Source organism: Homo sapiens, chromosome Y (assembly GCF_000001405.40).
Source record: "Homo sapiens chromosome Y, GRCh38.p14 Primary Assembly".
Taxonomy (NCBI): Eukaryota; Metazoa; Chordata; class Mammalia; order Primates; family Hominidae; genus Homo; species Homo sapiens.
In genome coordinates, this window is record NC_000024.10 from 26,534,052 (window position 1) to 26,673,214 (window position 139,163).

Sequence of the window (139,163 nt, forward strand, 5' to 3'; positions counted from 1 at the left end):
TACTATAAAAGGCCATGATAATATCTTGTGAAGTGGTTTGGTGAGAATTTTGTTTATTAAGAACTGCTTGTTGGGTGAAAACAGTGATTTTTCTGAGATTCTAAGGCATTACAGTTTTTCCTGCCACTTGGCAGCTTAATACTAAATAATAACATTTTGGTACCTGATCAGTGGCTTAAATACAGTATAGCTATAGGGACAAATGCCCCTTTATCTTTGCATTCATTTATTTATTTATTTATTTATTTATTTATTTATTTATTTATTTTAGAATATTTGGAGTTTTCCTGGCCTTACTGGATGTCACTCCCCTCCTTGCCGACTTAATTTTCACTGACAGCAAACTTTATATTCCTTTGGAGTATCATTCTATTTCTCTAGCTATTGCCTTATTTTTTCTCATGGATGTTCTTCTTCGAGTATTTGTAGAAGGGTAAGTTTGATTATTTTTATAATGCATTAAGCTATTTTGTACTTTTATAAGAAGCACTTTGGGAGGCTGAGGTGGGAGGATCCCAAGGTCAGGAGTTCGAGACAATCCTGGCCAACATGGTGAAACCCCATCTCTACTAAAAATACAAAAATTAGCTGGGCATGGTGGTGGTTGCCTGTAATCCCAGCTGCTTGGGAGGCTGAGGCAGGAGAATCGTTTGTACCTGGGAGGCAGAAGTTGCATTGAGCCGAGATCACACCATTGCACTCTATTGCACTCTAGCCTGGGTGACAGGGCAAGACTCCATCCCCCCCCTCCCCCCGCCAAAAAAAAAAAAAAGCATTTTAAAATAACAGGAGCGTTCACTACAAACTGACTTAAGAGCCTTTGGGCCTTATGAGAACATTGGTGGTAGTCTGGCAGTAGCCCCCCATGGCCTGTGTTTGAGTTGGCCATGGATTGATGCTCCTCTGCCTTTGGACAGTGGTGGAAAGAGTGGGAGGGACTGCATCTTGTGGTTTGAGCGACAGCCATAGCACAATAAAACACTAGGTAGACTTTTACACTTTTTGATCTAGCCCTGATTCCCAGACAGCACCTTTGGATCCACCTGGAGGCTAGGAGAACTTGCCATCCTGAAGGGAAGGACACAGACCTGGCTGTTTTTACCATGTGATGACTGTAGAACCCCAGGGCCTTCAGCAAACTCCTGCAATAGCTAAGGAGTGGTTACAGCAGGTCTTGGGCAAGACCCCGTGCTGTGCTGGCCTCAGGTCTGACCCAATGCAGTCATAGTAGTGGTGGCCACAGAGGTGCTTATGTCACTCAACCCCAAGCTTTAGGTGCCTCAGAACAGAGAGACTCTGTTTGTTTGGGAGAAAGTAAGGGAAGAAAACAAGAGTCTCTTTTTGGTAATGCAGAGAATTATCCTGGATCTTGTCCACGACCATTAAGGCAGTACCACTATGAGTCTGCAAGAACCACAGAGTTTAGGAGGCTTGGGGTGCCCCCTAAAGCAGATAGAGATTAGATCACAATATCCAAGTTCTTTCAAATACCTGGAAAGCCTTCCCAAGAAAGATGGGTACAAATAAGCCCTGACAGTGAAAACTACAATAATACCTAACTCTTCAATGCCCAGACACCAAAGAACATCTGCTAGCATCAACACTATCCAGGAAAACATGACCTCACCAAATGAACTAAATAAGACAGCAGGGGCCAATCCTGTAGAAACAGAGATATGTGACCTTTCAGACAAAGAAATCAAAATAGCTGTGTTGAGGAAATTCAAGATAACACAGAGAAGGAATTCATAATTCTATTAGATAAGTTTAATAGAGATTTAATAGAGATTTAAAAGAGATTGACATAATTTAAAAGAAGCAGAAATTCTGGAGCCAAAAAATGTAATTGGCGTGCCAAAGAATGCATTAGAGTCTTTTAATAGCAGAATTGATAAACCAGAAGAAAGAATTAATGAGCTTGAAGACAGGCTATTTCAAAATACATAGTGGAGACAAAGGAAAGAATGAAAAACAATGATGCATGCCTACAGGATCTAGAAAATAGCCTCAAAAGGACAAATCTAAGTGGTATTGGCCTTAAAGAGGAGGTGGAGAGTGTAGAAAGTTTATTCAAAGGGATAGTAACAGAACGTCCCAAACCTACAGAAAGATATCAATATCCAAGTACAAGAAAGTTATAAAACACCGAGCAGATGTAACTCAAAGAAGACTACCTCAAGGAATTTAATAATCACAGTCCCAAAGATCAAGGACAAAGAAAGGATCTTAAAAGCATCAAGAGAAAAGAAACCAGTAATATACAATGGAGCTACAATATATCTGGAAGCAGACTCTTTAGTAGAAACGTTTCAGGCCAGGAGAGAGTGGCATGACATACTGAAATTGCTGAAGGAATAAAACATTTACCCTAGAACAGTGTATCCAGTGAAAATATCCTTCAAAGTGAAGGGGAAATAAAGACTTTTCCACACAAAAGCTGAGGGATTTTGTCAACACCAGTCCTGTCCTAGAAGAAATGCTAGAGGGAATATTTCAATCAGAAAGATAAGGACATTAATGAGCAATAAGTAACAACCTGAAGGTATAAAACTCACCAGTGATAGTAGGTATACAGAAAACTGCAGAATGTTATAACACTGTAACTATGATGAATAAACTACTCTTATTCTAAGTAGAGAGACTAAACTATGAGCCAATCAAAAATATTAACTACAACTTTTCAAGACATAGATGGTATGATAAGATATAAATAGAAATAACAAAAAGTTAAAAAATAGGGAGACAAAGTTAAGTTGTAGAGTTTTTATTAGTTTTCTTTTTACTTGTTTATGAAAACTTATTATAAGATTAAAATAATGGATTATAAGATAGTATTTACAAGCCTCATGGTAACCTCAAACCAAAAAACATAACAATGGATACACGAAAAATAAAAAACAGGAAACTAAGTCATATCACCAGAGAAAATTACCTTCACTAATGGAAGACAGGAAGGAAAGAAGGAAGAGAAGACCCCAAAACAACCAGAAAACAAATAACAAAATGGCAGGAGTAAGTCCTTACTTACCAATAATAACATTGAGTGTCAGTAGACTAAACTTTTCAATCAAAAGATAGAGTGGATGAATGGATGAAAGAACAAGACCCATCCAGGTGTGGTGGCTCACGCCTGTAATCCCAGCAGTTTGGGAGGCCAAGGCAGGCAGATCGCGAGGTCAAGAGCTAGAAACCATGCTGGCAAACATGGTGAAACCCTGTCTCTACTAAAAATACAGAAATTAGCAGGGTGTAGTTGTGCGCACCTGTAGTCCCAGCTACTCAGATGGCTGAGGCAGGAGAATCACTTGAACCCGGGAGGCAGAGGTTGCAGTGAGCCGAGATGATGCCACTGCACTCCAGTCTGGTGACAGAGCAAGACTCCAGCTCAAAAATAAATAAATAAATAAAATAAAAAGACCCATTGCTCTGTTTCCTACAGGAAACACTCTTTTCCCATAAAGACACATGTAGGCTGGAAGTGGTGGCTAACTCCTGTAATCCCAGCACTTTGGGAGGCAGAGGCGGGTGGTTTACTGGAGGTCAGGAGTTCAAGACCAGCCTGGCCAATATGGTGAAACCCCGTCTCTACTAAAAATACAAAAATTAGCTGGGTGTGGTGCCAGTCGCCTGTAATTTCAGCTACTCATGAGGCCGAGGCAGGAGACTCACTTGAACCTGGGAGGCAGAGGTTGCAGTGAGCTGAGATCACACCACTGCACTCCAGCCTGGGTGGCAGAGTGAGATTCTGTCTCAAAAAAAATAAAAATAAAAATAAAACAAAAAAACCCCAAAACCAAAACCAAAAACATGCTAATATATCTGACAAATATTGATGCAGAAATCCTCAACAAGATACTAGAAAACTGAATTCAACAATATATGGGAAAGATCATTCATCATAACAAGTGGGATGTGTCTCTGGGATGCAAGGATGGTTCAACATTTGCAAATCAATCAGTGCGATACATTATATCCACACAATAAAGGATAAAAAACATAAGATCATTTCAGTTGATGCTGAAAAAGCATTTGATAAAATTCAACATCCCTTCATGGTAAACACCCTAAAAAACTGGCTAAAGAAGTAACACACCTCAACATAATAAAAACCATATATGACAGACCCACAGTCAATACCGTACTGAATGGTGAACAAATGAAAAGCTTTTCTCTGCGATCTAGGACACAATGAGGATTTCCACTTTTACCACTGTTGTCCAACATAGTACCGGAAGTCCTAGATAGAGCCATTACAGAAGAGAAAGAAAGGGAATAAAAAAAGAAATCCAAATTGGGATGGAAGAAGTAAAATTATCCTTGTGTTTGCAGATGATACATTTTATTTGGAAAATACTAAAGACTCCACAAAATAAACTATTAGAATTGATAAGTTCAGTAAAGTTTCAGGATACAAAATCAATATACAAAAATCAGTAGCATTTCTATGTGTCAACAGTGAACCATTTGGAAAGGACATTTAAAAAGTCCTGTATACAATAGCCACAAATAAAATTAAATACCTAGAAATTAACCTAACCAAAGAAGTGTAAGGTCTTTATAATGAAAATGATAAAACACTGATAAAAGAAATTGTAGAGGACACTAAAAAATGGAAAGAGATTCCATGTTCATGGATTGGAAGAATCAATATTTTTAAAATGTCCATACTATCCAAAGCAATTTACAGATGCAATGCACTCCCTGTCAAAATATGAATGACATTCTTCACAGAAATAGAAGAAGCAATCTTAAAATTTATATAGAGCCACAAAAGACCCAGGATAGCCAAAGCTATTCTAAGCAAAAAGAACAAAGCTGGAGGAATCACTTTACCTGATTTCAAATTATACTACAGAACTATATAACCAAAACACCATGGCACTGGCATAAAAACACACACATAGACCACTGGAACAGAATAGAGAACCCAGAAACAAATCCACACACACTTACAGTGAACTCATTTTTAATAAATGTGCCAAGAACATACATTTAACAAAAGACATCTCTTCAACAAATGGTTCTGGGAAAACTGGATATACATATACAGAAGAATGCACCTAGACCCCTACCTCTCACCATATACAAAAATCAAATCAACATGAATTAAAGACTTAAATCTAAGACCTCAATGAAACTGTTCTACTACAAGAGAACATTGGGAGGAATCTCCAGGACATTGGTCTGAGCAAAAATTATTTGGGCTATACCTGACAAGCACAGGCAAGCAAAGCAAAAATGGGCAAATGGGATCACATCAAGTTAAAAAAACTGCTTCATAGCAGAGGAAACAATTAGCAAAGTGAAGAGACAGCCCACAGAATGGGAGAAAATATTTGCAAACTACCCATCTGAGAAGGGATTAAAAACCAGAATATGTAAGGAGCTCAAACAACTCTCTAGGAAAAAATCTAATAATTAATTTTTTAAATGAGGATAAGATTTGAATAGGCATTTCTCAAAAGAAAACATACAGATGGTAAACAGGCATATCAAGAGATGCTTAACATCATTGATCATTAGAGAAATTCTCAGTGTAGAAAACTACCATGAGATATCATCTCACCCCAGCTAAAATGGTTTATATCCAAAAGTCAGGCAATAACAAATCCTGACAAAGATGTGAAGATAAGAGAACCCTCATACACTGTTCTTGGAAATGTAAATTAGTAGAACCAATTGGAGAACAGTTTGGAGGTTACTCAAAAAACTAAAAATAGAACTACCATATGATCCAGCAATCCCACTGCTGGGTAGATACCCATAAAAAAGGAAATCAGTATATAGAAGAGATATCTGCATTCCCTGTTTGTTGCAGCACTGTTCATAATGGCTAAGATTTGGGAGCAACCTAAGTGCCCATCAACAGATGAATGGATAAAGAAAATGTAGTACATATACACAAGAGAGTATTATTTAGCCACAAAAAACAATAAGATCCTGGCCAAGTGCACTGGCTCATGCCTATAATCCCAGCACTTTGGGAGGCTGAGGTGGGCAGATCACCTGAAGTCGGGAGTTCGAGACCAGCCTGACCAACATGGAGAAACCCCATCTCTACTAAAAATACAAAGATCAGCTGGATGTGGTGCCGGGCACCTGTAATCCCAGCTACTCGTGAGGCTGAGATAGAAGAATCACTTGAATCCAGGAGGTGGAGGTTGCAGTGAGCCCAGATCACGCCATTGCACTCCAGCCTGGGCAACAAGAGTGAAACTCCATCTCAAAAAAAAAAAAAAAAAAAAAGAGATCTTGTCATTTGGAACAACATGGAACTGGAGATCACTATGTTTGTTAAGTGAAATAAACCAGGCACAGAAGGATAAACATCACATGTTCTCACTTATTATGGGGCTCTAAAAAAAAAAAAACAATTGAACTCATAGACCTAGAGAGCAGACGGATGGTCATCAGAGGCTGGGCATGGTAGTAGGGGCTTCGGGGTGGGGAGGTGGGGATGGTTAATGGGTACAAAAAAAATAGAATGAGTAACCCCTACTATTTGATAGCACAAGAGATTGACCATAGTCAACAATAACTTGATTGTATATTTTTAAATGACTGAAAGAGTGTAATTGGATTGTTTGTAACATGAATGATAAATGCTTGAGGGGATAGATAACCCATTGTCCACAATAAGGGTGATTATTATGCATTTAGTTATATCTGTTATTATGTTTGAATTGCCATGTTGGTATTTTAGTCACATTTAAGTGTCAAATGATGAATATAATTTTATTGTTTGAAAATTTCCCATGAATGTTATATTTTTCCCTTAGTCTACTCTAAAAAATACATTTTAAATAATTCATGATAGAAGAATTCTTAATGGGGATGAGTCAATAGTTTGTGGTCTTTAAATATTCCTATCTCTTCTTGCAGGGGGGAATGAACTTTTTTTTTTGTTTTGTATTACAGGAGACAGCAGTATTTTTATGACTTATTTAACATTTTAGATACTGCCATTATTGTGATTCCTCTGCTGGTTGATGTCATTTACCTTTTTTTTGACATTAAGTTGCTTAGGAATATTCCCAGGTATGAAACTTAAGACTTACCTCTCTTAAAGTTTTTCATTAATTTTAGCATTTTCTGTGGCTTTTATTCTATATAATCTTTTCAACTTCAAATGTTCTCATTCTATACCAAATACATTGCTTTAAAATGAAATGTTTAGGTAAATTCCCACATACTTTGAAACTAAAAGATTGTGATATTTAGGGACCAGTGAAGAGTATTCAGGCTAAGTACCATTAATGGAATAAGGAAGATGCAGTACCCAAAGAAGGACTTTTACTCTTATACTAACTTTAACTTCTCTACATTTTGAAGTTCTCATCAAATTCCCATTTGTATCATTTTTTGGCCTTTTGGCTAAGATCAAGTATAATATTCTTATCAGTTTAATATCTGCTATATCAGAAAAATTTATATTGAAAACAATTCTCCTCTGTGCTTCAGCTACAAATCCCTTACACATAATGTTCTGTCTGGATTTTTCCTACAGCCAAGAGGGAATTTATTTGAGCATATGCAGAATTTGAGTGACTTCAATCATGAGTTTCTAAAAAATAGCAAACAGAACAGAAACTGGGAGATGACACATGTAGCAACACAATAGTAGAGTTTTGCAGTATAGTTGTGGTAGAAACAAAGAAAGCTTAGGCCAAGTTAGAACTGTTAGGGATTAAGAAACTAAAGAGTGTATGAGGCCCTGGTGACTCTTTTCCTTTTTTTACTGTGACAATGAGGAAAACGAAAGAGCAAATGTATACTGGGATGTAGATGGTGGCTTCCTAAGCTTGTTCATGGGTCAAATAGCTGATTTCTTTTTGTACCCTAGCTTCCCTGGACTACAGCTCAGGCCCCAACTAAAAGCATGTTAAGTGATAGGCTTTTGGAGTTACTTGATAATAACCTCATCCAATGTGGTCCTCTGACTAGAAACCTCAGCATCACTTGACAGCTTGCTAGAAATATAAGAAGAAAAATACCTTAGGCCCCACCCTGGACCCACTGAATCAGTATCTCCGGGACCCAGCAATCTGCAGCTTAACAAGCTTTTCCAGGTGGCTCTTATTGATTTGTGCCCAAATCAGAGAAACACTAGTCCAGACCATCAGTTCTCTGCTTCGGTGGTTCTGATGGTAGGAGAGATACCAGCTAGCACACTTTGGAAGTATCTCAATCTGTTGCCTCCCTGATGTGCAGTAGCAGCTGTAGTGAACATCTGTTACTCATGGGAATAACAAAGATGAACAAGAATAATCGATTTGTTTTGATGTGGAAAAATTAAAAAGCTAGTCTTAAATCCCAAAATTAAATTTACAAATGCTAAGAGTCTATTGTATCACTATTTCTCTAGACAAGAATTTCTCAGCCTCAGCATTACTGACATTTTGGGCCAGATCATTGCCATAAGAGGGTGGTGAGCAGTTATATTAATTGTAGGGTGTTTAGCAAAATTCCTGGCCTCTATTCACTAGTTGTAAGTAACACACAGACACGCACACACACGCACGCCAGTTGTGAAAACCTAAATGACTCCAGACATTGCCAAATATCCCCCAGGTAGGTGATTGGGGAGAGGAGGGAAAATTGCCTCTGGTTAACAACTGCTGCTCTAGATATAGTTTATATTGATAAAATTCGTTTCTGAAGCAAAAATTGATCTTTTAAATTTATCGTTAGATGGACACATTTTGATCGACTTCTACGACTTATTATTCTGGTAAGAATTTTTCATCTGTTTCATCAAAAAAGACAACTTGAAAAGCTGATAAGAAGGCTGGTAAGTGGGCAAAACATGCTTATGATTCAGAAAAATATTTTGTGTTTTGGAACCCATTGGCAAGGGTTGATATCTATACTGTGTAATGTTTTCTATTTTTATGTTGATGAATGTTTCACAAACTAATGGTGATTTTAAACTCTCAGGTTTCAGAAAACAAAAGGCGATAAACAAGGGATGGATTTGACCTAGACCTCACTTACATTACAGTTTTGTGACACTTAACTGTTGATTTACTTGTATTACTTCACTTTTTCTTGTAATTGTATTTTTTTTGCCTCATCTAAGACATATTCATTCAAAATTCTTTATTCATGAGGATATATGCTACTGTGATAATGTGACATATTTGTGGTTTAGCCCTGGCAATGGAAGATCTGCATGTCTTCTCAATTCAGGACTACTCATTTGCAGCATAGGAACTTGAATGGATTTTCAGCTGACTCCATTTGAGTTTCAATTTATTAACCTCTAGTAGTTATTTCTGAGTCCCAAGGATCCCACAGAGACCTCTTCTCATCCTAGAACCCCAGAGAATGAGGTCGGTGCTTTGTAGATCTCAGGTTTTCTGAGTCAGAGGGCTGCAAAGCACTTTGGGAGTTCCCACCATCACTGGTGCCCAGAAATCTTGGATTTTCTCTGGTATTTAAGATAAGAAATAAATTCTAAGAATGGGGAACTTCAGACTGAGGCCATCATAAATACAAGGCATACAGTTAGAACCAGTGGAGACTTAAGAACTCCATGCCAGTTTAATGGTCATTGTGTTGGGTAATTTAATATGTTATTTGATTATCCTGAGTATTAGCTGTTTTCTGTCAACCTCAATCTTAAAAGGTTTTTTCCAGTGAAAATGGAGTCTGATAATGTATAAATTAATTTTTTGTATGTTATATGAAATCTATAACAATGTTTGTAATAGTGATGATTTTGACTTTCAGAATGTATTATTGCTATGTCATTTCCATCTTTTGGAAGGCAGTCTTTCTATAGAAATCCAGTCGAGGTAAGGGTCTTTATCTGACAAATACTCATTTCTTAGGGAATGTAGACTGTGTAGTCATAAGTTTAATATTGACCCAGATATGGCAGTATTCTTTTAAAAATGTACTCTTTCAAGTAAAAAAATCATAATGGATTGATACCAGTTACAATTGTGCCAGTGGTTACAAACCACCCCAAAACTTACTGGCTTATAACAGCAACTATTTATTTGGCTCATGATACTGTGATTTGTGAATTTGGTATGGGCTTAACTGTCCAATTTGGGTGCTTGCAGAAAGGATTTCCTGCCTCAACTAAGCTCATTCATGTATCTGTGGGCAGCTACTGGGTCATCTGAGGACTGGCTAGTCTAAAATGACTTGGCTACCCTCAACTGACAGAGCCACTGCATGCTACATGCACCCCCCAAGGCCCAAGGCCCATCCCATCGGGCACCCACTGCTGCCAACAGTCCCACCCCCTTCACCAGCAGAGCTACCATATGCCGCATGCATTTCTAAGGCACTGAGGACTGGCCTGCCTGGTGCCCGCCCTGCTGTTGGCAATACCCCACAACTAGCAAAGCCACTGCAGCTAGCATGTGTATGCCTAAGGCCTGAGAACTAATCTGAATGATAGCTCTCACACCAAGAAAAGCCATACCACTGTCTCCACAAACACTCACCATCAGGCCACTGAGGCACTCACAGACACCACTGAACGCTGATAACAGCCAAAAACGTCACCTGAAGACTGTATTACTGCACCCACCCAGAACCAAAGTCAAAGCACCCTACTCAGTGAACACTATAGGAGACAACTATTGGAAAAAGTATTTCTCTATGAAAGTCCCTAACATTGGAAGAGGCAACTGTTCCCCCAGATGTACAAAAATCAGTTTAGGGCCACAAGAAACATGAAAAGCAAGGAAACATTACACCTCCAAAGAAACACAATAATTCCCCATTAACAGACCCTAAATTTAAAGAGTATATCAAATGGCTAAGAAGGAATTCAAAATAATGATCTTAAGGAAACTATGAGATACAGAGAATACAGATAGACAAATCAATAAAATTAGAAAAACAATTTATGATCTTATGAGAAATTCAACAAGGATATATATGTCAATAAAAGCCAGACAGAGATTGTGGAGCTGAAGAATTTAAGTAATAAAATACAAATACAATCAAGAGTCCAGGTGAAGTGGTTCACACCTGTTATCCCAGCACTTTGGGAGGCCAAGGCAGTGGATCACTTGATGCCAGGTGTTCAAGACAAGCCTGATTAACATGGCAAAATCCTGTCTCTAAAAAATACAAAAATTAATTGGGTTTGGTGGTGCATGCCTTCCATCCAAGCTACTTGGGAGGCTGAGACACAAGAATTTCTTGAATCCAGGAGGTGGAGGTTGCAGTGAGCCAAGATTGTGCCACTGCACTCCAGCCTGGGTGGCAGAGTGATACCCTGTCTCAAAAAAAAAAAAAAAATACAATCAAGAGCTTTAAAAACAGACATGGGAGAGATATGGCCAAAATCTAGGAAGCTCAAAGGTTCTCAAATAGATTCAACCCAAAGAGGTCTTCTCTGAGGTGCATAGTAGTCAAAATGTCAAAAGTCAAAAAGAGGGAATATTCATCAGGTTTGGTGGCTCACACTTGTAATCCCACCACTTTGGGAGGCTGAGGCGGGTGGATCACTTGAGGCCAGGAGTTCAAGGTGAGCATGGCCAACATGAAGAAACCGCATTTCTACTAATAATACAAAAAAATTAGCTGGGTGTGATGGTGTGAACCTGTAGTTCCAGTTACTTGGGAGGCTGAATCACGAGAATTGCTTAAACCCTGGAGGTGGAGTTTGCAGTGGGCCAAGATCACACCACTGCACTACTGCCTGAGTGACAGAGTGAGACTGTATCCAAAAAAATAAAAAAAAAAAAAGGAAATGTTAAAAACAGCAAGAAAAAAGCATCAAGTCACATATAAGGGAAACTCCATTTGATTAGCAGTGGATTTCCCAGTGGAAACTTTACAGGTCAGTAGACAATAAGATGGGATGATATATTCAAAGTACTGAAGGAAAAAAAAACTGTCAGCCAAGAATACTATACCTAGTAGAGCTATCCACTAGATATGAGGGAGAAATAAAGTATTTCCTAGATGAGCAAAAACTGAAGGAATTCATTCCCACTAGACTGACGTTAAAGGGACTGCTTAAGGTGGTTCTACATCTGGAAGCAAGAGGATGATTACCATTGTCAAAACACACAAAAGTGTAAAACTCACTGGTAGTGCAGATATACACAGGAGAAAGAGAAAGGAATCAAACTTTGTCACTACAGAAAATGAGCAAACCACGAAGATTAAAAAAAAAAATAGATGAAGAAAAGAACAAAGGATATACAAAACAACCAGAAAAAAATGAACAAAATGACAGGATAAAGCCTCATATATTAATAGTAACCTTGAATGTAATGTAAACAGATCAAATTCCCAATTAAAAGATATAGAATTGGCAGCCAAGATTTAAAAAAAAAAAAAAAAAAAGACCCAACTGTATGCTGCCTACAAGAAACTAACTTCACCTGTAAAGGTTCATACAGACTGGAAGTGAAGGGATAGAAGAAAATACTCCAGGCAAACAGAAACCAAAAGCAAGCAGAGGTAGCCGTACTTATCAGGTAAAAACAGACTTTAAGTCAAACTGTATGAAGAGACAAAGAAGGTCATTTTATAATAATAAAGAGACCAACTTAGCAATAAGATATAATAATTGTAAATATATATGTACCCAACACTAGAGCACTCAGATTAACAAGGCAAATACTTTTAAGTCTAAAGGGAAAGATAGACTCCAATGCAGTAACAGTTGGGGCCTTTAACACCCCACTCTTACCACTGGACAGATCATCTAGACAGAAAATCAACAAGGAAATATCAGATTTAAGCTTACAGATAGGAATAAGTTCTGGTGTTCTGTAGTGCTGTAGGGTGACTACAGTTAACAATAATTTATTGTATATTTTTAAATAGAGAGGATGTTGAGTGTTCCCAACACAAAGAATGATAAATATTTGAGGTGATAGATATGCTGATTATCCTGATTTGATCATTACACATTGTATACAAGTATTGAGATATCCCTCTCTACCTTATAAATATGAACAAGTATTATGTGTCAATTAAAAATATTTTTAAAGAATGAAGGAAACAGATTTTTTAAATGAAAGGAAAGAAAATTACCTGACTTGGCTGAATGGCCCCATGTGGTCTCTCATTCTCCAGTAGGCTACTTCAGGCCTGTTCACATGATGGCAGAGGCAAGAGTCCCAGGAGCGGCAACAAAACAATGCAAATCCTCTTCAGGCTCAGGCTCAAAATTATATATTAATTCTACCCCATTTTATTGGACAATGCAAATTACACTACCAGTCTGGATTCAAGGAGTAGAAAATAAACTCCAACTCTTGATGGAAGGAATTATAAAGAATTGTGGCCGTTTTTGATAGTCTACCATAGGGGAGAAAGATGGGGATGCTATAACCCAAAATGTGTATTCTTAGGTTGAGATCCTAAATTATAGTCAGGGCATACGAGAGGTGGAAGGAGTACCTCTTTGCAGTGTGTTAGCTCAGTTCTGAACAGGACAGGGCTGCAAGTTCAGCTACTTCCCAGAAAATGTGCTGGTTCCCTGGCCTGAGTCATCATCCCATGACTAGAGAATGTGGATGGATTATTTTATCAAGAAACTGGTGATAAACCAAGGGCTATAGGAATTAAGAACTAGGGCTAAAAAAGAAATGTTTAGAGTGATGCAAGATGACCAATTAGAAGCAGCTGCAGTCTGCAGTGCTCACAAAGAAGAATGAAAAGGGGCAAGGGAATTCAGCACCTTCAACTGAGATAACCAGGTTCTCACATTGGGACTGACTAGATGAACAGGTCGACCAATGGAGAATGAAGACAAGCAGGCAGAGAGTGCGACAGCCCAGCCGGGGGCAGCATGGAGCCAAAGGAACCCCCACTGCCAGCCAAGGGAAGCGGTGAGTGAGTGTGCAGTCCTGCCCGGGAAACCGTGCTTCTCTCATGGATCTTTGCAAGCCATGGATCAAGAGATCCCCTTGTGAACCCATGCCACCAGGGCTGTGGGTCTGATACACAGACCTGTATTGAGTCTGGGCACATCAGCTGCTCAGGCACACACAGAAACCCAGGAGTTTTACACTCTCTAGCCCCGGGGATCTTCAGCACAGTGGGAAATCTGTCCATACGTATCTCTGGGAAGGGGGCTGAATCCAGGGAGCCAGGCAGCATCATTCTGCAGGATCCATTTCCTTGGCACCTCACAAGTTAAGACCCACTGGCTTGGAATCCTAGCCTGCCAACAGCAGCAGGTTGGAATCCACCTCAGATGGGTCTGTGTTCCTGGGGAGGTGGGGAGAGGCAGCCAGCATCACTGTGGTTCATATACTCAGCCACTCCAGCCTGCCAGCTATGGAGAATACAGACAATCTGGACAAGGAAGAGTTCCCCACAACACAGCACAGCTGGCTTGCCAGATCATGACCAGACTGCTTCTTTAAGCAGGACCCCAATCCATTCCTCCTCACTGGGCAGAAATCCCTGCGGGGGCTTTAACCACTCCAGCAACGGTTCTATGGACAGAGCTTTGATCTCGCCCTGAAATGGAGCTCCTGGCGGGAGGGGCAGCTGCCACCTCTGCAGTTTGGGCAACTCAGCCACTCCAACCTGATGGCTTTGGAGAATACAGGTGGTCCAGAGGAGGAAGGATCCCCCACAATGCAGCACACCTGCTCTACCCCAAAGCAGCCAGACTGCTTCTTTGGATGGGTCCGTGATCCCATCCCTCCTGACTGGGTGAGAATGCCCAACAAGGGTCTCTAGCCACCTCCTGCAGGTATGTGCGGGCTGGCTACAGTTCAGTATCCCCCTGGGATGGAGCTTCCAAAGGAAGGAGCTGGCTGCCATCTTTGCTGTTTCTCAGGCTTCACTGGCAATATCTCATTCAGAGTCTATGAGGAACTTAAATTTATAAGAAAAAAAACAACCCCATTAAAAAGTGGGCAAAGGATCTGAACAGACACTTCCCAAAAGAGACATGCATGCAGTCAACAAAAATATGAAATAAAAGCTCAACATTACTGATCATTAAAGAAATGCAAACCACAATGAGATACCATCTCATGCCAGTCAGAATGGCTACTATTAAAAAGCCAAAAAATAACAGATGCTGTGAAGGTTGCAGAGAAAAAGAAATGCTGTTGGTGGGTGTGTAAATTAGTTCAACCCATGTGGAAGACTGTGGCAATTCCTCAAAGACCTAGAGGCAGAAATATCATCAGACCCAGCAATCCCATTATGGGGTATATACCCAAAGGAATATAAATCATTGTCTTATAAAAATACATGCATGCACACATATGTTCATTACAGCAGTATTCACAATAGCAAAGACATGGAATCAACCTAAATGCCAGTCGATGATAGATTGGATAAAGAAAATATGGTACATAGAGTGGGACATCGGGCTTCTGAGCGGGAACCTTTGTAGTGCCAGTGATGAAAGAGAGAATTAAATATGGCTGATTCTGAGAAAGGCAAGAAAATTTTTCTTCAGATGTGTGCCCAGTGCCACACTGTGGAAAAGGGAAGCAAGCACAAGACTGGGCCTAAACTCCATGGTCTCTTCAGGTGGAGGACATGTCAGTCCATTGGATTATCTTAACATAGAGATTGATAAGAACAAAGCCATCACCTGGGGAGAGGATACACTGATAGAGTATTTTGAGAATTCCAGGAAGTACATTCCTGGAACAAAAATGATCTTTGCCAGCATTAAGAACAATGCAGAAAGGGCAGACTTGATAGCTTATCTCAAAAAAGCTACTAGTGAGTAATAATTGGCCACTGCCTTATACCTTATATTACAAAACGGAAATGTCTCATGACTTTTTTATGTGTACCATAATTTAATAGATCTCATACACCAGAATTCAGATTATGAATGACTCTCAGAATATTTTGTTGGGCAGTCCTGATTTAAAACTAATACTAGCTTGTGGTTAAATGAATAAGTTTGGTTTTTGAATATTAATAGTAATTCCAATTCAGTGAATGCTATCACTGTTTACTCCTTCTAAATATATGATTAGACTTTGTTAATAATGTTCAACTTTTCACAAAGATGGTGAGTACCATCTTAAAACTTAATGAAGATTGGTTTTATATTTATATTTATATTGGTTTATATTTGGATTTATGACTGGTTATGTGAATATATTTAAATACTGGGGAAATTCCTTCACTGTCTCAGAACCAAGCAAGATTCACCTGTGTTTTGTGTTTATTTGCCACTTAAAGGCAAGGGTTGAAGATAAGGTAGCAATGTCTACTTTGTATTTTTGGCCTTAACTATGCCATTGTAATTAGAATTCCCTGTATTTAAGATGGTTCCTTTTACTTATTCAAAGGCATTTTGTGTGGTTTATGTGTAATATCAAATAAAGATTACTTAACACTTAAAACAACAACAACAAAAAAAGGAAATGTGGTACATAAATACCACGGAAAACTGTGCAGCCATAAAAAGGAACAGGATTACATCCTTTGCAGGGATATTGATGGAGCTGGAAGCTGATATCCTCAGCAAACTAACACAGGAACAGAAAACCAAACACCGCATGTTCTCACTTATATGTGGGAGCTGACAATGAGAACACATGGGCACATGATGGGGAACAACACACACTGGGGCCTGTTGGGAGGGAGGGGATGGGGAAGGAGAGCATCAGAAAGAATAGCTAATGGATGCTGGGCTTAATACCTAGGGATGGGATGATCTATGCAGCAAACCACTATGGCACACATTTACCTGTGTAACACACCTGCACATCCTCCACATGTACCCCTGAACCTAAAATAAAAGTTGAAGTAAATTATTTGTATATACATGTGCCCCGATGTAGGTAAACATTATATATGCATGCATCTATAACCACATTTTTGCTGAGGTATAACACATATGGTAGGTTGCACTAATCAAGTATATATCTTGATGATATTATACCTAAGTATATATGCATGTAACCAACACCTCTATCAATATATTGGTCTATGACTGACCTCCAATTAATTGTTGTAAAGATATAAAGTATCAAGTTTCATGTTTTTCACATAGCTCTCAATTTCTCCTGTACCATTTATTGTAAAGAGCATGATTTCCCCCAATGAATTGCAGAGGTGGGTTTATTGCAAATAAAGTGAACATATCTGTATAGGTCTGTTTCTGGGCTTTTTGTCCTTTCATTATGACTGCCTATACTTAAGTCCAGGCCATAGTTTTAATTATTATGGCTTTATAGTGACTCTTGAGAACTTGTGTGTAAGTCCTCCAACTTTGTACTTCTTTGTTTAAAAACTATCTTGGCTCTCCTAGATTTTTTGAATTTCCATATAAATTTTAGAATCATCTTGGCAATTTACATACACACACACACACTCAAACCCACACAAACACACCCCCACACCCCGTCAGTATTTTGACTTGGGCATTGACTACATAGCTTAATTTGGAGAGAATTGACATCTAAAAATATTGAGCTTTCCAACTCATGAACATAATAGATCTCTCTACTGATGTCTTCTTTGATTTCTTTTAGCAATGTTTGTAGTGTACAGGTTTTGCACCTTTTGTTAGTTTTATCTCTATGTAGTTGATAAGTTTTTATGCTATTTTAAATGATATTTGAAGATCTTCATTTTCTAAATATTTGCTATTGGTATGTAGGAACATAACTAATTTTTGTATATTGACTTTTGTTTATTTGTTTATCTAAAGACAGGGCCTTGCTCTGTCACCACAGGCTGGAGTGCAGTGGCACCTGAGCTCAAGCATTTCTCCCACCTCAGTCTCCCACATAGCTGGGACTACAAGCAGGCATCACCACACTTGGCTAATTTTTTAAATTAATTTTTGTAGAGAAGGAGTCTCTCTGGTCTCACTGACCCAAGCGGGTCTTGAACTCCTGGATTCAAGCAACCCTCCCACCTCAGCCTCCCAAAGTGCTGTGATTACAGGTGTGAACCACCACACCTGGCCTTGTATGTTGACTTTACATCTAGCATCCTTCATAAATTCACATATTAATTTTAATAATGAATGTGTAGATTCCCTGGGATTTTTTAAATGTATGCAATCATATAAAGTTACTACTTTCTTCCCACTTTTTATACTTTTTTCTTTCTTTATTGAATTATCCAGGACTTTCATGGTAATATTGAATAGAAATGGTAAGAGGAGGCAGTCTTGCCCTGTTCCCAAACTTAGGTGGAAAGAATATCTTGCTTCACTATTTGAAATGATGTTTGCTATAGGCTTTTGTAGTCATTCTTTACTAGATTAAGACAGTCCATTTTATTTCTAGTTTGCTAAAAGTTTTGAACCATGAATTGGTGTTGAATATATCAGATTTTTTTCTGATATCATCTATCAAGATAATCAAAATGTTTTTCTGTCATTCCATTAACGAGATTTTCAAATGTTAAACCAAACTTTTTTATTTTTGGAATAAACTCCTTTTGGTCTTAATGTATTAACTTTTTTATGTATCACTAGATTCTATTTGCTAATATTTTATTTAGAACTTTTCATCTGTGTTCATGAGGGATATGCAGTTTTTTTTTCCTGAAATGTCTTTATCAGCTGGTCTACAATTACCTTAGCTTAGGTGTCTTGGGTAACTCCTATCTGCTTAACTCATCTTCATCCTCCATCTGGATGAATATGATGGGTATGTTTCAAGGTCATGGCAAAAGGAAAGAGCTAGAGTGGAATCTTACAAATGCTTTTGCAAACCTCTCCTTTGTGGCATCCCAGTGACCGAATCAACTCACATAATGGAACACAAAATTAGAGGGAAAGGGCACTACGAGGTGAAATGTGAGGGCTTGAATTCAGGAAAAGTTGAAGAATTGAGACCATTGATGGAATGAGTCTACCTTATTCTCAGGCAGGGAAGCATTTTTGTACATGAGATAGTTCACAAGAAATAACTACTATATAGTCAGAGACTCAAGACTTCAGCAATTGTATAAAAATACATTTGTAAATACCTAAAGACCTTGAAGAGAAGAGTCTGAACCACATCTCACCCAGGTTACGCTATTCACTGCTAAGACATGACTCTACCACTCCCTTGGCCAATTTTGAAAATTGTTTCAAACTATTTATTTGAGGTGGAAGTACTTTCTGTCGCTCCGAATGGGCACAGTCATGGAGTAATGTGACCAGGGTCCACTGGATGGGTCATGACACTCAGGGCAGCCATCCCAAAATTTCCGAATTCCATCTTTATGGGGAAAACATCTCTTGATTGCTAATATTGTTTTCTAAAGCAGGTTAAGTTAATAACTGTGAGTTAATTATAGCATGTCTAAATTGAGCCCATTTTCTTTTAGTAGATTTGGTGTTGACTAATATAAATTTGGCAACACTTACTATTAGCTGGGGTGTTTTTAAAAAGCCAAAAACTTTTAGCATGTAAATCAAAACAAAGACATTACTAATTTTTTCTTGGGTGATCTCTAGACTTTTGGTTTCTATCAGTTATTAAACTGTTATCTCCTTGGGGCATTGACAAAGTACTAATAAGTCATTGGTTCCTTTACCATTTTTAATCAGAGTATCCCAAAAGGAGGTAATTATGTGTTTTAATAAATTCCGCAAATCATAAACCACCCAAAAAGCAAATCTACCATCCATATTAATATTTAGTCTTTCATCTTTGCCAGAGTGAAGCCCCAAATCTAAGCTACTAGTTCAGCTACCTGGGCAGGCTGGGAATCAGGCCATGGAGCCCTTCAGTGATTGCATGTTCAGTGATAACAGCATGTCCTGCACTGGGAGTGTCTCTGTCATATGTGAGAAGCATCTACAAAGTATATTAAATCAAGGTTGACTAAAAGGGAGAAGATTCAAATCCAGGCATCCTTAACTCCCGAGAAGTTGCTAAACAGTCATGTGATTCCCCTTTATTCTTAAAAGGGAATAAAGTTGCAGGGTTACATTTTGAACAACAGCGAATAAGCAAAGCAGACATTACAATTTCATAAGTGGTAAACTTGCTAGTGGAGAAATGTCAGATGCTGCCTTGAAGTAGCAAAAACTTTAGAGATGCAGGACCCATAGTGTTAGTGGAGAAACAAGCACTATGGTGGAAGCATCAACAAGTTTGGCCACTGCTGCCACCTCATGCAAGTACGGAAGGTATACCTTTGCCTCCAAATCAAGGAATGTACTAAGATAGGCAGAGAGAAGAGTATGGTAGATTTAGGAAAACCCAAAGGTGGAGGTTGTTGCAAGAAGCTTTCTAAGAGGAGACAGCATTTTCTACTTTTGCATCACAAGGAAGAGTTTCAGAAATTATAAACTTAGTAAGCCACGCAAAGGCTGAGCTATTGAGAAAAATCAGGTATAAAATTACCTACATTCCTACAATCTTAGCCATCTTTTAATTTCTGTTCTTGGTAGAATTGAATGCACTTTATTCTGGCTGAAAACAGAAACTGTCCATCTGGTGACAGATTGTGACCAGAAAAATGTAGATTCTTGGCAGAGTTGAATTTTGTTCTAGATTATTTATGTCCTTTTTCACCTGATTTGGATAAGAGGTATTTGGAGTCTTCGGTAAATTACTTAGATCGGAAAACACAGCAGTAAATCATCTAAATGTTGAGTTGCTATATATATATATATATATATATATATATATATACACACACACACACACACACACACACATATATATGTATATATACATGATTATAAAAATTATATATATATATCATTTTTCAGACATTGAGAGAACTAGGAAGTGGATTTGGAAAAATCCCTAAAGCTTAACTGTCCAGGTATATTTGTTTTCCCATGAAAAAGCAAATATTGACTCTTTTTCTATATATGTATACTAAGGAAGGCTGCACATAAATTACCAGTGTGAGATATTTACTTATTGAGAGAATGAGGGACAGGGATGGGCACGGTGGCTCACACCTGTAATTCCAGCACTTTGGGAGGCCGAGGAGGGTGGGTCACCTGAGGTCAGGAGTTCAAAACCAGCTTGGCCAGCATGGTGAAACCCCGTCTCTACTAAAAATAAAAAAAATTATCCAGGCTTGGTGGCAGGTGCCTGTAATCCCAGCTAATCAGAAGGCTGAGGCAAGAGGATTGCTTAAACCTGGAAGGCAGAGGTTGCAGTGAACTGATATCGCATCATCGCACTCCAGCCTGGGCAACAAGAGTGAAACTCCATCTCAAAATTAATAAAATAAAATAAAATAAAATAAATAAAATAAAATAAAATAAAATAATAAAATAAATAAAATATAAAAATATAAAATAAAATAAAAATATAAATATAAAGTATAAAATAAAATAAAATAAGGACAGGACAATATTCTAATGGTTGCATGATATTTCATTACTGCTATGATTAACCTCTAATGTTGGACATTTAAGTGTCATTATAATCAATAATACAGCAACAGACATCTTTGCTCATAAGGCCTTTTCTGTATAGATTGCTAGTAGTGAAATTACCTAGCTAAGAGTAATTTTAGGGTTCTTAATATATATTGCCAAATCCAAGAGCAGTTGTATTCTTGTATCAACAATAAATCAAAGTTTTAAATTTCATGCCTTATTTTGCCAGCATTGGATTTTCTCATTAAAAGAGAAAGGGCTAATTTCATGGGTGCAAATGGCATGTCATTGTTGTTTTGACTACGTTATTGGTGACACTGAATGTTTACATAGGTTGTTAACCAGTTAGATTTTCTCTTTTATGGATTGTTATGTCCTTAGCCCATTTATCTATAAGGTGAGTGAGTAATATTTAAGTTGTTGTTAATGAATTATTAATTTATCATACTAGGCATGGTCCCCATTCAGTCAATTTTTCTGAAAAATCGTTTCCCCTGTTATTCATTAATAGCATTTTTAAGCAGAAATTTCAGATTTTTATGAAGTCAAACGTAAGCCTATTGATCTTCCATTGATTCAACACCTTTAGTTCTTCCTCATCCAAAGAATTGATTAAAATTTGCTTCAATTTCTCATAGATATTTATAGTTTTTATATGTGATTTCTAAACCCATATGGATTTCATGTAAGAAATTCCATGAATTCTGAAGTATATAAAATTATTTATCCTTGCCTCCCCTACTATGCAGATTCAGAGTGTTCATCTTTTTGAGTTATTATTTCCTCCTAACAGAGATAGCCAGTTTAATAAATGGATGACTTTGATACCTTCATTTTATTTTTCTCAATATTAAGCCAGTAAACATTGCTCTGAGGGTACCATACTAATCAGTTTTAAAATTTTGTGTCATTTTTGTTGTTGCACAGAGATATATACGTATGTGTGTGTATGTTTCAGAAAGATATATTTACGGAAATTTGGATTCATATAGTGGTATTGATTGTATTTTAAATAATAACTACTATTTGTTTTTCATTTTAAAGGTTATACATATATACATATATGTATATACACACACTTATAGGTACACATATATCTTCATTTAAAAAAATAAAGAGAACAAATGAGCCAAAAAAGTCTCCATATTGTTATCAGTTATTTAAAATTTGATATGTTTATCTTTTTCTATCACACATACACACAATCATACTACATGCTTTTTGCATTTATTTGTTTACATAGTGCTTAGATAGACTGTAATATGCAGATCACTCTCTAAAGATGTGTCTATTCAGAATTAAATTTAAATCAGAACCAATATGAATTAGATTTAAACAAGAACCATATTAACTGTGAATTAATGATTTAGAACAAATTACTTAAAGTTAGTTAACCAGCTAATTTACTTATCTGATAGCTTTAAACAGTGTGTATTTACAATAGAGACTCATCTGAGTAGCCAAACACACTTTGTGGACTATTTGAAAAATCACAGTGGATTAGAACTTGAAATTTGCATACCCTCTTATTCTCTGAATCTCCCCTAGAAGATGCTAGTGAGAGACAAATTAATAAAAGTAATAACCATTTTAGGTGCCCCCTAGGAAATAGCTTATGTTGGTGCCATGTAAATATGTAAGATATGTGTTTGTCTTTTTTAGGAAGTTGTGCGGTTTCTAGATAAGAAACATCCATGCCGCTATCGAGTCTACAATCTATGCAGTATGTACATTACTCTATATTTTGCTACCGTAGATAGAAAACAGATTACTGCATGTAAGAAGATGATTTTGTTTTTTAGATTGCATTTAATCATAAGTATTTGGTAGTGGCAAGGAATGAATTTAAAAATCCCCATCTTGGACTGACCCCATTTAGTAGAAGGAGTTAACCCAGCAGCACAAAGAACCGTATGAAGGATGTGGCTTTGGCAGGACCAATGAGACTGGAGTGGAAGCAAACCATTTTAGGGAAGATCTGTTCTAGTGATATTAGGTTTAGGAAAATCTTTCTGTTTTTCCTGCCAGATTGTGTTATGAGGACATAGACAATTTAACAAATGAGTCTTCTGACCCATCAGCAGTGGCATGTGATGAGAGCAAGCCTCTAGATGGGAAAAAAGCAAAAAACTCTGTAGAAAATAGGTTGTAACCCAGTTTAATACCCTGTCTCTCTTGATTTTTTCCTCTACCTGTATACTCAATAGACATTTTCATGGGGCAAACATTTTGGTCAGCCACATTTGCCTCGTGTGGTTTCTAACTATCCTGAAATAATGTAATGAATAGTCTGCTAGAAAGTTAAAAATTATACCTATTAAACAAAAATAAGTTGAGTTTAGGTTACATGAGATGGATAAACTACTACCATCCTTACATTTTTGAAACACTTGTGTTTGTTTTAGAGTGGCAGGAGCAACTTGGAAAGCTCTTTTTGAAGACAGATAAAGAATTCTAATAAGATATGTTAACTTATTCATAACTTCATCATTTATCATGTTATTCCCTATGGAGATATGACATACCTATTATTTATTTTTGGTGAAAGAGCTTATGATCCTAAGCACTTCTATAATAGGGTTGGTAGAATCATGATTGATGATCATAATGTCCCCACTCTACAGTAAGTTTTATGCTAAGTTGACTATCAGAAGAGGGCTAAATATATTGGGCTTGATTTTTTGAAAATATTTTAACTAAAAATCTTAAACTTGAAATCAGTGAGATGGTGGTTTTCACCAAGGAAGTAAATGAGTGGATGGCTCAAGATCTTGAAAACATGGTAGCAATTCACTGTAAAGGAGGAAAAGGTAATAACATTTTCCTTTTTATTTCTCCCTTTCTAAAGACATGTAAATATAGAGAAAGTACAAGAACAAGATACTTATTTCTATTAATATGTATTAATAATTGTTAGCATTTTTAAATATTAGCTCCAAGACTGAAAGAAGGGAAGGAGAAAGGAAAGAGGAGAGGAGGAAGAGTAGGAGATAGGGAGAGGATAAGGAAGGGAAGAAAGTAGGAAAAAAGAACTAAGGAAGGTTGAGCATATTTTCCCTTGTTTTCCTTGTATTTAGATTTCTTTATTTTTGGTTTGCCAGTTTATATCTCTCAAAATACACACAGTCTTTAATTTTAGAATATCAGACTACTTTTATTTTATTTAAGGCTGATCTTTTTTATTTTCAAATTTACAAATAAAAAATCAATATATTTATGGTGTACAAGATGATGTTTTGATATACGTAAACATTGTGAAATGGCTAAATCAAGCTAATTAGCATATGCATTACTCCACATATTTTTGTGTGAGAACATCTAAAATTTACTGTCTCAGCAATTTTAAAGTATACATTATTATTAACTGTGGTCACTATGTTGTACAATAAATTTCCTGAACTTATTCTTCCTGTCTAACTGAAATTTTGCATCCTTTAATCAACATCTCAGGCTGGGCACAGTGGCTCACACCTGTAATCCCAGCACTTTGGGAGGATTAGGCAGGTGGATCATATGGTGAAGCCCCATCTCTACTAAAAATACAAAACATTAGCTGGGTGTGGTGGCATGCACCTGTAATCCCAGCTACTCAGGAGGCTGAGGCAGAAGAATTGCTTGAACCTGGGAGGCAGAGGTTGCAGTGAGCTGAGATCGCACCATTGCACTCCAGCCTGAGCAACAAGAACAAAACTCCGTCTAAAAAAATAACAATAATAATAAAGTAAAAACCAACATCTGCACAATCCCCCCAGTTTTGTCTCCCCAGCCCCTGGTAACCACCATTCTACTCTCTGCTTCTATGAATTTGACTTTTTTAGATTCCACAAATAAGTGAGACAGGCAGTATTTGTCTTTCTACACCGGGCTTATTTCACTTAGCGTAATGTTCTCCAGTTTCATCCACATTATCTTGAGTGACAGGATCTCCTCTAAGGCTGAATAGTATGCCTTTAATTATATATACCATATATTCTTTATCCATTCATCCACTGATGACATTTAGATTGACTCCATAGCTTGGATATTATGAATAATGCTGCAGTGAACATGGGAGTGCAGATTTCATTTCCTTTGGATATATACCCAGAAGTGGAATCTCCAAATCATATTGTAGTTCTATTTTTGGTTTTTTGAGGAATCTCAGTGCTGTTTTCCACGATAACTACTAATTTACATTCACACCAACAGTGTACAAGGGGGTTCCCTTTTCATCCTCACCAACTCTTCTTTTGTCTTTTTGTTAATGACCATCCTAACAGGTGTGAGGATATCTCTTTGTGGTTTTAATTTGCTTTTCCCTGATGATTAATGATGTTTAGCATTTTCTCCTTATACCTCTTGGCCATTTGTGTGTCTTCTGTTGAGAAATATCTTTTCAGGTTCTTTGCCCATTTTCTAGAGAAGTAACTTGTTCTCTTGCTATTGTGTTGTCTGAGTTCCCTTTTTAAAAAATCTGTTAACCTATTATCGAATGTATGCTTTGTAGATGTTTCTCCCATTCCGTAGGTTGTCTCTTTAGTCTACAAATGGTCTCTTTAGTCTACAAATGTTTCCTTTGCTCTGCAAAAGCGTTTTAGTTTGATACAGTATCATTTGTCTACTGTTTCTTTTGTTGCCTGTGCAACAAAAGAGAGTGTCGACCACTCTCTTTTCTATTTACCATTTAAGGCTACAAGTTTTCCTCTAAATATTGCTTTAGTTTTGTCCCATAAATTTTTATTTGTAGTGTTTTTATTTTACTTAGTTCAAACTATGTTCCAACTTTGTGCTTGTTTTTTTTTTTTTGACCCATGAGTTATGTAGAAGTATACTTCCTTATTTCCAAATATGTGAGAATTTTGTATTTATCTTTAAATTTTTGATTTCTGATTGTATTGTGTTGTGGGCACAGAACATACTATGTATTTTTTTCTTTTTTAGTTCTTTGAAACTTGTTTAGACTTGCTTAATGACCCAGAATTTGGTCGATATTGTCAAATGTTTTCTGTACATTTGAAAAGAACATATATTATGCATTGTTGAGAACAGCGTTCTATGTACATCTATTTTATTTAACTCTTCTATTTTCCTTCTGACATTCTGTTTTCATTCGATTGAATTTTAATAATATAAATCTTTCCTTCTCACCCTCTGTCATTACCTTGGAAGTCATATACTCTTTTTCTATGTTTTTAGTAATTACTGTAAAGATTTAAACCTGCATCCTTGATTTAGCTATTAATTTTTGTTTATGTTGAGCTTGCATCTAGAAATCTTCCTAAATTCTCTCATTAGATTAAGGAGTTATTCTAAGTATTTACTTACTACACTGACTTTCTACACTGGTTAGGCTCTGCAGTATACTGTTAAATGGAAGCAGTGAAGAGAGGGCATTTTTGTTTAATTCCAGGCTTTAAAGAAAATGCTGTCAATATTATGTCATTAATATGATGTTCCCGGTAGGTATTTTGGTAGATTCTCTTTGTTGAGTTAAGGAAGTTTCCTAGTTGTTAGTTTTTAAAGTCACAGGCACAGCCTGAATTTTAGTGAATACTTTTTCTGGCATTAACTGAGATAATTGTAAGGTGTATCTTCTTTAATCAATGAATATGATAAATTGCATTAATATAGATTTCTAATATAGGATGGTTCTTGCATTTTTTATTATTTGTTTTTTAATGGGCAAAAGACTGTTTTTTTTCTTCTTGAGCTTAGATTTTTGGTATAAAGTAACTTTTAGATTTGGAAGTACATATGCAGGTTTATTGGTAATATTATCTGATGCTAAGGTTTCGGGTATGATTGATCGCATCACCCAGGTACTGAGCACAGGACCCAATAGTTAGTTTTTCAACCTGTGCCCTTTTCTGCTGTGCCCCCTCTAGAAATCCCCAGGGTCCATTATTGCCACCTTGATGTCCATGAGCACCCATTGTTTAGCTTTCACTTATGAGTGAGAACATATTGTATTTGGTTTTTGTTCCTGCATTAATTTGCTTAGGATAATGACTTCCAGCTGCATCCATGATGCTGCAAAGGAAATGATTTCTTTTTTTTTTCTTTTGAGAGGTAGTTTTGCTCTTTTTGCCCAGGCTGGAGTGCAGTGGCGCAGTCTTGGCTCACTGCAACCTCCATCTCCCAGGTTCAAGCGATTCTCCTGGCTCAGCCTCCCAAGTAGCTGGGATTACAAGCGCCTGCCACCACACCCAGCTAATTTTTGTATATTTAGTAGAGATAGTGTTTCACCAATTTGGCCAGGCTGCTCTCGAACTCCTGACCTCACGTGATCCACCCACCTCAGCCTCCCAAAGTGCTGAGATTATAGGCATGAGTCACTGCGCCCAGCCTGTTTTTGTTTTTTTTGTTTGTTTGTTTTGTTTTGTTTTGTTTTGTTTTTTGAGATGGAGTCTTGCTCTGTCACCCAGGCTGGAATACAGTGGTGCAATCTCGGTCACTGCAACCTTTGCCTCCTGGGTTCAAGTGATTCTCCTGCCTCAGCCTTCTGAGTGACTGGGATTACAGGTGTGCACCACCGTGCCCAGCTAATTTTTGTATTTTTAGTAAAGACGGAGTTTCACTATGTTGGCCAGGCTGGTCTTGAACTCCTGACCTCAAGTGATCTGCCTGCCTTGGTCTCCCAAAGTGCTGGGATTACAGATGTGAGCCACTGCACCTGGTCCATGGCTCTATTTTGAAGTATGTTCTTTTGATTCCTAGTTTCTTGAGTGTTTTTTTTTAATCAAGAAAGATGTTGAATTTTATCAAAAGCTTTTGTTTTCTGCATCTATTGAGATGATCATGTGGTTTTTGTTTAATTCTGTTTGTGTGGTGAATCACATTTATTGGTTTGCATATGCTGAACCTTGTATCCTTGGAATGAAGCTTACTTGATTGTGAACTTTTTGATGTGCTGTCGGATTTGGCTGTTATCCTGATGGGGCTACCTTTGCGTGTGATCTGGCCTTTTTCTCCGGTGCCTTTAGGGCTTTTTCTTTGACAGTGACCTTGGACAGTCTGGTGAGTATATGCCTTGGTAATGTTCATTTTTTATAGTATCTCACAGGTGCCATCTGGCTTTATTGTACTTAGATGTCTATCTAGCAAGATTCAAGAAATTTTCTTGAATTATTCCATCAAATTTGTTTTCCAGGCAGTTTTCTTTTTCTCTTTCTAGGGCATGCCTGTAATTCGTAGGTTTGGTCACTTTACATAATCTAATATTTCTGACTTTCTTCACTTTTAAAAAATATTTCTTCTTTATTTTTGTCTGATGATTAGTTCAAAAGACCAGTCTTCAAGCTCTGAAATTATGTTGTCTACTTTGTCCAGTCTGTTGATAAAGTTTTCAGTTGTATTTTGAAATTCCTTAAGTGAGTTTTTTTAATTCTAGAAGTTCTGATTGATTTCTTATTAAGATGTTTATCTCTTCCTTCATTTCCCAGATTGATGTAGAAGTTTCTTTTTGTTGATTTCAACCTTGAATCTCATTGAGCTTCCTTGCAACCCAAGCTTTGAATTGTTTATTGTCATCTCTGAGTTTTCAATTTGGTAGGAAGCATTGCCAGAGAGCTCGTGTGATCCTTTGGCAGTGTCACTGCATTCAGATTTCTCATGGTGCCAAAATTCTTGCGTGGGTCCTTCTCATCTGGAGATGCTAGCACTTCTAATTAGTGTAATTATTTTTGTTTTGGTAGGATTTTTCTCTTTTTTTTCCTTTCCTATAATATTATTGTTATTTTTTTCTTCTTTCCCTTTCCCTCCTCCCTAGGGGGTGTGACTGTAGAGCATGCTAGGTAGGGCCTTTTGGCTTTGCTTCTGCCGCCGTATGCACTTCTGCCAGCAGGTTTTATGTTGGGTGTGTGGTATGACCTACAAGCCAGTAGATGGCGCCATGGGTAAGAGCTGGCTGTTGCCAGTGCTGCTGGCTGTGTACTTCATCCTTGTTTATTGGGAGGAGCTCTCTGTTGCCCCAGGCAATGGGCTGAAATCCCGAGTACACATTAATCTGAGCTCCCTCAGCCCTAGGGGTAGGGGGATTGGGGGCACAAGATGGGTGCAGCCAGATAGGGAAGATTCCCCCAGTGTTGTCCTGCTCCCAGTCCAGGTTTGGGAAAATGCTGGCAGCGTTTCCCTGTGTCTTTCCCCCACAAAGTCTCCAAGTCTCTTCTCAAATGAGCTCCAAGGCTTGGGAAAAACAATCTCTTCCTCTGCCCGGGTTGCATGGATCTCCAGTGGAAAGGTGAGACAGAGGGATGCTGTCTGCCTTTCTCACATACTGAGGCTTTACTCACTTTTATCAGTCGAATGCTGTCCTGAGGGCTGCGTGCCTGCATTGTCCTCCCCGGGATCTGGGATGTCCTTCATAATTCTGGGGAATTGCCATTTTCTTTCTTGAATTAAAGCTCACAGAGTTGGTCTTTATGTACTTGCTTGGTATTTCCAAATGACTGAGGCATGCTAAAAGCCTGTAATCTGCCATCTATTAAAAAACATCCTTGAATCCTTAAGAGAAATGGCACTTGGTGTTGATACATGGTGTTTCTACATTGCTGAATTCACTTTGAAAATATATGTATATTTTTAAATCTACATTTATACGTGAGACTGGTGTAAAAATATCTTTTCTTCTACTGTATTTGTGCAATTTTGGAATCAGTTATATTAATGTACTAAATGAGTTGGGAATTTTTCTTTTTTACTGTTATCCAAAAAAATTATAAAAGACATGAATTGTTACTTTCTTATAGATTTAGTAAAAACCTCATCGTGTCCTTTTGTGGAGAGATGGTGAGAGATATTTTTACTGTAGACGTAATTTGACTATTTTTCACCTGTGAGGTGGAGATTGCAGTTAGCCAAGATTGTGCCACTGCACTCCAGCCTGCATGACACAGCAAGACCATGTCTCAAAAAAAAAAAAGAAAGAAAATCAAGTTAAAATGCACTCCTTGAATATTTCTGAGTGTATTTTTATACCATGTAGGTTCTTGAACTAACTTCTTTTCTTTTCTAGGAAGAACCAGAACTATGGTTTGTGCCTTCCTTATTGCCTCTGACATATTTTTAACTGCAGAGTTATGAAAGAGGTTCTACAAACTTTGTCTTAGGATGTTTGAGTTTGCTAGTTCTGAAACATCACTGATAGGACGTAAAGATTATTATTTGAGTCATGGTGCTTAGTAAAATTGTAATTAGAGAAGCAGTCTTTAGAAAGTCTGTTTTTGATACTTTCTTGTTTAACGTGCACTAGTTAGTAGCTGACTTCAGAATCTCTTTGGGCCAGGACTAGAGTTAGGTCAATGAGGTGCAAAATTTAATGGAATGCTAAAAATTGTAATAATTAAAATAAATAATTTTAATGTAACATTTTAATAAAAATTAATGCAAAAAATCTATGATGTATACAATATCAACATGTTAAATAAAGACAAGACCTGATGGGACAGGATTAAGGTGAGGGGAGTAAAGCCATGTTACAGAGAAAAAAACATACAGTAATCAAGATGCTTCCCTCACTTCACCTGGCCCTGCTCTTACTCCTGCCAGTACCATGACTTCTTCCTTCCTTGTGAGAATAGTAACAAGTTCAATTAGATAAATTCTCCAAAGAGCGTTGCCCATCCTCACAACTCTTAGGTAGATAAAAAGCAACATTTCACAACTCAAAACAAAGCCTCTCCTCAATGTAAATATCTTCGCTTAGTCAGTACATGTAGAGTCTGTGACCTCTAAAAATTTCTGATAAGACCAGATGGGCTGTTTCCACTTAAAGCAGAATTCTCTGTCATTTTCCTTTCTGCCATTTTCCTGCTGAGATGCTACCATTTCCAGCAGCTCTGCTCGAGTTGTTTGGCCTCAGTCTAGGGAAGAGGTGGTGGTTGTGCACAATGCCCAGACTCCAATTCCACCACCTTTGGTTTCTCTAATTTGAGATGCACAGATTTTGAAAATGGTTGTTCTAAGATAGTGTTTTTCAAGCTATGGATCATGATTTATCAGTAAGTTTTAAAATAAAGTTACTGTATTGTAACTGACATCTTTTGAAAATAAAATGAATAGAGCAGAATAGAAAATATCAAAAGGTTTAAATATTGGTGTGTGTGTGTGTGTGTGTGTGTGTGTGTGTGTGTGTGTGTCTCCTAGATTTATTAATGTGGATTGCAACTTAAAAAACAAAAGGTTTGAAAGTCATTGACAGCCATTGATCCAGAGCCCTAGACTGAGACCCAGGGACCTGTATGCAAGGCCTGTGCTGCTTCTAACTGACTGCAGCATCTCCTTGGCAGTTTGCTTGGTTTTGTTTTGGTCTCGGTGTTGTCATTTGTAATATGGAAAGAAGGGTTGGACCAGATGCTTTCTAAGGTGTTTCCAGCTCTAAAATTTTATGAATGTATGAATCCTTGAATGAAAGAAGTCCTAATTTTGTTATTTTTGGTAGCTTCTGCCCAAAGATCACTGCAGCTGGGCACGGGTGGCTCATGCCTGTAATCCCAGCACTTTGCGGGGCTGAGGCAGGTGGATCTCTTGAGGTCAGGAGTTTGAGAGCAGCTTGGCCAACATGGTGAAGCCCCTATCGCTACTAAAAATACAAAAAATTTGCTGGGCGTGGTGGTACACACCTGTAGTCCCAGCTACTCAGAAGGCTGAGGTGGTAGAATCACTTGAACCCAGGAGGCAGAGGTTGCAGTCAGCTTAGATCCTGCCACTGTACTCCAGTCTGGGTTGCAGAGCGACTCTACCAAAAAACAAACAAACAAACAAACAAAATCACTGACTTTAGGAAAGAAGGTGGGCATAGAAACACTAAGGGTACCTAATACAGGAAAGGAAAGAGTGCAGATGAACCATGGTTGGATTGTACCCTTTTTTGTAGGAAAGCTGGTATTATTTTGGAGAAAGGCAAAGAGATAAAACCCACAGCAAAAAAATTTCAGGGAGTAGAAACTCCTTCTCAGGTAAGTTTTCTTTTTAAAAATGGGAGTTTTTTTTAGGGGAGTGGGTTCAGATTGCCACCTGTTATTTGGTTTCATTTTAGACTCTTCTCCTTTGGTGATCAGGCAGCAGCAGTTGGGTGCCCTGCAACAGGCCTTGGTCCCTCCCTGAGTCTGAGGGTCACGCTTCAGGTGCTGCCCACATGCTGGGGACTCTGGCTTCTCTTCAGAGAATCCTGCTTTCTATTCTATACTGGTTATTGTTTACGGAGCTCAGGAGTTGATTATTTTCCCAAAGTAGGAAAGGTCCAGTACGCATGGCTCCAGGACTCTGAAGTGTGTCTAAAATCACCAGCCTTTGATTTCAATGTAAAAAAGATCCAAGTCTTTCACAAACCATTACTAGGGCAATTCAACCCTTGCAGAACATCACAAAGACTGTTTTTGGATGACTCCTGGTGTGTATGTGTGTGTGTGTGTGTCTTTTCTGTGTGTTGTGGGGGAGGTGTATTTTAAAAAAGAAAAGGGGAAATAAACTTTTCAAAACCCCTTCTGTATCCCAGACAGTATTGCACTTTTACATATCTCACTTAATATCCATAACACCTATATGAAATATACACTGTTACTCTGTTTTTCTTTTAGAAACATTTTGTTATGGAAAATTTTAATCATATACAAAAGTCCAGAGAATCATACACTATATCCTCATGTAGTCATCACATTGCTGCAGCAGTCATTTCAGGCAGCTCCAGCCACGTTTCATCCATTCTTCCCCACTCCACTCACACCCCCCAACCCCACTCTCCACTCTTGCTTTCCCTAAATCTGAGTTATTGTAAAGGAAATTTCAGTCATCAGATCATTTTATCCCACAGCATTTTAGTATGACATTTAAGTACTCTTAAAACAACAACAACAAACCTTAACACTTTTTATTGTATCTAAAAATATTATACCTTAAAAATCCTTCATATCAAATTTGTAGTCCATGTTTGTTTCCAAAATTGTCTTAAAATCTTTGAAAATTTAGTTTGTTTAATCAGAATTCAAACAAAGTCCACACATTTCATGTGGTTGCTGTGTCTCCTAAGTTTCTTTTAAGAATCTAAGTTCATAGATTTCTCACCATTTTTTATTACTTGAAATTTGTTTATTGCAGAAACCAGGATGTTTATCCTATAGCATTTACAACATTCTAGACTTTGGTGAACTATCCTAAGGGTCTCTATTCACTATCTCATTTAATATTCTCAGTAACTCTATGAGTAGGCACTACTATGATTCTCATCTTATAAATTAGAAAATTGAGGCTCAGAGAAAGTAACCTTTGAACAAAGGACTGAAATCTAGATGTCAGTCTCTGAAGCCCTTGCTGTGCACAGCTTCTCATTTATATTGCCTTTTCTATATTGCCCCTGAAACCGAAGTGAGAGCGGGTTGGGAATTCCTAAATGGATTTGGATGTGGCTGTAAATGAGTTTTTCTTTAAGTGATGGGAGCTGAGTAGAAGAACACTCTAACTACTGGCCCTAAACCTTTAGTTTGGGCCAGAAGAACTCAGCCTTATCCACTGTTACTTTTCTCCCACACCCAAGCCCCAAACAAAACAAAACAAAGACAGTCATAGACTCTAAGCTAAAAGTGATAGGTGAATTTACTGAAGTGCAGCCCTAATCATGCCATTTCCATGCTCAAAATCCATACTATGTCCCCACTGCCAATGGCAATAACATAAACGTTTCAACCTGGCACTCAAGAGCCACACTTTGACTTTTCCAGCCTTCTCTTCCACTATGTGCATCACACATCCCATACTCCAACACATTTAGACTGTGTGCTCTTTCCTAGCCTATGGACATTTGATACCCTCATGCCATTGCTCATGCCCCTTTTCCTAGAGTCCCTTTCCCTTCTCAGCCTGAAGTAGTCTCTTGCTTTTTCAATTCTTAGAGCCCTTTGTGTTTCTCTTAGGGACTATGTTACTTTGCATCATTCTCTAGTTATTTGAAGTGGTGACTTCTGTATCCCCTTTAAAGGCAAAGCCCATGGCTTACGCATCTTTCCACCCTTTTCTCATAATATTTTCTTTGTTTGTAGTGAGGGCCTCCTATGTGTTGGCTGTATTAATTTCTACTACAAGTCCATGTTCTTTTAAGTTGTAGGAGAAGGAAGCATGGGAGCACAAGAAGCTTGAGGGCCCTGGTGGTTTACATCCCTTAGGGAAAGGTGGAGAATCTAGCGGCAGAAACTAAGGGGATGCTCGATGGAGCTCTTTCAACAACTCTCCCTACACATCTCCCCATCCCCATTTCTTCTGCAGTCATGCATAGTTTCCCTAACTTTAGTCCAGAACTAGAACACCAAAGGCTGCAATTGAATCTCTTCTGATTCACTGAAAAAGCAACACAGGGACTCAGCTGCAAGTTTGAGAGCTGTGTTGGCAAGACCTCAGGACAGAGTGCCCTCTGTGTCTGGTGGTGATTCTCAGACACCATCACATTCTTATACTGCATTGTGGGCCATTCTACTGACTAAATCTGCTTCTGTGTTAAGGACTTTCATGAACCTGTCTCATGACTGGCCCTTTCTAAAGGGAAGTATGGGAGTTAGTTACTTTAATGCACATTTCCCAATGGGTAAGGAACAGTCTGTGAACTTGTGAGTTTTGTTTTGTTTTGTTTTGTTTTTAATTTTTGAGACAGAGTCTCGCTCTGTTGCCCAGACTAGAGCTCAGTGGTGCAATCTCAGCTCACCACAACGTCGACCTCTTGGGTTCAAGCAATCCTCCTGCCTCAGCCTCCCAAGTGGCTGGGATTATAGGTGCCCATCACCACTCATGGCCTATTTTTGTACTTTTAGTAGAGACAGGGTTTCACCCTGTTGGCGAGGCTGGTCTCAAACTCCTGATGCCATGTGATCTGCCCACTTCGGCCTCCCGAAGTGCTGGGATTACTGGCGGGAGCCACCATGATGGCCAACTTTTGAATTCTGAACCAGTTGATTGAGTACCAGAGCTCTTCAATTACCTTGAAGAAGGATTCGGGGGAGAGCTGTTGTGAACAGCTTGCCCCAGGGAAAGGACAAGGCTAAGAGAATTTCAGGGCTTCCTTGAGAAAACAGAATTGAGGAAATGCAAAGTGAAGAAATTCTAGCTGTCAGGAACAACAGAAGAATGACGGGAAACCTGCTATTGAGGTTTGGAGGTATTCCTCTGGAGTTTTCACTTATACCATTCTCTCATGCCCAGGAAGCTGCTCTTCATGAAACCACAAGGCTTCCTCTAACTCAGTCACAACTAAGCTTCTCTCTGGACACTGATGATGCTGTAACTGTTTTGTTGTGCTTCTGATTAGTTGCCCTCTAAACCATAAGCAGCCTATAAACAGGGCCTGGCTCCATCCTTGTTACTTCCCCATTGCACTGAATTCAGTATTTTTCCCTCAAGGTAGATAGTTGTGGGGCAGCATCCCTAAAAATGTCTAGTTATATAATGTCATCCAGTAAATGTTTTCTTAATTACTTACCTCCATTACCAAGCTTTATGCAAAAAAAAAATAAAAAAGGAATCCTGACTTTAGACTTATCATCTCCACTTAAAGGAAGATTTCTGTTGCTTTTCAGAATAGATATGTCGGATATTTTGCACAAGTGAAACATCTCTACAACTGGAATCTCTCTCCAAGACGGATACTCTTTATAAAAAGATTCATTATTTATTCGATTCGTGGTAAATGCTTTACGTATAATTGAAGAATTGGGCGGGAGGGCCAATGTTCCCACTCTAGGAAGGTTTTGCTCATAGTTGTATTTACAGATGATCCTAACTCATACCTGTCTTTTTACATATCCTCACACAGGAACTCCTCCTTATTTATGCCGCTCCTCCTGCAATTGCCCATTGATTGCCAGCCCTTAGATGTTCTTCACTTTTTCTTTTCCATCACCAATTTGGGGGACTTCATCCCCTTCCCATCTCTCCTGTTCTCATTGCTCCTCTGGTCTCAACCCAGGATGGACTTTTCCAGGCAGGGGGAGCCTCTGATGAGGGAGGAGGAGGACCCATGTGCCCTCAAGCCTGCTTATTTCTCAGAACCACCTCTAGTTCAGAGTTTACCTTGGTGGAGGTGTCTTCGTATCGTATCATTTTCTCACCTTCTTTTAGAGGCATATTTTTTTCTCATCACCCTGGGCTCTCCCTTTCCCCTCTCTCCTCCATCTGTAACCCTCTCACTCCCAGCTTACACTCAGGGGAGGCGGGAAAGCAGGTTGTGTCTGTGTGGAAGGGATGGGGCCTCACCACTCCCAATGCCGGAGAGGTAGCAGGGAGGTGATGCTTCGGAACCCCTAAAGCAAACCTATTCTATCAGCCAGCTTGTGGACCTGAGATGGTGTCAGTGCTGGATGCTATAGGTGCCATGGGGTCAGGATGCTGGTGTCCACACAGACAGCCTAGTATTTTTAGCGTTCTGAGTTTAGTTCTACATTTCACTGATTTCTGGTAGACATCAATAGAAAGAAGTTCTGCACCTGGAATGGGAAAGAGGGAACTGAGGCAAGAAACTGTGATTTCTAATGACAAATGAATATCATGGTGTTAGTGAAAACAAAATTACATGAAAGCAAACAGCATATGAGATGAACAAAGATAATTAATACACTAGTTTATTAAAATATTTGTTTTAATTCTCTACCTTTAGTTTTGTGAATATTTAAATTAAAATTAATATAGAGTTGAGAGGAAAGCAATAAAAAATTAATTGAGAAACCAAGTCTTTGAGGAAATGCTAAGGGAAGTGGTTCATTTGAATTGGAAAAAAAGGAACAAAAAAGCCTTTGTCTGTAAATATATACTGAACACCACTGGAATTTTTGGATATAACTATCCTATATTTTTATAGAGATTTCTTCAGGAACTGGCCTTAAAGTAGGGCCAAAGTAGTTAAATGACAGTATTTATTATTAAGAATCATTATGATTAGAAATCTCAAGAAAGCAACATATTAGCAAGAAAGGTTGCAAGTCACCTTTCCTGAATTTTCTTTTTCTTTTTCTTTTTCTTATTTTGGAAACAGAGTCTTGTTCTGTCACCCAGGCTGGAGTGCAGTGTTGTGATCTCGGCTCACTGCAGCCTCTGCCTCCCGGGTTCAAGCAATTCTCCTGTCTCAGCCTCCCAAGTAGCTGGGATTACAGGCATGTGCCACCACGCCTGGCTAATTTTTGTTTTTTTAGTAGAGATGGGGTTTCACCATCTTGGCCACGCTGGTTTAGATTTCCTGACCTCAAGTAATCCACCCACCTCACCCTCCCAAAGTGCTAGGATTACAGGTGTGAGCCACCATGCCTGGCCTAGCTTCCCTAAATATTTTTTCTGGAAAGATAAAGTGATGGGATTCTAAGTCTTCAAAGCTGAATTATATGTATTTTTTTTTCTTCTCTCACCTTATAAAATCTGCTTTAGGAGACAGAACTGGGCTTGAAGCCTTATCTTTCAAAGACAAAATCCATGCAGGACTAAATAAGTAACTATTGATACATTGTTAGCTTGGATAATTTTTTCTCTTTTTAATCCATGATGTTAATTTGTGAGACATATTGATGTTCACGCTAGCCAACCTAACTTTTTAATTTCATTTTGTTGGAACAGGTTATGTACATGATCTAAAAGTCCAAATAGTAATGGAGAAAAAGGTTGTCTTTTCCGGTACTTCATTAGGAAATTGTTCAGTAAGAGAAAACATGTGAATTGAAAAAATCTGATGTTTGTTTTAAGGCTGAATGTCAAACCAGCAATGTTCACCTCCCTAAACTATCACTCACTATAAAGAGATTTTGTAACACTTTCTGGTTACCATCCAACTTGGTGTCACTGGGTTTGGATGCAAACCAGAGGTAAATTAACCTGTTTGTTCAAAACAGTTTTTTCAGGGTGCTTTCCAGAATTTATTTCTGGTCAGTGTTGCTTTGCCTTTCACACTTCCACAAATGCTGAGCATGTTCCCAGGAATGTATTAAGGATTTTAATTTACATATCTGGTCATTTTTAGCCATATTCTCTTCTTCTCAGTCATTTGATCTTTTGTTATATAGCACTGATTCTAAAAGTTTAGTGTGCGTGAGAACTACTGAGGAGCTTGTAAAGATTTACATTCCTAGGTTGTACCCCCAAAATATGATTCGGGAAATCTGGAATGGGGCCCAGTAATCTATAGACTTAGTAATGTCCCAAGTGATTCTACGTCAGAGGTTCTGTGGGATGACCCTGTGAGAAACAATCCAAGAGTGAATGAACTGGGGAGGAACCTCTTTATCCAAAGCAAAAGGGACCTGGTAGTCAATGTTTTGCTGCAGTGAAGAAATGCCTAAAACTATATACCTTTTCTGAAACAGTAGGAAAGCATCCTTCATGTTCTAATAACCATAAACTTTTAGAATTCCTACCCAGGCCTTTGTCTCAAATTCTCCTATTACTAACCCTATTCCCTGCCATGCCGTCCCCACTCTGCCCTGGCTTTTTTGGCCTCTCCCAACTGAGAGCATTCACGCAGGCCTGACCCTTGGCTTTCTGTTCTTAGCAAATGCTTTATTCTTAAAGGATGACCCATTCCCCTTACTTCAACTATTATTTGTTCACTTACTCATAACAACTCATAACAGCTATTTATGAGCACCCACTGAGTTGTAGATGCAGGAGCTACAACATGAACAGTTTCCACTCCAACTCAAATGCATTAGCCAGTCTGAATTATCAAGGAGCTTTCTTTCTGCTTCTGCAAATGGCACCAGCATTCTTCCACTCATGCCTTGGGCTTTGATTCTCTTTGCCTCAGCCCCCTAAATCTAGTTAGTCATCAATCTATGTTGATTATGCCTTTCATAGTTTTCTATGTTCTCCTTCCTTTCTGTTCTCACTGCCACTAATTGTCCAGAATCTCCTTTTCTCATGCCTAGATTTCTGCAGTGGTCTCCTTACCTTTTCTTTCTCCTTCTATAATGCATTGTATAGAATCCTGAAATATGCATCCTGATATATTGCTCTCTTTGTGAAAAATTGTAGGTAGAGCAGAAGACACACTGTGTGCCTGTAATCAGAGCCAGTTAACACCTTTGGCTCAACATCCTTATCTGTAAAATAAATATCACATCTCAAGTGTAATGGGAATTAAATTAGATAATATATATAAAGGTTCTTTGTAAACTGTAAATCACTAAGTGTTATACGTGATAATTATCAGGCTTCTTTGTCACATAGGAAATGCTCCACCATATTTTTCAACAACTTCACTCTTATTTCCTTGGCTCTTGAGCTCTGAAGATATAGTAACCCTAACATAATACCTGAGCTTTTTTCCATCAGTAGCTTGGCCAGCAGACTTCATTCCAAATAAACTGGGTCATCCCTTTTGGCTCTTGGAACACAACTCTAGTTAGTTAGTTGGTTCTTTCTTTCTTTCATTCCTTTCTTCCTTTCCTTTTTTTTTTCTTGAGCCAGGGTCTCATTCTGTTACCCAGGCTGTAGTGCAGTGGCATGATCATGGCTACTGCAGCCTCAACCTCCTGAGCTCAAGCAATCCCCCAATTTCTTTTTATTTTTTGTAGAGGCTGGGACTTGCTATGTTGCCCAGGCTGGTCTCAGACTCCTCGGCACAAGCAGCCTGTCCACCTCAGCCTCGCAAGATGCTGGGATTATAAACATGAGTCACACTGCCCAACATTGTTTGTTGTTATTTTTCAAATTTTTTTCTTTTTCTTTTTTTTTTTTTTTTTTTTTTTTGAGAAGGAGTTTTGCTCTTGTTACCCAGGCTGGAGTGCACTGTCACAATCTCAGCTCACCACAATCTCTGCCTCCTGGGTTCAAGTGATTCTCCTGCCTCAGCCTCCCAAGTAGCTGGGATTACAGGCATGTGCTGCCACACCTGGCTAATTTTGTATTATCAGTAGAGACAGGGTTTCTCCGTGTTGGTCAGGCTGGTCTCAAACTCCCGACCTCAGGTGATCTGCCCACTTCAGCCTCCCAAAGTGCTAGGATTACAGGCTTGAGCCACCATGCCTGGCCCATTTTTCTAATTTCTACTTTGTGTTATTGCTGCTCTTTTTCCCTCCGTTTGGAGTAGAATCTGTTTTCAGAGCTGTTCTTCCTTTATCTAAACTGCTTCATGCCCAATTCAATTTCTACCTCCTTAATGAAATTTTTGCATTCTGCACCTTCTGTTAACTAGCCCCCAGTAGTGCATAACAGCACACCCAGTCTTTATCATACAGATTGAGTTATGTACCATTCTTCTATTGTTTCTTAAGTGTACAGCTCCTTGAAGGGGCCAACTGAGTCTGCACCTTCTTTTGTGTTTTTCACAGGGCCTAGCATAAACCTACCTTTCTTATTGTGGGTGCCATTATTTCTATGAGAATGATTCAAAGAACTAGTACAGCTTCAAAGTCATTCATTCCAAAACTTGAGCTATCTTTGGTCACTCCATCCAGCAGCCTGCACTGGTCAAGTTCAAAGATCCCACTGACAAACACAAGAATTCTGATAAAACATGATGAGCAGGGGGACCCCACTGTCCCCCTCCCTTGGGAGGAGCATGCAGGCCCAACCCCCAAGTGTTACAGACCCCCGTTGTTATTTTTTAAATTTAGAAAATAAAAAACCATGATAAGTTATGCATTGCTATTTGAATGTCAATGCTAGCGTTAAAATTGAGCTTCTTAATGTATTCTCAGAAAAGGCCCTAACACGTGAAAATCAAATGACACACATTAAATAATAATATTTAATTGATTACACTCTAATGGAAAATTCAATACTTTTTAGAAGTGCGGCACTTTTGAAAAGTGACTCATGGCTGGGCACGGTGGCCCATGCCTGTAATCCCAGCACTTTGGGAGGCCAGGGCAGGTGGATCACGAGGTCAAGAGATCGAGACCATCCTGGCCAACATGGTGAAACCCTGTCTCTACTAAAAATACAAAAATTAGCTGGGCATGGTGGCAAGTGCCTAGAGTCCCAACTACTTGGGAGGCTAGGCTGAAGAATCAGCTGAACCTGGGAGGCAGAAGTTGCAGTGAGCTGAGATCATGCCACTGTAGCCTGGCAATAGATTGAGACTCTGTCTCAAAAAAAAAAAAAAAAAAGAAAAGAAAAGAAAAGTGGTTCATGATAACCCTCAAACATGTTGGCCTTTAAAAGACATAAACAACAGGCCAGGTGCAGTGGCTCATGCCTGTAATCCAACACTTTGGGAGGCCCTGGTGGGCAGATCACTTGAAGCCAGGAGTTTGAGACCAGCCTGGCTAATATAGTGAAACCGCATCTCTACTAAAAATTCAAAAATTAGCTGGGTATGATGGCATGTTCCTATCGTCCCAGCTACTTGGGAGGCTGAGGCATAAGAATCACTTGACCCTGGGAGGCAGAGGTTGCAGTGAGCCGAGATCACGCCACTGCACTTCAGCCTGGGTGACAGTGAGACTGTCTCAGAAAACAAAAAACAAATGAAACCACACAGACACATAAACAACAGTATTGCAACTAGAAAAGTTTATTAATAATTATTTATGTATGTAGTGATGGGGCTGTGAGACTAAAAGTACTTGATAAGTACAGGAAGTCATGATAAGTGAAAAGGAACTTCATTGTTATCATTATCTAGGTTTATAGTTCTCAATTCCATGTGTTCATTCATAGATATTGCATGACATTACAAGGCAAAGTATTAATTGATGTATTCGACAGTCCACCTCTGTATGATGATGTAAAAGTGCATTTTTTCTCTTCGGTGAGTAATCACAAAATAGCCTCTGCCATTGTTCTTGTCTGGTCTAATGATTTTATTTAAGATTGCTTTACTACATTTCCCAACAAGGGAGGGGTAGGGGGAAGACAATAATAAATTAGATCTATAACAAACTTTTAAAAAAGAGCATATGTAACTTAAATAATTTTTGTTCATTTTTTCTAAATTGTAAATTTTCTAATTTTTTCTAAATTTACATGTATTCTCAAATACAAAAAAATACAAAATAAACACAAAGAAGTAAAAGTCAAGATGCTAAAAAAAAAAAAACCCAAAGGTATGTTTTACTGCATAGCAATGATTACATTTTGCTTTGCATCTTTTTTAAAAAATTAAGAAATTGAGACAGGGTCTCACTCTGTCACCCAGGCTGGAGTGCAGTGGCGTGATCATAGCTAACTGTAGCTTCAACCTCCTGGGCTCAAGCAATCCTCCCACCTCAGCCTCCTGAGTAGCTGGGAGCACTGACTGGAAAGAGAGTTAGGTTTGGGTGACTCAGTTGGATGAAACAGAGAAGGCAGCACAATACAACACATGAAATAACCAAAGCAGTTTTTTATTAATTCCAGAGAGAGGAGGGCAGCACAGTTTGCAGGGCCAACTAGAAGGGGGAGCCATCCAGGAGACCTGTGCTCGACTGATGGGTGGGAGCAATAGTGAGAGAGAGGGAGGGACCTGAGGGTGGAAGACTTTACTGGGATGTAAGGTGCTACCTGAGCAGACTTCCTGCGGGGAGGTCTAATTTGGTTTAATGCAGGCAGCTATGAGTCTCTGCTGTGGCTGAGAGGTGGTCACTGATATATCCACATGGTCCCTGCACAGTATGGGGGTCTGTGGGGTGAGTCAAGTAGGTTATATCTCGCTGTCCCATAGTGAAGTGGTCATCAGGAGAAGGCTGTGCAAGACAGATATCAGGATCAGTCACATGGAGTAACTGGGAGGAGGTGAACTGGAAACTGCTGAGGGTGACTGAACCCCACTTCTGATATCAGAAAATCCAATTTATAATTAAAAGGTATGCTGAGGCAACTAAAAAATTATAAGAATTCACTACAATGTAGTTGGGTATATATAGGCGTAGGTCCTTAGTAGAGTCTGTTTGGCACTATCTAAACCAGATTCAAATAGCAGCATTTAAATTAAATACCTATCATGGGAAAAATATTATTCCTTGAAAATTTTGATAGAAACAGCAAGAGAATGCAATAGCATTTTCTTAAAGCCTCCTCCTTTGTGTCTTGAGTGTATTGTTACAGATTGCAGAGTGCCACATATTTAATGGTTATAATTGTTTGATAAATATAAAAAGGAATAAAGAAAGAAACTTTAATTTCTTTGGAATGATTAGTTCTTGGTATCAGTTTTACTTTGAATTTTTTTTTTCTTTTTAGAATCTTCCTAAATACTATGACAATTGTTCATTTTTCTTCTGGTGCCACACATCTTTTATTCAGAATAACAGGTATGAATATAATAGAAATACATAGAAACAGCCTAATCTTCAATGTCTATGTATAAGGTGTAATGGCAAGTCTTTTGCTGGTTGTCATACACTTAATTTATAGAAAGCAAAAAATTCTTGAACCACCATTGTTCCTTGCCTTACTCCTCTTACTTTGGTTATTTTACAAATATATTTGTTCTTGAGACCCACTGTTGCAGTATCCTCAGGGTCCATGCCATAGGACTGTGTTATGAGTTCAAAAGTATTATCATCAGATCTTAAGTGTGGTAGTAAATTCCTCCCAGAGAAGATCAATATGAGCCTGCTCAGCACCTTCAATATGTCAGGTCCCTGTCAGTAGGTGCTGATTTACCAATGATGAACCACCATCAACTTTTGTGCTAAAGTAAGGCAGGACCTAGGGAGGCTTCAGCTAGCTGAAAAGCTGACTGACACCCTTATATCTAGGAGAAGTTACAAGACACAGTATTAAGGAAATACAGCTAAGAAATATCATTATGTAATAGTCTGTTTAAATAGCCATTCAAATATTTTTTTTTTTTTTTTTTTTGAGACGGAGTCTCGCTCTGTCGCCCAGGCTGGAGTGCAGTGGCGGGATCTCGGCTCACTGCAAGCTCCGCCTCCCGGGTTCACGCCATTCTCCTGCCTCAGCCTCCCAAGTAGCTGGGACTACAGGCGCCCGCCACTACGCCCGGCTAATTTTTTGTATTTTTAGTAGAGACGGGGTTTCACCGTTTTAGCCGGGATGGTCTCGATCTCCTGACCTCGTGATCCGCCCGCCTCGGCCTCCCAAAGTGCTGGGATTACAGGCGTGAGCCACCGCGCCCGGCCTCAAATATGTTTCTAATAACCGAACTGGGAAACCTTTCTGAAAAATTATTAATTGGATTTGGAGATTATTGTTCCAAAAAAACCTTCTGCCATATTTGGAAACCCATTTCTCAGCCTAGAAGTTCTCCACTGTAAGTACCATTTGTTTTGTGATGGTGAAAAAATTGAGACTTTTTTTGTATCAACCATACTCTTCAATACAAAAGGACAAAATATTTTTTAAATGATTTAGGTCAGAGTTGAAGAAGTGGCTGTGATTTTATGTGGCATGAATTGATAGTTATTATTACATCCAGTTCTAATCTTTCCTTCAAATGTGAACTGGATCGAATAATTCCTTAAGTCCAGCAAGGCAACAGGAAATTAAACCTCTGGTCTACAGACTTGCAATGCAAAATATTTAATGGATTTTGATAGAGTCAACTTTGGATTTGATGGAAATTTTTTACAAGTTTTTTTTTGGATGAATACAAACAATAAGCTTTTTCTTCTAACATGAGCAAAGTCCCTCAAAAAGTGAGACATCAGTGGAGCTTCATTTGATGCTGCTCCTCAAAAGTGGTTCTTGCTAAAGGATACCGTTTTTTTTCCTTTAAAACACTATGTTCATTTTGGAGAAGTGATAAGCTGGATCACTTTTATTCTTACTTTTATATAAATTTCTAAAGATTTCTGTAACATTTAAATTTACATACTACTTGGTAAAGCTGTTTTTGTTAGTTATGAGATTGTTGTTTAGCCAAAAATGCTAACTTCTATCATTGAGAACACTAGGCATAAATAGGTTAACCAATTTATGCCTACTGTTCCATTATTGGAACACTCAGCATGTGGGAGTTATATCCTACTGCTCAAGGTAACTTCCAATGTCTCATTGTAAAAATTCAAAAAATTTCAACCTCACACATAAATTAAAAGAGATATAGTATTTTATTACCGGGTTTTCATTCATGTCTATCCTGACTGATTTCTGTCACAGAGAGAAATTTAGATATTTTATTAAACTTGGATGTCATTAATTCCATATAAAGCAATGCTAAGAGAGTCAGAATGTGTTACTGATGTGTTGCTGAAGATTAAAGTATTTTTATGTCTCACTAAAAAGGTGGAAGGAGCCAACTGAGACACAAAAAAGGGGCTGAGGTTCTATTCATGGTGAAGTTCTTTTTTTGTTTCTTCTAGCTCTAACATGGGTACCCAACTGCGTGGCTTTTCGGTGAGCCCCAATATAAAATGTAATAATTGTTTTCTATTCTTAAGCTTTATCTACCAAGAAATGAATTGGATAATCCACATAAACAAAAAGCTTGGACAATTTATCCACCAGAATTTGCCGTGGAGATACTTTTTGGCAAGAAATGACTTCCAATGACATTGTAGCTGGATCCGATTAAGTATAGCTCCCCCTTCCCCTTCTGGGAAAGAATTATGTTCTTTCCAACCCTGCCACATATTCATATATCCTAAATCTTCCTTGATGAAGTATCTATATATCTTTTTATATGTTCTTCATAAATCTATTAAATATATATAGATAAAATGTCAGTGTTTTCCTTCTTTTTTGAAGGTACATACTTCACAGTTTCCATCTTGTATTTACATAAATTTGGAACACGTATGCAGGAACATCAGGCATCATTTTGAAGAACTTTGAAATAGAACTTCCGTAGCAAAAACTTGAGATATTTAAAAATTGTGATTTCCCAACACCCACTTACTTACATATTTTTGGTCAAGTATTTATTCCCTGCTTTTGTTCACATTTGTAATTTCAGATTTATTAAAAAGCTAATTTATATATTTTTCTTCCCCTTCATTTACAAACTGTCTGTTAACAGATTGGCAACCAAGACTAAGTTTTAATTCCAGAAGAGAGAAATGTTTCATGCAAGCAGTCCCCCAACTTCCAACACACACTCTCTTTCATTGCGAGCATTAAATAGGTAGCTTACTTGAAAAGCTTCCTTTAATTACACACAGACATGGGGGTTGGGGTAAGAAGATGGTGGTAAATATGAAGATAAGTAATCTTTGGTAACTTCTGCTTTTGTATAAAATTGTAAGTGAAGTCAAAAGAAATATTCTTAGCGTAATCTAGGTGTATTATTTTGAAATTCACTACTCCTGCTCACAACCAACTTCACCTAAGCTTGGGGGGACTCTGAAGGGAGGTTATCTTTGCGTTATAAACAATGGTTAGCCTTATGTCTACAGGAAATAATCATTATTTCCTCTTTGGTGCTGGGTGCTACTTTTTTTTAACAAATATTTTATTTGCATTTTTTATTTTTTGAGACAGCATCTCACTCTGGTTGTAGAGACTGGAGTGCAGTGGTGTGATCTTGGTTCACTGCAGCCCCAACCTCCCAGGCTCAGGTGATTCTCCCACCTCAGCCTCCTGAGTAGCTGGGACTATAGGCGCATGCCAGCACACCCGGCTAATTTTTTGTATTTTTAGTAGAGACGAGGTTTTGCCGTTGTTGCCCAGGCTGAGCTCAAATTCCTGAACTCAAGCAATCTGCCTGCCTCAGCCTCCCAAAGTGCTGGTATTAAGGCATGAGCCACCAGGCCCAATCCGTGGCTGTTACTTCATTCAAAATACCTTTATTGCCACTGTATCTTCCAGCCATGATTGTCCTTGAAAACCTTCTATCTTGGCTTTATTGAAATTATTCTTATTTGAATGATTTTCCTTTTATTGGCAAGGCCCTCAACAATCTAGACCAAGATGAGTTCATCAGGAAATGAAAGGTAACAACTAATAAGACAAGTGTCACTTCTAAAACACGATAAACTCATTCCTGAAAAACCTGGCACTCTACAGAAAGGACTGAAAAAGGAAGCAGTTCATGAAAATACAGGGTTTGAGAGTCCAGGGCAAACCTGTCTGGCATAGCAACTTTCTAACCAACACACTAACCGCTGGGACCACCCACATCAGCAGTTCAATGTCAGGAGTTTGCCATAGAGCTTTTTAATTTTTGAGTGGAAATAGAAAAATACTTGCTGTAAGGGCTGTGGGTACCAGAGTGGCACAGATGAGAGTAGAGCTCTGAGCCATGGTGGAAAATAGAAAAATACTTGCTATAAGGGCTGTGGGTACCAGAGTGGCACAGATGAGAGTAGAGCTCTGAGCCATGGTGGGCACGGAAGGCAGCAACCTTCCAGGAGCCAAGAGCCCCACTAGGCTGGTGAGCCGCCTCGCTGCAGGTGACTTTTTCTCCTCTAAATAAATAGTCCAAAAAAGGTTCCAACTGCCCGTGCAGCAGCCCAACTAAAGGCCTTTTTCCTTTACTCCCCCTGATCTGGCTCCTTCTTTGAGGAAAAGATCATAGAACATGCTTTCAAATTACTTTCATGTTAATATTATACCCTGCCATTCATATGACAGAAACGTGTAGGCACAACATAGGTTATGCTATTTCCTTTAAAATTCACACAACGATAATCTACAGAGGGCAGATTATGTCCTGGGTTTAGGTGAATAGGGAGGAAAATACTTAGCTGGCTCAGTGAAGATTAAGATCTGTCTTTTTCAGTACTGGAAACAGGAAGGAAGGAAACCCCCTTTTTTATTTTAAGAATTTCCCTTTTTGAAATGAGATTACCATTAAAGTTTCTTTTCCCCAGACCTCCAAGACCTATCAAAATTTCTGGAAATTATGAGTTGTCACACTATTCTACTTTTGCTTATTGAAAGAAAACTCATTTAAGGCCTCTTTGGGTATTGCTTTCTTAGAATGCAAAATGAATGATTCTTTGAACAACTCAAGAAACTTAGATCAGAATGGTACGTCTTAAAATTTTAGCTTTAATTTTAAATATGGGGGTATGTGTGCAAGTTTGTTACATCAGTATATTTCACCCCAGTAGAGAGCATAGTACCCAATAGGTAGTTTTTCAACCCGCACCCCTCTCTCTCCATCCCCCTCTAGTAGTCCACAGTGTCTATTGTTCCCAACCTTATGTCCAAGGGTACCTATTGTTTAGTTCTCATAGGTGAGAATATGTGGTATTTGGTTTTCTGGTCCTGCATTAATTTGCTTAGGATAATGGCCTTCGGCTCCATCTATGTTGCTGCAAAAGACCCGATTTCACTCATATTTATGGCTGTGTAGAATTCCATTGTGTATATGTACCACATTTTCTTTATCCAATCCACCACTGATGGACACCTAGGTTGATTCCATATCTTACTATTGTGAATAGCACAGCGATAAACATATCAGTTTGTGTGTCTTTTGGTAGAATGATCTTTTTCCCATTGGGTATATATCCAATAATGGGATTACTGAGTCGAATGGTAGCTCATTTTAAGTTCTTTGAGAAATCTCCAGACTGCTTTCCACAGTGGCTGAACTAATTTACACTCCCACCAACAATGTATAAACGTTCGTTTTTCTCTGCAGCCTTGCCAGCATCTGTTGTTTTTGACTTTTTATTAATCACCATTCTGACTAGTGTGAGGAGGTATCTCACTGTGGTTTTGATTTGCACTTCTCTGACAATTCGTGAAGTGAAGAATTTTTCCAGATGCTCATGGGTCACTTGTATGTCTTCTTTTCAGAAGTATGTGTCATGTTCTTTCTACATTTTTAATGGGGTTATTTGGTTTCTGCATGTGGATTTGTGTATTCCTTATAGATTCTGGATATTAGACCTTTGTTGGATGCATAGTTTGCAAATGTTTCCTCCTGTTCTGTGGGTTATCTGTTTGCTCTGTCGATCATTTCTTTTGCTGTGCCAAAGCGCTTTAGCTTTATTAGGTCCCACTTGTCAATCTTTGTTGTTATTGCAATTGCTTTTGGGGACTTAGTTAAAAATTATTTCCCAAGGCCAATGTCAAGAAGGGTATTTCTGAGGTTTTCTTCTAGGATTTTTATCACTTGAGGTCTTACATTTAAATCTTTAATCTATCCCCAGTTAATTTTTGTATATGATGAAAGGTATGGGTCGAGTATCATTATTCTGCATATTGCTAGCCACTTACCCCAACACCATTTATTGAATAGGGAGTCCTTCCCCCTTTGCTTGTTTTTGTCAGCCTTGCAATATCAGGTGGTTGTAAGTGTAAGGCTTTATTCTGGGTTTTCTAATCTCTTCCATTGGTCTATATGTCTGCTTTTGTACCAGTACCATGCCGTTTTGGATACTATAGCCTTATAGTTTGAAGCCTCTGACTTTGCCCTTTTGCTTCTATTTGTTTAGGCTATTGAGGCCCTCTTTTGCTTTCATATGACTTCTAGAATACTTTTTTCTAATTCTGTGAAGAATGACATTGGTAATTTGATAGAAATAGCACTGAATCTGTCAATTGCTTTGGGCAGTGTGGCCATTTGAATGATACTGATTCTTCCAATCCATGAGCATGGAATGTTTTTCCATTTAATTGTGTTATCTCTGATTTCTTTCCGCAGTGTTTTACAGTTCTTGTAGAGATCTTTCACATCCTTTGTTAGCTGTATTCCTAGTTATTTCATTTTCCTTGTTGCTACCGTAAATGGGATTCTGTTCTTGATTTAACTATCAGCCTGGACATTATTGGTGTATAGAAATGCTGTTGATTTTTATATGTTGATTTTTTATCCTGAAACTTTGCTAAAGTTGTTTATCAGTTCTAGTAGCCTTTTGGCAGAGTCTTTGCTTTTCTGGATATAGAATCATATCATCAGTGAAGAGAGATAGTTTGACCTCTTCTTTTGCTATTTGGATGCCTATTCTTTCTTTCTCCTGCCTGAATTCTCTAGGTAGGACTTCCAGTGCTATGTTGAATACGAGTGATGAGAGTTGGCATCATTGTCTTGCTCCATTTCTCATGGGGATTGGTTCCAACTTTTGCCCATTCAGTAGGTTGGTGGCTGTGAGTTTGTCATAGATGGCTCTTATTATTTTGAGGTATGTTCCCTTGATGCCGAGTCTGTTGAGGTTTTTAATGTGAAGCGATGTTGGATTTTATCAAAAGTTGTTTCTGTATCTATTGAGATGATGATGTGGTTTTTCTTTTAGTTCTGTTTATGTGGTGAATCACATTTAGTGATTTGCGTATGTTGAACCAGACTTGCATCCCTGTACTGAAGCCTTCTTGATTGTGGTGGATTAACTTACTGATGTGCTGCTGGATTCTGTTTCCTAGCATTTGGTTAAGAATTTTTGTGTCTATATTAATCAGAGTAATTGGCCTGAAGTTTTCTTTTTGTGTGTTTCTCTGCCAGATTTTGGTATTAGGCTGATGCTGGCTTCATAGACTGAGTTAGGGAGGAGCCCCTCATCCTGTTCTTTGGAATAGTTTCAATAGAACTAGTACCAGTTCTTTGTACATCTGGTAGAATTCAGCTGTTGCTTCATCTGGTCCAGGGCTTTTCCTTGCTGGTAGATTTTATATTAATGATTTGATTTTGGAATTCGGTATTTGTCTATTTAAGGTTTCAATCTCTTTCTAATTCAATCTTGGGGGATTGTATGTTTCCAGGAATTTATCCATTTCCTCTAGATTATCTAATTTGTGTGCATAGAGTTGTTTATAGTATTCTCTGAGGATCTTTTGTATTTCTGTTGGATTGTTTGTAGTGTCATCTTTGTCATTTATGATTGTGCTTATTTGGCTCTTCTCTTTTTTTCTTTGTTTAGCTATCAGGCTATCCATCTAGTTTATTTTTTGAAAAACTAATTATTGGTTTCATTGATCTTTTGTGTGGATCTTTGCATCTAGTCTAAAAAAAACAGCACTTCAAAAAGCACTTCATTCAGTGCTTCTCTAATTTTAGTTATTTCTCTTCTGCCAGCTTTGGAGTTAGTCTATTCTTTTTTTTCTAGTTCCCTTAAGTGCAAAGTAGGAAAGTTAATTTGAGATACTTCTAACTTCTTGATGAAGGCATTTAGTGCTGTAAACTTTCCTCTTAACACTGCCTTAGCTGCATCCCAGAGATTCAGGTGTGTTGTGTCCCTATTTTCATTAATTGCAAAGAATATTTTTATTTCTGCCTTAATTTAGATTTTCACCCAGGAGTTATTCAGGAGCAAATTATGTAATTACCATGTATTTATGTAGTTTTGAGAGATCTTCTTGATACTGATTTCTAATTTGTCTCACTGTGGTCAGAGTGTGTGCTTGGTATGATTTCAAACTTTATGAATTTATTGAGGCTTGCTTTCTGGCCAAGCATGTGGTTGATCTTAGAATATGTTCTGTGTGCACATGAGAATGTATCTTCTGTGTTTGTTTGGCAAAGCGTTCTGTAGATGTCTGTCAGGTCCAATTGGTCAACTGTCAAGTGCAAGTACAGAGTTTGTTAGTTTTCTGCCTCCATGATCTGTCTATTGCTGTCAGTAGGTTGTTGAAGTCTCCTGCTGTTATTGTGTGTCTAAATCTTTTTGTAGGCCAAGAAAAACTTGTTTTATGAATTTGGGTGCTCCAATGTTGTGTGTGTAGATATTTAGCCTACGTCTTCTGGTTGAATTGTGCCCTTTATCATAAGGAATGCTCTTCTTTGTCCTTAATTTTTATTGGTTAAAAATATGTCTTATTTGGCCAGGTGCAGTGGCTCATGCCTGTAATCCCAGCACTTTGGGAGGCCGAGGCGGGTGGATCACGAAGTCAGGAGTTCGAGGCCAGCCTGACCAACATGGTGAAATCCTGTCTGTACTAAAAATACAAAAAATAGCCAGGTGTGGTAGTGCACCCCTGTAATCCCACTTACTCAGGAGGCTGAGGCAGGAGAATTGCTTGAACCCAGGAAGCAGAGGTTGCAGTGAGCCGAGACTGCACCACTGTACTCCAGACTGACTAGAGAGTGAGATTCCATATTTTAAAAAAAATGTCAACCACTTAGAATAGTACACACATTAAGCAGATCCTACATCTAGAATGTGTTAAGCAACCATTTGTAAGCATCTTCATGAGAAACGATCACCTCTGGGTTTTTCTGGTAATATCTGAAATAAACATGGAACCAAACTGTATTTCCCTCAGCACATAACTGTCCAAATTGCATGTGCAAGTAGAGGTTTATGTAAAAGCCCTGACAGAACTGTACTCAGTCTTTTGAATTAGGTGCATAAGTCTACTGACCACTCTCTATTTTACCAAGGGAAAGAGCAGTGACTTCTCTATTTCAGTACAATTATGGGCAGAAATGACATGATGCAAAATAGAGGTTCTTCCATACAATTTGAGATGTAGGGTATAAGGGAAGACAAAAAAGCAAAATTCCCAAGAAATCAGAATAACTTCACACTGGTCTTGTACTACAAGAAACCATGAGATGAACTGTAGTCCTCAAACACCTGTGCTTGGCTCAGGCCCTCCAAGACACTTCAGTATGCTTCCAACTGGCTCATCATCAACTTCCTGGTATATTCGTAGGCCAAAAAGAGTGCTCCATTGTCAGGGAATGCTCGAATCATAGTAGGTTTCAGTCCAGAATATAAGGCCATTATTCCTAGAAGACAAAAGGGCAAGCGAAGACTGCAACAATCCCTCCTTTGGGGACACCCACACAGCTGCATAGCACAGGTATATTTACACATGTAAATCCAGACAAGAGTGCTAAAAACCAAGTCATGGAAGGACGCATTCCCAGCTTTCCCTAAATAGACCAACAGAAACAAGGACAAGTATCAGGTCTCGTGGTGAAAGTGATGGATGTTCAGGTAACACACCCCAATTCCATGCTTGGTTAACTCAGTATATGGATGGGGCAGCATTGAGGCCTGAGATGGCCAGATAGATGCAACCGTGGAGATAGAGGTGGCCACAGCTTTGCAGCTTCACCTGGGCAGTGGCAAGAGCACCAACCTTGAGGTTGGAGACTGGTTTATAATATTAGTACTGCACAGGGTGGTTATGAAGATTGAATTAGATAAGGGAGGCATAAGTACTTTGTAAAACTTCACATGTTACACAAATTTAAGGGAGGATTACTATGAGTAATAGACAAGTTATCTGTGCTCTATTTGGGACACAAAGTTTCTGTGTTACTGTTTTCTTTCCTTTTACAATCAAAACAGAGAAGTTCACATCTCAGATTTTAAGATGTGTACTAGATGCTGGAAAAACAGGTGTTTATTCACCTTCATTTTTCACAACATTTATAAAGGTTCTGATAAATCCTGCCTGTTTTCCAGATATGGAAAGAACTTGAATTCTGGATTTGTTACAATCCACTGGATATACCGCAAGCCAGAGGCAAATCCCGCCAACTCCCTCCACCACTTAACATCAAAGGGACAGGGCCTAGAGGAAAAAAAAAATAGTAAATGGTATTTTATCTCAAGAACACCTGATGTGACGTTTCCAGAGGCCAATGTAGTAATGGCTGCAGGTAGGTGAAAATAGAAATGCTAATGCTGTAGAAGAGTTATTTGTGGAAACTGTCAAAGCTCTTGTTCCCAGGCTCTAAAAACACAAGGTTTTGTTTGGTAGCCCAGGTCTACGCCTGGGTCTTGCCAAGTACAAGAAGCTCTAGTGAGGGTTGTATTTCGTTTGGTCACTGAGGTGTTGAGGGCTGGCCCACACAAACCAGCAGGCCTCCAGCTGGGTGGCAACCCCTTATGGTGGGGAGAAGTCAGGCCAAACACAATCTTCATCTTTTTTTCTTTTTTCAACTTTCTCATTCTTAAATATTTTAATAGCCCCGATTCTTCCTTTACCATGTTTTTATTAAACATAGCAGTTAAGTTGGAAGTTTGTCTAATCCCAGAATAGATTCAAAATGCTGAGGGAGATGGTAATAACAGGTAAATGCATTTGCATTCACGGCAGTGGGGTGTGATGGTGTTTGGTCCCTGCAGGTATGGTTTCTGTGGATTCTCTGCTCTTTGTGCTCTCCTCCCCACATTGGTGGCTCCATCTGGCACAGGGAAGCTTCTGGATGCCAGAAGGTAACATGTTGGCAGGCAGTTGATAGCACCCCACCCTCCAGGCTGGATAATTTCCTTAGGACAGGGGTTGAAGCAGTACATCCCAAATTTTCTTACTGGAATAAAGTTTGTTAATTTTTGTAGATCTATTTTAGGAGAGAAGAAATTCAGAAATGAGTTTCCCAATTGGGGAATCACCTATAAATAATCTTGAAATAAGCTTAAAACTTGGTAATCTCAGTAGCGTTTTGAGAGCAGTGAATACCATAGTTCTTTGTAGCTTATCATGTTTAGTTGGTTAGTATGACTGCATGTGATGTTTGCCTCACATAAGTGAATGAGTTTTTCTTCCCTGATTCCCTGTCTTCTCTCCCCATTTTGTCCTTTGCTAAGGAAACTGAGCTGAACTGAAGTCCAGGTCTTCTGTAATAGAGTGTCTCTCCTTCAACAGGGAACAACACTACAGTTGCCCGTGGTTTTGCTTCTGTTCAGTCTCCATGGTGTCATGCCACACTCTCCTGGTTTGTGCCCTGCTCGTTTCTTTACTGCCTTTCTGCCTGCCCTTTTTGTGCTGGTAGGTCATCCCATTCATGCTCAGCCTTCCTCACTGTCTACACGGTCTTCTGGGGCAATCGTATCCAGTCCCAAGCCTTTTAAAAAAACAAGCTATACCCATCCTGGTGGAATTCCTGCCTATAAAAGGGCACACCTTCAGACCTCCAGGCATCTCCAGCCAACACTGCTATGCACACGGAACCGAATTCAGTTGTGTGGGACCTGCAGCTGCGATTGGGTTTCAAACTCCTATTGCTGATGATCAAGTAAAAATATGAATGTGCTGGATTAAATGCTTTATTCAGCTTATCTGCATCTAGGTTATCTAAATTACACACCCACTTAAAACATTCTGTCACCTCTTCTCTTGGAATAATTAATTATTTTAATGTAATTCAGATCTCATTTTATCCTAGCCCAGCAGTACCTGGGAGAGAATGACTCAATCATAGTAAAATCATATTAAATTATATTCCACTGATTCAGAATTGGAGATAATCTGGCAATTAAAGTGAGAAGTGTGTCATTCCTCTCCTGGAAGAAATGAACAGTAATGATGGTATCACAGAGATCATACATATAAGGGCCCAATACATGTTCAAAACATGCCCACCAGCAACTGCCTTACATACCTTGCTCCCAAACATACTGTTACAATTTCTATCTTTCAAACTAACTGTAAATTACAAATGTGGTACCCAAATACCTGTATGCACATAAATAGGAAAAGGTAAACTCTTTTTTTTTTTTAGGTGGATTCTCACTCTGTCACCCAGGCTGGAGTGTAATGGCACAATCTTCACTCACTTCAACCTCTGCCTTCTGGGTTCGAGCAATTCTCCTGCCTCAGCCTCCCAAGTAACTGGGATTACAGGCGTGTACCACCACATCTGGCTAATTTTTGTATTTTTAGTGGAGACAGGATTTTCCCATATTGGCCAGGCTGGTCTTGAACTCCTGACCTCAAGTGATCCACCCGCCTCGGCCTCCCTAAGTGCTGAGATTACAGGCTTGAGCAACCTTGCCAAGCCAAAAGTAAACTTTTTAATTCCTTCACAATATGTTCTAGATCTTTGACAGACTGAAAGACATAAAATGTCAAAATGTGAGACTCTCTCATGTGGCTAAACACCCTCCTACTGAAGAGACAGAACTGAGCCCAAGAGCATTCACGTGCTGGTGAGAGGTGGTGGCCAGGGGCAGGCAGATGGTTGCACCACTCTCAGGGTCAGCATCCTCCCCAGTGTGGCACGGGGTAGGGGAGGGGGTAAGGGGCCTGGGCGGCTGTAGCCTAAAGGCACGCAGAGGGCAAGAGACTACTTGGTGGGCCCCTGCCAACCTTCAGTTCACTGAGCGTCTGGTGCCAGGACACTCCATGTGGACTCTGCCCTGGGAGAAGTGCCCTTGCCCAGTGCTCTTTATCAGTGTCTGTGACACGCTGTCTCCAGTCCTCCTCAATAGCATACCTTGGCCAACATTTGGCTCATGGAAAAACACTTTGCTCTTCACTGAACAGTTTCTTTTTCACAACTGAGCAAATGACTGATGAGGTGACCACACTCATGACCATACTCATCTGTTGTTGGTGGGTGGGGGGTGGACTGGATGAGGACAGCATTCGGCAACACTCCTTCTAGCCTCCCCACTGTAAAGTGCCGCAATTACTATGAGAGTCCTGTGGGAGGCCAGGGTAGTCCAGGGTTTCCCTTTGGGCCATCAGCATTCCAACCACTCCTCCTACTTCTGGCCCCTGGAGAACTAAATCACCACCATGCACTTCCCATTCCACCTGTGCCTCAGCCCGAGGGTCCTGCTCTTCCTGCATATTCAAGCTGATCTTTCTAGGGAGTAGCCTGCACTGTGCCAACACTACCCCCTTTTCACAGGCAGCACCTCCCTGTGCTGGGGAGCCTCAGTCTGCTCTTGGGCTCAGGCCCCTAGGCTCAGGTTAGCTGACATTCCCAGGAAATCCTACAACTTCTTTCCTTTCATGGCTCTAAGACACAGTCCATTATCAGTCTCATTGTAAAAGACGTTTCTAAAGAGTGTCCTCCTTTCTTTCCCAACACTAGCGGGGACAGTAAGTGATGTTTCCTGGGAGATGCTATGGTGTTATTTTTGCACTACAAGGGCTCTGAAGACTGCCAGGCTTGAAGTGAAGAACAATATCACCTGCCTATCCCAGCCAGGTGACAACAGACAAGGGGCTTCATCTCTGATCTGTTTTCCAGCTGTACTGGGCACATTCCTCCCCTCACCCTGACTCAGAAGGTGTTAGCAATAATGGACACTCCTCTACCTTCTGCCACCCTCTGAACAATACCACACTTCCATCAAATGGATTCATCCCACATGTAAAGCTCATCACTTCTAGAGGGAGAAAGGTAATGTTTTCATAACACTTTCATTTGATCTCATTTAGAAGGTACTTGAGGAATAGAGAAGACTGGGTTTTCTCTGGGATTATTCTTAGGCGTTTCTTAATGACTGGGACATGTTCTGAAGAATGTGTCGTTACACAATTTCATCATTGTGCTATCATAGAACATACACACCTGACCCTAGATGGCATAGCCTACTCCACACCCAGGCTGTACAGTATGGCCTGTTGCTCAAGGCTACACACGTGTACAGCATGTTACTGTACTGGATACTGTAGGCAACTGTAACACAGTGGTATTTGTGTATCTAAATGTATATAAACACAGAAAAGTTATAGTAAAAGATGGTATAATCTCATGGGACCACCATCAGATACACCATCCATCACCAACAGAAACATGCTTATGAGGCACAGGACTGTAACTGCAGCCCCTGCCATGAGGTCAATGGCAGCCTGGATAGGGGGATTGGACTTCATGTTTGCCCACTCTTCTGCTGGTCTTATGGAAGGCAGCTCTCTGGAGCTTATGACAGGCGCCACATATCCCTGGGGGGAGGCAAGATTTCACCATTAGTCCAAGTCTGCAGCCTCCCATTCTCTAGGCCTGCAGCCACATTACTGGACCTAAACTTCTGGGAGCCATGAACTGGGCTCTACATTGTTCCAAAGGAAAGGGGCTCAAGGTATCAGTGCAGCTTAGCAATTGTCCCTTAGAAAGCTCACAGATCAAAAACCTCCCTGTGTATCAATTCTACAGCCACCAGCAGCATTTCAACTGACCTTTCTGAAAACTGAAAAAATGAACACCAAATAAGTAAGCCAACCATTGATGTACTAACCAACAGCAGGATGTTTTTTAAAGGCCTGCACTGAGCCATCAACTGAACAGGCTCAGTTCTAAATCAGACAGCAGCCTGTGCTGGGTGCCTAAGGGGATGTCACAAGACAGTAGGTCTGGAAAGAAGCAGCCAGGCAGCCAAGAATGGGAGCTGCACCCCAGGATCACAAACACCTTGGTGAATGCCTGCTCTACCTGCAGTGTGGTCACTTTGGCCTCTACAGGTGGAAGTCTTCATCTGTACAAGGTGAATAATAAAAATATTATAAAACAAAGGCAGTCACAAATAGCCACATTGGTGTTGAGGTGATCAAACTGAACACCAGACCATGGGGGCTACAAAGTCTGGTGGAGTCAAAGGAATGAGACAAGACAAGCTAATAGTACATAAAGTAGGTCCAGGGGGCCAACACTAGTATAGAGGCTGTGAAGGCCGTGAACTCTGGGAGCCACACCATTTATTGGTGATTAAACAAAGAAGCAGATGATGAGGACATGCTGGTCGAAAGGAAGCAGTCACATCAAGTGTTTAGTTTATAGCTGTGTCAGTCTAGCATTTTCTTTGAAGCATAAGGAACATGTTCTGCCACTCGAGATAATGTTGAACATTTCCTTCTACCTCAAGATACAATTAATTTGTGATCCTGGGAGAGCAAGAAGCAAGGAGCCAGCAAGTCTGGACACATTCCAGAGGCCACGAGGGGTTTTATGTCCTGATTCCTGGATTCCATCCAAGCCACGAGGGGTTTTATGCCCTGGGCTTAGGTTGTAGTGTGGTGGGGCAGCCTTCCACCCTTAAGCACAGAACCTGGTGTTCCACAGGCCACAAGAAGTTTTAAACTCTGTAGTGAGGATATGTTCCAAGGCTCTTTTCATATTATGTCAGACTAGCAAGTCTTGCCTCAGCTTTTCTCCCAACAATTGGACTGATGAGTTGCTCTACTGGGCACAAGCATCATGGGTTCTTAAAACAAGGCCCTGGACAAGCACCAAATATGTTCCTATCACCACATTCCACTAGCCCTTCAACTATAAACATGCACAGGAGTCACCTGGGGGCCTTGCTAAATAAAATGCAGCTTCTGATTCAATAGTCTCAAACAGGATCAGAGATTCTGCCTCTCTTGTTGAGTTCCCAAGTAAGGCAGACCATGCCAGTCCACAGACTCACACTTTGAGATACAGCACCTGGGCCATTGTGTTCTAATGTGCTTGATAACCTGGAGCACCTATTAAATATCCAAGTTGCCAGGACTTTCTTCTGGAAATCTTAATTCAGTATGTTTTGTTTGGAGCCTTGGACATTTGGGAAAATTAGAATTTCTTTCTCTCCCTTTAGACAAAAGTCAACTACTGCTGAGGCATGTGCTTAATGTTGACTAAAACATCCAACTCAACAACCAATCCTGTATAATTTTCAAACTCTGTCAATAACTTGCTGGGTCTAACCTGCATAACCTGGCTGCATGACGGGTGAAGAAATGCACTCAGACACAGGTATCCCATGAAAGAGTGGGGTAGGGGACTGGGCAGCTCCCAGACACTGAGGAGGGTGCTGTAAAGAGTCAGCAGTCACAGCCCTGTCAGGCTGGGGCTCCAGGCATTTATTCAGCACAGTTTTAATGACAAAGGTCTCAAGTAAACACCACACCTCTAGAGGGAAATTAACATTGCTGACCTCCTGAGTAGAGAGCAGTCATGCACCTGCAAATGATCAAAGGTCTGTTTTAGGACCACATGAGAAAACAAGCTATTTAGATAAACTCCTCTACATTCCTATGTATCTACGCCCTAAGCTTTTAAGAGAATTCAGCTGCCTTCACCCAAATCTTTTACTGAAGCTATGTAAACCTGCCAGCCTTCCAAGAAGTTTTGTGTCTATTTCCTACAACTTAATTTTTATAATTTCTCCCACCATCCTGACAGATCCCCTACAAAAGGCCATATTTCTTCTGAGCTTGCTCAGTCCAGCTGAGCCAGCTTTCCACTTGACTCCTGAATGTGCGAAGGACGCAGGTTCCCAGGACCATCCAGAAGCATCTCTCATCACCTTAAAGCTCTGAAACACTGGCTGGGTGCAGAGGATCACGCAAGTAATTCCAACACATTCAGAGGCTGAGGTGGGAGGATTGCTTGAGGCCAAGAATTCAAGACCAGCCTAGGCAGCATAGCAAGACCCCATCTCTACAAAAAGTACACCCCAAAATTAGCTGGATGTGGTGGCACTTGCCTATAGTCTCAATTAATTAGGAGGCTGAGGCAGGATTATTATTTGAGCCCAGGAGTTTGAGGCTGCAGTGGGGTATGATCGCACCACCACACTCCAGCCTGGGAGACAGATTGAGACCATCTCTAAAACAACAACAACAGGCCAGGTGCAGTGGCTTATGCCTGTAATCCCAGCAATTTGGGAGGCCGAGGCGGGTGGATCACCTGAGATCAGGAGTTCGAGACCAGCCTGGGCAACCTGGTGAAATCCTGTCTCTACTAAACATACAAAAAATTAGCAGGGCATGGTGGCACACACCTGTAATCCCAGCTACTCTGGAGGCTGAGGCAGGAGCATTGCTTGTACCCAGGAGGCAGAAATTGCAGTGAGCTGAGATCACGCCATTGCACTCCAGTCTGAGCAACAAGAGCAAAACTTTGTCTCAAAAAATATATATAAAAAATAAAATAACAAAAAATGAGACAGAAAACTGAAATATTTTAAGTTTCACTATTGCTTGTTAGTTGATTAAAGTAGTTCTGCTTCCACTTTATTTTTAAAGACACTAATTGCTACACTGAATAAAACCTTAATGGAGTTTCATTATAAGTATCTATTATCATTTGATAATTTTCTACATAGAAGCATGCAAAAAGTTTAAAATTCAGTTTCATTTGACTTAGCCTTGACTGTAATGAAGGACTCTATGAAGAGGGGACACAGTGTTTATGGGCTGGAGTCCCTGTAACTGCTTGGTGGCCGAGTCCCAGTCATTCCCCAGTTCAAGCCATGGGCAGATAGATGGGTACTGTCCTTCAGTTCTTCTTACCCATTCACTTGCTTTCTTTATTGCTTCAAAAGCCCAGGGAATATTCTTAGATTAAAAAAAATAAATGTTTCAGATTTCAGAACATAACATGTGAAATGTAATGTGGTACTAAACCCATCACATTATATCAGACAAAATGATTCTGCCAAAAATTAAGATATTTAATAAAAGCAGTTTTCCTTGACATCTTACAGAAGTTCTTCTACTTGTCTGATGTTGAGCTTATGCACTGCATTGTCAAATGTCCTGTGCCCTCCATTCGTGGTTTCCACATGCCTCCAGGCATCCCTGCTGCCTACAGGACAGCTAAGGTTCCAGCCTCTCTATAGTTGTTTATGGTTGTCCCCTTGCCACTCTTCTCAGTTTAAATCCTATCCATTCTTCACGCACAAACTCAAGTAGTATTTCACAAACGAGACTTCTGTTTCTCTCTCCTTCCTACTGTACTGACTTGATTAGGTACCTTCAGAATATCTGACAGTCCCCCATGAAACTGGCATATGTTCAGCTGTGTCTCATAAGCCAGGAAAAACTTGGTAGACTAAGCATATCGAGTCAAGTCTGTGTCCACTAAATGTTGTCAAATATTTGAGACTGTTGAATATTCAAGTCTATTCAACACTCAGAAAAATTCTGGGGTTGTTCATTAATATTAATTAGCTACTTCCTCATTTGTTCTGTCATCTGCTAGAACTTGTCAGTGAACAAGTGGCAACATACACCAGAGTTCTTCAGAAAATTCTATGGGGAAACTTAATATTTTGAAAATTCTCTCCCTGTTCCTGATTTTTCCCTGTGAACTGGGAAAGGGCTATCAGTATAGCATGATGGTGAAGAGCTGGGTTTGATCCTGACTCTGCAATCACATGATATTGGCCATGTGATACTGTGTGGCTTTCATTCAACACTGGGAATCTCAGTTTCCTCAATTATGAGAATAACATGAGGTCTTATGGGTTTGTGGTGGAAATCAACAAAGCTTATAAATTTAATGTGCTTACTAATCCGTGGTACACAGTAGGCACTCAATAAATGTTTGGTGAATGTCATGATAGAATGAACATACTAAATAAGAAGCATGTCCAAAGTGTTTAAAAGACCGACATTTCCTGGTAAATGTTCGTCTACTGACTGTTACTGACTGCTGAAAACAACAAAACTGGCTTTGAATATTTTCACTAATTCAGCTGGCCTCCTTTAGTCCAGTGGCCTCTACACTTTTTGGTTCACATTCCACTAGTAAGAAAATCTTGTGCCTACACCTCCAGGTAATGTACTCCTGCATCAATATTACGTACATCCCAAAATAGAAAATACAGAAAAAAGTTTCAAACATGCAATAAACAGGAAATAAAAAATATTTAATTTTTTTTTTTTTTGACACGGAATCTCACTTTGTTTCCAGGCTGGAGTGCTGTAGCACAATCTCAGCTCACTGCAACCTTGTGATCCCCCCGCCTCAGCCTTCAAAAGTGCTGGGATTATAGGCGTGAGCCACCACGCCTGGCCTAACATCGTATTGTCTTACGTACTCAAGTGCCAGCAAACCATTTTGCTAGCACCATAGTAATAATGTAGTAAGAGCTATATGCTTGAATATACTTGATCAATTTTGAAAATCTTGCTTTAATGCTTTGTGGTATTACAGTTCAAAAACAGGTTCAAAGATTATACTTGTTCTAACAGCTATAATATTACTAATCAGGAATAATATAAATAGAATAAATACCTCTTTGGATGTGCCTATTAAGTCAAATACTAATTTTTTAGTCCCATCTCCTAGCTGTTCAAAGTGTTTTTTCTTTGATATTTATTTAATTAATTCTCTTGGCAAGTGGCACTGGTTTATTTTCACTTGAGGCCAGGAGTTTGAGATCAGCCTGGCCACCATGGCGAAACATCGTCTCTACTAAAAATACAAAAATTAGCTGGGCACAGTGGTGTGCACCTGTAATCCCAGCTACTCGGAAGGCTGAGGCACGAGAATTGCTGGTCTTAAACTCCTGGACTTGGTCTTGCTGGGCTGAAGTGATCAACCTGGGAGGCAGAGGTTGCAGTGAGCTGAGATCATGCCACTGCGCTCCAGCCTGGGCAACAGAAGGAGACCCTGCCTCAATAAATAAATAAATAAATAAATCCAAAAAGAAAACTCCCTAAATAGAAAAAAGAATAAATTCTCATCTTTCTTGGCAAACTAATGAGAAGGTATTGCTTTTTAAAAAACAGAAGTATAAATTACATATAGTAAATTATGATTCTCCTTTTTTTTTTTTCAGACAGCATCTTTCTTTGTTGCCCCAGCTGGAATGCAGTGGCACAATCACAACTCACTGCAGCTTCGGCCTCCTGGGCTCAAGCAATACCCCCCCCGCCCAACTCAGCTTCCTGAGTAGTCACACACTACCACACTCGGGTAATTTTTACATTTTTTTGTAGACACAGGGTCTTGCTATGTGGTCAAGGCTGGTCTTTGAACTCCTGGAAGCAAGCAAGCCTCCTGCCTTGGCCTCCCAAAGTGCTGGGATTCCAGGTGTGAGCCACTGTGCCCAGCAATGCCTGGGTAATTAAAAAAGTTTTTTTGTAGAGACGGGGGTCTCATTGGTTACTTAGGCTGACCTTAAACTCCTGGGCTTGATCTTGCTGGGCTCAAGTGCTCCTCCTGTCTCAGCCTCCCAAAGTGCGTGGATTACAGGCATGAGCCAATGTGCCTAGCCCAGGACTTCCTGAACACCTGTTTTGTGTTCAAGAACTTTTTCTTAGTCATTACACTTAAAAAATATTTATCAGGCCGGGCACAGTGGCTCACGCCTGTAATCCCAGCACTTTGGGAGGCCGAGGTGAGTGGATCACGAGGTCGGGCAATCGAGACCATCCTAGCTAACACGGTGAAACCTCGTCTCTACTAAAAATACAAACAAATTAGTCAGGCATGGTGGCGGATGCCTGTAGTCCCAGCTACTTGGGAGGCTGAGGAAGGAGAATGGTGTGAACCCAGGAGGCAGAGCTTGCAGTGAGCCAAAATTGCACCACTGCACTCCAGCCTGGGTGACAGAGCAAGACTCTGTCTCAAAAAAAAAAAATTGTTATCAATATTTCTTTAAATATCAAAAAATATCCAGGTAGTGTTTAATTTTCCCTGTCTCGTTTTTTTAAATGCAGTGGGTTTTGTTCAAACCAGGATCTAAACAAGGTCTACCCTTGCTTTTGGTTGACATGTCTCTAAAGGATTATTTATAGGTTCTGCTCCTCAACCTTTTTTTTATCTTGCCATTTATTTCCCCACATTCCAGACTTTGCTGACTGCATTTGCATGGAGTCACATAACATGTTCCTCTATTCTCTGATCTAATTCAAGTTTAGAAATCAAGGGGTTTCATTTAACTTATTTGATTTTATACATATTAGTTTCTATCAATATTAGTATCTACCTTCCAAAATAACAAATCAAAAGTGTTATTAACACCATGGCTACTCCCAGTGAGATTTCTTTGTAATATTTTTTAATCCTTAGGCACTATCCCACTAGGGGATTTGACATAATTTGATACAGTCAAATTATTAACTATGTTTTAAAGTCATCTTAAATTAATTTCCAGGCTGGGCATGGTGGCTCAGGTCTGTAATCCTAGCAGTTCAGGAGGCTGAGGCAGGAGGATTGCTTGAGTTCAGGAGTTCGAGACCAGCCTGGGTAACATGGTGAAGCCCTGTCTTTCCAAAAAATATAAAAATCAGCAGGGCATGGTGGTGCATGCCTGTATTCTGAGTTACTTAGGAGGCTGAGATGGGAGTATGGCTTGAGCCCAGGAGGTGGAGGTTGCAGTGAGCTGAGATTGCACCACTGCACTCCAGCCTGGGTGATAGAGCCAGACTTTGTCTCAACAAACAAATAAATAAATATCAATCTTATCCATTATTACATAAAATATTTACATAGTCCCAAAGTCAAAACTGCAAAACGAAGCACACTAGGAGAAACCTAGCTTCCATCCTTGTCCTCTCTACCAAACCTCCCTTGCAACGGTATTTTTATTAGTTTGATTAGTTTTCCCCTTATCTTGCCTTTAAAAGAACATAAGCCAATTACATTGTATGTATATGTGTATATGTGTATGTATGTGTATATGTGTATGTATATATTTATATATATGTGTATGTATGTATGTACATATGTGTATGTATGTGCATATTTGTATGTATATGTATACATGTGTATATGTGTATGTATGTACATATGTGTATGTATGTGCATATTTGTATGTATATGTATACATGTGTATATGTATGTATGTGCATATGTGTATGTGTATGTGTATGTATGTATATGTGTATGTATGTGCATATTTGTATGTATATGTGTATATTTGTATGTATATAATTATATATACATGTGTATATGTGTATGTATGTGCATATGTGTATGTATATGTGTATATGTGTGTGTGCATATGTGTATGTATATACGTATATATACAGGTGTATGTGTGTATGTATGTGCATATGTGTATGTATATATTTATATATATACATGTGTATGTGTGTATGTATGTGCATATGTGTATGTATATGTGTATGTATGTGCATATTTGTATGTATATAATTATACATGTGTATATGTGTATGTATGTGCATATGTGTATGTATATGTGTGTATGTGTAGGTATGTGCATATATGTATGTATATGTGTATGCATGTGCATATTTGTATGTGTATTGTATATTTGTATGTGTATAATTATATATACATGTGTATAGGTGTATGTATGTGCATATGTGTATGTATATGTGTATATGTGTATGTGTGTGCATATGCATATGTATATACTTATATATACAGTGTATGTGTGTATGTATGTGCATATGTGTATGTATATATTTATATATACATGTGTAAGTGTGTATGTGCATATGTGTATGTATATACTTATATATATACATGTGTTTATGTGTATGCATGTGCATATGTGTATGTATATGTGTATATGTGTATGTATGTGCATATGTGTATGTGTATACATATATATGTATGTCAGAGGGATCATACTCTGGTCATGCCCCTCTTGCCATGGGGTAGAGGGTCTGTATGGACCAGAGAATGTGCCCACCCTGGAGCCCACATCCTCCTTTTTAGACCTGCAACTCCAGCGTTCCTGACCACATGGCCCTGAGTCCACTTCCAGGGTCTTCCCTGGTCTGTCATCCTGAGTTTGAACAGTGCTGCCATCTCACTGGTGCTGCAAGGTGGCTGGGGTGAGGGGGCAATCGCATGGGGTCTGGACGGCATTTTGATGGGTGGGGTGGGGTATTCATGTGTGCTGGCAAGGCCTCTTAGGGTGCTAAGGGTCAGCCAAGGGCTGAATTTGAACCTGGTCTTCCAGGTGGTTATAAAGTTGTATTTGCCAAGGGAGGAGATTAGGACACACTTCTTAATCTAATAGTTTGCTAGATTGATTTATAACTTTTTAAATACTTGTATTTTACAAACTATAAAGTTATAAACTTTAAATACTTGTATTGTATTCTTGTCCCAGGCCCTGCCATTGTTGGGAAAAGGGCGGGGCACAACAGTCACATTATGGGTTTTCTGGAGGCACCCAGGATCAGCACACTGCAGTGAAGAGTACCATATCCAGAGCCAGAAGGGCCGGGGTCCAGGGGAGCTACACTGAAACTCTTTGAGCCCATTTCCTTTGCAGCCTAAGGCACAAATACCACATCAGCCCTGCCCACCACAGGAGACTTGGGCAAGCTGTCACCTGAAAAAAATTACCTTCCTACATACTTATAAAGTAGTCTACACATGTAAGATAATTCCCTATAGCTTGTTTGTAAGGTTTATTAAATAAATAGTTGAAAATATAAATAAGTTGCATAATACTATAGTTAAAGCCACCTGGAAATAGAAGCATATTCCAGTTCCATCAGTGATTTGAACACTATTCCCTTTTTTTCCAACCTGGTGCAAATAAACTGTAATATTGCTTTGTGGCAATTAGGTCCAGGAGATGTTCTCTTCTTTTTATACCTAAAGGGGAAAAAACTGCGTTAAGTCTGTTGGAAACTCTGCATCTCAAACTGCCTTCTTATAAAATTCCCATTAAAGAATTATAATACAGCTAAATCACAGGACATGAGCAGATGGTGAAACTCTCTAATACTCTTCAAGGCCCTTAATTAGCTTGCTATTTAAATAAATGAGGATGGTTGGAACCGTGTCCCTATCATAGTATCCTGATGATTGTCAGGAAACTGACCTGTATCCAGAGGGCCCCTCGCTTGCCATCTTCAATAACCAGAGAGGTATGAAGTTCAATGAAAGAAATCCAGTTTTTAGGCTCTTGTTACAAATAGCTTAGAAAGGTAAACCTAAATATTCAACAGACAAACAAGAGTTATGACCAGTTACACTGGTGTATCAAGTTATTTCTAGTGGTTAGTACCTACAGGTATCCTAATCAAGATCTTTTACTATATTATGAAATATCAAAATTGAAAAATGAATGTTTACATATGTTGAACTCAGAATTAACAACCATTTTTATTTTAAAAAGGCAAGCTTCATTTTTTTTTTTTTTTTTTTTTTTTTTTGAGAGAGAGGGGCTCACTCTGTCACGTTGGAGTGCAGTGGGTGTGATCAGAGCTTACTGTAGCCTCCAACTCCTGGACTCAAGTGATCCTCCTACTTTGGCCTCACAAAGTGCTGAGATTATAGGCATGAGCCACAGCATACAGACAAAAAGTGGTTTTAGGGAAGGAAAAAAAACCTTTGTCTTATAATTAAGAATATACGGGGGGAGGAGGCAAGATGGCCAAATAGGAAAAGCTCCAGTCTACAGCTCCCAGCGTAAGCAATACAGAAGATGGGTGATTTCTGCATTTCCATCTGAGGTACCAGGTTCATCTCCCTAGGGAGTGCCAGACAGTGGGTGCAGGACAGTGGGTGCATGAGCCAAAGCAGGGTGAGGCATTGCCTCACTCTGGAATTGCAAGGGGTCAGGGAAAGGGCTGGTCAAGTACTGGTGAAGGAAAGGGCTGACAGAAGGCACCTGGAAAATCGGGTCACTCCCACGCAAATACTTTGCTTTTCCGATGGGCTTAGGAAACGGAGCACCAGGAGGTTATATCCGGCACCTGGCTTGGAGGGTCCTATGCCCACGGAGTCTCACTGATTGCTAGCATAGCAGTCTGAGATCAAACTGTATGGTGGCTGCAAGGCCGGGGGAGGGGCCAGGCTCACTTAGGTAAACAAAGCAGCCGGGAAGCTCGAACTGGGTGGAGCCCACCACAGCTCAAGGAGGCCTGCCTGCCTGCCTCTGTAGGCTTCACCTCTGGGGGCAGGGCACAGACAAACAAAAGACAGCAGTAACCTCTGCAGACATAAATGTCTCTTTCTGACAGCTTTGAAGAGAGCGGTGGTTCTCCCAGCACGCAGCTGGAGATCTGAGAATGGGCAGACTGCCTACTCATGTGGGTCACTGACCCCTGACCCCCGAGTAGTCTAACTGGGAAGCACCCCCCAGTAGGAGCAGAATGACACCTCAAATGGCTGTGTACTCCTCTGAGACAAAATTTCCAGAGGAATGATCAGACAGCAGCATTTGCAGTTCATGAAAATCCGTGGTTCTGCAGACACCGCTGCTGATACCAGGAATACAGGGTCTGGAGTGGACTTCTAGCAAACTCCAACAGACCTGCAGCTGAGGGTTCTGTCTGTCAGAAGGAAAACTAACAAACAGAATGGACATCCACAACAAAATCCCATCTGTACGTCACCATCATGAAAGACCAAAAGTAGTTAAAACCACAAAGATGGGGAAAAAACAGAGCAGAAAAACTGGAAACTCTAAAAAGTAGAGGGCCTCTCCTCCTCCAAAGGAACACAGTTCCTCACCAGCAATGGAACAAAGCTGCACGGAGAATGACTTTGAGGAGATGAGAAAAGAAGTCTTCAGACGGTCAAACTACTTCTAGTTACAGGAGGAAATTCAAACCAAAGGTGAAGAAGATGAAAACTTTGAAAAAATTTTAGACGAATGTGTAACTAGAATAACCAATACAGAGAAGTGCTTAAAGGAGCTGATGGAGCTAAAAGCCAAGGCTCAAGAACTACGTGAAGAATGCAGAAGCCTCAGGAGCCAATGCGATCAACTGGAAGAAAGGGTATCAGTAATGGAAGATGAAATGAATGAAATGAAGCGAGAAGGGAAGTTTAGAGAAAAAAGAATAAAAAGAAACGAACAAAGCCTCCAAGTAATATGGGACTATGTGAAAAACCAAATCTGCGTCTGATTGGTGTAACTGAAAGTGATGGGGAGAATGGAACCAAGTTGGAAAACACTCTGCAGGATATTTTCCAGGAGAACTTCCCCAATCTAGCAAGGCAGGCCAACATTCAGATTCATGAAATACAGAGAACACCACAAAGATACTCCTCGAGAAGAGCAACTCCAAGACACATAATTGTCAGATTCACCAAAGTTGAAATGAAGGAAAAAATGTTAAGGGCAGCCAGAGAGAAAGGTCGGGTTACCCACAAAGGGAAGCCCATCAGACTAACAGCAGATCTCTTGGAAGAAACTCTACAAGCCAGAAGAGAGTGGGGACCAATATTCAACATTCTTAAAGAAAAGAATTTTCAACTCAGAATTTCATATCCAGCCAAACTAAGCTTCATAGGTGAAGGAAAAATAAAATACTTTACAGACAAGCAAATGCTGAGAGATTTTGTCACCACCAGGCCTGCCCTAAAAGAGCTCCTGAAGGAAGCACTAAACATGGAAAGGAACAACCAGTACCAGCCACTGCAAAATCATGCCAAAATGTAAAGACCGTCGAGATTAGGAAGAAACTGCATCAACTAACGAGCAAAATAACCAGCTAACATCATAATGACAGGATCAAATTCACACATAACAATATTAACTTTAAATGTAAATGGACTAAATGCTCCAATTAAAAGACACAGACCGGCAAATTGGATAAGGAGTCAAGACCCATCAGTGTGCTGTATTCAGGAAACCCATCTCACATGCAGAGACACACATAGACTCAAAATAAAAGGATGGAAGAAGACCTACCAAGCAAATGGAAAACAAAAAAGGCAGGGGTTGCAATCCTAGTCTCTGATAAAACAGACTTTAAGTGAACAAAGATCAAAAGAGACAAAGAAGGCCATTACATAATGGTAAAGGGATCAATTCAACAAGAAGAGCTAACTATGTTAAATATATATGCACCCAATACAGGAGCACCTAGATTCATAAAGCAAGTCCTGAGCGACCTACAAAGAGACTTAGACTCCCACACAATAATAATGGGAGACTTTAACACCCCACTGTCAACATTAGACAGATCAATCAGACAGAAAGTTAACAGGGATACCCAGGAATTGAACTCAGCTCTGCACCAAGCGGACCTAATTGACATCTACACAACTCTCCACTCCAAATCAACAGAATATATATATTTTTTTCAGCACCACACCACACCTATTCCAAAATTGACCACATACTTGGAAGTAAAGCTATCCTCAGCAAATGCAAAAGAACAGAAATTATAACCAACTGTCTCTCAGACCACAGTGCAATGAAACTAGAACTCAGGATTAAGAAACTCACTAAAAACCGCTCAACTACATGGAAACTGAACAATCTGCTCCTGAATAACTACTTGGTACATAATGAAATGAAGGCAGAAGTAAAGATGTTCGTTGAAACCAACGAGAACAAAGACAAAACATACCAGAAGCTCTGGGACACATTCAAAGCAGTGTGTAGAGGGAAATTTATAGCACTAAATGCCCACAAGAGAAAGCAGGAAAGATCCAGAATTGACATCCTAACATCACAATTAAAAGAACTAGAAAAGCAAGAGCAAACACATTCTAATCTAGCAGAAGGCAAGAAATAACTAAAACCAGAGCAGAACTGAAGGAAATAGAGACACAAAAAACCCTTCAAAAAATTATTGAATCCAGGAGCTGGTTTTTTGAAAGGATCAACAAAACTGATAGACCTCTAGCAAGACTAATAAAGAAGAAAAGAGAGAAGAATCAAATAGATGCGATAAAAAATGATAAAGGGGATATCAGCACCAGTCCCACAGAAATACAAACTACCATCAGAGAATACTACAAACACCTCTGTGCAAATAAACTAGAAAATCTAGAAGAAATGGATAAATTCCTGGGCACATACACTCTCTGCAGACTAAACCAGGAAGAAGTTGAATCTCTGAATAGACCAATAACAGGATTTGAAATTGTGGCAATAATCAATAACTTACCAACCAAAAAGAGTCCAGGACCAGATGTATTCACAGCCGAATTGTACCAGAGGTAAAAGGAGGAACTGGTACCATTCTTTCTGAAACTATTCCAATCAATAGAAAAAGAGGGAATCCTTTCTAACTCATTTTATGAGGCCAGCATCATCCTGATACCAAAGCCGGGCAGAGACACAACCAAAAAAGAGAATTTTAGACCAATATCCTTGATGAACATTGACACGGAAATCCTCAGTAAAATACTGGCAAACCGAATCCATCAGCACATGAAAAAGTTTATCCACCATGATCAAGTGGGCTTCTTCCCTGGGATGGAAGGCTGGTTCAATATATGCAAATCAATAAATGTAATCCAGCATATAAACAGAACCAAAGACAAACACCACATGATTATATCAATAGATGCAGAAAAGACCTTTGAAAAAATTCAACAACCCTTCATGCTAAAAACTCTCAATAAATTAGGTATTGATGGGACATATCTCAAAATAATAAGAGCTATCTAAGACAAACCCACAGCCAATATCATACTGAATGGACAAAACCTGGAAGCATTGCCTTTGAAAACTGGCAGAAGACAGGGATACCCTCTCTCACCACTCCTATTCAGCATAATGTTGGAAGTTCTGGCCAGGGCAATTAGGCAGGAGAAGGAAATAAAGCGTATTGAATTAAGAAAAGAGGAAGTCAAATTGTCCCTGTTTGCAGACGACATGATTGTATATCTAGAAAACCCCATTGTCTCAGCCCAAAATCTCCTTAAGCTGATAAGCAACTTCAGCAAATCTCAGGATAGAAAATCAATGTACAAAAATCAAGCATTCTTATACACCAATAACAGACAGAGAGCCAAATCATGAGTGAACTCCCATTCACAATTGCTTCAAAGAGAATAAAATACTTAGGAATCCAACTTACAAGGGACATGAAGGACCTCTTCAAGGAGAACTACAAACTACTGCTTGATGAAATAAAAGAGGATACAAACAAATGGAAGAACATTCCATGCTCATGGGTAGGAAGAATCAATATCATAAAAATGGCAATACTGCCCAAGGTAATTTATAGATTCAATGCCATCCCCATCAAGCTACCAATGACTTTCTTCATAGAATTGGAAAAAACTACTTTAAAGTTCATATGGAGCCAAAAAAGAGCCCTCATGCCAAGTCAATCCTAAGCCAAAAGAACAAAGCTGGAGGCATCACACCACCTGAATTAAAACTATATTACAAGCCTACAGTAACCAAAACAGGATGGTACTGGTACCAAAACAGAGATATAGATCAATCGAACAGAATGGAGCCCTCAGAAATAATGCCACATTTCTACAACTATCTGATCTTTGACAAACCTGAGAAAAACAAGCAATGGGGAAAGGATTCCCTATTTAACAAATGATGCTGGGAAAACTGACTAGCCATATGTAGAAAACTGAAACTGGATCCCTTCCTTACACCTTATACAAAAATTAATTCAAGATGGATTAAAGACTTAAAACTATAAAAACCCTAGAAGAAAACGTAGGCATTACCATTCTGGACATAGGCATGGGCAAGATCTTCATGTCTAAAACACCAAAAGCAATGGCAACAAAAGACAAAATTGACAAATAGTATCTAATTAAGCTAAAGAGCTTCTGCACAGCAAAAGAAACTACCATCAGAGTGAACAGGCAACTTACAGAATGGGAGAAAATTTTCGCAACCGACTCATCTGACAAAGGGCTAATATGCAGAATCTATAATGATCTCAAACAAATTTACAAGAAAAAAACAAACAACCCCATCAAAAAGTGGGCAAAAGATATGAACAGACACTTCTCAAAAGAAGAAATTTAGGCAGCCAACAGACACATGAAAAAATGCTCACCATCACTGGCCATCAGAGAAATGCAAATCAAAACCAAAATGAGATACCATCTCACACCAGTTAGAATGGCAATCATTAAAAAGTCAGGAAACAACAGGTGCTGGAGAGGATGTGGAGAAATAGGAACACTTTTACACGGTTGATGGGACTGTAAACTAGTTCAATCATTGTGGAAGTCAGTGTGGCGATTCCTCAGGAATCTAGAACTAGAAATACCATTTGACCCAGCCATCCCATTACTGGGTATATACCCAAAGGACTATAAATCATGCTGCTATAAAGACACATGCACACGTATGTTTATTGTGGCACTGTTCACAATAGCAAAGACTTGCAACCAACCAAAATGTCCAACAATGATAGACTGGATTAAGAAAATGTGGCACATATACACCATGGAATACTATGCAGCCTTAAAAATGATGAGTTCATGTCCTTTGTAGGGACATGGATGAAATTGGAAATCATCATTCTCAGTACACTACTGCAAGGACAAAAAACCAAACACCTCATGTTCTCACTCATAGATGAGAATTGAACAATGAGAACACATGGACACAGGAAGGGGAACATCACACTCTGGGGACTGTTGTGGGGTGGGAGCAGGGGGGAGGGATAGCATTAGGATATATACCTAATGCTAAATGACGAGTTAATGGTTCAGCACACCAGCATGGCACATGTATACATATATAACTAACCTGCACATTGTGCACATGTACCCTAAAACTTAAAGTATAATAAAAAATGTAAAAAAAAAAAAGAATATACAATTACCTTTTTTGAGTAAAGACAAAAGGACCTGGCAGAGTATGCACATATCTGCATATACACCATTAATTTTACATCACTGAGGTAGCCAAAACTGCTCATAAGAGGGCTTTTATTAAATAATATAGTGTTCTTAATGGAGGAAAAAGAACTTAATAAATTTTTAAAAACAAAATAAGAAACTAATCCATTGTCCCACAAAAGAAAATCAATGGAGACAAAAGCAGTTTAATTTGCTGAATTCTTTTGTGGCTTATTTTTGGGGTATTATTTACAAAACGTTAGACTGATTTTTAAGCAATATTAATAATAGCAGCATACAACTCCAAGACTAATATAATAAATAATAAACTGATGAAGTGCCTAATGTGTATCAGTGTTATTTAAAAAACAAATGCAGAAGGAGAAGGGATGATAAAAGAGAAATGAAGAAGAGGATAAAAGACAAAGTTGGGTACAGAGATAAAAAAACTAGTCAGAGAAAAAAATCAGACAGCTTGAGACTCTACGTAGAGGAAGAAAGACAGAAAAGCACACACTTACAGAAAAATAACATGGATAATAGGGAGCAATACAGTGAAGCACAGGAAAAGCCCGTGGAAAAGGTACATTCATGAAATCTGATCCCCTTGCATCTGTGACTCAATTTTCTCCAGTTTTCCTCTTGTTTCTCAGGCTGCTTCTTCTCTGCGTCTTTGATGTTTCTTGTCCAGTCTGAACACTAAACCCTGCTGTGCAGCAGACTGGTCCTAGCACCTGCTCTGCTCAGACCACCTTCTTTCTTTGGGTGACCTCATCCTGAGCCAGGCTTTAAATACTACTGACATTGAGAATTCTTCCAGGCTTTTCCAATTCTGACCTCTTCCCTGAGCTCTAGCCTCACATGACAATATATTTATCTTGAATTTTTATCTCACTCTGTCACCTAGGCTGGAGTGCAGTGGCACAATCATGGCTCAGTGCAGCCACAACATCCCAGGGCTCAGGTGATTATCCCACCTCAGCCTCCCAAGTAGCTGGGACCATAGGTGCATGTCACCATGCCTGGCTAATTTTTATATTTTTATAGAGATGGGGTTTCACCATGTTGGCCAGGCTGGTCTTGAAATCCTGATATAAAGTGATCTGCCCCCTTTGGCCTCCCACAGTGCAGGCATTACAGGTGTGAACCACTGTTCCCAGTTTATCTTTGGTTTTCAACAGTTTGACTCTGGCCTATCTAAATATGGTCATTTTTTTAATTTATCCTGCTTGGAGTTCTGTTGAGTTTCTTGGATCTGGAAGGTGCTGTCTTTGATCAATTTTACAAAAATATTCAAATATTTTTCTGTCTACCCTTTCATTTTCTGAAACCCTAGTTACACAAATGTTAAACCTTTTGATATCATTCCACAGTCTTGGCTCTTCTCTTTTTTCATTCTATTTTTTTTCTTTCTGTATTGCAGTTTAGATAAGTTTATTGAGTACATTGTAAATTGAATTAAATGATTTCTTTCCTGTTGTGTCCATTCTGTTGTTAAGCTCATTCAATGACCTTTTCATTGCAGATACTATATTTTCCAATTCTAGGATTTTCATTTGGTTCTCCTTTATAGTTTCCATCTATTTGCTGAGATTCTGCCATTTATTCACCCATTCCATCCTTTTCTGGTAAATCAATCCTTCACTATATTTTTAAAAACAGCTTTAAAGTCTGTGTCTGCTAATTCTAATATCTGGGTCATCTGTGGGTCAGCATTTATAGCCCATTTTCCCTTTGATCACAAATCATATTGTCTTGCTTCTTCTTATGTTATCAAATTTTCATTCCATACTGACCATTAAAAATGACACCTTGTAGAGACTCCCAGCTACGCTCTCTTACTCTAAAGAGTGTTCAGTTTTGTTCTGGTGGGTCCTGTGTATGCTTTGTTTTAGGCTTTATTAGGATGGGTCTATTTTGGTTTATCCCTTTGTCCTGGGATATAGTCCTTGATCATGAGATATGATCCTTATGACCCTTTTATGGTTTCAATGGAAAGATATTCATAAAGTCTCTCTAATTTGGTGCCACTTGAACTGTAAACTCTGGCCAGTACTAGGCAGCAGCTGAAATCTCTGCTTAGCTCTGTAGCTTCCCAGCTGTGACTTTTTTCTGGATTCCTTGAGGTTGCACCCCATATAGGTAGAGGTTAGGAGACAGCCAAGGATCTGAGGGATATTTGGATGCAGATTTCAGAGCTCCCTGCTCTGTGGTTCCCTCCTTTATAGGATTTTAATCCTTAACTTCCAGCCACTTTGGCAACCTCAAACTCCAACCCCGTGTCCTCATCCCATTAAGACTTTCTGTTGTAGTTCAAACCTCCCACTGTGTCTCATGAGCTGAGAAATGCCTTTCGGTGACAAGCTGGATTAATGTGGAGCCCACCTAGTTGGCTTCCTTTCTTTCAAAGATTATTTTCACTCTAGTTTCTGCCTGTTTTTGATTATTCTCCTGGCTTTCAAAGAATGGTTTTAAATATTTTATTCAAAGTTAATAACTGTTATTGGCAGGAGAGTTAGTCCGATAGCGGCTCTTCTATTATTCCGGGATCAAGCACTCACTCTTCATGTAAATTGTCATCACCCTTTTTTGGCCTAGTGCAGGTCAAACAGGCTATGCATTTGCCCACCCACCCAGCCTGGAATACAAAAATTCTAGCATTTTAGAAGTGATGGTGGCCAGTGAGACACTGCTGTTCTATCTTTTCATGAATATTGGCTAGTTGTTTAATAATGTGTATTTTATTTTAAAAAATCCCCAGGCTGAGTATGGTGGCTTATGCCTGTAATCCCAACAGTTTGGGAGGCCAAGGTGGGCACATTGCTTGAGCTCACAATTTCGGGACCACACTGGGCAACATGGCGAAACCCCATCTCTACCAAAAAATACAAAAATTAGTCAGGCATGGTGGCAGGTGCCTGTAGTCCCAGCTACTCAGGAGGCTTAGGTGGGAGGATCCCTTGAGCCTGGGAAGTGGAGGTTACAGTGAGCTGAGATAGTACCACTGCATTCCAGCCTAGGCAAGGGATCCAGACCTAGTCTCAAAACAAACAAACAAACAAACAGCTCCTGTCCCAGGGCTAGCATTTGACCTTCAAACCACTTGCCGGGTCAAGGATGCTCAGGATTTCCTTACCTATCTCCTTGTTGTCATGAAAGGAAACAGGTCCAGAGGTTGAAAAACTGCCTCTGGCAGAGGCTGGCTAGGTGCTCACCAGAGCTGTTTTCTCCTCCTGGACACTCAGCTTAACAGTACATTTCTCAGGCCTTCGTATATGGATGGGGCTATGTGACTAGTGTTCTTCCTCTTGTCTAGCAGGGGGATGATGCCAGGGTAATCTTTGTTCTTCTCTCTTACCAGGATAATTTTAAAGACATTTATTGAAGATGGTGGAGCCACAATATGGAAGGAGTCAAGGTCTCTAAATGACCACATAAGTGGAACTTTCTTCCTGACCAATATTTGACTGGGATATGGACAAGAAAGTAATCTTTGATTATGTTAAGCTACTGAGATTTCTTTTTTACAGCAATTGGTGCTATTTATGCTAATAAATGTGCACAAACAATACCCTAGTTAGCGGCAAAAATATTACTAGAACCAGATCTCCCATTTCCTTTAATGGTTAAATATAATTCCATTCAAATATAACTTTCATAATTATTACATTAGTAAACTCATTTACATAATAGTTTATAACGATTAGGAGCATGCTTATGAATGAATGAAAATCATGACTTAATAAATGGAAACATAGTGACTTACCTACAATTTCAATGCCTTTTTGTTTAAGCTGTGCAAAGCATTTGTATTAAGATTTAATATAAATTGCAGTTCTGGTGTAAGTTTTCAGAAGCCATCATACAAAATTAAGAAAACAAAGGTAAGTTATGTTATTGACATTTTATGACATAAGAAGTTAGGTAGTGGGGGAGGGAGAGGGGCAAGGTTTGAAAAACATATTTTCACTACTTGGGCAACAAGACAATTAGAAGCCCAAACCTCAGCAACACACAGTATGCCCATGTAATAAACCTGTACATGTACCTCTGCATCTAAAATAAAATTTTAACAAATTAAATGAAAAAAGAAGCTATGAGATAAATATGTTTCCATGTATTGAATTTCAGTTAATTACAGCATTTCTAACATTTTTATTACTGTAAAATAAGGTTCTTCATACACTAGTGACATAGTATTGTTTGGAACCTCATAAACGCTATGAAGACTACATATGTGGTGGCATTTATAAAAAGTGTGGAAAGAGACTCATGTGTAGAGATTTTTTTAAATCGTACTTTTTTTCTTCTAGCAATGCTTTATTTCATTTTTTATTGGTACGTATTTTGGGGTTCACATGATATTTTGATACATGCATAGAATGTGAAATAATCAGGTCAGGGTATTTAGGATCTCCATCAGCTTGAACATTTATCATGTATTTGTGTTGGCAATATTTCGAATATTTTCTTCTAGCCATTTTGACGTATACAATGTCTTGTTAACTATAGTCACCCTACTGCATTATCAACTAGCAATGAGCATTGAACCGGTATTTCTCAAACTTTTAAATAGCATGATTCCCTCTTTAAAAAAAACCCACTTTACTGAAATATGACTGGCATACAAAAAGTCACCAATATTTTATGTATACAACTTGATGTGCTTGGAGTTAAGTATACACCTGTGAAAACATCAAACCATCAATCATCAATGCCATGAACTTAGCCACCACTCCCAGAACTTTTCTTCCACCCCTTTTGTTTTGTTTTGTTCCCTTTTGTGGAAAAAGTGCTTAACATAAGATAGACCTCTTAGCAAATGCTTAAGTATACCATATTGGATTGTCAATCATAGGCCCTGTATTGTACAGTAGATCTCCAGCATGATTCCTTTTGTTTAACATAAAAATGTACCCTGATGTAGTCTGAAACATGAAAATGACAGTTTTTTCTAAGTATAAAATTGTTATATTAAACACGGACTTTAAAACTAACTTCCCTGCACCCCCCCAACATCTGCCTGCTTCATCACATGCAGAGGAGAGTGTGCTAAGCCTGAGCTTGGGGATATTAACCTCAACGGAGACAGAATCCAGGGAAACCAACACAGGGAGCAGAAAGCAGGGTGTGGCCCTAGGCAGGTGCACAGGTTTAAGGGCCTATGGCAATAATTTGAAAAATTACAGCAGTGATAATATGTGCCATCCCATAGAGAAATGGTACCAGGTGCTGTTCTTTTATATGTTTAGCCACTTCCTGTGGAGCACTATTATCACACCCACATTGCAGATGAGAACACGGAGGCAGAGAAAGGTGAAGTAATTGTCTAAAGTCTCACAGCTAACAAGCAGCAGAGCCAGGAGTGGCTGTGGGATCCACACTCTTGACCATCTGCAGTATGCTCCCAGCAGGCTTTTGGGTGCACTGTCTCAAGTAGGGAAACTGGGCAGCTGTGATTATCCTGTTTAAACCCCAAACCCACTCTGTGAAGTAGACACTATCATTATCTCCACTATATGGATGAGGAAACTGAGGCTCAGAAAGGTTACCTGACTTGCCCCAATCACAAAGTTGGCTGGGACTCAGGCTTACTTTTATGCTGCATCAAGCCCTTTCCGTTTCACTAAACTACTTTACACCAAACCAAGTAATCACAGATGCAGGACTGGGTCTTAGTACCAGTGCAGGGGCCAAATCTACAGGGTGTTTATTAGCTTAACAAATGGAGTGATAAGCTCTAACACAATATACACGTTGAATAATATCTGTATTCCCATGACCTTATGTGAAAATATTTAGAGTACAAGTACAAGTGCTTGTGCTCTACTTCACAGTGTGAAATTTATGTGGATTACAATCCATTAGTTCTAGAATCTAGGAAATTAAGATCTCACCCCATCATCTGTTCAGAGATCTTCATTTTCATGTGAGGAATAGAAACATTCACCAGCATGAGGTTCTGGTCTAATGTTGGTAGAGAAACACCAGCCAGCATCAAGCACACTGTTTCATCCAGCTGTCTGTTTTGTTTTGTAGCAAGAGTTCCTCAATGAGTGAAGCAGTATGATTTACACCCCAGTGCACAAGCCCCTTCCTTCACTACAGACTGACGATAGACAGTTCCTTGACCAGCTGCTTTGAGGAGCCCCATTCTAAACTATGAAGCCAGCTAACCACAGATTTAAGGAGAAATAAAACACATACCTCTCTCTGTAGACTGAAGAGTGCAGTCCAAGGCACAGCATCCTGCCAGTGCTGTGTGCACACTGTTTCATCCTCCTCTATTACCTCCAGAAAGCACGGGATACTGTTGTCTGTTGTATCACATTTTATTTGTAAAAAGCAGTACTTCTCATAGCTCATGACTTTCTGTTTCAGAACAACTTTGAAAACCATAGTCAGGACATTGACTTCCTTCAAGACTGCCTACTGATTCGTCCAGAAGACAGAGATCTACTGGGGTAGTCCAGGACTGACTGTAAAGAGGCTCAGGTAAGGCAGAGGTTATTGGCAGTCAAAGGGGCTGCGGAAAGCTGAAAATGAAAAGGAGAGGAAGCAGAGGGATGATAAGACCCAAAACCTCTGATGGGATCAGGGTCTGTAGGAAGAGAGAAATGAAGCTGGGGAGAATCCAGCTCAGGGTAGGTGCCAGTAGAAGGCCTGGTCGTACGGCCTCCAACAGGTTGCAGTGGAGCAGACTGTGTGGAGCTCAATGAGCTCCCTGAAAGAGCAATGCCACAGTAGGGTGCAGAAGAGGGGTTCTGGGGAGGTCCTGTGGGACAAGACGCCAACTGTGGGATACAGTCAGCACAACTGCCAGGCACAGGGCCTTGGCTGAATTGAGATGCATCAAACTGTCTGGGAGGAGCAGCAAAACCAAAACTAGCTATCTGACAATATGAGGCAAAAGGCAAGGAAGCAGGACTGTGAGAGCGGGCAGCCGGGGGAAGAGAGGAACCAAAGGCTGGAGCAGAAACACAAAAAAAGTTAGAAGTAGATGTTTCCGGTCAGGCGCGGTGGCTGACGCCTGTAATCCCAGCACTTTGGGAGGCCGAGGCGGGCGGATCACGAGGTCAGGAGATCGAGACCATCCTGGCTAACACGGTGAAACCCCATCTCTACAAAAAATACAAAAAATTAGCCGGGCGTGGTGGCGGGTGCCTGCAGTCCCAGCTACTCAGGAGGCTGAGGCAGGAGAATGGCATGAACCCGGGAGGCGGAGCTTGCAGTGAGCCGAGATCGCACCACTGTACTGAAGCATGGGTGACAGAGTGAGACTCCGTCTCAAAAAAAAAAAAAAAAAAAAAAAAAAAAAAAGAAGTAGATGTTTCCAGTGGACTTTCTTAACTTTCTTATATAGTGGTTCAGTTGCTGTTGGTTTACATGACTCTGTCCAATTTAAATCCAATAGCTTTTCCACACCTCCACGTTCCAAAGTTGATGTGAAAGCTGGTAGTACACCTAAGCCATCCTCTTCAAAATCTTCAGAAATTTCTGTCTTAGATAATTTCATTTTTCTTTTAGCCCTAAGTTTTGGTTTGGATGAAGGTAATTCTTGCCACTCAGAGGACACTAAAAGAGGCTGCCCAGAAGAGAGAATTATTAACATAAGAGGAAAACACAGAATAAAAAGAACAATCAAGCAAACATTCTTCCTAGCACTTGACTTCCCACCCATCAGGCAGTTGCTCATCCAGAATCATAATCATCAATGTGAGCTGGGATGTTGAAAATAACACCAGTGCTGGGTGCGGCAACTCACGCCTATAATCCCAGCACTTTGGGAGGCCAAAGAGGAAGGATCGCTTGAGGCTAGGAGTTTGAGAGCAGCTTGGGCGACACACTGAGACTCCATCTCTACAAAAAATAAAAAATTAGCCAGGTGTAGTGGCTCACGCCTATAGTCCCAGCCACCTGGCAGGCTGAGGCAGGAGGAGTGCTTGAGTCTGGGAAGCTGAGGCAGCTATGAGTGCAGATTTGCACTACTGCTCTCCAGCCTGGGCGAGAGGGCAATACTCTGTCTAAAAAAAGAAAAAAAGGAAAGAAAATAACGCCACCAGAGACATTCAAGATCATTTCAGTACAAGGCCCTTTTTTTCTAGACATGGAAACTGAGACCTGGAGAGAATATCAGCAATCAATAGATTGAAAGAACTTCTCTCTTAGTTCTTAGAATTGTGGAAATTTAAACACCCCTCATTTTACACATGAGGGAACTGAGGAGCACAGAAGTGACTTGCCCAAGATTTTACAATGAGCAGTATCACTGGGTGTATGTTAGGCCTAACATTAGATAGTCATTTGAAGTAAATTATTCTACTCTTTTATATTGCTTTAAGCAATATTAAGAAAATGGAAAAACAGTCTCAAAAGCTTTATTTAGTTTTTTACTTATTTATTTTTTGAGACAGGGTCTTGCTCTGTTGTCTGAGGCTGGAGTACCATGGTACAATCACAACTCACTATAGCCTCAAACTCCTGGGCTCAAGCGATCCTCTCACCTCAGCCTCCCCAGTAGCTGGGACTATGAGCATGTGCCACCACACCCAGCTTATTTTTAAATTATTCTTTTGTAGAGATATGATCTCGCTGTGTTGACCAGGCTGATTTTGAACTCCTGGGCTCAAGTGATCCTCTCAGCTCGGCCTCTCAAAGTGCTAGGATTACATGTGTGAGACTCTGTCCAGCCAAAAGCTTTAAGGTAATTAAATGAACATATAGTTATAGAAGAATATGAATAATATGCATGCAAAACAAATTTTGAGGGATGCTATATTACTATTACTGTTTCAATCTAAATGGAAATAGTGTTCCTCAAAAAGTTGGCTGTATCAAATCCAGTTTTAGATGGATGACAAGTCCTTGATATTTTTGAAATAGTTAGCCTGTAATTTTACCTGTGAATATGAACTATTTAAAAGAGGAGTAGTCCATTCCCAACTCAGTCAAATTTTAAGTATATTCCTGAATAATTAATATTATACAATATATGAAAAGACAGATTTAAAAATAATGCTTACTTATCTGGTTAAATTTTTAAAAATCAGAGAAGCAAACTGGAAAAGACTAATAGTGATGGACTAGACCTATCAGATATTAAAGTCTTTTATAAAATTACAATAATTATAGTAGATGAATCAAGGAACAGAGTAGATTAAGTCCAGCAATAGCTCCTAAAACGTGAGAACTACTAGATTATGAAGGTGGCATTTCAAGTCAATAGGAGGAAAAGGAATAGCCATCTGGAAAAGAAAAATATTGGTTCCATATCTCTCATCTTGTGCCAGGATAAATTTCAATCAGATGAAAAATTGATGTAAACATGAAAACATAAAACTATTTAAAGTAATAAAGGGAAAAATTTTTAAGTGTAATCTCTGACTAGGAAAGGTATTTCTAAGCATGATGAAAAACAAAACAACACTAAACAAAAAAAAAGAAACACAAAGATTAAAAATTTGACTGCATTAAAAAATCTGCATTACAAAAAGATAATAAACAACATCAAAATAACACGTGGAATACTGGTAAATAAATTTTCACAACTCATATCACAAAGGGCCAATTTCCCTAACATAAAAAGTTTTCATAAGATAAACAAGAAAACGACTAAAATCTCAATAAAAAAGATAAAAGACATGAACAGATAACACACAGGAAGTGATGCATAGGGCTGTAAGAATATAAAACGTGCTCCTCTTCATTCATAAAGAAACAAAAATATAAATGTCACCAATATATTTTTCACCTGTAAGATTTGCAAAGATCAAAAATTTGATTAAGTCAGGTATTGTGGAGCATCCCAGCTACTCAAGAGGCTGAGGTGAGAGGATCACTGGAGGCCAGGAGTTCAAAGCTGTAGTGTTCTGTGATAGAGCCTGTGAATAGTCAGTGCACCCCAGCCTGGGTGGCAGAGTGAGATTCCATCTCAAAAAAAAAATTAAAAAAAAGAATCATACTGAGAAATATGGGTTATTTTATGAAATTTCTTCTTGGATAGTATTTTTGTATTTTTTAGTAGAGACAGGGTTTTGCCATGTTGGCCAGGCTGGTCTTGAACTCCTGACCTCAGGTGATCCACCCACCTTGGCTTCCCAAAGTGTGGGGATTACAGGTGTGAGCCACCATGCCTGACCTCATTATGATTCTTCTATTTGCCAAAATCACCCATTTGCTTCCTCTTTCCCTTGAAATTCACAATTGCTTATTTTGCTTAACCACACACTCACACCTTGATCATCTAAGGTGTGGCCCCCAATCTTTTTGGCAGCAGGGACTGGTTTCATGGAAGGCAATTTTTCCATGGACGGGGTGGGGCAGATGGTTTTGGGATGAAACTATTCCACCTCAGATCATCAGGCATTAGATTCTCAGAAAGGGCACCTAGATCCCTCCATGGGCTGTTCACAACAGGGTTCGGGGCTCCCATGAGAATCTACTGCCACTGCTGATGTGACAGGAGGTGAGCTCAGGCAGTAATGCTCGCTCACTGCCCCCCCACCTTCTGTTGCGCAGCCTGGTTCCTGACAGGTCAGGGACTGCAGGTTGGGGACCCCTGATTTAAGGAACAGCATGGGCTCTGGACCCCTAGCTTCAGTGCCCTCAATTTCTTGCTAAGAGTTATAGCATTGAATTTTTCAAATGATTTACTTTAAAAACTTGGATTAGGAGGTATGTTTTAAAAATGTCTCCCTCTGGCTTGTTCTCAGTGTGCTTTCATGAGCGGGAGGGAACGAAGTGGACTTGGGGTTGGTGCAGAAGACACTGCGCCTAAGCCCTGGTGTGGCTTTAGGGGGGCGAGAGCACCCAGCACTGAGCGCTGTCCTTCCTGAGCGCGTCCCAGCAGAAAAGGTGTTGCACTCCCTGGACGGTCTCATTTCACAATGAAGATGTATCAAATAAGGAAATGCCTCAAGCTTCAGTGAGTCGGGAAGGACCAAACAGATCCAGATGTCTGGGCTCTATTGCAGCTGGCTTGTTACTGAATTCAGTGGAATAACTCCATGCAGAATGTGGCAGGTGCCACATTTTGGTAAAACAGATACCGAGGGAGAGTAACAGAGGCTTGACATTTTTGATAAATTACATGGCCCATTAAAAAAATTTATTGCAGCTAACATAAATATAAACTTTCAAGTCATCAAACTAATGGATAATATTTTTCATCTGATATTTTTGGATCTGGAAGTATTCAGATCCAAAGTATTTGCAAATTTAGTATGAAATAATTCATCACCACGCTGTATTAAAACCTAAATTAATTTATAACTAATTTTGAAAATAACTTCAAACATCTCTATAAACAGGCCAGGCATGGTGGCTCACTCCTGTAATCCCAGCTACTAGAGAGTCCAAGGTAGGAGGATCTGTAGCGCCCAGGAGGTCGAGGCTGCAGTGAACTGTGATGGTGCCACTGCACTCCAGCCTGGGCAACAGAGCGAGACCCTGTCTCAAAAAAAAAAAACCAAAAATCTAAAAACAATACATGTGTACTATGAGAAAATTAGAAAATACAAGTAGACACAAGTAGACAGCCACAAAGAAGAACATAAAAGCCATACAGAATGTTTTATCTGATCTCTGGCATATATCCCTCCAGAGCTTTTCTCTGAACAAAGTACTTACGTGTGTGGCAGAGTGTAGGGGCGTATCTCTTATTTTGTTAATTTAATTTTCATTGTGGGAATAATGTATACAACAATGTTTGCTATTGTAGTCATTTCAGAGGTTAGTGGCATGAAGCACACTCACACTGTTGTGCAACCATGACCATCTCCAGTTTCAGAGCTTCTTCTGGGTGTGCGTTTTTGAAACACATAAAAGATAAGTATACATTTTCCAGGGCCCATTTTAACAGTGAGTCTCTCTTGTTTCAAGGACAGTCGATTCTTAATTGTACATCAGAATTTTTTTTTTCCAAAACAATGAACTTCCTACTCCTCCTGACTCCCCAAACTATTTGTTTGTGTTTGCTTAAAGTATTATTTTTCTTTCATGGGCAATCCATGCCAATGGTTCAAAATTCAAAATATACAAAAGGGTGCACTGTAAGAAAGTAAGGCCAGGGGCGGTGGCTCATGCCTGAAATCTGAGCACTTTGGAAGGCCAAGGCAGGTGGATCACTTGAGGTCAGGAGTTCGAGACTAGCCTGGCCAACATGGTGAAACCCTGTCTCTACTAAAAATACAAAAATTAGCTGGGTGTGGTGGCACACAAGTGTAATCTCAGCTAATCAGGAGACAGAGGCATGAGAATCACTTGAACCCAGGAGGCAGAGGTGGCAGTGAGTCGACATCATGCCACTGCCCTCCAGCCTGGGTGACAGAGTGAGACTCCATCTCAAAAAAAAAAAAAAAAAGTTAAGATTTAAAAAAAAGAAGAAAAAGCAAGTATCCCTCCAAACCCAAGACCACTTGTCAGCTTTCTGCCCCATCTGTTTGGGCAACAGTGTCTGTTTCAGACACCTTTGTGAATTAATAACTACAGCTAATATTTATCAAATATCCACAAGCTAGACATGTTATAATGGTCTCAGAACTCTTTACAATCACCTGAGGTGGATTTTTCTGCTCTCCCCACTCGGGCATTAGGACTGGGGCACTGGGAAGGTCAAGTCCAACAGAGCGAAGTGCGGGCTGGGGTTCAGACCTGAGCACTCAGCCACAGCACCTGTGATCTTAACCACTGTATTTACTGACTTTCAGTCATCTACCTTTTATGATATTTGCCAACCTGACAGAGTTAAATAATAAAAAGGAATCTCATGACAGTTTTTATATTTTAAATTCTTTTAGTAACAAGGTTGCACATCTTTCGTATGTTATTTTCTTATTTATGATCAAATCCTCACTCTGTTACCCAGGCTGGAGTGTAGGGGTGCCATTTTGGCTCACTGCAACCTCTGCCTCCTGGGTTCAAGCATCTTCCTGCCACAGCCTCTTGAGTAGCTGGGATTGCAGGCATGCACCACCATGCCCAGCTAATTTTTGTACTTTTTTTTGGAGAGATGGGGTTTCAGCATTTTCCCCAGGCTGGTCTTGAACTTCTGGGCTCAAGCAATCTGCTTCTTCGGCCTCCCAAAGTGCTGGGATTACAAGCATGAGCCACTGCACCCAGCCTAAAAAACTTTTTGTAGAGATGAGTTCTCACTTTGTTGCCCAGGCTGGTCTCAAACTCCTGGGTTGAGGTGATTTTTCCCACCTCAGCTTCCCAAAGTGCTTCGATTACAGTAATGAACCATGGTGCCCAGTTAGATTTTAAATTCTTACATTTTGGAAATTTTAGTTTTTTAACCTAGAGACCTAAGAGTGTTATCGGCACTGTTAACAAAACAGTTTCTTTGCTTTTCAATTTGTTTCCAATTTTTATTTAAGCCACATTTTTCCATTTCTATTGTATTTCTGGTCATAAGGGCCACAGTCTAAAGCACTATAAACTTTAAGAAATATTGGTGGTGAATTTAGATTATTAGCAGTTCTATTGATCTATTAGATATAGCACTTCTATTGATAATTTTATGACAAACCTATTACACTACCTAGATGACTTTAGCTTCCTGTATGAAAATCTATTTGCCCATGATAGAAGCACAGCCACAGGTGTTCTCTTTTTGTACTATACAGCTCCGTTCATACATTGTGAAGTCTCTGTAATGCAACATGATGTAATTCAACATTTTATAAATGCATGAATATTTTCCATCATCAGGGATACAACAACTTCTTCATATACAGGTAAGAAGGGAGCTATTTTAGCAAAGGGTTCCCTTCATCTTCATGAACAAACAAAGCTCAATATCAACTTATTTGGTAATCAGCATTTACTTGGTTCCTGATGGCTCCTTGGTGCTCCCCCTGCCAGCTCATGTAGGGCAGGAAGTCTACATCTTCTTTGGTAATAAGTTCAGAAACTTTTGGAATATCAGGAAAAGGTGACTCATTCTCATCCTATATCGAATCACAAATAGATTAAATCAAACAGACATTATCCAATTAAATGATAATCACACATTCTAAAGCCTATGGGTGTTGGCTTTTATGCTGGTGTGTGGGACTGGAGCTTGGGCCTTGGGCCACAAGCGTGAGGGAAAGTGGGGAGGTGGAGTGACTTTCCTCTTTACAGAGCACTGGCAGGTGCTGGCCACTGTGCTGGGCATATTATGTGAATTTTCCCCTTAAACTTATGAAGGGGGAAGGGGCTCTCAGAGAACCCAGGCCTTTTCTATTTTTTGACGATCTTGGATTAATAAAAGACAATAAATGCCAAAACTGTAACAAAATTATAGGGTATCTGAAAAATACACATTAGCTAATTATTAATAATAACTATAACATTAAAAATGATAACATACCCAACTCATTTAGAAAGATCACCATAAGTCCCAACACTGAAACTGCCCATGAATGGGAGGTTGGGACTCATGGGGCCTACTGGCCTGTCAGCAACCCACGCTTCACAGGCCCAGGGTGTGGGTGTTGTCATTAACCGTCAAAGCAAGAGTGACTTTCTTAATGTGGAAATATAAATAAAATAATATAACCTTGAATTAACAATAATACATACCCTTTTCTCAACTGCCACAAAGCTTGTAAATTGTATTATGAGAGAGTTTTCTTTACTGGGTTTAATAATCAGAGATTTCAAGGTTTGTTTCTTCATCCAGGATAGAATAAAATATAAGTCATGTCCTGTTTTGTTTATTTCTATTTAGATACTTCAGTAAATCATTTTAAGATTTGTATTTCAGACTAAATATTGAATTGTAGGTCCCATCTAAATAGGTGGCTCAATATTCCCTTTAAAATGAGATCAACTGACTTAGCCATAGAAAATGTCACTCTTCATTATTCAGCTCCCTGTAGTTCACAGAGAGCTCTCCTGGGCAGTGGGCTTTCTCATTCTTTCACAGTCTGTGGCTCCCAATTTAAAGCTGAAGAATTGGAAAGACAGAATGACTTGTTCAGGACAAAAGGGTCTTAAACAAAACATCACAGAGAAGCTGCCAACCCAGGGGCATCTGAGTAGAATAGGGAGACCACCAGGTGACCATCTGTCACTAGAACTGTCTGTGGGGGTCTCCAGGGCCTGCTGTCACGCTGGCACCTTCTTGTGGGGATGGCATTGAGGACTAACACTCACAGCGTTGTTGAAGATCTCATCCCTGAGAGAACAGCTGGGCAGTCCCTGTGGCCTGGGTGAGGGGATCCTCTGCGGAGGCCGTGGTCTGCACAGCATCGGGGAGTCAGGTGGGCTTTGGCAGGTCACTCAGCATTTCGCACTCAGGACTCTCATCAGTAAGATGGGAATACTAATGCTACCACATGAGAGATCTGAGGTGACGTCCACTACAGGCACTCACTGAGTGCTCTCTGAGCCCTCCTTGGTTTTTTTCTGATAAACAAAACATTACAGAATTTTCCAGAAACCACTGACATCCACTCTTTTGTTAATTCATTCAACAAACATTTACCACACACCACACATCCCAGGCACAGTGTCACAGATACAGTGATGAATGCCCTGACACCACAGTCTCCTTCTCCATGCAGCTGACCTCACTTTCTATTTCCACAGATAAATCAATGTAAGAATGCTTAAGAACAATGTCTAATAGTTTTTACAATGAAAAGAACAAACCTCACGACTGGTTTCATTTTCATGAAGAATGCCATCTTTGTAATCTCTGATTAGAGCTCGGGTTGCCAGCTTGTCAATCATCTGTGTTTAAGTAGCAAAGGAAAAAAAAAGATCCACTTGGCTTCTAATAAAAGACTTGCAAAGAAAATCATTTTAAAAATGAAGGTATAACCTACATACAGTAAAATGCACTCCTCTTAAATATATAGTTTGATGATCTTAAGGGATGTATACAGTTGCATGACCACTGTTGAAGTGAAGACAGAATATTCTCTTTACCTTGAAAGGTTCCTCTGTGTCCCTGTGTAGCTTCCTCCAGCTCTGGCAGCTCCTCATCTGCTTTCTGTCCCTAGAGTTTTGCTTTTTCTATAAAAGGCCATTTTGCCAATTCATTTTATTTAAAAAAATGAAAACTTCTTTTCTACCATAGGAAGAGCTACCTTGGTGCTGGGATGCCCATCCATGAACATGATCTGCACTCTGCAGGGTGAGGACGGCACAATGTGCACCACCAGGTGCTTCCTCTCCAACAACTGAGAGATGGAACTCTCCTTCATTCCAACCCTTGTAATTTTGTCATTGATAGGGGTGTTTCTCACAGAGGAAGTACAACTTGCTGTGACTTCATGGAAAATTACCTGTTCCCAGGTAAAATTATTTTACCTTCTTTCCCCCTTAGATCTAATTTTAAAAGTACACTTTTAATTTATTCTCCCTTATCAGTACCCATAAAGATCTATTTTTTAAAGCAATATTGAGCTTAAGTTCTATACATAAGTCACTGGCAACTAATAAGTCAATATACTGATATAGTGATGAAAAGTAAGCTACACATTTTTGAGAAAAAAACCAGCAATGTCTGGGAAATGGTTTACCTGGTTATACTAATACTCCTTTGAATAAAAAAACTACATAAATGGCATATATAGGCTAAACTATAGTGGATTCAGTACCAGTCCAAATGTTGCTTCTTGGTAATAATTTGCAATATTGTGATATACAAAAAGGTAAAAATAGGCCACCCCGAAAGAGACTTATTTGGCATATTTTGAGATGCTTTCAGAGGGACAGCAGACACAGGAATAGCTCTGAAAAGCAGTCCATTTGTAGGGAATATTTGCATCTGCAGAGGAATCTTATGTCAGTGAAGTAAACAGCAGGTGCAAATAGGCTTTCTCTGAGACCCCCTTATCTGCCTTATCCAGATTTAGGAAAGATGAACTCCCAGGAAGAGGAGGCTAAAGTCTGATATTTAAAGAGATGATAGAGAAACTGTTACCAGAAGTGCTTCTATTCTCTCAGGTCTGCTGCCTGCCAGACTTCATCTGCATCAGAAGAAAGCCTTTGCTCACCACATGTTTCCTCCCCTCACCCTCCCACAACGTGTCCCCACTTCCCCCCAGGAGCCTGACAATCTACCCACCTCTGTATGGTATGAAACTTCACTCATCTGGCCCTTCTTTGAGTCTCATGTGGCCCCTGCACACGTAACGACATCTGCATGTCGTTTGCCCTGTTCATCTATTGTTGGATTATTTTATAGACCAAAGGTGGAAACTTCAGAGGGAAAGTTTGAACTTCCCTACAGACATAAGAAATGTATGTATTTGTTATTCCTAACAGGACACTTCAACCACACCTGAGTTTATGTTAATGAGGTGACTTTTAGAAAGTCCCATGGTGAGGGCTGGTAGCAGGGGAGCCAACCATATGATTAGAGGGCTGGAACTTTCTGCCCCACTCCCCAATCTCCAGGGAGGGGAGAGTAAATCACCAACAGCCAATGATTTAATCAACCAGGACTTTGTAATGAAACCTGCATTAAAAACCCCATCTAAAGGGGTTGAGGGAGCTTCTGGGTCAGCATTCATGTGCCAGGAGGATGGTGCACCCCAATTGTATGTTAGACAGAAGCTCCTGTGCTTGGGACTATTCTGGGCCTTACCCTATATACCTCTTCATCTGGCTGTTCATTTGTATCCTTTATAATATTCTTTGCAATAAATCAGTAATACTAATTATTAAGTATTAAGTATTAAGTAAAGGTTTCCTGAGTTCTGTGAGTTGCTACAGGAAATTACTGAACCTGAGAAAGGGTTGTGGGAACACTGTCTTGGAGCTGACCAGAAGTGTGGGTAACCTGGGGACCTGGTACTTGCTACTGGTTTCTGGAGTGGGGAGCAGTCTTGTGGGACTGGGCCCTCACCCTGTGAGATCTGTGCCAACCCCAGGCAGCTAATGTCAGAACTGAATTAAATTGTAGGACATGCAACTGGTGTCAGAGAATTGGTTGGGAAAAACACATATCTGGAAACTAGAAATGGTGTGACTGTGGGGGAAACAGGAATTTTTTCTTTCATAATTCATTTGGTTTTAATCAAAACACGGAAAAAACCCACATCCTCAATATACAATATGATCTACTCTTAGTCCAGTACTTTATAACTAATATTTCTAAGTAGCATCAGTAGACCAGTGGGCATGTAACTTTTTTTTGACTTGCATCACCTTTTATTACACAAAATAGATTTCAGCCACATTGCACATTCATTCTTGCTATAAATCTGGCTATAAAAAAATCCCTAGGGATTCAGTCTCATCGATTTCATGATTTTCCTTTCATTGATGTCATGCCTGTATTGTAGTCAGATTCCTCTCAAAGGACAAAAGCAGATGTGGCTGCCTTGGATCAGCTGCACACAGTGCACTCCGGGCCTGCCCGCTGGAGGCCCAGCTCCCACCATCACCTGGACCACGACTGCTAGGGACTGTCAAAGCGGCAGCATGCTATCGCCTTCTCCAGCCCTTCTCCAGCAGCACAACCAGTCCTCCCAGCTGGTCCTCTGAGGACCAGCCATCGTGGTGACATGGTGGCAATTTCCCCAGGCAGCTGATCATCCTAGGCTTCTCTTTGGGCAGGCCTAGGCCAGGGCCTTAGGGGATCTCTGAGTCCGTGGTATAAATCTGAATGAGATCAGACACAATATTGTCAATGATTGGTAAGGTCGTCACCAAACTCCTGCCACCACGGCTTCTCAGCCTCGACCTCAGCGGGCACCTCAACTCCGCAGACCTGCAGGGCCAGGTAGAGCACTGCCACGGTGATGTGCTGGGCCTGGAAGTGGAGGCACAGCCCCCCGTGGTAGGTGTCCTGCAGCAGGGCCCAGGCAGTGACGGCAACGGGGGTCCGCTGCCAGGTATGGCGGTTCAGCCAGTTCTTGAGGGAAACCAGGTAGTGGAGCAGGTACTTGTGTGGATGCTGGAAGGAGACTTGGAAGCGCAGAACTCTCAGCATGAGAAGCTGACACTGCACAATGCTGTCCCTAAGCTCCCAGAAGAGGGAGTCCAATTCCAGGGGCTCATCGCTTGGGTTTAAGTACCTGTTGGACACATTGATGATGTCACGAGTCCGCAGGTGCTGCTCTTCCACTTTGCCGGCCAAGTAAATGGAAGACATGGTAATCAGGTAAGGGTCACAGGCGTCCAGTCAGGTCTCGCAGAAGAATTTATGGTAAATGGTGCAAGCAGTGGCAATGGGAATGGACTGCACCCCTAGCTTGACACTTGCCTCCATGATGAACCTCGCCGCTTGGAAGTGCACCCTGGATTCGGGCGCCGGCTGCCTCTCTGGGCACCGCGCTGCGGACCCCACTCCGCCGCCCTCCCAGGCTTCCATGAAGCTCCGGGGCTTCCAGGACACCCCGCTGCCCCTGCGAAAGGAAAGGCGGCCCCAGGGTGTGGAGGCCAGCAGAGCGCGGGGAGGCGGGTGCTCGCGGCATGCGCCCCGCCCTCGTCCCGTCCCGCAGGGCCCGCACCCTGGTGGCATGTAACTTTTATTGAGTCATGAACATCTTTGAGAACCTCTCTAGAAAAATTTCCAAGCATAAATGCCATATTTAACTGCAGAATTGCCACCCACTGATGCCCATATAGACACACCTAAACCCAACTACCTCAGATGAAGAAGTGCTGCATTAGAAACAGAAGGAAAGTAAGCTCATTTGTACAGATGGCCCATCTCCACATCGTGTAATGAAATTTCAACACAGGAAATCAACAAAGGAAGTACAGACAGCAGGGGATCCAATCTTTTGGTTTCCCTGGGCCACAATGGAAGAAGAAGAATTATCTTGTGTGACACATGAAATACACTAACACTAATGATAGCTGATGAGCTGAAAAAAAACTTGCAAAACATTTTCATAATGTTTTAAGAAAGTTTACGAATTTGTGTTGGGTCGCATTCAAAGCTGCCCTGGGTTGTGGGTTGGACAAGCTTGACATAGAGCATTATATTTGGAAATATAAAATCATAACTTTCAAACAATGGGTCGATAGTTTAGGTTTTGAATCTTAAAGTTCCAGTTGTCTTCTGAAGCTCAATAGTCGACACTATTGTACAAAAATTCTTTCTCAAATTAGTGCACACAGAGTTGCCTGAAATGGGAAAAAAAAATCCTCATTAGCCTTTCCGCTCTGCAGTGTCTTCGTTTAACAGAAATTCTTTTAGTGATTTCCTCTCCCCTTTCAATAAAAACTAGAAGCCTCCCCAAAGCCCTGGCTAACCACCAGCTGTGTTCTCAGAAGAAGAAAATCTGTTGGTGAGAAGGGGAGGGAAGAAGACAGAAAAAAATAGCAAAATATATTGGTCTTCCCATAGAATAACAAACTCTGCTCCTTCTTACCTGTGTGCAGTGAGGAATGAATCCATAGACAAGGAGTCAATCATTGTGAAACAACGACGGCACCTGGGCTGGGGCCTGCAGGGCCGCGGGCACATCTGTGTTGAGTTGCTACCATTTGACGGAGACAGAGTGGCAATTCGGAGAACATAACCTGGTCATTTGGTCTTCTATCTATTTATAAAAAAGGAATTATTTCTCTTTCAATGCTCCATCCAGAAAATAGTTACTTCACATTTAAAATAAAATATACATTCTATCCTTCGGGAATTTTATAACTCTATGGTATTTTCTCTCCCTCCTGCTACTGGGTATTTTCCCGAAAAGATTTTAAACAGAATTTTATTTTATTTTACTTCATTTATTTATTCTATTTTGAGATGGAGTCTTGCCTGTCACCTAGGCTGTAGTCCACTGGCACAATCTCGGCTCACTGCAACCTCCCCCTCCCAGGTTGAAGTGATTTTCCTGCCTCAGCCTCCCAAGTAGCTGGCACTACAGGCATGTGCCACCCCACCTGGATAATTTTTGTATTTTTAGTAGAGATGGGGTTTCACCATGTTGCCCAGGCTGTTCTTGAACTCCTGACCTCAGGTGATCCACCCGCCTCAGCCTCCCAAAGTTCTGGGGTTATAGGCATGAGTCACAATGCCCAGCTAGAATTTTAAATAATAGCATGATCCCATCCTTTACATTTACAAAGCATCCTGAAATTATGTCTTTAGCTAATTACTAATATGCAACCTTGGTATGAGTAGATTCCAGTACTTGATATTTCTCCAAAGAAGATACACAAAAGCCAGCAAGTGCATGCAAAGATGCTTGATGTCACTAGTCATTAGGGAAGTGTAAATCAGAACCACTGCGAGATCCCATTTCACACCCAGTGGGATGGCTGTTATTAAAAAACAAGTGGTGGCTGGGCAGAGTGGCTCATGCCTGCAATACCAGCCCCTTTGGGAGGCCAAGGCAAGCAGATTGCTTGAGCTTGGGATTTGAGACCAGCCTGGGTCCATGGTGAAATGCTGTCTCTACAAAAAATTAGCTGGGTGTGGTGGTGTGGGCCTGTAGTCCCACCTACTTGGAGGGCTGAGGCAGGAGGATGGCTTGAGACCCAGATGTCAGGGCTGCAGTGAGCCAAGATTGCACCACTCCATTCCAGCTTGGGTGACAAAGTGATACACTGTCTCAAAAAATACCAACAACAAACAAAAACCAAACAGAGAAATAAAAAACAATAGGAAAAAAAGTGGTGGCATACCCCTGTAGTTCCAGCTACTCTGGAGGCTGAGGTGGGAGGATTGCTTGGGCTCAGGAAGTCGAGGCTGTGGTGAGCTATGATTGCACCACTGCACTCCAGCCTAGATGACCAAGTGACACCGTGTCTCAAAAACCAAAACAAACCAAAGAAAAGCTGGTTGACTTCAATCAATATAGAAAAAACCGGAATGATGAGTGTTGGTGAGGATGTAGAAAAACTGGAATCCAGGTGCATTGGTGGTGGGAATGTAAAATGATGCAGCTGCTATGGAAGACAACATGGCAATTCCCAAAAAAAACTAAAGATAGAGTGACCATATGATACAGCAATCCCACACTACACATATATCCAGAATTGAAAGCAGACTCAAACAGACACTTGCATACCAATGCTCATAGCTGCATTATTCACAATAGCCAAAGGACAGAAACAACCCAAGTGTCCACCGACAGATGAATGGATAAGCAAAATGTGGTCTATCCAGGCAATGGAATATTATTCAGCTTTAAAAAGAAGGGAAATTCTGACACATGCTTCAACGTAGATGGACGTTAAAAACATCATGTTAAGTGAAATAAGCCAGACATAAAGGGACAATGTCCTATTACTCCACTTATATGAGATACTCAGAAAAGGCAAAGTCATAGAGACAGAAAGTAGAGTCGTGGTAGCAGGCACTGGGTGTAGGAGGGAATGTGGAGTTACTGTTTAATGGGTACATAGTTTCTGTTTGGGCTGATGAAATAGTTTGAAGATGGTGATGGTTGCACAGAATTGTGAATGTAGCTAACAGCACTAAATTGTACACTTAAAAAAGGTTAAAATGGTAAATTTTATAATAAAGAAAATTAATTTCAGCAAAACATATTTAATAATTCACTTTTAAAAAATCAGTCCATGATTTTTAAGGCAGAAATCAAACTATGAGCTGGGAGATTGACCTGAAGAACTCCTGTATTCCCGCTGGTGCAGTCCTGAGTCAGGGCTCACAACTGCGGCAGCGCTTGCCTCTTTGCGCCTCCCCTCTCACTCAAGGAAACACAGATGTTCCTATTTCTTAGCCTTGGAAGAATGTGAGATTTCCGCATGTACACATAAAACCAGATGTTTAAAAAACATATCTCTTTTCTCCAACTATGTTTGGATTTTGCATTAAAATATTCAAATACTCCGGCACTACACTGGGAAAAAATCCTTAGGATGTGACGATTTGCTGTAGAACTGATTGCATTTCACCTGTTTTAATTTTGAAGATATTGGAGAAATATTTTTGAAGTACATGTTAACAGTGTTGAGAAATCTCACAACTCAACATGAGAGACAAGACATGGGGAAGAATGTACTCAAGTGTAGCTGAGGTTAAACAGAGAAAGTGATAATAGGAGGAAAGATCTGAAAGTTTGGCTAATTTAAGCTCCCATCCATCAGAGGACTGACTTATCCTTCAAATAGAAAAAAGTTGAAAATCTTGACTTTCAATTCCTGAGGGAGGGAGTAAATGACGCTAAAAACAACCCTATAAGGTATCAGAATGCTGACAAAGATATCAACTTAATTTCCATAAGTAACAATATTACCTAAATCTGATCCCAAAGGCCTAGAGCTGGCAAAGAGTGAATAAAGTCTACCTCTTAAAATCTGATACACATCAACATAGCAAAAGGCATAAGGAAGCAACTCTCACTCTAGCAAAGAGCATCTCTGACATTTAAATGACAAATGCCCTATTACTTTTCTCTCTAAAATAATTCTACAACTATCAAGAACTCCTTGCTTAAAGGAGTTCCTCCTGAAGTATTAAAGAAAACATCAATTATTTTTCAGAAAAAGAGCTTATGAAAATAATTTCCAAGATGTTTTTCAACCTATGGATAAAGACTGGATTTGTCTTTAACCTCCATATTAATTGGTGATGATCATAACATTGACTAAAAGATCCCTAACATGGGTTATTGGTAGTTACAGCTTCCATCCATTAGCAAGGCAGGCTGGAGTCTTCCTGTGCTCCTTCAGGGCGGCTCTCAGAGGACGAGGACTCACGCCAGGGAGGACGCCTGATGGTCTCTATCCCGGGAAGCTCACTTTACTAGAGTTTGAAATTGCAAACACATGCTTGGAAGATGAGGGAGAAACACTTAGAAAGATCCCAAAAACTTGACAGAAAAGCAGAATGGATCCCAGCCCCTCCAGGCATGGGCACTGCTAACCGGCACAGTCTCCTCTTGAAGCAGGCTCCCCCACTGCACACCCAGACTCCCCATCACACGCCTTACTTTTTTCAAAACTTTGTTTATGTTTAAAGATAGGGTCTTGCTCAGTCACTCAGGCTGGAGTGCAGTGGCCCGACCATGGCTCACTACAACCTCCTGGGCTGAAGTGCTCCTCCTTCTTTGGCCTCCCAAAGTGAATACCATATATTATGATAGGAGAACATTATAGTCACAAGATGTCAAATGCATTCTGGGAGACCTGAATTCTTGGGTTAGCAATAGTTTTGATCAGACTTTACCCATAGGTAATATCTTTTGTGAAGACTGTTGTCTTATGGACCATATTCCTAGGGAAATACATAGGTATTTAGGAGGAAACATTTACCAACTCACATAGGAGGATAACCTGATAATGAACCCCAGGCTTCTATACATACAGTTTGTCCATACATAGAGTCAGCATTGTTAACTGTTCAATAATCACCTCTTCATTGCCTATTCCCGTCGTGCAAGTGGATATCTTAGATGTCAAGAGCAATAATTTACCCCTTCGATCTATATTAATCTTGAATATGCCCCTAGCTCCAGCAAACATTAAATTTTCAAAACACCATTGTCATTTGTCTCCCCCAGAGGTGATACTCAAACATAAGGCCCCATCTGCAAAAACAACTAAAATATCTGCACTAGAGTTAGACGCTGACTACACGCAATCTAGCACCTGCCAGAAGCCTCGTGAAAACACCTGATATTTAAGAAAAGTAGTCCAGTGGACCTGCCAGCTGTTCCCTCTTCCACGCTGTCCAGGTCATGTCCCTGCTAAATCTAATCACCTAAAAGCACAGGAGCAGGGCCCACACAGGACCCGGCAGGGATGCCTCCCTTCTTTATGTTTGGACCATCTGCTAGGTGAGCTTACTTCCAGGGAAATTGTAAATATATCACACTATTCTTCTTCTTCTTCTTCTTTTTTTTTTTTTTTTTTTTTTTTTTTTTTTTTGAGACGATGTTTCGCTCTTGTCATCCAGGCTGGAGTGCAATGGTGCAATTTTGCCTCACTTCAAACTCTGCCCCCCAGTTTTAAGAGGTTCTCCTGTTGCAGCCTCTCCAGTAGCTGGGATTACAGGTGCCTGCCACCACACCCAGCTAATTTTTGTACTATTAGTACAGACGGGGTTTCACCATGTTGGCCAGGCTGGTCTCGAATTCCTGACCTCACGGGATCTGCCCGTCTCAGCCTCCCAAAGTGCTCAGATTACAGGTGTGAGCCATTGTGCACGGCCAATATATCACTCTTATCAGAAGATGAAAGTTACATATCTCAAATGTTATCTTTTTGTCTGTCATTCCTTCTGGGAAACTCAGTTCCCAATGACAGGCCTAGCTCTTCCTGTTTGTCTGGAACTATTGATGCCGTTTCCTCCTTTGTTCAGGTAAGTCAAATGGGTCTGACTGTCATGGCTTCCCCTTACTTAGAGCAAGTGGAAGTCTGGGTCCCACAACAGTGTAAATTTTCTCAGCTTCTAGGATGAAATTCGTATTTCATATCTTGTTCTAACTCTCTTTTCCTCTCCTGTATGCACGCAGCATGCACACCAAGCCATACTGGAGCATCCTGACTCATCAGGTAAGCGCCATGGCCCTGGGTCACTGCTCCTCGGTACTCTGACTGGGCTTCTTCCTTCTCTTTAATCTGGAAAAGATGATTTTTAAATCATTCCTTACATGAAGAGTGACTTCAGGCTTTAATGAAGAAAACAACATCAATGTTTATTAAAACCCAGGCAAAACCTAAAAACTGAGTCTAAGATGAATGGAAACTTAAAGTGACCATCAAAATATACTTATCTGATAAGAATTTGAACCAGGAAAGGCCAACTAAAGAGAAGTCTCTTTCAGTTGGGATCAATATATTTTAGAATCAATAGTGAAAGAAATTTTTTTTGGTTGGGAGTTTATGTTGAACAAAAAATAATAATTACTTTAAATTTAGTAAATTATAGTTTATAATTGTAACTGTGGGATAATCCTTACAATATACAAAGAATTAATAAACTGTTGTTTCTTTTCTTTCTTTTTTATTTTTTTTAGAAAGTTACAATAGTTTTCATTTCAGCTTGACTTTTATAGCAGGATGCCGAGGGTCAGGTTTTACAAAAATATATAAGGACCTAACCAATTTTCCAATGTGCCTCTCTTAAACTTTTCTTTTTATTTTTTTTCTGAGATGGAGTCTCACTCTGTTGCCCAGGCTGGAGTGCAGTGGTGCAATCTCGGCTCACTGCAACCTCCACCTCCCAGGTTCAAGAAATTCTCCTGCCTCAGCCTCCCAAGTAGATGGGATTACAGGCGTGCACCACCACATCTGACTAATTTTTGTATTTTTAGTAGAGATAGGGTTTTGCCATGTTTGCCAGGCTGGTCTCGAACTCCTGACCTTGAGTGATCCTCCTGCCTCAGCCTCCCAAAGTGCTGAGATTAGAGGCATGAGCCACTGCACCCGGCCCTCTTAAACTTTTCATACTGAAATCACTCTTACAGTGCCAAGGCAAAGAGTGTGCAAGACACTGATGATGAAGACTGGATAGATAGGGATAGAAACACTTCATCAGGGAGGGATGTTTGAGGAAGGCTTACTGTGCAAGAACTGGTTCTTCGAAGAATATTCTCGTTTTATGACAAGGCTGCTACTCAACCTTATAGCCATGGGGACTCTGAAAACAAAGGTTCTGGGAAATGGAAGCTGACTTTGAAAGCAGAGAGCAGGCATGATCTCTGCCTTACCTCTCCAACTATGTACTTCCCACTGATGACCTTCAAAGCAACACACAGCGGCCTTGTCATCCAAAGGAAAGATATATTTTGCCTCAATGGGCACATGACTTTTATTTGTGTATGTCTGAAATACAATGACCTGAAGAAGAAAAAAATCCATACTTCTGATGAGACCACATGGACTACATTTGCAGGTACAAGGACAAATTCAAATGATTTTGCGTATTTATTTGAATTTCCTTGAATTTGTATCATGCCCCTCAAATTCCCAACCCTGGTGTCACTTTTGCAATGGAGAGCCAATGTCATGTGATAAAATGCACCAGTCCCACGGTTAGGTGGTTCATTCATGTCCAACTGGAATAGAAGCCACCTGAAGTCTTACCAACACTGAATTAGCAGAGGCAATATAGCTGTTGTTAAGACAGCTGGAAAATCACCCCTTTCATGTTCTGAGCTTTGATGCCTCCTTCGTGCCATGTTGGCTGGAAACGATTCCAGAATAGTCCTTCTCTCCTATCGGCTCTCAGGACTTGGCATTTCCTCCTGGGGACATCTCTGTGGCTTTCCCCCTCTCTACACAGCCCTCATCTAGCTCCTCATTTCTGTGTGCCTTGGTTCTTCCAGAATCAAGTTTTCTCCACTACTCTCTGTTATCTCTATTATCTAATTAATCTTTCCAACAGACTGTTTTCATCACTCCCTCACTCAGGAAAAGGCAGGAGGCTTTGAATATTTGAAAATTAAGAAAAAAAAAACCCCAGACATATAATAAACAGTAAGATATTAAACATGTGACAATAATAAGGCAAAAATATTTAATTATTTGTAATCAATAATCCAGGGAAGAGACCAAATTGAAAAATTTAAAAAAAAATCTAACTTATTTGAAAACATTGTCCACACCTGGATTTTCTGCAAGCTTGGCTGTCCCTAGGGTGGGTAGGGTGCCAGGGAAAATTTTTCATGGAGTTCTTGTTAATATAAGAAATTTGAGTCTCCCCAAATCAGCAGGTCAGCATCCTCCTGGAGACAGAATCTTTTGCCATCCTGCAAATGAATACCTTGCTGGCCAGTGGGTAGGATTCCTGGAATCCCTGTCTGGCCAGCCACCCAAGATGAGGCGAAGGTGCATCCTGGAGTTTCTCAGTAATCTGGGCTACGCTGCCTGCAATGAATTGTTAGAGTGTGCCTGGTGGGGAGACACCAGGACTGGGGACCACCTAGCACTGACTGGGAGGATGTCAGACACTGTCCCCTTGACTGTGCATGGAACTCCTTCTCATCCTCTCTTGGATTTACTCAGTTTTACAAAACCCTCAAAGGCATGTATGCTTGCTCTGAGTTTGATGATCAGGACAACTATCTAATTGTACTTGGTGTAGACTAATGTTTCTTCCTACTCAGTAGCCTTCCTGCCTGTTCTAGTTAGCAGGTCCGCCTTTGCAAAGGAGTCCCCAGGAGGCCAAATATCACGCCTGTGTCAGCCACACTCTTTTTTGTATATCACACTGTGTGGCTGGGCACTTACAAAGGTCAATAATTTTAGACTATAATAAAAGTATTTTTACCAGGCCTTAGAACAGAAACTAATATAATGTAACAAATTTTGACATCTTAATTTTCTTCCATTAGATAAAACCATGATGTAACTAAGCTTAACATCTTTAATCTCTTCCAAGAAGGGTCAAAATGTATGAGCCATGCACATATAAGAATCTACATTCCAGCCTCTGCTTGGATACTCAAGCTCGGTCTACAGTCCGGCTGTTTCATCATAAAATGAGTGAGAAATTCACTGCTAAATTGAAAGTTATTTTGGGGCAAACTTCCCCAGGGAACAGGCCCCTTTGGGTTTGAAATATCAAATGGTACAAGTCATCTAATCACAAGTAAGGCATGGAGGACACATGCCTACCCTGTAACCTCGTTATAATTTGTTTTGCAGGTAAGGACAATCCCTAAGTTCTTTATATTTATTAGATGGAATAGCCACAACACTGATGGGCAGATATTATTATTTCCATTTTACTCATGAGGAAAGTGACACAAAGAAGTTAAGTTACTTTCCCAAACTCACAGCACTAGAAAGAATAAGCAAGAATTCAAAGCTAAGCCTTACAAATTCCAGATCCTTTGCTTTGTATAATCTACCATGCTGCACTATGGTGTACTGGTTAAGAATCTGGACGTTGGAATCAGAATGATTTGAGTCTGAGAGAATTAAGTACTGCATGTGGAAAACTCGGCTGAGGGCCTGACACTTAGGAAATGGTAACCATTATGTTAACAGATCCTAAGTGGTGCCAAAGGGATTGGCGGAAATGGAACATGTCCCATGAGCCCACACCTGTGTCCTTTCAAATTCTATGATGTTGCTCTGAGCTGCCTTGAGGATGTGCGTATGGGTAAGAGTGGGCCCAGGGGTGGAGGTCAGCTGTATCCAAACTGTTCTTCTCACCCGACACCCCATATCTCCAGTTTAAGGCGATCACTAAAATGGAACTAATTTTCCCCTACAGGGACCAGAACATCATGGAACTGTACTTGAATGTTCTTAATCTCCTAAAAGGCCTTTATCATTGTTCAATGCAATCTTCAGAGTCAGAAGCTGATGATGAGGCCAAATCTTAGCAAACCAATTCAATTTTATGAAACCAAAAACTTAACTTTCCAAGCTCTTACCACTGCATCTGGCCACCTGGAACCCCTGAAACGCTGCCTTCCATCCTGTGAAGGTGGATGATGAACCTGCTGCGAGCTCCTGGCTGTGGCCCCAGCACCCACATTAGATAACCCTCCTGTGATGCTTGTTTTCGCTTTGACCAGTTCTTACTCACTTGGTATTTAATGCTCTTTCTGAGCTTCAGAGCAGATAATTTAATAAGTTGGGGTTTACTCCTTCTCTTTCAACACCCGGAGTTATTATTATTATCATTATTTTTTGAGACAGGGTCTCATTCTATCACCCAGGTTGGAGTGCAGTGGTGTGGTCTTGGCTCATTGCAACCTCTGCCTCTTCCAACCTGCCCTCCTGTGACTTTGTCCATTCTAGTAATGGCAAGACATCCTCCCATCTCAACCTCTCAAGTAGTTGGGACTACAGGTCCACCCCACTGCGCTGAGCCAATTTTTGTAGAGATGGGGTTTCTCTATGTTCCCCAGGCTGGCCTTTAACTCCTGAATTCAAGCAATCTTAATGTCATGGCCTCCCTTCCAAAGTCCTGGGATTACAGGCATGAAACACCACACCTGCCCACCAACCTGGTATATATGATAGCAAAATGTGTATATTTTAGAAGCTAACAAATATTTGGGAGAACAGTAGAATTCATCTATCTTTGGGAAGAAAGTGCTTTGATCACTGTCTGGCAAAACATAACGGCGATATACATGTTTATTACATAGAAATTGATGTATATTCAAACATATATATTTTATGTATATCTACCATACATAAAAATGAAATCAAATGGAATCGAATGGAATCGAATCAAATGGATTCGAATGGCATTGAATGAAATCAAATGGAATACAGTGAAGTGGAGTGGAGTAGAATGGAGTGGAAAGGAATGGGGTGGAATAGAATTGAATGGAGAGGAGTGGAGTGGAGCAGAGTGGAAAGGAGTGGAATGGAATGGAATGGGAAAAAATGGAATACGATGGAGTGGAGAGGAATGGAGCGCAGTGGAATGGAGTGGAATGGAAAGGAGTGGAGTGGAATGGAATGGAGTGGAGTGGAATGTAGTGGAATGGAATGGAATGGATTGGAATGGAATGGAGTGGAGTGGAATGGAGTGGAATGGAATGGAATGCAATGGAGTGGAATGGAAAGGAATGGAATGGAATCGAATCACATGGAATTGAGTCGAATCAAATCAAATTGAATCTAATTGAATCGAATGGAAAAAGTGGAATCAAATGGAATCGAATGTAATCAAATCGAATGGATTCGAATTGCATCGAATGGAATTGAATGGAATGCGGAGAAGTGGAGTGGAGTGGAATGGAGTGGAATGGAAAGGGGTGGAATGGAATTGAATGGAGTGGAGGGGAGTGCTGTGGAGGGAACTGGAGTGGAATAGAATGGAATGGGAAGGAATGGAATTGAATGGAGTGGAGTGGAGTAGAGTGGAGTGCAGGGGAGTGGAGTGGAGAGTAGTAGAATGGATTGGAGTGGAATGGAGTGGAGTGAAATGGAATGGAATGGAATGAACTGGAATGGAATGGAATGGAATCGAATCACAAGGAACCAAATCAAATCGAATCAAGTGGAAAAAAATGGAATCAAATGGAAATGATCGAATGAATTCGAATGGCATCAAATGGAATCGAATGGAATGTGTTGAAGTGGAGTGGAATGGAGAGCAATGGAATGGAATGGAATGCAGTGGAATAGAATTGAATGGAGTGGAGTGGAGTGGACTGGAGTAGAATGGAAAGGAATGGGAAGGAATGGAATTGAACGGAGAGGAGTAGAGTGGAGTAGAGTGGAGTGGAATGGAATGGAAGGGAATTGCATGGAATTGAATTGAATCGAATTGGATGGAAAAAATGGAACCGAATGGAATTGAATGGAATCGAAACAAGTGCATTCAAATGGCTTCAAATGGAATCAAATGGAAGGTGGTGAATTGAAACAAAACGAATGGAAAAAATGGAACTGAATGGAAATGAAAGGACTAGAATTCAACAAATTCGAACGGCATCGAATGGAATCGAATGCAATGCGGGGAAGTAGAGTGGAGTACGAATGGAAGTGAATGCAATGTGGGGAAGTGGAATGGAGTGGAATAGAATGGGGTGGAATGGAATTGAATGGAGTGGAGTGAAGCGGACCAGAGTGAAATGGAATGGAATAGGAAGGAATGGAATGGAACAGAGTGGAGTGGAGTGGAATGGAGTGGAATGTAGAGCAGTGGAATGGAGTGGAGTGGATTGGAATGGACCATAGTGGAGTGGAATCAAATGGAATGGAGTGGAGTGGAATGGAATAGAAAGGAGTGGAGAGTAATGGAATGGAATTTATTGGAGTAAAGTGGAGTGGAGTGGAATGGAGTGGAGTGGAGTGGAATGGAATGGAATGGAATGGAATGGAACGGAATGGAGTGGAGTGGAATGGAATGGAATCAAATCTGATGGAATCGAATCACATGGAATTCAATCAAATCGAATGGAATCGAATGGAAAAAAGGGAATTGAATGGAATCAAAGGTAACTGAATTGAATGGATTCGAATGGCATCGAATGGAATTGACTGGAATGTGATGAAGTGGAGTGGAGTGGAATGGAGTGGAATGGAATGGGGTGGAATGGAATTGAATGGAGTGGAATGGAGTGGAGTGACATGGAGTGGATTGGAGTGGAGTGGAGTGGAATGGAATGAAATGGAATGGAGTGGAATGGAACAGAATGGAATGGAATGAAATCTAATCACATGGAATTGAATCAAATCGAATTAAATGGAAAAAATGGAACCAAAGGGAATCGAATCGAGTGGATTCCAACGGCATCGAATGGAATCAAATGGAAGGTGGTGAAGTGGAGTGGTGTTGAGTGGAATGGTGTGGAATGGAATTGAATGAATTGGCATGGAGTGGAATGGAGGGGACTGGAATGGAAAGGAATGGAAAGGGAAGAAATGGAATTGAATGGAGTGCAGTAGAGTGGAGTGCAGTGGAGTGGAGTGGAGTGGATTGCAGTGGAATAGAGTGGAGCGGAATGGAATGGAATGGAATGGAATGGCATGGAATGGGATGGAATGGAATGGAATCACATGGAATCGAATCAAATCAAATGGAATTGAATCAAATTGAATCAAATGGAAAAAATGGAATTGAATGGAATCTAATCGAATGGATTAAAATGGCATAGAATGGAATCGAATGAAATGCGGTGAAGTGGAGTGGAGTGGAATGGAGTAGAATGAAATGGAATGGGAAGGAAAGGAACTGAATGCAGTGGAGTGGAGTGGAGTGGCACGGAGTGGATTGGAGTGGAATGGAGTGGAGTGGAATGGAATGGAATGGAATGGAATGGAGTGGAATGGAATGGAATTGAATGGAGTGGAATGGAACGGAATGGAATGGAATGGAATCAAATCACATGGAATTGAATCAAATCGAATTGAATGGAAAAAATGGAACCAAATGGAATCGAACGGAATCGAATCAAGTACATTCGAAGGGCATCAAATGGAATCAAATGGAAGGCGGTGAAGTGGAGTGGTGTTGAGTGGAATGGTGTGGAGTGGAATTGAATGGAGTGGAGTGGAACGGAGATGACTGGAATGGAAAGGAATGGAATGGGAAAGAATGGAATTCAAAGGAGTGGAGTGGAGTGCAGTGGAGTGGATTGGAGTGGAATAGAGTGGAGATGAATGGAATGGAATGCAATCGACTTTGAATAGCCATGGAATGGAATGGAATCCGCAGGGAATCAAATCAAATAGAATGGAATTGAATCAGATAGAATCAAATGCAAAAATGGAATTGAATGGAATCTAATCAAATGGATTAAAATGGTGTAGAATGGAATCAAATGGAATGCAGAGAAGTGGAGTGGAGTGGAGTAGACTGGAGTGGAATGGAATGGAATGGGAAGGAATGGAATTCAATGGAGTGGAGTGGAGTGCAGTGGAGTGGAATGGAGTGGCATGGAGTGGATTGGAGTGGAATGGAGTGGAGTGGAATGGAATGGAATGGAATGGAAACGAATGGAATAGAATCAAATTGAATCGATTCAAATCAAATGGAAAAAATGGAATCGAATGGAATTGAAAAGATTCGAATGGCATCGAATGGAATCAAATGGAATGCCATGAAGTGGAATGGAGTGGAATGGAGTGGAATGGAAAGGAGTGGAAAGGAATTGAATGAAGTGGAGTGGAGTGCAGTTGAGTGGAGAGGAGTGGAGTGGAATGGACTGGAGTGGAGTGGATTGGAGTGGAATGGAGTGGAGTGGAATGGAATGGGATGTACTGGAAGGGAATGCAATAGAATGGAATTGCATGAGGTTGAATTGAATCGAATTGAATGGAAAAAAAAGGAGTCGAATGGAATTGAACGGAATCAAATCAAATGGATTCAAATGGCAGCGAATGGAATCGAATGGAATGCGATGAAGTGGAGTGTAGAGGAATGGAGTGCAACGGATTTTGGTGGAATGGAATTGAATGGACTGGAGTGGAATGTAGTGGACAGGAGTGGAATGGAATGTAATGGGAAGGAATGGAATTGAACGGAGTGGAGTACAGTGGAATGGAGAAAAGTAGTGTGGAAAGGAATGGAGTGGAATGTGATGGAGTGGAATGGAGTGGAATGGAATGGAATGGAACAGAGTGGAGTGGAGTGGAGTGAAATGGAGTGGAGTGGAGTGTAATGCAATGGAATGGAATGGAATGCAATAGAGAGGAGTGGAGTGGAGTGGATTGGAGTGCAGTGTAGTGTAGTATAGTATAGGGCAATGGAATGGAATGGAAAGGAATGGAGTTGAGTGGAGTGGTGTGGAGTGGAGAGGAGTGGAGTGGAATGGAGAGGAGTGGAGTGCAGTGAAGTGGACCAGATTAGAGTGGAATGGAATGCAGTGGAGTTGAATGGAATGTAATGAAGTGGAATTTAGTGGAATGAAGTGGAATGGAATGGAATGGAGTAGAGAGGAATGGAATGGAGTGTAGTGGAATGGAAGGGATTGTAGTGGATTGGAGTGGAACGGAATGGAATTGAGTGGTAGGGACTGGAATGGAATGGAATGGAATCAAATCAAAGGGAATCTAATCTAATCAAAATGAATCACATCGAATTGAATGGAAAAAATGGAATTGAATGGAATCGAAAGGAATCAAATCGAATGGAATAGAATAGCATAGAATGGAATCAAATGGAATGAGGTGAAGTGGAGTGGAGGGGAATGGATTGGAATGAAATGGGTTGGAAAGGAATCGAACGGACTGGAGTGGATTGAACTGGAGTGGAGTGGAATGGGACGGAGTGGAAAGTAGTGGAGTGGAGTGGATTGGTGTGGAATGCAGTGGAGTGGAGTGGAGCGGAGGGGATTGGAGTGGAATGGAGTGGAGTGGAATGGAATGGAATGGAATGGAATGAATTGGACCGGAATGCAATGGAATGGAATGGAATAGCATAAAATCGAATCAAAGCAAATTGAATCGATTTGAATCGAATTGTATGGAAAAAAATGGAATCAAATGGAATCCAATAGAATGGATTCGAATAGCATCGAATGGAATTGAATGGAATGCGGGGAAGTGGACTGGAGTGGAATGGAATGGGGTGGAATAGAATTGAATGGAGTGGACTGGAGTGGATTGGAGTGGAATGGAATGGAGTGGGAATGAATGGAATTGAATGGAGTGGAGTGGAGGTGAGTGCAGTGGAATGGAGAGGAATGGAGTGAAGTGGAGTGGAATGGACTAGAGTGGAATGGAATGGTGCAGACAGGAATGGAATGAAGTGGAGTGGAAGGGAATGGAATGGAATTGACTGGAATGGAGTGGAATGGAATGGAATAGAGTGGAATGAAATGGAAAGGAATGGAATGGAATGGAGTAGAATGGAATGGAATGGAATAGAGTGGAGTGGAGTCGAGTGGATTGGAATGGAATGGAACGGAATGAGTTGAAACGAAATTGAATTGTAGGGAATCGAATCAAATCAAATCAAATCAAATCACATCAAAACGAATAGAATGGAAAAAATGGAAGTGAATGGAATAGAATGGAATCGAATCAAATGAATTTGAATGGCATCAAATGGAGTCAAATGGAATGTGGTGAAGTGGAGTGGAGAGGAGTGGAATGGAGTAGAATGGAGTGGAATGGAGTGGAATGGAGTGGAGTGGAAGGGAGTGGAAAGGAGTGGAATGGCGTGGATAGGTATGAAATGGAATGCATTGGAATGGAGTGGAATGGAATGCAATGAATGGAATCGGATGGAATTGAAACGAATCAAATCAAATTGAATCGAATGGACCAAATGGAATCAAATGATATCAAACAAAATTGAATCAAACGGAATTGAATGGAATAGAATGAAATCAAATGGAAAGTGGTGAAGTGGAGTGTAGTGGAATGGAGTTTAATGGAATGGGTTGGAATGGAATTGAATGGACTGGAGTGGATTGGAGTGGAATGAAGTGGAGTGAGTGGAGTGGAATGGAGAGGAAAGTAGTTTAGTGGAGTGGATTGGAGTGGAATGGAGTGGAGTGGAATGGAATGGATTGGACTGAAATGGAATGGAATGGAATCAAATGGAATTGCATGGAATCAAATTGAACCAAATCTAATCAAATTTAATAGAATCAAAAGGGAAAAGTGGAATCAAAAGAAATCAAATTCAATGGATAGGAAAGGCATCGAATGGAATTGAATGGAATGCGATGAAGTGGAGTGGAGTAGAATGGAGTGGAATGGAATCGGATGAAATGGAATTGAATGGAGTGGAGTGGTGTGGAGTGGACGGAGTATAATGGAATGGGAAGAAATGGAATTGAATGGAGTGGACTTGAGTGGGGTGGAATGGAGAGGAATGGAGGGGAAACGAGTGGAATGGAGGGGAAAAGAGAGGAATGGAGGGGAAAGTACTGGAAAGGAGTGAAGTGGAGGGGAATGGAGTAAAGTGGAATTGAATGCAGTGGAGTGGAATGGAATGGAATGGGCAGGAATGGAATTCAAAGGGGTGAATTGGAATTGAGTGCTGTGGATTGGAGTAGACTGCATTGTAGTGGATTGGAGAGGAAAGAAGTGGAGTGGAATGGAATGGAATGCAATGGAGTGGAGTGGAATGGAATGGAGTGGAGTAGAATGGAATTTAATGGAGTGGAGTGGAATTGAGTGGAATGGAGAGTAATGGAGTGGAGTGGACTGGAGCGAAGTGGAGTGTAGTGCATTGGACTGTAGGGGATTGAAGTGGCTTGGAGTGCAATGGAGCGGAGTGGAATGGAATGGAATGGAATGGAGTGGAATGGAATCGAATCATATGGAACTGAATCAAATCGAATTGAATGAAATTGAATGGAAAAAATGGAATCCAATGGAATCAAATCGAATGGATTCGAATGACATTGAATGGAATCGAAATGAATGCAGTGAGGTGGAGTTGAGTGGAGTGGAGTGGAATGGAATGGGATGAATGGAATTGACTGGAGAGGAGTGGAATGGAATGGAATGGAAAGCAATGGAATTGAACAAAATGGAGTGTAGTAGAATGTAGTGGATTGGAGTGGAGTGCCGGGGAGTGCAGTGAAATGAAGAGGATTGTAGTTGAATGGAATGGAATGGTATGGAACGTACTGGAATGGAATGGATAAGAACGGAATGGAATGGAATCGCATGGAATTGAAAAGAATCAAATCGAATTGAATAGAATCAAATGGAAAAAATGGAGGCAAATGGAATCGAATGTCATAGAATCGAACGGTTTTGAATGTCAGTGAATGGAAACGAATGGAATGCGATGAAGTGGAGTGGAGTGGAGTGGAAAGGAGTGCAATGGAATAGGGTGGAACAGAATTTAATGGAACAGAGTGGATTGGAGTGGACTGGAGTGGAATGGAAAGGGAAGGAATGGGATTGAAAAGAGTGGCGTGCAGTGGAGTGGAGTGGCACGGAGTGGAGTGGAGTGGAGTGGAGTGGAATGGAGTGGAATGGAATGGAGTGGAATGGAGTGGATTGGAATGGAATGGAGTGCAGAGGAATGGAATGGAATGGTATAGAGTGGACAGGAATGGAGTGGAGTGGATTGGAATGGAATGGAATGTAAGGGAATGGAACTGAATGGACTGGAATGGAATGGAATAGAATGGAATCGCAGGGAATCAAATTGGATTGAATCGAATCGAATGGAAAAAATGAAATCAAATGAAATTGAATGGAATCGAATTGAATGTAAACAATGGAATCCAAAGGAGACAAATGGAATCGAATCAAATGGTTTTGAATGGCATCAAATGAAACGGCATAGAAGGCAGTGAATTGGAGTGGAGTGGAATAGAGAGGAATGAATTGGAATGGAGTGTAGTGGAATGGCGTGGATTCCAGTGGAGTGGAGTAGATTGGATTGGAATGGAATGGAATAGACTGGATTGGAGTGGTGCAGAGTGGAGTGGAATGGAGTGCAAAGGAATGGAGTGGAGTGAAGTCCAGTTGAGTGGAATGGAATGGAGTGGAGCAGAGTGGAATGCAAAAGAATGAAGTGGATTGTTATGGAATGGAATGGCGTGGAATGGCGTGGAATAGAATGAAATTAAATCGCATGGAATGATACCAAATCAAATCGAATCAAACGGAAAATTATGAATCCAATGGAATCGAAAGGATTCTAAAGGAATGGATTCGAAAGGCATTGAATGGAATGTAAAGGAATGCAGTGGAGTGGAGTGGAGTGGAATGTTTTAGAGTAAACTTGGGTGGATTGGAAATCTATGGAGAGGAGTGCAGTGAAGTGGATTGGAGTGGAATGGAGTGCAATGGACTGGAGTGGACTGGAATGGATTGGAGTGGAGTGGATTGGATCGGAGCGGAGTGCCGTGGAGTGGACTAGAGTGAGGTGGAGTGGAGTGCATTGGAGTGGAATGGAGTGGAGTGGGGTGCAATGGAATGGAATGGCATCAAATCGCATGGTAATGAATCAAATGGAATCAAATCGAATGGAAATAATGGAATCGAAGGCAAACGAATGGAATCGAATTGCACTGATTCTACTGACTTCGAACAAAATGAAATGAAACGCGCTGAAGTGGAGTGGAGTGGAATGTATTGGGTGGAATGGAATAGAATGGTGTGGAGTGGAGTGGAGTGACCCAGGAGTGGAATGGGAAGAAATGGAATTGAAGGGAGTGGAGTGGAGTGGAATGGGGCATAATGGAGTGGAATAGTGTGGAGTGGAGTAGAGTGGAATGGGTTGGAATGGAATGCAGAGGACAGGATTGGAGTGCGTTGGACTGGAGTGCAGTAGAGTTGAGTGGAGTGGAGTGGATTGAAATAGAGCGGAGCAGAGTGGGATGGAATTGAATCACATGGTATTGAATCAAATCGAATGGAATTAAATCGAATGTAAAAATGGAATCAAATGCAAACGAATGGAGTCAAACCACATTGGTTAAACTGACATCGAATAATATCAAAAGAAATGTGGTGAAGTGGAGTGGAGTGTAACGAAATGGAGTGGAATGAAATTGAATGGAGTGGGGTCGATTGGAGTCTACTGGAGTGGAATAGAATGGAATGGAAAGGAATGGAATAGAATGGAGTGAAGTGTAGTGCAGTGAAATGGAGTGGAAAGGAATGGAATGGAATGGAATGGAATCAAATGGAATCGAAGTGAATCGCATCTAATGAAATTGATCGGAAAAAATGGAATGGAGTAGAATCGAATAATATGGATTCAAAAGGCAACAAATAGAATTGAATGGAATGCGGTGAGTTGGAGGGCATTGGAATGGAGTTGAATGGAATGGCGTGTAATTGAATTGAATGGAGTGGAGTGGATTGGAGTGGACTGGAGTGGAATGGAACAGAATGGGCAGGAATGGAATTGAAAGGCGTGAATTGTAATTGAGTGCTGTGGATTGGAGTAGACTGCATTGTAGTGGATTGCAGTGGAAAGAAGTGGAGTGGAATGGAATGGAAGGCAATGGAGTGGAGGGGAATGGAATGGAGTGGAGTAGAATGGAATTTAATGGAGTGGAGTGGAATTGAGTGGAATGGAGAGTAATGGAGTGGAGTGGACTGGAGCGAAGTGGAGTGTAGTGCATTAGACTGTAGGGGATTGAAGTGGCTTGGAGTGCAATGGAGTGGAGTGGAATGGAATGTAATGGAATGGAATGGAATGGAATGGAATGGAATGGAGTGGAATGGAATCGAATCACATGGAACTGAATCAAATCGAATTGAATGAAATTGAATGGAAAAAATGGAATGAAATGGAATCAAATCGAATGGATTCGAATGACATTGAATGGAATCGAAAGGAATGCAGTGAGGTGTAGTTGAGTGGAGTGGAGTGGAATGGAATGGGATGAATGGAATTGACTGGAGAGGAGTGGAATGGAATGGAATGGAAAGGAATGGAATTGAACGAAATGGAGTGTAGTAGAATGTAGTGGATTGGAGTGGAGTGCAGAGGAGTGCAGTGGAATGAAGAGGAGTGTAGTTGAATGGAATGGAATGGTATGGAACGTACTGGAATGGAATGGATAAGAATGGAATGGAATGGAATCGCATAGAATTGAATAGAATGAAATCGAATTGAATAGAATCAAATGGAAAAAATGGAGGCAAATGGAATCGAATGTCATAGAATCGAACGGTTTTGAATGTCAGAGAATGGAAACGAATGGAATGCGATGATGTAGAGCGGAGTGGAGTGGAAAGGAGTGCAATGGAATAGGGTGGAAAAGAATTTAATGGAACAGAGTGGATTGGAGTGGACTGGAGTGGAATGGAATGGGAAGGAATGGGATTGAAAGGAGTGGCGTGCAGTGGAGTGGAGTGGCATGGAGTGGAGTGGAGTGGAATGGAGTGGAATGGAATGGAGTGGAATGGAGTGGATTGGAATGGAATGGAGTGCAGAGGAATGGAATGGAATGGTATAGAGTGGACAGGAATGGAGTGGAGTGGATTGGAATGGAATGGAATGTAAGGGAATGGAACTGAATGGACTGGAATGGAATGGAATAGAATGGAATCGCAGGGAATCAAATTGGATTGAATCGAATCGAATGGAAAAAATGAAAACAAATGAAATTGAATGGAATCGAATTGAATGTAAACAATGGAATCCAATGGAGTCAAATGGAATCGAATCAAATGGTTTTGAATGGCATCAAATGAAATGGCATGGAAGGCAGTGAATTGGAGTGGAGTGGAATAGAGAGGAATGAATTGGAATGGAGTGTAGTGGAATGGAGTGGATTCCAATGGATTGGAGTGGATTGGATTGGAATGGAATGGAATAGATTGGATTGGAGTGGTGCAGAGTGGAGTGGACTGGAGTGCAGAGGAATGGAGTGGAGTGAAGTCCAGTTGAGTGGAATGGAATGGAGTGGAGCAGAGTGGAATGCAAAAGAATGAAGTGGATTGTTATGGAATGGAATGGCGTGGAATGGCGTGGAATAGAATGGAATTGAATCGTATGGAATGATACCAAATCAAATCGAATCAAACGGAAAATTATGAATCCAATGGAATCGAAAGGATTCTAAAGGAATGGATTCGAAAGGCATTGAATGGAATGGAAAGGAATGCAATGGAGTGGAGTGGATTGGAATGTTTTAGAGTAAACTTGCGCTGGATTGGAAATCTATGGAGAGGAGTGCAGTGAAGTGGATTGGAGTGGAATGGAGTGCAATGGACTGGAGTGGACTGGAATGGATTGGAGTGGAGTGGAGTGGATCGGAGCAGAGTGCCGTGGAGTGGACTAGAGTGAGGTGGAGTGGAGTGCATTGGAGTGGAATGGAGTGGAGTGGGGTGCAACGGAATGGAATGGCATCAAATCGCATGGTAATGAATCAAATGGAATCAAATGGAATGGAAATAATGGAATCGAAGGCAAACGAATGGAATCGAATTGCACTGATTCTACTGACTTCGAACAAAATGAAATGAAACGCGGTGAAGTGGAGTGGAGTGGAATGTATTGGGTGGAATGGAATAGAATGGTGTGGAGTGGAGTGGAGTGCCCAGGAGTGGAATGGGAAGAAATGGAATTGAACGGAGTGGAGTGGAGTGGAATGGGGCATAATGGAGTGGAATAGTGTGGAGTGGAGTAGAGTGGAATAGGTTGGAATGGAATGCAGAGGACAGGATTGGAGTGCGGTGGACTGGAGTGGAGTAGAGTTGAGTGGAGTGGAGTGGATTGAAATAGAGTGGAGCAGAGTGGGATGGAATTGAATCACATGGAATTGAATCAAATCGAATGGAATTAAATCGAATGAAAAAATGAAATCAAATGTAAACGAATGGAGTCAAACCACATTGGTTAAACTGACATCGAATAATATCAAAAGAAATGTGGTGAAGTGGAGTGGAGTGTAACGAATGGAGTGGAATGAAATTGAATGGAGTGGGGTCGATTGGAGTCTACTGGAGTGGAATGGAATGGAATGGAAAGGAATGGAATAGAATGGAGTGAAGTGCAGTGCAGTGAAATGGAGTGGAAATGAATGGAATGGAATGGAATGGAATCAAATGGAATCGAAGTGAATCGAATCTAATGAAATTGATCAGAAAAAATGGAATGGAGTAGAATCGAATAATATGGATTCAAAAGGCAACAAATAGAATGAATGGAATGCGGTGAGTTGGAGGGCAATGGAATGGAGTTGAATGGAATGGGGTGTAATTGAATTGAATGGAGTGGAGTGGATTGGAGTGGACTGGAGTGGAATGGAACGGAATGGGCCGGAATGGAATTGAAAGGGGTGAATTGGAATTGAGTGCTGTGGATTGGAGTAGACTGCATTGTAGTGGATTGGAGTGGAAAGAAGTGGAGTGGAATGGAATGGAATGCAATGGAGTGGAGTGGAATGGAATGGAGTGGATTAGAATGGAATTTAATGGAGTGCAGTGGAATTGAGTGGAATGGAGAGTAATGGAGTGGAGTGGGCTGCAGCGAAGTGGAGTGTAGTGCATTGGACTGTAGGGGATTGAAGTGGCTTGGAGTGCAATGGAGTGGAGTGGAATGGAATGTAATGCAATGGAATTGAATGGAATGGAATGTAGTGGAATGGAATCGAATCACATGGAACTGAATCAAATCGAATTGAATGAAATTGAATGGAAAAAATGGAATCCAATGGAATCAAATCGAATGGATTCGAATGACATTGAATGGAATCGAAATGAATGCAGTGAGGTGGAGTTGAGTGGAGTGGAGTGGAATGGAATGGGATGAATGGAATTGACTGGAGAGGAGTGGAATGGAATGGAATGGAAAGCAATGGAATTGAACGAAATGGAGTGTAGTAGAATGTAGTGGATTGGAGTGGAGTGCCGGGGAGTGCAGTGAAATGAAGAGGATTGTAGTTGAATGGAATGGAATGGTATGGAACGTACTGGAATGGAATGGATAAGAACGGAATGGAATGGAATCGCATGGAATTGAAAAGAATCAAATCGAATTGAATAGAATCAAATGGAAAAAATGGAGGCAAATGGAATCGAATGTCATAGAATCGAACGGTTTTGAATGTCAGTGAATGGAAACGAATGGAATGCGATGAAGTGGAGCGGAGTGGAGTGGAAAGGAGTGCAATGGAATAGGGTGGAACAGAATTTAATGGAACAGAGTGGATTGGAGTGGACTGGAGTGGAATGGAAAGGGAAGGAATGGGATTGAAAGGAGTGGCGTGCAGTGGAGTGGAGTGGCATGGAGTGGAGTGGAGTGGAATGGAGTGGAATGGAATGGAGTGGAATGGAGTGGATTGGAATGGAATGGAGTGCAGAGGAATGGAATGGAATGGTATAGAGTGGACAGGAATGGAGTGGAGTGGATTGGAATGGAATGGAATGTAAGGGAATGGAACTGAATGGACTGGAATGGAATGGAATAGAATGGAATCGCAGGGAATCAAATTAGATTGAATCGAATCGAATGGAAAAAATGAAATCAAATGAAATTGAATGGAATCGAATAGAATGTAAACAATGGAATCCAATGGAATCCAATGGAATCGAATCAAATGGTTTTGAATGGCATCAAATAAAATGGCATGGAAGGCAGTGAATTGGAGTGGAGTGGAATAGAGAGGAACGAATTGGAATGGAGTGTAGTGGAATGGCGTGGATTCCAGTGGAGTGGAGTGGATTGGATTGGAATGGAATGGAATAGATTGGATTGGAGTGGTGCAGAGTGGAGTGGACTGGAGTGCAGAGGAATGGAGTGGAGTGAAGTCCAGTTGAGTGGAATGGAATGGAGTGGAGCAGAGTGGAATGCAAAAGAATGAAGTGGATTGGTATGGAATGGAATGGCGAGGAATGGCGTGGAATAGAAAGGAATGGAATCGCATGGAACGATACCAAATCAAATCGAATCAAACGGAAAATTATGAATCCAATGGAATCGAAAGGATTATAAAGGAATGGATTCGAAATGCATTGAATGGAATGGAAAGGAATGCAGTGAAGTGGAGTGGAGTGGAATGTTTTAGAGTGAACTGGGGTGGATTGGAACTCTATGGAGAGGAGTGGAGTGAAGTGGATTGGAGTGGAATGGAATGCGGTGAAGTGGAGTGGATTGGAATGTAGTGGAATGGAAAGTGGTGGAATGGAATTGAAAGGTGTTGAGTGGAGTGGAGTAGAAAGGACTGGAGTGGAATGGAAGGGAATGGGAAGGAATGGAATTGAACAGAGTGGAGTGGAGTAGGGTGGAATGGAGAGGAATGGAGTGGAAAGGAGTGGAATGGAGTGAAGTGGAGTGGAATGAACTAGAGTGGAGTGGAATGGAGTAGAGTGGAATTGAATAGAATGGAATCAAATCCAATCAACTCGAATGGAAAAAATGGAACTGAATGGAATAAAATGGAATCAAATCAAACGGATTGGAATGGCAGGAAATGGAATTGAATGGAATGGAATGGAGTGAAGTGGAATGGAGTGAAGTGGAATGGAGTGGAATGGAATGGGGTGTAATGGAATTGAAAGGAATGGAGTGTACTGGAATAGAATGGAATGGAATGGGAAGAATGGAATTGAATGCAGTGGAGTGGAGTGAAGAGCAGTGGAGTGGAGTGGAATGGAGTGGAGTGGATTGTAGAGGAATTTAGTGGAGTGGAATGGAATGGAATGGAAAGGAATTAAGTGGAAAGGAATGGATTGGAAAGGAACGGGATGAAAAGGAATCAAATGGAATCGAATCAAATTGAATCAAATAAAAAAATGGAATTGAATGGAATCGAATGGAATCGAATCGAATGGATTTGAATGGCATCGAATGGAATCGAGTGGAATGCGGTGAAGTGGAGTGGAGAGGAATGGGGTGGAAAGGAATGGAGTGAAGTGGAGTGGAGAGGAATGGAATGGAGTGGACTGGAATGGAATGGAATGGAATTGAGACAAATTGCACGGAATTGAATCGGATGGAATCAAATCAAATCAAATCAAATTGAATCAAAAGGAAAAGGAATCGAATGGAATCAAATGAAATGGATTCAAATGGCATCAAAAGGAATCAAATGAAATGCGGTGAAGTGGAGTGGAGTGGAATGGAGTGGAATGGAATGGGGAGGAATGGAATTGAATGGAGTGCAGTGGAGCGAAGTGGAGTGTATTGGAGTGGACTGGAGTGCAGTGAAGTGGAGTGGAGTGGATTGGAGTGGAATTGAGTGGAGTGGAGGGGAATGGAATGGAATGGAATGGAATTGCATGGAATCAAATCGAATCAAAATGAATTGAATCAAATCAAAAGGAAAAAAGGGAATCAAATGGAATTGAATTGAATGGAATAGAATGGCATCAAATGGATTCGAATGGAAAGCGTGGAAGTGGAGTGGAGTGGATTGGAGTGGAATGGAATGGAGTGGAGTGGAATGGAATGTAGTGGAGTGGAATGGGATGGAATGGAATGGAATGCAATGGGAGTCGAACAGCATGAAATCGAATTGCATGGAATCAAAATGAATCGAATCAAATCAAATCAAATCAAATGGAAAAAGTGGATTTGAATGGCATCAAATGGAGTCGAACGGAATGCGGTGAAGTGGAGGGGAGTGGAGTGGAATGGAGTGGAATGTAATTGGGTGGAATAAAATTGAATGAAGTGAAGTGGAGTGCAGTGGAGTGGACTGTAGTGAAATGGAATGGAATGGGAAGGAATGAAATTGAGCAGAGTGGAGTGGCGTGGAGTGGAGTGCAGTGGAGTGGAGTGGAATGGAGTGAAATGGAGTGGAACCGAATGGAATGCAATGAAATGGAATGGAATGGAATTGAATTGCATGTAATCAAATAGCTTGGAATCAAAATGAATCAAATCAAATGGAAAAAATGGAATCGAGTGTAATCAAATGCCATCAAATGGAATCAAATGGAATGCAGTGAAGAGGAGTGGAGTGGATTGGAGTGGAGTGGAGTGGACTGGAGTGGAATGGAATGGAATGGGAAGGAATGGAATAGAACGGAGTGGAGTGGAGTGGAGTGCAGTGGCATGCAGTGGAGTGGAGTGGATTAGAGTGGATTGGAGTGGAATGGCGTGGAGTGGAGTGGAATGGAATGAAATGGACTGGACTGGAATGGAATGGAATGGAATGGAATTGAATCACATTAAATCGAGTCGAATCACATCAAATCGAATGGAAACAATGGAATAGAATGGAATCAAATGGAATCAAATCGAATGGATTTGAAAGACATCGAACACATTTGAAAAGATTGCTGTAAAGTGGAGTGGAGTGGAATGGAGTGGAATGGAATGGGATGGAATGGAATTGAATGGAGTGGAGTCGAGTGGAGTGGAGTGGACTGGAGTGGAGTGGACTGGAGTGGAATGCAATGCAATGGGAAGGAATGGAATTGAACAGAGAGCAGTGGCATGTAGTGGAGTGGAATGGAATGGAATGGAGTGGAGTGGAAAGGAATGGAATGGAGTGGAATGGAATGGAAAGGAATGGAATGGAGTAGAGTGGAGAGGAATGGAATTGAATGGAGTCAAATCGCATGAAATCGTATCGAATCAAATTGAATTGAATCGAAACGAATAAAATGGAAAAAGTGGAATTGAATGGAATTGAATCGAATGGATTTGAATGGCACCCAATGAAATCGAATAGAATGTGGTGAAGTGGAGTGAAGTGGAACGGAATGGAATGGAATGGGGTGGAATGGAATTGAGAGGAGTGGAGTGGAGTGGATTGTAATGGAGTGGAGAGAAATAGAGTGGAATGGAATGGAATGGAATGGTACGGAATGGAATTGCATGGATTCGCATGGAATCTCATGGAAACAAATAAAATCGAATGGAATCAATCGAATGGATTCGAATGGAATCGAATAGAATCCAATGGAATGCAGTGAAGTGGAGTGCAGTTGAGTGGAATGGAGAGGAAGGTAATGGGATGGAAAGGAATGGAGTGGAGTGGAGAGGAGTGGAATGAAACGGATGAGAATGGAGATGAATGGAATGGAATGGAATAGAATGGAATGAAATAGCATGGAATCGAATAACATGGAATAGAATCAAATGGAATTGAAAGGAAAAAATGGAAACGAATGGATTTGAATGGAATCAAATTGAATGGATTCAAATGTCATCGAAAGGAATCGAATGGAATGTGGTGAAGTGGAGTGGATTGGAATGGGGTTGTATGGAATTGAATGGAGTGTAGTGGAATGGAGCAGAGTGTAGTGGACTGGAGTGGAATGGAATCGAATTGGAAGGAATGGAATTGAACAGAGTGGAGTGGAGTGGAAAGGAGTGGAGTGGAGTGGAGTTGAATGGAATGGAATGGAGTGGAATGGAATGGAATCCAATTGCATGGAATTCAATCGCATGGAATCAAAGCAAATCAAATCGAACCGAATGGAAAAAATGGAATAGAATGTAATCGAATGGAATAGAATTGAATGGACTTGAATGGCATCGAATGTAATCGAAAGGAATGCAGTGAAGTAGAGTGGAGTGGACTGGAATGTAGTGGAATGGAATGGGGTGGAATGGAATTGAATGGTGTGGAGCGGAGTAAAGTAGAGAGGACTCAAGTGGAATGGAATGGAATGGGAAGAAATGGAATTGAGCAGAGTGGAGTGGAGTGCAGTGGAGTGGAGTGGAATGGAGTGGAGCAGAATGGATTGGAGTGGAATGGAGTGGAGTGGAATCGATTGCAATGGAATGCAATGGACTTGAATGGAATGGAAAAGAATGGAATTGCATGGAATCAAATTGAATTGAATAGAAAAAATGGAATCAAATGGAATAGAAAGGAATTGAATCAAATGGAATCGAATGGCATCGAAGGGAATCAAATGAAATGCGGTGAAGTGGAGAGGAGTGGAGTGGAATGGAATGGAATGGAATGGAATGGAATGGAATGGAAAGGAGTAGAGTGGAATGGAATGTACTGGAGTGGAATAAAATTTAATGGAATGGAATGGAATCGAATAGCATGAAAATGAATAACATGGAATCAAAATGAATTAAATCGAAACGAATCAAATCGAATGGAAAATGTTGATTTGAATGGCATCAAATGGAATCGAATGGAATGTGGTGAAGTGGAGAGGAATGGACTGGAATGGAATGGGTGGAATGGAATTGAATGGAGTGGAGTGGAGTGGACTGTAGAGGAATGGAATGGGAAGGAAGGGAATTGAAAGGAGTGGAGTGGGGTGCAGTTGGTTGGAGTGGAGTGGAGAGGATTGGAGTGGAATGTGGTGGAGTGGAATGGGTTTCAATGGAATGCAGTGAACTTGAATGGAATGGAATGGAATGGAATCACATGGAATCAAATTGAATGAAATCAAAATGAATCGAATTGAATAGAATGGAAAAAATAGAATCGAATGGAATTAAATGTCACGAAAAGGAATTGAGTGGAGTGAGGTGAAGTGGAGTGGAGTGGAATGGAATTGAATGGAAAGGAGTGGAGTGGAATGATGTATTGAATTGGAATGGAATGGAATGGAATAGAATGGAATGAAATTGAATAGCATGAATTCGAATCCCATGGTAACAAATTGAATCGACTTGAATCGAATCAAATCGAATGGAAAAAGTAGAATCGAATTGCATCGAATGGAATGTGCTGAAGTGGAATGGAGTGGAATGTAGTGGAATGGAATGGGTTGGAATGGAAAGGAATGAGTGGAGTTGAGTGTAGTGTAGTGAGTGTAGTGGAGTGGACTGTAGTGGAATGGAATGCGATGAGGTGGAGGGCATTGGAACGGAGTTGAATGGAATGGGGTGTAATTGAATTGAATGGAGTGGAGTGGATTGGAGTGGACTGGAGTGGAATGGAACGGAATGGGCAGGAATGGAATTGAAAGGGGTGAATTGGAATTGAGTGCTGTGGATTGGAGTAGACTGCATTGTAGTGGATTGGAGTGGAAAGAAGTGGAGTGGAATGGAATGGAATGCAATGGATTCAAATTGCATAGAATGGAATCAAATGGAATGCGGTGAAGTGGAGTGGACATGAATGGAGTGGAATGGAATGGGTTGGAATGGAATTGAGTGGATTGGAGTGGAGTGTAGTGCATTGGACTGTAGGGGATTGAAGTGGCTTGGAGTGCAATAGAGTGGAGTGGAATGGAATGGAATGGAATGGAATCGAATCACATGGAACTGAATCAAATCGAATTGAATGAAATTGAATGGAAAAAATGGAATCAAATGGAATCAAATCGAATGGATTCGAATGACATTGAATGGAATCGAAAGGAATGCAGTGAGGTGGAGTTCAGTGGAGTGGAGTGGAATGGAATGGGATGAATGGAATTGATTGGAGAGGAGTGGAATGGAATGGAATGGAAAGGAATGGAATTGAACGAAATGGAGTGTAGTAAAAAGTAGTGGATTGGAGTGGAGTGCAGGGGTGTGCAGTGGAATGAAGAGGAGTGTAGTTGAATGGAATGGAATGGTATGGAACGTACTGGAATGGAATGGATAAGAATGGAATGGAATGGAATCGCATGGAATTGAATAGAATCAAATCGAATTGAATAGAATCAAATGGAAAAAATAGAGTCAAATGGAATCAAATGTCATAGAATCGCACGGTTTTGAATGTCAGTGAATGGAAACGAATGGAATGCGATGAAGTGGAGCGGAGTGGAGTTGAAAGGAGTGCAATGGAATAGGGTGGAAGAGAATTTAATGGAACAGAGTGGATTGGAGTGGACTGGAGTGGAATGGAAAGGGAAGGAATGGGATTGAAAGGAGAGGCGTGCAGTGGAGTGGAGTGGCATGGAGTGGAGTGGAGTCGAATGGAGTGGAATGGAGTGGATTGGAATGGAATGGAGTGCAGAGGAATGGAATGGAATGGTATAGAGTGGACAGGAATGGAGTGGAGTGGATTGGAATGGAATGGAATGTAAGGGAATGGAACTGAATGGACTGGAATGGAATGGAATAGAATGGAATCGCAGGGAATCAAATTGGATTGAATCGAATCGAATGGATAAAATGAAATCAAATGAAATTGAATGGAATCGAATTGAATGTAAACAATGGAATCCAAAGGAGTCAAATGGAATTGAATCAAATGGTTTTGAATGGCATCAAATGAAATGGCATGGAAGGCAGTGAATTGGAGTGGAATGGAATAGAGAGGAACGAATTGGAATGGAGGGTAGTGGAATGGAGTGGATTCCAGTGGAGTGGAGTGGATTGGATTGGAATGGAATGGAATAGATTGGATTGGAGTGGTGCAGAGTGGAGTGGACTGGAGTGCAGAGGAATGGAGTGGAGTGAAGTCCAGTTGAGTGGAATGGAATGGAGTGGAGCAGAGTGGAATGCAAAAGAATGAAATGGATTGGTATGGAATGGAATGGCGTGGAATGGCGTGGAATAGAATGGAATGGAATCGCATGGAATGATATCAAATCAAATCAAATCGAACGGAAAATAATGAATCCAATGGAAGCGAAAGGATTCTAAAGGAATGGATTCGAAATGCATTGAATGGAATGGAAAGGAATGCAGTGAAGTGGAGTGGAGTGGAATGTTTTAGAGTGAACTGGGGTGGATTGGAACTTTATGGAGAGGAGTGGAGTGAAGCGAACTTGGAGCGGAATGGAGTGCAATGGACTGGAGTGGAGTGGAATGGATTAGAGTGGAGTGGAGTGGATCGGAGTGGAGTGCCGTCCAGTGAACTAAAATGAGTTGGAATGAATTGCATTCAAGTGATATGAAGTGAATTGATTTGGGATGAATTGAATTGAAAGCAACTAAATCGCATGGTAATGAGTGAAATGGAATCAAATGGAATGGAAATAATGGAATCGAAGGCAAACGAATGGAATCGAATTGCACTGATTCTACTGACTTCGAACAAAATGAAATGAAACGCGGTGAAGTGTAGTGGAGTGGAATGTATTGGGTGGAATGGAATTGAATGGTGTGGAGTGGAGTGGAGTGCCCAGGAGTGGAATGGGAAGAAATGGAATTGAACGGAGAGGAGTGGAGTGGAATGGGGCATAATGGAGTGGAATAGTGTAGAGTAGAGTAGAGTGGAATGGGTTGGAGTGGAATGCAGAGGACAGGAGTGGAGTGTGGTTGACTGGAGTGGAGTGGAGTTGAGTGGAGGGGATTGGATTGAAATAGAGGGGAGCAGAGTTGAATGGAATTGAGTCACATGGTAATGAATCACATCGAATGGCTTTAAATCGAATGAAAAAATGGAATCAAATGCAAACGAATGGAGTCAAACCACATTGGTTAAACTGACATCGAATAATATCAAATGAAATGTGGTGAAGTGGAGTGCAGTGTAACGAAATGGGGTTTAATGAAATTGAATGGATTGGAGTGGATTGGAGTCTACTGGAGTGGAATGGAATGGAATGGAAAGGAATGGAATAGAATGGAGTGAAGTGCAGTGCAGTGAAATGGAGTGGAAAGGAATGGAATGGAATGGAATGGAATGGAATGGAATGGAATCAAATGGAATCGAAGTGAATCGAATCTAATGAAATTGATCGGAAAAAATGGAATGGAGTAGAATCGAATAAGATGGATTCAACAGGCAACAAATAGAATTGAATGGAATGCGGTGAGTTGGAGGGCATTGGAATGGAGTTGAATGGAATGGGGTGTAATTGAATTGAATGGAGTAGAGTGGATTGGAGTGGACTGGAGTGGAATGGAGCGGAATGGGCAGGAATGGAATTGAAAGGGGTGAATTGGAATTGAGTGCTGCGGATTGGGGTAGACTGCATTGTAGTAGATTGGAGTGGAAAGAAGTGGAGTGGAATGGAATGGAATGCAATGGAGTGGAGTGGAATGGAATGGAGTGGAGTAGAATGGAATTTAATGGAGTGGAGTGGAATTGAGTGGAATGGAGAGTAATGGAGTGGAGTGGACTGGAGCGAAGTGGAGTGTAGTGCATTGGACTGTAGGGGATTGAAGTGGCTTGGAGTGCAATGGAGTGGAGTGGAATGGAATGTAATGGAATGGAATGGAATGGAATGGAACGTAGTGGAATGGAATCGAATCACATGGAACTGAATCAAATCGAATTGAATGAAATTGAATGGAAAAAATGGAATCAAATGGAATCAAATCGAATGGATTCGAATGACATTGAATGGAATCGAAAGGAATGCAGTGAGGTGGAGTTGAGTGGAATGGAGTGGAATGGAATGGGATGAATGGAATTGACTGGAGAGGTGTGGAATGGAATGGAATGGAAAGTCATGGAATTGAAAAAAATGGAGTGTAGTAGAATGTAGTGGATTGGAGTGGAGTGCAGGGGAGTGCAGTGGAATGAAGTGGAGTGTAGTTGAATGGAATGGAATGGTATGGAACGTACAGGAATGGAATGGATAAGAATGGAATGGAATGGAATCGCATGGAATTGAATAGAATCAAATCGAATTGAATAGAATCAAATGGAAAAATGGAGGCAAATGGAATCGAATGTCATAGAATCGAACGGTTTTGAATGTCAGTGAATGGAAACGAATGGAATGCGATGAAGTGGAGCGGAGTGGAGTGGAAAGGAGTGCAATGGAATAGGGTGGAACAGAATTTAATGGAACAGATTGGATTGGAGTGGACTGGAGTGGAATGGAATGGGAAGGAATGGGATTGAAAGGAGTGGCGTACAGTGGAGTGGAGTGGCATGGAGTGGAGTGGAGTGGAATGGAGTGGAATGGAATGGAGTGGAATGGAGTGGATTGGAATGGAATGGAGTGCAGAGGAATGGAATGGGATGGTATAGAGTGGACAGGAATGGAGTGGAGTGGATTGGAATGGAATGGAATGTAAGGGAATGGAACTGAATGGACTGGAATGGAATGGAATAGAATGGAATCGCAGGGAATCAAATTGGATTGAATCAAATCGAATGAAAAAAATGAAATCAAATGAAATTGAAAAGAATCGAATTGAATGGAAACAATGGAATCGAATGGAGTCAAATGGAATCGAATCAAATCGTTTTGAATGGCGTCAAATGAAATGGCATGGAAGGCAGTGAATTGGAGTGGAGTGGAATAGAGAGGAATGAATTGGAATGGAGTGTAGTGGAATAGAGTGGATTCCAGTGGAGTGGAGTGGATTGGATTGGAATGGAATGGAATAGATTGGATTGGAGTGGTGCAGAGTGGAGTGGACTGGAGTGCAGAGGAATGGAGTAGAGAGAAGTCCAGTTGAATGGAATGGAATGGAGTGGAGCAGAATTGATTGCAAAAGAATGAAGTGGATTGGTATGGAATGGAATGGCGTGCAATGGCGTGGAGTAGAATGGAATGGAATCACATGGAATGATATCAAATCAAATCGAATCGAACGGAAAATTATGAATCCAATGGAATCGAAAGGATTCTAAAGGAATGGATTCGAAAGACATTGAATGGAATGGAAAGGAATGCAGTGGAGTGGAGTGGAGTGGAATGTTTTAGAGTGAACTGAGGTGGATTGGAACTCTATGGAGAGGAGTGGAGTGAAGTGGATTGGAGTGGAATGGAGTGCAATGGACTGGAGTGGAGTGGAATGGATTGGAGTGGAGTGGAGTGGATCGGAGAGGAGTGCCGTGGAGTGGACTAGAGTGGGGTGGAGTGGAGTGCATTGGAGTGGAATGGAGTGGAGTGGGCTGGAATGGAATGGAATGGAATCAAATCGCATGGTAATGAATGAAATGGAATCAAATAGAATGGAAATAATGGAATCGAAGGCAAACGAATGGAATCGAATTGCACTGATTCTACTGACTTCGAACAAAATAAAATGAAACGCGGTGAAGTGGAGTGGAGTGGAATGTATTGGGTGGAATGGAATTGAATGGTGTGGAGTGGAGTGGAGTGCTCAGGAGTGGAATGGGAAGAAATGGAATTGAACGAAGTGGAGGGGAGTGGAATGGGGCATAATGGAGTGCAATAGTGTGGAGTGGAGTAGAGTGGAATGGGTTGGAGTTGAATGCAGAGGACAGGAGTGGAGTGCGGTGGACTGAGGTGGAGTGAAGTTGAGTGGAGTGGATTGGATTGAAATAGAGCGGAGCAGAGTGGAATGGAATTGAATTACATGGTATTGAATCAAATCGAATGGAATTAAATCGAATGAAAAAATGGAATCAAATGCAAACGAATGGAGTCAAACCACATTGGTTAAACTGACATCGAATAATATCAAATGAAATGCGGTGAAGTGGAGTGGAGTGTAACGAAATGGGGTGGAATGTAATTGAATGGAGTGGAGTGTTTGGAGTCTACTGGAGTGGAATGGAACGGAATGGAAAGGAATGGAATGGAATGGAGTGAAGTGCAGTGCAGTGAAATGGAGTGGAAAGGAATGGAATGGAATCAAATGGAGTCGAAGTGAATCGAATCTAACGAAATTGATCGGAGAAAATTGAATGGAGTAGAATCGAATAAGATGGATTTAAAAGACAACAAATAGAATTGAATGGAATGCGGTGAGGTGGAGGGCACTGGAACGGAGTTGAATGGAATGGGGTGTAATTGAATTGAATGGAGTGGAGTGGATTGGAGTGGACTGGAGTGGAATGGAACGGAATGGGCACGAATGGAATTGAAATGGGTGAATTGGAATTGAGTGCTGTGGATTGGAATAGACTGCAATGTAGTGGATTGGAGTGGAAAGAAGTGGAGTGGAATGGAATGGAATGCAATGGAGTGGAGTGGAATGGAATGGAGTGTAGTAGAATGGAATTTAATGGAGTGGAGTGGAATTGAGTGGAATGGAGAGTAATGGAGTGGAGTGGACTGGAGCAAAGCGGAGTGTAGTGCATTGGACTGTAGGGGATTGAAGTGGCTTGGAGTGCAATGGAGTGGAGTGGAATGGAATGGAATGGAATGGAATGGAGTGGAATGGAATCAAATCACATGGAACTGAATCAAATCAAATTGAATGAAATTGAATGGAAAAAATGGAATCAAATGGAATCAAATCGAATGGATTCGAATGACATTGAATGGAATCGAAAGGAATGCAGTGAGGTGGAGTTGAGTGGAATGGAGTGGAATGGAATGGGATAAATGGAATTGACTGGAGAGGAGTGGAATGGAATGGAATGGAAAGGAATGGATTTGATGAAAATGGAGTGTAGTAGAATGTAGTGGATTGGAGTGGAGTGCAGGGGAGTGCAGTGGAATGAAGAGGAGTGTAGTTGAATGGAATGGAATGGTATGGAACGTACTGGAATGGAATGGATAAGAATGGAATGGAATGGAATCGCATGGAATTGAATAAAATCAAATCGAATTGAATAGAATCAAATGGAAAAAATGGAGTGAAATGGAATCGAATGTCATAGAATCGAACGGTTTAGAATGTCAGTGAATGGAAACGAATGGAATGCGATGAATTGGAGCGGAGTGGAGTGGAAAGGAGTGCAATGGAATAGGGTGGAACAGAATTTAATGGAAGAGAGTAGATTGGAGTGTACTGGAGTGGAATGGAATGGGAAGGAATGGGATTGAAAGGAGTGGCGTGCAGTGGAGTGGAGTGGCATGGAGTGGAGTGGAGTGGAATGGAGTGGAATGGAATGGAGTGGAATGGAGTGGATTGGAATGGAATGGAGTGCAGAGGAATGGAATGGGATGGTATAGAGTGGACAGGAATGGAGTGGAGTGGATTGGAATGGAATGGAATGTAAGGGAATGGAACTGAATGGACTGGAATGGAATGGAATAGAATGGAATCGCAGGGAATCAAATTGGATTGAATCGAATCGAATGGAAAAAATGAAAACAAATGAAATTTTATAGAATCGAATTGAATGTAAACAATGGAATCCAATGGAGTCAAATGGAATCGAATCAAATGGTTTTGAATGGCATCAAATGAAACGGCATGGAAGGCAGTGAATTGGAGTGGAGTGGAATAGAGAGGAATGAATTGGAATGGAGTGTAGTGGAATGGAGTGGATTCTAGTGGAGTGGAGTGGATTGGATTGGAATGGAATGGAATAGATTGGATTGGAGTGGTGCAGAGTGGAGTGGACTGGAGTGCAGAGGAATGGAGTGGAGTGAAGTCGAGTTGAGTGGAATGGAATGGAGTGTAGCAGAGTGGAATTCAAATGAATGAAGTGGATTGGTATGGAATGGAATGGCGTGGAATGGAGTGGAATAGAATGGAATGGAATCGCATAGAATGATATCAAATCAAATCGAATCGAACGGAAAATTATGAATCCAATGGAGTCGGAAGGATTATAAAGGAATGGATTCGAAAGACATTGAATGGAATGGAAAGGAATGCAGTGAAGTGGAGTGGAGTGGAATGTTTTAGAGTGAACTGGGGTGGATTGGAACTCTATGGAGAGGAGTGGAGTGAAGTGGATTGGAGTGGAATGGAGTGCAATGGACTGGAGTGGATTGGAATGGATTGGAGTGGAGTGGAGTGGATCGGAGTGGAGTGCCGTGGAGGGGACTAGAGTGGGGTGGAGTGGAGTGCATTGGAGTGGAATGGAGTGGCGTGGGGTGGAATGGAATGGAATGGGATCAAATCGCATGGTAATGAATGAAATGGAATCAAATGGAATGGAAATAATGGAATCGAAGGCAAACGAATGGAATCGAATTGCACAGATTCTACTGACTTCGAACAAAATGAAATGAAATGCGGTGAAGTGGAGTGGAGTGGAATGTATTGGTTGGAATGGAATTGAATGGTGTGGAGTGGAGTGGAGTTCCCAGGAGTGGAATGGGAAGAAATGGAATTGAACGGAGTGGAGTGGAGTGGAATGGGGCATAATGGAGTGGAATAGTGTGGAGTGGAGTAGAGTGGAATGGGTTGGAGTGGAATGCAGAGGACAGGAGTGGAGTGCGGTGGACTGGAGTGGAGTGAAGTTGAGTGGAGTGGATTGGATTGAAATAGAGCGGAGCAGAGTGGAATGGAATTGAATCACATGGTATTAAATCAAATCGAATGGAATTAAATCGAATGAAAAAATGGAATCAAATGCAAACGAATGGAGTCAAAACACATTGGTTAAACTCACAACGAATAATATCAAATGAAATGCGGTGAAGTGGAGTGGAGTGTAACGAAATGGGGTGGAAGGAAATTGAATAGAGTGGAGTGGATTGGAGTCTACTGGAGTGGAATGGAACGGAATGGAAAGGAATGGAATAGAATGGAGTGAAGTGCAGTGCAGTGAAATGGAGTGGAAAGGAATGGAATGGAATCAAATGGAATCGAAGTGAATCGAATCTAATGAAATTGATCGGAAAAAATGGAATGGAGTAGAATCGAATAAGATGGATTCAAAGGCAACAAATAGAATTGAATGGAATGCGGTGAGGTTGAGGGCATTGGAATGGAGTTGAATGGAATGGGGTGTAATTGAATTGAATGGAGTGGAGTGGATTGTAGTGGACTGGAGTGGAAAGGAACGGAATGGGAAGGAATGGAATTGAAAGGGGTGAATTGGAATTGAGTGCTGTGGATTGGAGTAGACTGCATTGTAATGGATTGGAGTGGAAAGAAGTGGAGTGGAATGGAATGGAATGCAATGGAGTGGAGCGGAATGGAATGGAGTGGAGTAGAATGGAATTTAATGGAGTGGAGTGGAATTGAGTGGAATGGAGAGTAATGGAGTGGAGTGGACTGGAGCGAAGTGGAGTGTAGTGCCTTGGACTATAGGGGATTGAAGTGGCTTGGAGTGCAATGGAGTGGAGTGGAATCGAATGTAATGGAATGGAATGGAACGTAGTGGAATGGAATCGAATCACATGGAACTGAATCAAATCGAATTGAATGAAATTGAACGGAAAAAATGAAATCCAATGGAATCAAATCGAATGGATTCGAATGACATTGAATGGAATCGAAAGGAATGCAGTGAGGTGGAGTTGAGTGGAGTGGAGTGGAATGGAATGGGATGAATGGAATTGACTGGAGATGAGTGGAATGGAATGGAATGGAAAGCAATGGAATTGAACGAAATGGATTGTAGTAGAATGTAGTGGATTGGAGTGGAGTGCAGGGGAGTGCAGTGGAATGAAGAGGAGTGTAGTTGAATGGAATGGAATGGTATGGAACGTACTGGAATGGAATGGATAAGAATGGAATGGAATGGAATCGCATGGAATTGAAAAGAATCAAATCGAATTGAATAGAATCAAATGGAAAAAATGGAGGCAAATGGAATCGAATGTCACAGAATCGAACGGTTTTGAATGTCAGTGAATGGAAACGAATGGAATGCGATGAAGTGGAGCGGAGTGGAGTGGAAAGGAGTGCAATGGAATAGGGTGGAAGAGAATTTAATGGAACAGATTGGATTGGAGTGGACTGGAGTGGAATGGAAAGGGAAGGAATGGGATTGAAAGGAGTGGCGTGCAGTGGAGTGGAGTGGCATGGAGTGGAGTGGAGTGGAATGGAGTGGAATGGAATGGAGTGGAATGGAGTGGATTGGAATGGAATGGAGTGCAGAGGAATGGAATGGAATGGTATAGAGTGGACAGGAATAGAGTGGAGTGGATTGGAATGGAATGGAATGTAAGGGAATGGAACTGAATGGACTGGAATGGAATGGAATAGAATGGAATCGCAGGGAATCAAATTGGATTGAATCGAATCGAATGGAAAAAATGAAATCAAATGAAATTGAATGGAATCGAATTGAATGTAAACAATGGAATCCAATGGAGTCAAATGGAATCGAATCAAATGGTTTTGAATGGCATCAAATGAAATGGCATGGAAGGCAGTGAATTGGAGTGGAGTGGAATAGAGAGGAATGAATTGGAATGGAGTGTAGTGGAATGGCGTGGATTCCAGTGGAGTGGAGTGGATTGGATTGGAATGGAATGGAATAGATTGGATTGGAGTGGTGCAGAGTGGAGTGGACTGGAGTGCAGAGGAATGGAGTGGAGTGAAGTCCAGTTGAGTGGAATGGAATGGAGTGGAGCAGAGTGGAATGCAAAAGAATGAAGTGGATTGTTATGGAATGGAATGGCGTGGAATGGCGTGGAATAGAATGGAATGGAATCGCATGGAATGATACCAAATCAAATCGAATCAAACGGAAAATTATGAATCCAATGGAATCGAAAGGATTCTAAAGGAATGGATTCGAAAGGCATTGAATGGAATGGAAAGGAATGCAGTGGAGTGGAGTGGAGTGGAATATTTTAGAGTGAACTTGGGTGGATTGGAACTCTATGGAGAGGAGTGGAGTGAAGTGGATTGGAGTGGAATGGAGTGCAATGGACTGGAGTGGAGTGGAATGGATTGGAGTGGAGTGGAGTGGATCGGAGTGGAGTGCCGTGGAGTGGACTAGAGTGAGGTGGAGTAGAGTGCATTGGAGTGGAATGGAGTGGAGTGGGGTGCAATGGAATGGAATGGCATCAAATCGCATGGTAATGAATCAAATGGAATCAAATGGAATGGAAATAATGGAATCGAAGGCAAACGAATGGAATCGAATTGCACTGATTCTACTGACTTCGAACAAAATGAAATGAAACGCGGTGAAGTGGAGTGGAGTGGAATGTATTGGGTGGAATGGAATAGAATGGTGTGGAGTGGAGTGGAGTGCCCAGGAGTGGAATGGGAAGAAATGGAATTGAAGGGAGTGGATTGGAGTGGAATGGGGCATAATGGAGTGGAATAGTGTGGAGTGGAGTAGAGTGGAATGGGTTGGAGTAGAATGCAGAGGACAGGATTGGAGTGCGTTGGACTGGAGTGGGGTAGAGTTGAGTGGAGTGGAGTGGATTGAAATAGAGCGGAGCAGAGTGGGATGGAATTGAATCACATGGTATTGAATCAAATCGAATGGAATTAAATCGAATGAAAAAAATGGAATCAAATGTAAACGAATGGAGTCAAACCACATTGGTTAAACTGACATCGAATAATATCAAAAGAAATGTGGTGAAGTGGAGTGGAGTGTAACGAAATGGAGTGGAATGAAATTGAATGGAGTGGGGTCGATTGGAGTCTACTGGAGTGGAATGCAATGGAATGGAAAGGAATGGAATAGAATGGAGTGAAGTGCAGTGCAGTGAAATGGAGTGGAAAGGAATGGAATGGAATGGAATGGAATCAAATGGAATCGAAGTGAATCGAATCTAATGAAATTGATCGGAAAAAATCGAATGGAGTAGAATCGAATAATATGGATTCAAAAGGCAACAAATAGAATGAATGGAATGCGGTGAGTTGGAGGGCATTGGAATGGAGTTGAATGGAATGAGGTGTAATTGAATTGAATGGAGTGGAGTGGATTGGAGTGGACTGGAGTGGAATGGAACGGAATGGGCAGGAATGGAATTGAAAGGGGTGAATTGGAATTGAGTGCTGTGGATTGGAGTAGACTGCATTCTAGTGGATTGGAGTGGAAAGAAGTGGAGTGGAATGGAATGGAATGCAATGGAGTGGAGTGGAATGGAATGGAGTGGATTAGAATGGAATTTAATGGAGTGGAGTGGAATTGAGAGGAATGGAGAGTAATGGATTGGAGTGGGCTGCAGCGAAGTGGAGTGTAGTGCATTGGACTGTAGGGGATTGAAGTGGCTTGGAGTGCAATGGAGTGGAGTGGAATGGAATGTAATGGAATGGAATTGAATGGAATGGAATGGAGTGGAATAGAATTGAATCACATGGGACTGAATCAAATCGAATTGAATGAAAATGAATGGAAAAAAAAGAATCAAATGGAATCAAATCGAATGGATTCGAATGATATTGAATGGAATTGAAAGGAATGCAGTGAGGTGGAGTTGAGTGGAATGGAGTGGAATGGAATGGGATGAATGGAATTGACTGGAGAGGAGTGGAATGGAATGGAATGGAAAGTCATGGAATTGAAAAAAATGGAGTGTAGTAGAATGTAGTGGATTGGAGTGGAGTGCAGGGGAGTGCAGTGGAATGAAGTGGAGTGTAGTTGAATGGAATGGAGGGGTATGGAACGTACTGGAATGGAATGGATAAGAATGGAATGGAATGGAATCGCATGGAATTGAATAGAATCAAATCGAATTGAATAGAATCAAATGGAAAAAATGGAGTCAAATGGAATCGAATGTCATAGAATCGAACGGTTTTGAATGTCAGTGAATGGAAACGAATGGAATGCGATGAAGTGGAGCGGAGTGGAGTGGAAAGGAGTGCAATGGAATAGGGTGGAAGAGAATTTAATGGAACAGATTGGATTGGAGTGGACTGGAGTTGAATGGAATGGGAAGGAATGGGATTGAATGGAGTGGAGTGGATTGTAGTGGACTGGAGTGGAATGGAACGGAATGGGCAGGAATGGAATTGAAAGGGGTGAATTGGAATTGAGTGCTGTGGACTGGAGAAGACTGCATTGTAGCGGATTGGAGTGGAAAGAAGTGGAGTGGAATGGAATGGAATGCAATGGAGTGGAGCGGAATGGAATGGAGTGGAGTAGAATGGAATTTAATGGAGTGGAGTGGAATTGAGTGGAATGGAGAGTAATGGAGTGGAGTGGACTGGAGCGAAGTGGAGTGTAGTGCCTTGGACTGTAGGGGATTGAAGTGGCTTGGAGTGCAATGGAGTGGAGTGGAATGGAATGTAATGGAATGGAATGGAATGGAGTGGAATGGAATCGAATCACATGGAACTGAATCAAATCGAATTGAATGAAATTGAATGGAAAAAATGGAATGAAATGGAATCAAATCGAATGGATTCGAATGACATTGAATGGAATCGAAAGGAATGCAGTGAGGTGGAGTTGAGTGGAGTGGAGTGGAATGGAATGGGATGAATGGAATTGACTGGAGAGGAGTGGAATGGAATGGAATGGAAAGGAATGGAATTGAACGAAATGGAGTGTAGTAGAATGTAGTGGATTGGAGTGGAGTGCAGGGGAGTGCAGTGGAATGAAGAGGAGTGTAGTTGAATGGAATGGAATGGTATGGAACGTACTGGAATGGAATGGATAAGAATGGAATGGAATGGAATCGCATGGAATTGAATAGAATGAAATCGAATTGAATAGAATCAAAAGGAAAAAATGGAGGCAAATGGAATCGAATGTCATAGAATCGAACGGTTTTGAATGTCAGTGAAAGGAAACGAATGGAATGCGATGAAGTGGAGCGGAGCGGAGTGGAAAGGAGTGCAATGGAATAGGGTGGAACAGAATTTAATGGAACAGAGTGGATTGGAGTGGACTGGAGTGGAATGGAAAGGGAAGGAATGGGATTGAAAGGAGTGGCGTGCAGTGGAGTGGAGTGGCATGGAGTGGAGTGGAGTGGAATGGAGTGGAATGGAATGGAGTGGAATGGAGTGGATTGGAATGGAATGGAGTGCAGAGGAATGGAATGGAATGGTATAGAGTGGACAGGAATGGAGTGGAGTGGATTGGAATGGAATGGAATGTAAGGGAATGGAACTGAATGGACTGGAATGGAATGGAGTAGAATGGAATCACAGGGAATCAAATTGGATTGAATCGAATCGAATGGAGAAAATGAAATCAAATGAAATTGAATGGAATCGAATTGAATGTAAACAATGGAATCCAATGGAGTCAAATGGAATCGAATCAAATGGTTTTGAATGGCATCAAATGAAATGGCATGGAAGGCAGTGAATTGGAGTGGAGTGGAATAGAGAGGAATGAATTGGAATGGAGTGTAGTGGAATGGAGTGGATTGGATTGGAATGGAATGGAATAGATTGGATTGGAGTGGTGCAGAGTGGAGTGGACTGGAGTGCAGAGGAATGGAGTGGAGTGAAGTCCAGTTGAGTGGAATGGAATGGAGTGGAGCAGAGTGGAATTCAAAAGAATGAAGTGGATTGGTATGGAATGGAATGGCGTGGAATGGCGTGGAATAGAATGGAATGGAATCGCATGGAATGATATGAAATCAAATCGAATTGAACGGAAAATTATGAATCCAATGGAATCGAAAGGATTCTAAAGGAATGGATTCGAAAGGCATTGAATGGAATGGAAAGGAATGCAGTGAAGTGGAGTGGAGTGGAGTGGAATGTTTTAGAGTGAACTGGGGTGGATTGGAACTCTATGGCGGGGAGTGGAGTGAAGTGGATTGGAGTGGAATGGAGCGCAATGGACTGGAGTGGAGTGGAATGGATTGGAGTGGATTGGAGTGCATCGGAGTGGAGTGCTGTGGAGTGGACTAGAGTGGGGTGGAGTGGAGTGCATTGGAGTGGAATGGAACGCAGTGGGGTGGAATGGAATGGAATGGAATCAAATCGCATGGTAATGAATCAGCTGGAATCAAATCGAATGGAAATAATGGAATCGAAGGGAAACGAATGGAATCGAATTGCACTGATTCTACTGACTTCGAGGAAAATGAAATGAAATGCGGTGAAGTGGAATGGAGGGAATGTATTAGGGTGGAATGGAATTGAATGGTGTGGAGTGGAGTGGAGTGCCCAGGAGTGGAATGGGAAGAAATGGAATTGAACGGAGTGGAGTGGAGTGGAATGGGGGATAATGGAGTGGAGTAGAGTGGAGTGGAGTAGAGTGGAATGGGTTGGAGTGTAATGCAGAGTACAGGAGTGGAGTGCGGTGGACTGGAGTGGAGTGGAGTTGAGTGGAGTGGATTGGATTGAAATAGAGCGGAGCAGAGTGGAATGGAATTGAATCACATGGTATTGAATCAAATCGAATGGAATTAAATCGAATCAAAAAATGGAATCAAAAGCAAACGAATGGAGTCAAACCTCATTGGTTAAACTGACATCGAAAAATATCAAATGAAATGTGGTGAAGTGGAGTGGAGTGTAATGAAATGGGGTGGAATGAAATTGAATGGAGTGGAGTGTATTGGAGTCTACTGGAGTGGAATGGAACGGAATGCAAAGGAATGGAATAGAATGCAGTGAAGTGCAGTGCAGTGAAGTGGAGTGGAAAGGAATGGAATGGAATGGAATGGAATGGAATGGAATGGAATGGAATGGAACGGAATCAAATGGTATCGAAGTGAATCGAATCTAATGAAATTGATCGGAAAAAATGGAATGGAGTAGAATCGAATAAGATGGATTCAAAGGCAACAAATAGAATTGAATGGAATGCGGTGAGGTGGAGGGCATTGGAATGGAGTTGAATGGAATGGGGTATAATTGAATTGAATGGAGTGGAGTGGATTGTAGTGGACTGGAGTGGAATGGAACGGAATGGGCAGGAATGGAATTGAAAGGGGTGAATTGGAATTGAGTGCTGTGGATTGGAGTAGACTGCATTCTAGTGGATTGGAGTGGAAAGAAGTGGAGTGGAATGGAATGGAATGCAATGGAGTGGAGTGGAATGGAATGGAGTGTAGTAGAATGGAATTTAATGGAGTGGAGTGGAATTGAGTGGAATGGAGAGTAATGGAGTGGAGTGGACTGGAGCAAAGCGGAGTGTAGTGCATTGGACTGTAGGGGATTGAAGTGGCTTGGAGTGCAATGGAGTGGAGTGGAATGGAATGGAATGGAATGGAATGGAGTGGAATGGAATCAAATCACATGGAACTGAATCAAATCAAATTGAATGAAATTGAATGGAAAAAATGGAATCAAATGGAATCAAATCGAATGGATTCGAATGACATTGAATGGAATCGAAAGGAATGCAGTGAGGTGGAGTTGAGTGGAATGGAGTGGAATGGAATGGGATGAATGGAATTGACTGGAGAGGAGTGGAATGGAATGGAATGGAAAGTCATGGAATTGAAAAAAATGGAGTGTAGTAGAATGTAGTGGATTGGAGTGGAGTGCAGGGGAGTGCAGTGGAATGAAGTGGAGTGTAGTTGAATGGAATGGAATGGTATGGAACGTACAGGAATGGAATGGATAAGAATGGAATGGAATGGAATCGCATGGAATTGAATAGAATCAAATCGAATTGAATAGAATCAAATGGAAAAATGGAGTCAAATGGAATCGAATGGCATAGAATGGAACGGTTTTGAATGTCAGTGAATGGAAACGAATGGAATGCGATGAAGTGGAGCGGAGTGGAGTGGAAAGGAGTGCAATGGAATAGGGTGGAACAGAATTTAATGGTACAGAGTGGATTGGAGTGTACTGGAGTGGAATGGAATGGGAAGGAATGGGATTGAAAGGAGTGGCGTGCAGTGGAGTGGAGTGGCATGGAGTGGAGTGGAGTGGAATGGAGTGGAATGGAATGGAGTGGAATGGAGTGGATTGGAATGGAATGGAGTGCAGAGGAATGGAATGGAATGGTATAGAGTGGACAGGAATGGAGTGGAGTGGATTGGAATGGAATGGAATGTAAGGGAATGGAACTGAATGGACTGGAATGGAATGGAATAGAATGGAATCGCAGGGAATCAAATTGGATTGAATCGAATCGAATGGAAAAAATGAAATCAAATGAAATTGAATGGAATCGAATTGAATGTAAACAATGGAATCCAAAGGAGTCAAATGGAATTGAATCAAATGGTTTTGAATGGCATCAAATGAAATGGCATGGAAGGCAGTGAATTGGAGTGGAATGGAATAGAGAGGAACGAATTGGAATGGAGGGTAGTGGAATGGAGTGGATTCCAGTGGAGTGGAGTGGATTGGATTGGAATGGAATGGAATAGATTGGATTGGAGTGGTGCAGAGTGGAATTC

At 40.7% G+C, this 139,163-nt stretch overlaps 6 pseudogenes, besides 2 other annotated features; 3 read left to right on the forward strand and 3 right to left on the reverse strand.

The window, feature by feature from the left end:
• Window positions 1–7,354: 7,354 nt before the first annotated feature.
• On the forward strand, window positions 7,355–7,474 carry LOC124905308 (uncharacterized; annotated as a pseudogene).
• On the forward strand, window positions 15,308–16,313 carry CYCSP49 (CYCS pseudogene 49; annotated as a pseudogene).
• On the forward strand, window positions 29,941–45,817 carry TPTE2P4 (TPTE2 pseudogene 4; annotated as a pseudogene).
• SLC25A15P1 (solute carrier family 25 member 15 pseudogene 1) lies at window positions 52,394–53,512 on the reverse strand (annotated as a pseudogene).
• PARP4P1 (poly(ADP-ribose) polymerase family member 4 pseudogene 1) lies at window positions 60,617–100,604 on the reverse strand (annotated as a pseudogene).
• Window positions 92,272–93,317, reverse strand: CCNQP2 (CCNQ pseudogene 2; annotated as a pseudogene).
• Window positions 117,613–118,382: an enhancer, noted in NCBI's record as "OCT4-NANOG hESC enhancer chrY:28797811-28798580 (GRCh37/hg19 assembly coordinates)". NCBI's record gives its function as "activates a minimal SCP1, AML or CMV promoter by ChIP-STARR-seq in primed H9 embryonic stem cells {active_cell/tissue: H9 hESC(primed)}" and the evidence as "EXISTENCE:reporter gene assay evidence [ECO:0000049][PMID:30033119]".
• Window positions 118,555–119,244: an enhancer, noted in NCBI's record as "OCT4-NANOG hESC enhancer chrY:28798753-28799442 (GRCh37/hg19 assembly coordinates)". NCBI's record gives its function as "activates a minimal SCP1, AML or CMV promoter by ChIP-STARR-seq in primed H9 embryonic stem cells {active_cell/tissue: H9 hESC(primed)}" and the evidence as "EXISTENCE:reporter gene assay evidence [ECO:0000049][PMID:30033119]".